This window comes from Hyperoodon ampullatus (genome assembly GCF_949752795.1).
Source record: "Hyperoodon ampullatus genome assembly, chromosome: 7".
Classification (NCBI taxonomy): domain Eukaryota; kingdom Metazoa; phylum Chordata; class Mammalia; order Artiodactyla; family Ziphiidae; genus Hyperoodon; species Hyperoodon ampullatus.
In genome coordinates this window covers 104,649,548-104,793,726 of record NC_136920.1, presented here as the reverse complement: position 1 = coordinate 104,793,726, position 144,179 = coordinate 104,649,548, and positions in this window count along the sequence as shown.

Genomic DNA, 144,179 nt, shown 5'->3' with positions numbered 1-144,179 from the left:
AATAGCAACAAATACTACTACTGACATTGATTAAGTGCTTGCTTAATGAGTGACAGGAATTTGTGGTTTAATCGCTAAGACAAGCTATACAGTAGATGTTAGGGGCCCTCTTTTAAAGATAATGACTCAAGGCTTGAAGAGGCTGAGCATCTTGTTGAGAGTCACACAGGTGGAGATGACAGAGCTAGGACACAACCTGGGGGAGTCTAACTTCAAAGTCCACCCTGTTGACCACAGCTGCCCGCTGCTCCAGAGACATTTTACGTTTGTGCATTGCTTTCCAGTATCAAGTCACCTTTCCCTCCATTATCTCACTTTAACTTCACAGTGCTCCTGGGAGGCAGGCAGAGCAGGTATTATCTACCCATACCACAGATGTGGAAACCGAGGCCCTGAGAAGATAGGTGACTAGCCTAGTGGAACGTGGCTGGCTTACAGCTGAGCCTCTAACCAATGTTTACTTGTTTGTACCCTACTCTTCTCTCTGTATCCCATCTAGCTGCACAGTTCACTCTCCTTTATAAGATGACAGTTTGGGTGAGAGAATACAACCAATGCCTTTGAAAACAGCCCAAACCACATAGGAGGAAAAGCAGCCCTGAAGGGGGTGTTTCCAACACCTACGGTTGTTAAGGTAACTGTGACGTGGCCTATTACTGAGTTTGAAGAAAGGGGCTGTTTAGGTCAGGGACAGGGATTAACCATAGGCTGTATGGCTGGACATAGAGAGAAACCAGTTCAGGAACGCCTGGTTGAGACTGACCCTAAGTGGTAGCTGTTTGCCTTCTGATGTACCCCTCAGCCCTACAAGGTTCTTGGTGCCCTTTGGCTATCTCTCAGCACTTTGCCTATTCCTCATCATTAAGGATGGTCACCTCTCACACTTGGGCAGCACTCTAAGCTTTATGAAGACTTTTTACATGCATGATCTTATTGGCTTCTCATAATAGCCATGAAGAAAAGAAAGCCAGGGCAGGACATTTTATAAATAATTATTAGAGGGCTCAAATAACTTTTTCAAGATATATGGGTATTAAATGGTAGAACAAGGACTCAAACATAACCTTGTAGCTCTAAAGCCTATGGTCTCTTTACTGCTCTTAATGATTTTCAGAAACCCATCTGCTCTGTCTTCTATCTCCTTGGGGCCTGAAAATTCTCAAGCTTATGCACTACTTCTATCAGTATGTTTTAAGGTTCTGGCAACAGAAATGCTTAATATCTGGTGGAAATTCCTGGGACAGGTGAATTACTTAGCATTGGAAATATAAGATTTCCATTACTTTCCAATGGGTCCTATCACTTACCAGGGCATATGGATGCTGAGTGCAAATGCATACTCAGTGCTCTGTGAAAGTCATACTCTGCCATTGGTGGATCAGAGGCTCTACCTTCTTATAGGAGAAGCAATGCAATTTTTATTAGTTAGTCATTTTGAAGAAATACTTTTGGCAACCATATGACTATACTATACTCACTCTTCATGGGTAAGCCAGCCAAGGGAAGAGACGTTGAGGGAGCTAAGTATGGACATAAAAATTACTTTAGAAAGAACAATAGAGAATGTAGTCTGACCCTCATATTTTATAGATGTATGTATCCATTGGGATATTTTTTGCTGTAAGTAACAGAAAACCTACCAGCCAGGTCTTATATCATAAGGACATCTGTTGTTTACTTAACAAGAAGTCTGGAGGAAGTTGTAGCTGAGGTTAGTTCATTGGCTCAGTGATACCCACAAAGACAGCTTCTTCTAGTCTTTCCCACTTGCCAATCTGTGTGGCATTTTCTTCCCTTAAGGTTGCAAGATACCTGCTTCAGTTTCAAGTACTGCATCTCTCATGAAAGGGTGTAAAAGAGGAATTAAGAGGGTATCTGGGGGTGGTGAGAGAGAGTTTTCCTCATGTGTCTCTGTTTTTTCTTGTTTTTTAAATTAAGGTTTAATTTTTTATAGCACTTTTAGTTTCACAGTAAAATTAAGGGAAAGATACTGACATTTCTCATATACTCTCTGACCTACCCACATTTCTCATATACTCCCTGATCTACCTGTGCATGGCCCCCCCATTGTCAACATCACTCACCAGAGTGTTGCACTTGTTACGATTGATAAACCTATATCCACACATCATAATCCACCAAAGTCCATAGTTTATATTACAGTTCACTCTTGGTGTTACACTTTCTATGGATTTGGACAAAGGTATGATGATATGTATCCATCATTGTGATATCATATAGAGTATTTTGATTTGCCCTAAAAATCATCTGTGCTCTCCCTGCTCATCCCTCCCTGCCCATTCAACCCCTGGCAACCACTGATCTTTTTGCTGTCTCCATAGTTTTGCCTTTTCCAGAGTGGCATATACTTGGAATCATATAGTATGCAACCTTTACAGATTGGCTTCTTTCACTTAGTAATATGCATTTATTTTCTCCATGTCTTTTCATGGCTTGATAAATCTTTCTTTCTTTTTTTTTTTTTTTGCGGTACACGGGCCTCTAACTGTTGTGGCCTCTCCCGTTGCAGAGCACAGGCTCTGGACACGCAGGCTCAGTGGCCATGGCTCACGGGCCTAGCCGCTCCGCGGCATGTGGCATCTTCCCAGGCCCGGGGCACGAACCTGTGTCCCCTGCATCGGCAGGCGGACTCTCAACCACCGTGCCACCAGGGAAGCCCAAATCTTTCTTTTTAGTACTAAATAATATTCCATTGTCTGGATCAACACAGTTTATTTACGCACAGTAATTACTTATTACTCTAGGACATCTGGGTTGCTTCTAAGTTTTGACAATTATGAATAAAGATGCTAATAAACATCTATGTACAAGCTTTTTATGGACATAAGTATTCAACTCTTTGATAACCACCAAAAGAGTGAAATTTCTGGACCATATGGAAGGAGTATGTTTAATTTTGTAAGAGACTGCCGAACAGTCTTCCAAAGTGGCTGTGCCATTTTGCATTCCCACCAGCAATGAATGAGAGTTCCTATTGCCTCAAATCCTCACCAGAATTTAGCAGTCAGTGTTCCAGATTTTGGCCATTTTAATAGGCATGATAGGCCATTCTGATAGTGGTACCTCATTGTTTTTTTAATTTTCATTTCCCTCCTAACATGTGATATGGATTATCTTTTCATATGTGTATTTGCCGTTTGTGTATCTTCTTTGTTAAGATGTTAAGGTCTTTGGTCCATTTTTAATCAGGTTGGTTGTTTTCTTATTGCTGAGTTTTAAGAGTTATTTGTATAATTTGAATAACAGTTCTTTATCAGATTGTCTCTGTTTTTCGACGATGAAACGCTTATCTAGAAGCCCCCCCACCCCCAGTTGATTTCCCCGTATATCTCATAGGACCCTGACTGCAAGGAAAGCTAGGAAAGTGAGAATTCAGCATTCATAGCCTCTGCAGTTGGAGACAATTTGAGAGAAGGGGTTTGGGAATGCCTGCCGGGTGGCCAGTCATTGTACCTGATCACTGGAGACACTGAGGTCCTGAGAAACCATGGGAATTTTCTGGGTTCCCATAACCAGTAGGAGCCAGATCTAAAATCTATGGTTTTAGTCAGGTATCCAAAATGGGCAACTGAGTGTGTGGAGGGGTAGCACTTCTATCCAAGGGCGTCTCTTATTCCCATCTGATCCACAGAAATCACATGGCCTGGTTGATCAGGACCCCACAGTTATAATTTGGAGCCTGATTCCTGATGCAGCAAGGTGGTCTTGGTTGCCAAGGGACTATCAATTTTCCCTTTTGTCTCTTTGCTTTCAGGCTACGATACCAGGTCAGTTGTCTGGTCATCACAGCAAATGCTGTGTTTCTTCTGTCAGAATTCATCTTTTGCAAGGTGTTGGTGATTTTTCTGTTGGCCAAAGGACAAAAGAAAAGTACTTGAGTCTCTAACTCCCCTAAGGTGAGCTATTTTAGAAAGCCTTATAAAGTCAGGTAAGAAAAGATCACAGCCCAGATCAATAACTGCCTCCTGGACTGAGAGCAGAAGATGATTTATTTATGTGCCTGGGATGTTGTTTAGTGAATGCTCAGTACTCAGGCTTTTGGCCACATGGGCATAGATAACACCAAACAGTGAATTAAAAAACCAAGAGAGACTTGCTTGAGTCACATCTCTTGTGTTGATGCTGTAAAAAGCAACTTCTACTCTCTTGATTTCCTTGAAAAACTTCCCAGAGCTGTGGTTTGGAATTACTTTTTGCCAAAGATTTTAAGTGCAATATAGGTCAAACCCATCACATACAACAATTGTATTCCTGGGAGGAGATTTATATATGCTGTTTGGAAAAATCACTTCATGTTTTAATTGCACTGGAGAAGCAGACAAGTTAAAGGAATCATAAATCCCAATCCTTTGCACAGAGAAGGCTCATTTTGTAATGTTATTTGTAATGCTAATAAACTCTACCCTACATACCTGTTTAGTGTGTGATATACTTAGTTGGAATTTCTAGAAGTGGGGCCACATTGCGTTTCTTTTTTCCTTCCATTTTTATTAAGATATAATTGATATACAACAATGTATAAGTTTAAGGTATACGGCATAATGATTTTACCTACATACATCATGCAATGATTATCACAATAAATTTAGTAAACATCCACCATTTGATATAGATACAAAGTTAAGGAAATAGAAAAAAAATTTTCCTTGCGATAACTCTTAAGATTTACTCCCTCAACAATTTTCATATAGCATATTGCAGTGCTAATTTTATTTATCATGCTGTACAGCACATTTCTATTACTTATAAGTTATAACTGGTTCATGGTGGCCTTTTGACTGCCTCCATCCTATTACCCCTCCCACCACCCGTTGCCTCTGGTAGCCATAAATCTGATCTCTTTTCCTATGAGCTTGTTTGTTTTTGAAGTATAGTTGACCTACAGCACTATGTTAGTTCCTGTTACACAACATAATGATTCAGTATTTTTATACATTTCAAAATGATCACTAGGATAAGTCTAGTTATGGTATGTCAACATACAAAGATATTACATAGTTATTGACTATATTCCCCACACTGTAGATTTCATACTATGACTCATTTATTTTGCAACTGGAAGTTTGTACCTCTTAATCTCCCTCACCTATTTCTTTCCACTCCCCACCTCCCTCCCCTCTGGCAACTATAACTATGTTTCTGTTTCACTATTTAGATTCCTCATGTAAATGAAATCCTGCAGTATTTATCTCTCTCTATCTGAATTATTTCACTTAGCATAATACACCCTAGGTTCATTCTTTTTCATCCAATTTATATATATATATACATATATATATGATGTAATCTATATATATAAATTACATCTTCATTATCCATTCATCTATTGATGGGCACTTATTTTGCTTGCATATCTTGGCTATTGTAAGTAATGCTGCAATGAACACAGGGGTGCATATATCTTTTCTAATTAGTGTTTTTGTTTTCTTTGCATAAATACCCAGGAGTAGAATTGCTGGGTCATATGGTAGATCTATTTTTAATTTTTTGAGGAGTATCCATATTGTTTCCCACAGAGGCTGCACCAATTTACATCCTCACCAATGCTTGTTACTTGCTGTCTTTTCTATGATAGCCATTCTAACAGGTTTGAGGTGATCTCTCATTGTGGTTTTAATTTGCTTTTACCTAATGATTAGTGATGTTGTACATTTTCATGTGCCTTATTGTTTTCAAGTATAGGTTTTTAACCTCCTTAGTTAGATTTATTCCTAGGTAATTTATCCTTTATGATACAATTGTAGATGAGATTGATTTCTTAATTTTTCTCTCATAGTTTGTTGTTAGTGTATAAATGCAACAAATTTCTGTATATTACTTTTGTATCCTGCAACTTTACTGAGTTCATTAATGAGCTCTAGTAGTTTTTTTGGTGGTGTTTTTAGGATTTCCTATGTATAGTATCATGTTATCTGCAAACAGTGACAGTTTTACTTCTTCCTTTTACATTTGGATTCCTTTTATTTCTTTCTCTTGTCTGATTGCTGTGCCTAGGACTTCCAATACTGTGTTGAATAAAAGTAGCAAGTGTGGACATCCTTGTCTTCTTATTCCTGATCTTAGAGGAAATGTTTTCAGTTTTTTACCATTGAGTATGATGTTAGCTCTGGGTTTGTCATGTGTGGCCTTTACTATTTTGGTACAGCTTCCCTCTATGCCCATGTTGTTGAGAGTATTTATCATAAATGTATGTTGAATCTAGCTGAAAACTTTTTCTGCGTCTATTGAGATGATCATATAATTTTTATTCTTCAATATGTTAATGTGGCGTATCACATTGATTGATTTGCAGGTATTAAACCATCCTTGCATCTCTGGGATAAATCCACTTGACCATGCTGTATGATCCTTTTAATGTATTTTTGAATTCAGTTTGCTAATATTTTGTTGAGGATCTGTGCACCTACGTTTATTAGTGGTATTGGCCTGTAATTTTCTTTTTTGTAATTTCTTCATCTGGTTTTGGTATCAGGGTGCTGCTGACCTCATGGAATGGGTTTGGAAGCATTCCTTCCTCTGCAATTTTTTGGAATAGTTTGAGAAGGATAGGTGTAAACTCTTCAGTAAATGGTAGAATTGATCTGTGAAGTCATCTGGTCCTGGACTTTATTTTGTTGGGAGATTTTTAAAATTACTAGTTCAACTTCATTACTGATAATTGGTCTGTTCATATTTTCTATTTCTTCCTGGTTCAGTCATGGGAGACTGTACATTTCTAGGAATTTGTCCATTCTTCCAGGTTGTCCATTTTATTGGTGCATAATTGTTTGTAATAATCTCTTATCTTCCTTTGTATTTCTGTGGTGTCAGTTGTAACTTCTCCTTTTTCATTTTTGATTTTATTTATTTAAGCCCTCTCTCTTTTTTATTGATGAGCCTGGTTAAATGTTTATCAATTTTGTTTGTATTTTCTAAGAACCAGCTCTTAGTTTCATTGTTCTTTTCTATTTTTTTTTGTATATCATTTATTGCTGTTCTGATCTTCAGAATTTCTTTTCTTCTATTAACTTTAGGTTTTGTTTGTTCTTCTTTTTCTAGTCCCTTTAGGTGTCAAGTTAGGTTGTTTATTTGAGATTTTTCTTGTCTCCTAGAATTGCTATAAACTTCCCTCTTACACCTGCTTTTGCTGTGTCCCAAAGATTGTGGATTATTGTGTTTCTATTTCCATTTGTCTCCTGGTATTTAAAAAAAATTTCTTCTTTGATTCCTTCAGTGATCCACTGGTTATTTAGTAGTGTATTGTTTAGCCTCCAGGTATCTGTGTTTTTTGCATTGTTTTGGTAGTTGATTTCTAGTCTCACGGCATTGTGGTCAGAAAAGATGCTTGATATGATTTCAATTTTCTTAAATTTATTGAGACTTCTTTTGTGTCTTAGCATGTGATCTATTCTGGAGAATGTTCCATGTACACTTGAAAAGAATGTGTATTCTTCTTCATGGAATATTCTATATATATATCTATTAAGTCCATTTAGTCTGAAGTGTCATTTAAGGCCAGTGTTTCCTTGCTGATTTTCTCTCTGGATGATGTAAGTGGGGTGTTGAAGTCCCTTATTATTACTGTGTTATTGCCAATTTCTCCCTTTATGTCTGTTAATATTTGCTTTATATATTTATGTGCCTTATGTTGGGTGCAGATATATTTACAATTGTTATATCTTCATGTTGAATTGATCCCTTGATCATTGACCTTCTTTGTATCTTGTTAATGCTATTTTGTCTAACTTTAGTTTCTTTTCCGTCTTCATGGAATATCTTTTTCAGTCCCTTCCCTTTCAGTCTGTGTACATCTTTAGATCTGGAGTGAGTCTCTGGTAGGCAGCATATATATGGATCTTGTTTTTGTATCCATTCAGCTACTCTATATCTTTTGAATTGAGCATTTAGTCCATTTACACTTATAGAAATTATTGATAAGTATGTACTTTATTTCATTTTGTTAATTGTTTTGGTGTTGTTTCTGTAGTATTTTTGTTCCTTTTTTCTTCCTCTGCTCTCTTCTCTTGTGAGTTGATGGTTATATTTAGTGCTATGTTTGGGTTTCTTTTTCTTTTTTTTGTGTGTACTTATTATAGATTTTTGTGTGTGTACTTATTATAGATTTTTGATTTGTGGTTACCATGAAATTTATATATAGCCATCTCTCTCTCTCTCTCTCTCTCTATATATATATATATATACATATATATGTATATATTTTATATATATATACACATATATATAGCCATCTCTCTCTCCATATATATATATATGTGTGTGTGTGTATATTTTTTAAGTTGCTAATCTCATAAGTTCAAATGCATTTGTATAGCCCTGAATTTTTACTGCTCTCCCACCACATCTACTCTTTTTGATATCATATTTTATAACTTTTTTTTGTGTGTATCCCTTAACTCCTTCTTGTAGATATAGATGATTTCACTACTTTTTATTTTAACTTTCCTCCTACCTTTTTACATGGTTGATTTACTATCTTCAGTGTGGATTTACCTTTACCAATGAGATTTTTCCTTTCATACTTCATATTCTTGGTTGTGACCTTCTCTTTGTTTGCTTAGAGAAGTCCTTTTCACATTTCTTGATAAGCTGGTTTGGTAGTGCTGAACTCTTTTAGTTTTTCTGGTCTGTAAAATTTTTGATCTCTCTGTCAAATCTGAATGAAAGCCTTGCTGGGTAGAGTATTCTTGGTTGTAGATTTTTCCCTTTCATTATTTTAAATATATCCTGCTACTCCCTTATGGCCTTCAGAGTTTCTGCTGAAAAGTTGGCTAGTAGCCTTATGGGAGTCCCCTTGTACATAACTTGTTGCTTTTCCCTTGCTGCATTTAATATTCTCTCTATATCTTTAATGATTCCCATTTTAATTACAATGTATCTTGGTGTGGTCCTCCTTAGGTTGATCCTACTTGAGACTCTTCTGTGCATTTTAGACCTGGATCTCTGTTTCCTTTCACAGATTAGGGAAGTTTTCCACTATTATGTCTTTAAATATGTTCTCTGCCCCTTTCTGTCTCTCTTACCTTCTGGGACCCCTACAATGTGAATGTTACTACACTTCAGAGGTTTTTAAAATTGTCCTCATTTCTTTTCTTTTTTCTTCTTTCTGTTCAGTTTCAGTGATTTCCACTATTCTGTCTTCTACCTCACTGATCTGTTCCTCTGTATCATCTAATCTGCTGTTGATTCCTTCTAATGTATTTTAAATTTTCATTTATTGTATTATTCTCAGTTTGTTTTTTCTTTATATTTTCTAACTCTTTGTTAAAGCTTCCAATTTCTCACTCTGTTCATCCAATCTTCTCCAAGTTCTTTGAGCATCTTTACCATCATTACCTTAAGATCTTTATGAGATAGGTTGCTTCTCTCCACTTACTTAGTTCTTCTTCTGGGGTTTTATCTTGTTCCTTCGTTTGGAACATTTTCCTCTGTCATCTCATTTTGCCCCATTTGCTATTTTATTTCTATGTATTTGGCAGGTTGGTTACATTTTCTGGCCTTGTAGAAGTGACCTTTTCTAGGAGACGTCTTATGTTTCTCAGTAGCACACTCCTCTCTGGTCACTAGAGCTATATGCAATAAGGTTGCCTCCAGTGTGGGCTGTGTGGGTCCTTCTGCTGTGGTGGGCTGACTACTGTGGGTAGTCTGGTAAGCATGACTGGCCCCTTGTCTATTTGGTTGCCAGGCCCTGTTTTTTTGTGGTGTCTGCTGGCTGCTAGTAGGTGGGGCTGGGTCATGAGGCAGCTGTCTGTGGATCCCCAGGGGGTCCTGGGGCTAGTGTTAGCCCACTGGTGGGCAGAGCCTACCAGGGTGGGTGGTTGTGGGGCTGGAGGTCCTGGGGCTAGTTTTGGCCTGCTAGTGGGTTGGGCCTGTTCTTGACATGGCTGGCTGTGGGGTGAGGGGTGTCCCACTCACCAGTTGGCTTGCTGGTGAGTGGGGCTGTATCCTGAGGTGGATGGCTAAGGGGCTCAATGTGTCCCAGAGCTATTATTGGCCTGCTAGTGGGCATGGCCTAGGCCCAGGGGATCCTGAGCTGGTTCTGGCTTGCTGGTGGGTGGACTGGGTACTGACACAGCAAACTGCGGGACTGTGGGGGTCCTGGGGTTGGTGTCTGACCACTGCTGGGCGGGGCTGGGCCTCAGGGGTTCCTGGGGCTGGTGCCACTTGTGGGCAGAGCCTGGTTTAGCATCCCTGGCTGCAGGGCCCTGGAGATCCTGGGCTATTGCCAGTGCACTGCTGTGTGGGGCCAAGCCCTGGGCCCTCTGGTGGGAGTCTTAAGGCAGCAGGCTTGCTGGTGGGTGGGGCTGTGTCCTTACCCAGCTTTTTGCTTAGCCTGAGGCATCTCAGCACTGGTGCTGACAGGCTGGTGAGTGGGGCTGGGATCTGGCAGTAATAAGCTCCAGGGAGGATTCCAAAATGGCACTTGCCAGCACAAGTGTCCGTGTGGTAGAACAAGCTCCCAACTATGGCTGCCACCAGTGTTTGTGTTCCCAGGGTGAGCTCCAGTTGCCTCTGACTCATGGGGTGGGGGCTCTCTAAGTTCAGCAGGTGGGTCTGACCCGAGCTTTTTTCAAATCACTTCTTCTGCCCTGGGTCCTGGAGCATGTGAGATTTTGTGTGTGGCCTTTAAGAGTGGAGGGGCAACGCTGTGTTTCCAGAGTATGAATGGTAGGAGAACCCTGGGATATTTGGGCCATGAGGGTCTGCTTAACAGTAGAGGAAGGGCTGAAAATATATCAGGAGCTACTTTAATGACTTCCAGTGTGATTGAGGAGACCCTGAAGAGCATGGCGAAAATTAACATTTGTGTAGAGAATAGAGGGGTGCCTATAGGTAAGTTCAAATTAGTATGCATAGGGACTTTGTGATCCTATATGCAGATGATACAGAGTATCCTGCACAGACAGACTTTGTATATTCCTGGGCCCATGATCATTGCATCTTGTAATGAACAATAAGCTGTCCTAATTTGGTGTATCTTTCTGTCTTCATTGCTGATGTCTATTCTCTGCTCCTACTGTCCCTTTTGCTAGTCCCAAAACCTATGCAGTGCTGGCCCCTGAAAGTTTTTCTTTAAACCTCTTTGCCAGACGGAACTTGAATTCCCCCCTCATACTTTTTGACCATGGCACATTCCTAGGCCCATTCCAAGTGTGGGAATGTCTGGAGGAAAATGTATCATTTCTACCATATTTGGTCTCCTTTTTCTTGGAATTTCCTACCATTCCAAGAACGCGTTCCTTTGTTTCAGCTAATGGAGGGCCACACTCTTTCTTGTTCTTCAAACAGCCAAGTCCTTTGGACCTCAGTGCTTTTGTTCATACTCTGCCTCTCTCTGAAATCCTCCCACCCCAACTCACTGTCATTGGGTAAAATTTTTTGGTTCCAAGAAAGAAACCAAGTAAAGCTTGCTTAAATAAAAAAGAGAAAATGTACTGGAAAGACAAATGGGAAAGCTCAAAGAACTGAAAGGTAGTAACTGGGTCTCAGGAACCAGGAACTGGAAGGCAGTAGAAATTTAGGTAGTATTTTCCGTCTCACATTTCTCTGTTCTTCTCATCCCTGCCCGCTTCATTCTTTGCTATTTGTGGACTGGTTTTCTTTGTTCTCTCTTCATGTGGTCTCCTCCTAGCTCCCAAGTTTATAAGCTATAGACTCAGCTACCCAGAGAGGCTAATGTTCTCTTTTTGGGTCCCCATCCCAAATTCCAAGAAAGGTACTCTGATTGGTCCATTTTGTGTCAATGGCCCATTCCTGGAACAATCAGCTATGTCCAGGGACCAGGGTAAGGCAGTAGAAATATAATACACTTTTAATACAATGCCTCTGGACAAGATGAGCAGATTCCAGAGAACAGGGCTGGGTAAGTCAGAGGATGCCTGCTATATCCTTTCTCCATGCCTGTGAAATAAATAGCCTTCCCTCTTTCCTTCTTTGTTTTCTAATACGATCAGTAAATGTCTCAGGCAAAGTGCTAGTGCTAGAAATACAGCTTTGAATAAAACCTGGTCCCTACCTCAGAGATCTTACAGCTGAGAAGAGAATACAAGTATAGGAAAACTTCTACTTATCCCTTACAACCCAGTTCAAATATCACTCACATTATTTGGAGAAGTCTTCCCTGACCCTCTCCCCAAACCCAATTATCACAACTTTGTTGGTGTTACCCTCTCCCTCAATTCCCTGTTGTTCCATGTACCTACTTCTACTGTAGTAATCGCATTTCATAACAGTTTTGTTTCTATGATTCCGTCTCTGTAGCGTGTAAATTCCTGGAAAAAAGAGATGGCTTTTAAATTCGGAGTAGTTGGCCCAAGGCACGTGTTCAGTGAATGTCTGTTGATTGAAAGAACTGCTCTCCTTTAGGAAAGAGTGTGGTCTCTAGGCCTCTACCTCCTCTGAGGTGTAAGGCCGATGAGGGGACATTGAAGAGCTGCATGTATCAGGGTAGATGGCTTGGCATCTCTTGGGAGGACAGGGCTACCATGGACACACAGCCTGTTGCATATGAATAGGTGTTGGAGGAATTAGCCTGCTGAGAGCAGTAACTGATAGCCCTCAATAGTACCAGCGGGAAATGCCTCACAGCTTGTCTTATTACACAAAAGGCAGGTCAGACCATTAGCTTGACGGCCTTTTTGACTCTTTGAGCTTTACTTCTTAAAAGGGAAGCTTAGTACCAACGTCTCTCCCTTCTGAATATTCCATTATTCATTAGTTCCCTTCCCCATCAAGCCCCTATCTGTGATAAACTCCAACTGAGAGTATCAAAATTCTTAGTTTATTGAAGAGAAAAATAAGTAAAATAAAATTTGCCCCAAGCACTCTTTGAGTGATTCACAGAACAATTAGCAGCACCCAAGTTTGATTTAAATGATATATATATATTTTAAATTAGAAAATTTCTTAAAGTATTTAGCCAGGGCTTGTTATGTTCATAGAACTGACTCATGGTCATTTTGGATTTTTGAGTGAATGCCATTGTTAGTTTTGAGCTTTCAACAATACATAATTGGCACCCAAGAGCTCCACATTTTTCTTTCTTCTTTTTTCCCACGAGTCAGCTGTGAGTGGCAGGAGGTAAGACATTTCTCCTGGGTCTGTGCTTCCCTTCTGATGGGTTCCTTGCCCCCCTCGCTGGGTTGTATATTCCAAGGTGCTGGATGATTAGGGTATTTGGTAGGAGAGTTTTTTCTATTATATTTGCTGTGGCATTCACTTCCTTTGCGTTTTCTTCTTATTACACATTTTGACGAGAAAATCAGTGGAAATAATTCCCTTCTCCTTCTCTCCCCCCACCTTTTTTTGGGGGAGAGGAGTGGCTCAAACAATGAACAATTAGCAGAGAGTTTTCTGCTAATCATGATGCCTTTAGTTTCCTCTTCTATAAGATGAGGTTAACAGTAGAGTATATTTCATAAGGTTGTTGTGGGGAAGAAATGAGAAAATAAGTAAGAAAATATGTATAAAACAGCTAGAGTACTGTGTGACCTAGTAAGTGCTCAGTAAATGTTAGCTATTATTAATTTCCCTAAGACTCTCCAGATGCTGACACTGTGCAAACTGGATACAAATGAGTCAGCGTTCACCCTTGTACACCTCCTGGCTCTCTTGTGCCACCGTCCTCCATGGCACTCAAAACCCTGAGAAGTCACCAGCTATGGTCTCCAACCCTCCAGACTAAAACTGCTCTTATTCCAAACTTAATATCTAAAAATAAATGGAAATCTTCTGTATGTATGTGTTTTCAGTCTGTTGCCAATGAATTTTTACTTCCATTTGTCTCTCACTTAAAGTGATCTTTCAAGTTAAACAGTGAGCAATTGCTGAAAAAGAACCATTAAGAAATCTGGGTTCTAATTAACTTTATCTCTGATTGTTATGTAGCTCTGAGTCACTGTATTTTTGGTAAACAAGGGTAAGAACTACAAAGATTAATGAAGGTTGTCCAGACTAGTGGAAGAACAAAACTGAAAATTTCCATAATGATATCTTATAAATCCAATGCTTTGCTTCATTTGATTGCATAGAGCCTGGTGAAGCTGGAAGAGTTACTTCTGTTTTGGTGTGTAAGAAAACTGAGCACAGAGGAACAGAGGCTCTTCTACATGACTTGGTTTCCACATTCCTTCCCATGCTCCAGCCCTCTGACAGAGCACTCCTTGCCCTGTAATGGAATTGTTTGTTTCTTGAATCTTTCTCCCACCAGGATGAGACCTTCTTGAGGACAGAGCCCCACCTCATTCATCTCTGTGTCTCTAGTGTCCAAGGCACATAGTACATGCCCAGTAATGTAGAATGAATGAATGAATGAATGAATGAAAAGAGAGTCAAAACCAAAGTCTTCATCCTATGATTCTCAGGCAAATGTTTGTTTGCTCCTTTTACACAGCTTCCCACCCTGCATTGACCATGAAGTTATCAGAAGAAAAGGAGAAATGACGACGTATGAAGTTATAAGCAGGAAGGGCTGAGCCAAGAATATGAATTTTTTGTGTATTTTATTTTTTTTAGGTGGGACACTCAAAGAATCAACTAGTCTGATAACATTAATCAGTCACCATAGATTTATTGAGGATTTGCTTGGGCATTGAGCTCTGTGATGCAGGCTTGTTCTCTAGTTTGGGAGATAGGAGGAATGGATATGAACAGGTTGCCCAGGGTCAACAGAGAGAATTGAATGTCCTAAGAGTAGGAGATAGACGATGACCTCCTGGAAGAGGCTGGATTTGGCCTGGGTCCCAAAGGGTCAGAGGGAGTAGCTCTTCAGCAGAGGGGATGCTAGGACAGGGGAGGCACCAGAGTGAACAATGTTGGGTGTGCTTGGGGACTACTGGGGCTGGGTGCTCAACTGGATTCTCTGTGGAAACCACAGGATGTTTTAGGTGGGTAAAAACTTCCCTCATCTCTTCTACTCTGCTCTAAGCTTGTTTACTGTCACTCTGTATAATGGTGAAGATGCACTCTTCTAATGACTGATGACTGGAATTTCCTAATAGTTATTCTTTCATCAGAAGAGTCAATATTAAAGATGCCATAAACAAGAAGAAAGTTATTTCATCAGAGAAATTAGCAAACTGAAACATGCTAAAATCTCTCTCTGGACATCACTTGTCACTCACTTCCCAGCATGGATAGACACAAAAGGGTTTAAGTTTACATTTTTTTTATCTGCCACTTTCTAGATAAACTTTTCAAGTTATTCAACCCTCTCTGAACCTTAATCTACTTAGTTATACCACAGAGTAAAGAAAGCTATGTTGCAAAATTGCTGTGAGGATAAAATGAGAAAATGTAGGAAAAGTTCTTGGTATGCAGTGGGTGCACAATAGCCGCCTCATTAGATTCATTAGGTTCAAACTCATATGCCCACAGGCAGATGATATGAATGAATGGAGACTAAGTATAGGATGTGTATGAGGGCCTAATGGGGACTATGGCAAAATAGTTGTTGCACATGCTGTCCAAAAAGAGCAGCTGCTATTCAGAACCATCTAATTATTGCCACACTGGAATTGAATCTTTGTGTTGTCAGATGTTTCTTTTTTTAAAAAAAGAAGCCAGTTATCAAAAAATTTATATGAAATCCTTTGATTTCAAAAGTGGCAACTGTGGCAGAGATGGCTAATTGCCCCCAGGATCCCCTATTCCCTGCTTTCTCTTTGGTCTACAGCCCTCAAGTTTTAGTTAAGCCCATGTTCTTCCCCTTCCTTCTACCTCCAGCAGCTAGATATTATGCTTTCCAGCTTCCCTTGCAGCTAAGTGTGGCTACTTACCAAGTTTGTTCAATAGAGCATGAAGATGAGTGACATGTGCAAATTTGTGGTCATGTTCTTAACAAAGAAGCTCCTTGAATTCCACTTCATTTTTTTCTTTTCCTACTGGTGGTGCACCTGTTTCAACCACATGGATGAATACATCATTTTCAGGGACAGCTGAGAGCAGCCATATAGAGGTAGAGTTGCCTACACCCCTATATAGCCTACCAGTCCACATCTTTACTGAGAGAGAAGTAAATGTCTATCTCATTTAAGCTGCTGTTATTTGGTCTCTAATAAAACAGCAGGACCAATATCCTAAATAATACAACTAATTCACAATGTTCAAAAACAAAGGGTGTATATATACACATATAATCTACTTATGGGCTGAATTTGCTCTTGGGATGTTATTTTTTAAAAGAATTAAACAGTGTAAGACCCAATCCATGCTGCATAGAAATTTTAGTCCCACTGGAAAAGCCAGGCTGGTGTACAAAGCAATTAGCACATGATACAAAACAGAGTGCACAGACTCTGAGTGCTATAAGAATTCAAATGAAGTAGGTACCAACTAGAGACTTTGTGCATCCTTTGCTACATCACTGGCACTGCATTTGCCACTACCAGGAACCCTAGTGTAGCAACAGTCAAGGTGGTGCAGGCTGGACAGGAGACAGGTGCATCCTATCCTTGTGACAGATGTGTTCTAGGTCTGCTGATCCCAGTAACCCCCCAGAAGAAATGGGAAGCCCGGGGCAGGTGGTGCTCCCATTGTCGAGCACCTACATTTTATATCCGTTGTATCATTTAAACCACCCTTCCCCCATTGCAGGTGAGGAAGCTGTGGCTGAGAGAGATGAAATAACTTTCCTATAATTGTTAATAGAACAGGGCTTCAAACTCGAGACTGCTGGACACGAAGTCATTTCTTCTTTCTGCTGCCCAACCACAGTATCTGCTTCCTTGGTGAGCCCCAGCAGGCTGAACCACTTTGTTAATCATATCAAGGAAGGTAAAGGGGAAAAATAAACTCTGAAATCTCTTTTTGACATTACAGGCATTGCTTGAAATAAATTCATGAGGAAGAAGTTCAAGGGGCGAGAGGCAAAGGATGAGGCGGAAGAAGTGTTTTTTTTTTTTTAAGTTTAATCACATTGAATAAACCTAGAAGAAACAAATGGTATTCAGAGCATCATTTTCTTGAGGTTCCCACAATGCATTTTGATCTCTAAAAAGAGAGGCTCATTAAACAGGAAGATTATCTGCTTATTTGGGATGACAAATCTATCCTTATAATCATGGCTGCAAATACTTGGGAGCCTGATCATAAGCACATTTTCATAATCTTTGTAAAGATTAATGAATGATAATTACTTTATTCAGTGGCAAAAACTAGTTTGGAGTATGTGTCATAGTAACAATTTATGCTATTCATATTCTAAAATGAATCTATATAATGCATTACTTATAATTCCTGTGTTTTTTTCCCCTCCCTTCAGATTCACTAGCAGACTCTCTTCATTTTATAGTATAAAGTAACTCAACGATTTCATGACTGTCAGTTACTGCATTAAAAAAAATCATACTTTGGGTTTTAGTTCTCCGGTGAGCCAGGGCCATTACTCAATATTTGATGACATTGTGGCTGCAGGAATCTTTGCTTCCTTCAAGTTAAATGAACTCCCATTTCAATATCGAAGTTTTGGGAACACCAAAGAGCAGTTCTGAAATTACACATTTGATGTTCTTAATTGCAATGTGGGGCCTGGAGACCATTGCTGAGTTGCAAATTAATAAAATTTTTCTGAAGTGGAAAAGTCATATTCAAAGAGACTGTAGGATTTAAGCTATAAAAACCTGGGAAGGCATCTACATTTGCACAGTAAAAAATTTACCCTGACGCAGCCCTGATAATTAGTGAAGAATAAAAACAAGATCTCTGACCACCCAGGACAAGGCTAGACATGGGAGAGGCAGGACGTGGGGGGTGTCCAGCAGAAATGTGGGGGAGGGACCACATGCCACGTTTGTCCCATACCTTTCCTCCATGCCCCAAGGCGACAGAGACAGGAGAGCCTCTTTTAGTGCTAACTGTGCAAATTCCTCTCCCCTCACTTCTCAGCATAAAAGCCATATATGGAAGCAGAGGCCATGGAAATAGAACTGGGTTTCCTGTTCAATCTCTCAATCCCTTTAAAATTCTCTTCTTTTAGCTACAAACTCACACCCCTTCCTGGAGGTAAAACTCATCCCTACAGATGTTACAAAAGACACCATTTAAGCAATATATGTAGAATAGGTTCTTATAATTCTTTTTCCACTGCTAAGTAACCTCTCATTTCCCACCTGAACTTCAGCACTCATTTCACCTCCAATTCACTGGCCCTCAGCACCTGTAAGTTTTCATTCTTTTTTCTCTTCTTGGTTTTTCTACTTTTTCATGATGATTTGCTTTAGCATTTCTGCTTCACAGAGACTCATTCTGCCAGGATCATTAATCTTCTTTCTTTAGTTTTTCTTGTTACAAGGCCCCAGAAATACTCCCTTTCTAACAGCCCTATGTATGATCTCCTATGATCCTATTTTCTGACTCAGAAGCTTTTGTTTGAGGAGTTGGGACATGCCCTCTGGCACGGATGACCTTTTCAGCCCAAGAAAAGCCATGTCCTCATGTCCTTAAGAAGCAGAGACAGTTCTCTGGGCTCTCAACATTTTTATACCTCAAAATGGGACAAGGCCCGGGCCTTTAGCTTAATCTCTTTACATCCCAATTCCCATTTTTATTCTAAAACAGATGCCCACCCTTCCCCTCATCAGTGTATGCACTGTATCTTGCACTTTATCAACTTTGAGGCAAAATTCAGCTCCTTCACTGGTTTCTACAAGAAATTCAAGGAGGTTTACTTAATGTTTGTGGGGTCTCAGGGAAAGGTTCCCTCACAAAGCACAGAGCATTTCTCTTGACAAATCTATTAGTCTTGTTTCTTCTTCCATCTTCCCTCCTTCACTCACACCTTAGACAGGGATTCTGCTTTTCTGCTGATACTGATCCTGTTCATAGCTCTGCTGCTTTTACTCCATTCCTCCCAATTTCCTTGGCATCCACTGTTTCCTCTCTTTATTATGTAAAGTATCTCTTTGCTCCCCTGAAGGAAATCTAGTACTCAGCCCAGTACCCTTGTCTGGAGGCTGATTCTTCTGGATTTGGATGAGTGGGCTTATCCAACAGCTTTGCAGCAAAGCTAGCTTTCTCCTTATAGAAGAATTCTGTGACCAGCTGCTATTACAAAAAGATAAACATTTCTGCATATCATTACTCATAAAATGGGATTATTAATACTTCATAGGTTTGATGAGAGAATGAAAAGAAATAGTGAACATGGAAGATTTAGCACAGCACAGTTTATCATCATCATCACTGAATGGAATCAGATTATGCAATTTTTATCTGCTCTCTCTCTGGGGCTGTGTTGCTACCTGCATTCCAATACTTACAGCTGAGTTGTCTGAGGTTGTTCCTAGCTTTGAGCTCCCCAAGGGTAAGTACTTCATCTTATCCCTCCTTGTATCTCCAGCACCTGCTGCAGTATGCAGTGCACAGTGATGAACAATAAATGTTTGTTGAACAATTGAATCTTTGGCCCGAGGAGCTTCTGGTACATTCTGAAACAGCACTCTATGTGGAGAAAAATACATACCTGAGGAGAAATGAAAACTAAGGTCCAGGGTCATTGCTGAAAACTGTTCAATACACTGAAAGCACTTTGCAGACGGGGGACAGGAGGGGCTGTGCTCCCTCATTTGTGGATCCCCAGTGCCCAATACCATGGTGGGTACAGAGGAGGTGACAAGTCTCCCCACCCCCCAGAATAGACTTCTCACATTCACTTTATTTGTTAGCAGCTTAAATGTTTAATTTTTAAACTTAGTAAGTTTTTTTTCTGTTTTAAGAAGTAACCTTTAATGTCAGTGAATGAGGTTCTAATTGTATGAACTATTTATCATGTTACCTACTCACAGCAAAAGGATGAAATCTAAGAACCTCTGTGCTTTCACCAAGTTCTCATTCTGCTTTGTGCCTCTGGTTTCCTTTTCATTGTTTGAACAAACAGTCCCATGTCTAACTGTGAATGGGAGGAGGAAGGATCTAATTGTGTGCAGCTCCTCCTCTCTGTGCTCTGCTTCCCCTGGACCCAAGAGGAGTGTGTGTGGGGAAGGGCTGGGCTAAAACATTGAAGCATCCCAGGAAAATGCTGAAATTTGGTGTCCTATCAATCTGGTATTCTTAAACATTTGTTCGTCAGAGGCCGAGGACCTGTCTCATGGGGAAAGGATGCAGATTGCACATGGGGAAAAGATGCAGCTCTAAGCAATTCATATCAGTCCCAAAGTTGTGTACCCAACTTAGACAAAAGAAATCTCTGCATTAACCCAACCGACTTTCTTAGAAGACAGCTCATGAAAGTCCTGTCTTATGTTACTTGAATGTGTTCCTGGGTGGGTGAGGGGTGCATCCAAAACCAAGTGGTTTTTAAAAATATTTTTTTCTAACTACATAGACAAGCACCCTGAAAAGAGTTCTTGTGAAATACATTTTTTCCAACTCATTAAATTTCCAGAGATGTCTTAGTATCCATTATTGATTGATACTCCAGCTGGTGTTACCTTAATATTCCACATTTAGCTTGAGAGGTAGTTGAACTCTGGCCCAAGAAAAGTATCTTCTAAATGTATGACTCCACTTATTACATTGGAAGATATAATATGAATGTTGATATGGTTTCTTATTAATTTTAATCACCACAATTTTTGGTGTATAGTATTTGTTTTATTTTTATTTTTTTATTGAGATATAGTTAATTTACAATCTCGTGTTAGTTTCAAATGTACAGCAAAGTGATTCAGTTTAGTATTTGTTTTATTATTCCAGCAGCTGATGTTTGTTAACTCTGAGGTTCTGAATTGCTCTTCCAGGTTTTATGTCTCTAAAAAGGAGGTCCTGGAATAGCATTCTGGAGCATTCCCCAGAAAAGTAGCCCTGGTAAGTATGGTCTGACTGACTGAATAAATACATGAATGGAACACTATCTGGCTGATGAAAGATCTTGCTTTTATTTGGGGCTTTTATACCTTGAGCTACTGCTCAGATTTATACAACTGTTAATGGGAATAATGATTTCTACCATGTTTCTTTATAATGGGAAAAATCAGTTATTAAATGATCTTATTCTGATATGTAGAATGCAAAATTTTGGTGCTAAAAAAGACCTTAGAAATCTGTTGCAACCACTTCCTTTTACAGATGAAAATCCTGAAGCCAGAGGTTACAAGACTTGCTTAGGGTGATCTGTCATACAGGAAGAAGCTCTTTCTCTTTGGCCTGTGTTGGTGACTGTCATTGTTACTATTTGCCACTGTCAGCATGTTGTCAGGTTTTCTCTGATTGTAGCACATCTGAGGACTCCATGCATTTGGTGGAGTTAAGTTACTCCAAGCCCCATGCCAATCTCCGTGTGATTAATTAAGCTAGCATTCGAGGGCAAGGAAAGCTGATAAAATCCAATCTCTTGTAGAAAATTAGCAGACTCATCAGCTGTAGGAGTATTCTGAGAGCCAGATGGACACCTGACAGAATCACATCAAATTTTCATGGAGGCAATTAGTTTCTTCCTCTTTGAGCCATTCGGTTATACACTAACAGTTAATCCCCAGTCTACAACATTAAAATGCGATTAGCCCTTTGCTAATAATACAAAAGAAACATCAAGGTGATTATGAGGGAGGAGTGAGAAGGTCTGAAGTACAAGGGGGATTCATTGTATGCTCAGCGTTCACTCACCACTGGATGAGATGGCAGAATCTCTTTGGTGAGACACATCAGCCATTCGTTTTGTTAATAACAATAGGGAGCTCTGTATCTCATATCTTTGACTTCTGCCAAGGAATTTTCTAAAATATTATGTGCTATTCTGGTTCAGATACCAGTCAAAAGTGACTTTTCAAGCAATGCTTGAAAAGGTTGAAACAACTGGGGCTATTCAGGCTGAAGAAGAGACAGCTGAACGGTACCGAGAATAAGCTACTTCAGGCAGAATTTTCTAGGCAGGGCAGTGATACTTGTTCTTTACCTACACTGAAGCCAACACAGACAGAAACTAGATTAAATTTTAGTGGGTTCTGGGTTAAAAATTAATTACCATTAATTGAGGACAATACTATTTAGAACTCTTGGTTGAAAGGGAGAGAAACCCAATTCAGACTTACTCAAGTGAAAAAAGAATTTCTAAGGTTTTTAGCTGGCAAGATCCTGGGTTTATCCACTTCAGGGAAGGCTTGGTTCAAGTTCTCAGTCTTGTTATTAGGACCCACTTTCTTCTGTCTTCATCTCCTATCTGGCTTGCTTTTCTCTCTTTTTTTCCCTCCCTCCCTCCTTCCTTTCCCCCCTCTTTTCCTCCCTCCCTTCCTTCCTCCCTTCCTTTCTTTCAAAATAATTTGAGATGAAATTAACATAATATAAAGTTAACCATTTTTAAGTGGACAATTTTAATGCATTCACAATGTTGAGCAACCATTACTTCTACCTAGTGCCAAAATATTTCCATCACTCCAAAGTAAAAGGCTTACCCATTAAGCAGTTTCCCCCATCTCCCCCTGGCCGCCCCCACCTCCCAGTCCCTGGCAACCACCAATCTGTATTCTATCTTTATGGGTGTATCTATTCTGGCTATTTCATATGAATGGAAATCTGTGACCTTTCATGCTTGGCTTATTTCACTTAGTATCATGTTTTGGAGATTCATCCATACTGTAGTACATGTGAGTACTTCATTTTTTAATGGCTGAATAATATTCCATTGTATGTATAGACCAAAATTTGTTTATCTATTGATCCACTGATGGACATTCAGTCTACTTTCTTTTTCTTTTTTTTTTTTTTTTGGTGACCCATACCAGGCTATCTTCATACTCTGGCTGCTGTTAATAGTGTGCTGCTATGAACATGTGTGTACATGTACTTGTTTGAATACGTGTTTTTAATTCTTTTGGGTACATGTCTGGGAATGGAATTGCAGGATCATGTGGCAATTCTATGTTTAGCTTTTTGAGAAAATGCCAAACTGTTTTCCACAGTGGCTGAACCATTTTACATTCCCACTAGCTATATGAAAAGGTCCAAATTTCTCCACATCCTCACCAACACTTCTTACCTCCTTGCCACCCCCCACCCCTTTTTGATGATAATCATCCAAGTGGATGTGAAATGCCACCTGATTGTGGTTTTGATTCGTATTTCCCTAATGACTAATTATGTTGAGTATATTTTCATATGCTTTTTGGCCATTCTTACATCTCCTTTAGAGAAACACCTGCTTTCTCTTGCAGGCTTTTATCATGGTAGTGTGAATCAAGTCGTCTGCCTGGGATGAAGGAGATTCCCGGAATGCGGGACTTTCAGATTTAAAACTAAGAAAGTCTCAGCAAACCAGGGCAAGTTTGTCACCAAAGTGCTGGGGAAGGTGATTTGTGGAATCTCATGCTTATAGATTTTACAGTTTAAGCATCAGAGCAAGAAATAGCATAATTATTCCTTAATCTTGGGAACAGCCATGGCCATTCTGTTTGGCTATTCTAATTGGCCTGACTTGGAATGGAGGTCCATCCCAGGCAGATAAATTACTTGGACATATTTATGAGTGTGTTCACCTTGAGTTGAAGGATTAGCTTCTTCTCAAAAAATAGGGATGGAGTAGGATTACTATGAAACTGGGGTGGTGATTCTTCAAATATAGGGATGCTTGGCAGACACATATATGATCATTACAAACATTGATATGCACCAGCTATTGTGCTTGATGTTGCACATAGATTATTTCATTCAGTCCTTACAATAACCCTTCTAGGTAGATATTAATACCCCAGTAGTAGACATGACAAAATTGAGCCTTAGAAAAGTTGTTACCATGCTCACAGTCACGTAAGTGCTGGGGAGAGAATTGTTTCTTTTTTCTTTTTGAGATATAATTGATGTATATCATTGTATTAGCTTTAGGTGTACAACAGTGATTATATATATATAAGGAGAGAGAGAGAGAAAGAAATGATTTAGGCTAAGTTTTAATATAATACAGTATAAAAAAGAATTTTCAGACAGCAAGGAGAATTCAACTTCAGAAAAGGTTGAAGAAGGTTCCTTCAGAGAACTTTGTATCAGTCAGGGTCCATTCAGGAAAATGAACCAAACCAGTTATTTTAATAGAAATTTTAATGAAAGAAATTTGTTAAAAGGTATTTAAATAAAGACAAAAGGGAACACTGAGGTAACATAAGTATAGCAGTTTTAGGAACAGAGGCAAGAGGTTGGGGCCATTAGAATCTAGAATCTAGGAGAAGAGGCCCCGACAGCTAGCCTGCTATCTCTGCTGTCTCTGAAGTGGTGCAATAAGGCTGGTTCTGGGAGTGTGGAAAACATTTGAAACTGGAACCAACTACTGCTGCAGAAAGCAAAAAAAGAGGCAGTCTTTCCCCTCCTGCAGACTTCCAATCTCTCTCTAGCATCCCCTGTTGGCAGAGCCTAATAGAGCACCAGCTGGCAAAGCAGAAATACCATTTACAGGTTCCCTGGTCCAGGATCACAAAGCAGATTGTAGCAGGATGGGTTGAGAGTTAAGAGACAATAGTTTAGGGGCTTCTCTGGCGGTGCAGTGGTTAAGAATCCGCCTACCAATTCAGGGAACACGGGTTCGAGGCCTGGTCCAGGAAGATCCCACATGCCACGGAGCAACTAAGCCCGGGCACAACTACTGAGCCTGCACTCTAGAGCCGGTGAGCCACAACTACGGAGCCTGCGTGCCACAACAACCGAAGCCCGCGTGCCTAGAGCCTGTGCTCTGCAACAAGAGAAGCCACCGCAATGAGAAGCCTGCGCACCTCAACGAAGAGCAGCCCCCGCTCGCAGCAACTAGAGAAAGCCCGCCCACAGCAACAAAGACCCAATGCAGCCAAAACTAAATAAATAAATTAGAAAAAAAAGAGACAATAGCTTAATTACCAACATTGCCTTTAAAAGAGGAAAACTCAGAGTTCACAGTAAAACTGTTCATATATAAAACTAGAAAGATGGTTGGATTTTGTTTTTAATAATCCCAGAAGTTTGTATTTTCTGAATTTAAGTTTACTTTTCTAGATTTGAGGAATTAACATAATTAAGCTCTACCTTCCTCTGTGCAGTTGAGTACCAGGCCTCTCCCTGGTCCTACCCCAGATAACATCACTCTTGAAACTTTCAGACCATCTCAAATTCATTTCCATTCTGTAATTTATCCATTGAAGTATTGCTTGAAATGGATGTGGAAAGATCAAAAGCTGTGAAATAGGAAATGTGTGGATTCACTCTTGCCTCTGCCACTTTGCTTGTGGATTAAACTTGGGTGAGTTAATTAGTCTTAATTTCCTCATCTTTTAAAGGAACATAGATAACACATATCAATATAATAGTGTTTTTATAAGATTTACATGAAATAATGTATAAAAAACAACTGGCAAGCTGCCTAGCACAGCAGTGATGCTTGCTTAATAAAAAAAATTCCACTTCTTGCTCTTTTTACTCAACTTTTCTACTTGAGAGCAAACGATGAGTTTCAGACAGATCATCTCCCTGAATGTAGAATCTCACTTTTGCAGCAGCAACAAAAATTGGACAGGCATTGGTGTCCCCACATAATTTCCATCAGCTCCCTCAGATAACCCACTGATCTAAGTGGCAGTATGATCGCTTGTTATGTCATCACAACCAAGACAAGTTCCTTACTTTCTCCTTCCAACTAGAATGCCATCCTTGGGCTCCCTCCTATGGAGAAAGTCTGACCTCAAGACTTGTCTTCTTCTTGTTTCCCTGAACTGCCCTAAGATTTCTTTATTAAGAATTGATGGCAAAGACCCAACTTCAGATGAAGCAAGGTGGACTTAGGTGAATTGTGTGCATTCCAAACTTGTACTTCCAAGCTTGGGAGATGGTATTTCTGAACTACCAGAAGTGTCCCCTCCTTGGGAAGTGCGGGTGAGCAGTGATGCTGGCAGAAGTGCCAAGTATTCTTTGGGTCACTTTATAATGAAATTATAATTGGAAAAATAGTCACAGATGTGTAGAAGTCTTGGATGCCTGCCTCAAAATACTCTCTGGAGGGTAACAGAGAGACAGAGGCAGTTGCTTTATTTTCAGGAAATGAGGAATTGGGTCATAATTTGCCTTTACCTCATTAGAGAGTGTAAGCTTACTGAGCATCTCCTGTCCCCTCCCTGCCTTTTATTAAGCCAGAGATTTGATGTGTATCCCCCAAGAGATTTCATGAATGCAGTTTGTGAGGGGGACATTGCTCCCTGAGGATCCCCTGAGGAGCAAGTTTTAACACATGCTGTTACCACAGCTTTTCCAGGGAGCTCAGTTCTTTTGGCTTTAGTGTCCTAATAGGTGTTTTTGCACATGGGAGTTAATAACCTGTGAAAACTCAAATTTAAAAACAAAATCGTCTTTGAGTCGCATCAGGGCAGAAAAGCAGGGCAACACTCTAGCTGCCTTCTTTTTAGACAATCTATTTCCTTTTTTTTCTATTTGTTTATTTCTTCTCAACTTTTTATCCTTTCTTTGAATCAAACTGCTTCCTGGACTGTAAACTCACTATGTTGCTTTTCAACCTGGATTGAATTTTTACAGCAAGTCATAAACCCTTGGAAATAGGATTTATAATGGAAACGCTGACACAGGCCTAGCTAGCGTGTCCAGAGAGGTGTTCTAATAATACTGGAGGGTAATATTCTCCAAATCTAATACTCTATAGATTTTTCTCCTGCTGTGATTCATACCAACCCAATTCTTTCTCTGACTTCTTCAGTGCCAAAGCCTGTGGCCTGCCATGTCCCTGACTGGCAAAGTCAAATGCCCTTTGGGCATGTCTGGGTCACATTGGTATCTGTCAGAACATGACACAGTTAATTCCTATAGGCACAGACTTGGGTGAGGCGGTGTCCTGGAAGGAGACCAGATCCCTGGAATGAGGCAGGTTTGGGATGGAGGGGATAGGCACAGCTGGCTGTGACTAGTCTAGTAGGCAGAACCTCATAGGAGGGAGAGTTTCCAGGTAAGCAGACAGGCTTCTCTGGCAGGTATGTGGAACACAGTGATGGGGAACCAGGAAGCATTAGTAGAAATCCAAGCAGGTAGCACAGTTTTAGTCTCTGGCTATGATTCCCAGGGGTGGGAGAGGGTTGGGGTATAAGTTTAAAAAAAACATAGTCTTTGCCCCCAGTTCCTAGTATAGAGCTTCAGAAACCCTTAGAATTTCCTGAGTGATGGGAGTGTCTTGTGCTATTCACAAAGAACCCCCTTCTCCATACCTGAGTTTATGCTAGTGAGATGACTCAAGGTGGCCCCTCAGATAGTTTCCAGAGAAAGGCTGGCTACCTACTGTGACTAGAGTTGTCACTTTCAGCCCACTCTTCAATTTCTGGGGAGGTAAGGAGGGATGGAGATTAAGTTCAATCACCAATGACCAATGTCTTAGCCAATCATGCTTAAGGAAGCCTCAGTAAAAACTCTTGAACAACAAGGTTTGGGGAGCTCCCAAGTTGACGATCACTTTGACATGAGGGGGGCTGGTGCACCCAGAGAGGTCTTGGAAGCTCTGCACTCCCTCCACCCCCACACCCTGCCCTCGGCTTCTCTTCCATGTGGCTGTTCTGAATCATAAGTATAGAGTTTCCTGAGTTCTGTGAGTAGTTTTAGTGAGTTATCAAATCTGAGGATGAGCCATGGGAACTCCCACATTTATAATCAGCTGGGCAAAAGAGCAGGTATCCTAGGGGCCCCATTTACAGTTCGTGTCTTGTGGTATCTTATAGTTAACCAGTGGGGTCTGTGCTAACTCCCATACTTAGTTCATGAATTGAATTGAGTTGTAGGGCACACAGTCAGAGAATTTGAGCACTGGTTGTTGTTTGGAAAATGACATAGGGATCAAGGGGAGGGAGACATTGGTAGGAGCAAGATAGGGCCCAAATCCCAGGAAGAGAAAGACACGGAATCACATGCTAGTTCTGTTATTTACTAGATGTGGGACAGCCAAGTGAAACTCTCAATTTCTGTTTTCCCATCTGTAAGATGGGCATAATAACTTATTTTTTAATTGGATGCATTCTCTTTTTTTCATGATTAGTATGTAGATAATCAAAAATATTTGTACAATGAATGAGTGAAGAACTCAGAGTAAATAGACATCTACACAGGGCTTAAAACTCAGGGAACAAACGAGGAACTGAGCTATGTATCTGGGTACATAGTCAAGGTTAGAGCTGCAGGGAAGTGTGTCTTAGTCCCAAGTATATATACAAAGCCACTCAAGTCCCTTTACCATCTTAAGCCTGAAATCAGGATTAGGTGATCAGGAAGCCCACAAGTAAAAGTTAGAAGACCCAAGTTATGAGGAGAAGAAGGCTATAGACGCTCTCATGGGTACCTGAGAGGAAAACCGTTGATTCGAAAAGTTGGGAGCTTCCTGGGTGAAATCTGAAACTGGCCCCATATATGAAGGGCAAGGAGACACCAAGACAGAGGGAGATTGCTCCAGATTGGTAGGTGGCAGGTTTAATAAGCAAGGGAACTTACATATGAGGCTTGTCTTGGGCAGCCGAAAGACGAGTAGATCTTCACATCCCCACCTGAATCTTAAAAGTTTATGTAGAAGCCTTAATGGGGTTCAGTCATGTATTCAGTCATTATGTATTCAGCAACACATTACTCTGTCAAGGCTGTGTCCTTAAAATGGCTGTGGGAATGGTGGGCAGAATGTACATTCGAGGATGGATGGGGAGGGGCGAGGAGCCTCCACTGCCGTGTCCAGCTCAAGGGTCAACCGTTGGTCACGTCTTCTTGATGGCCTCCCCCAACAATAAATGGAGAATGTACCAGGCACACATCTGAAACACGGGAATTGATTAGTAAGTGTTACTAGGTATTATCACTGCTTTTACGATTCTTCTTTCTGAGAGAGTGAGTTCAGTAGTAAAGCAGGGGTGGGTGGGAATTCCATGAGCATCCTTAACAGTTTCTAGGAAAACCAGAGCCTAGGAAGGAAGATGAAAAGAGCAGACATCTCTCCAGAGCAGCTTCAATTCACCCCAGACTGAGCGGAAAAGCTCCACTGAGCAGCTCCAATTCACCTAAAAATGCTTCCCATTGTTCATCATTTCTTGTCAGAACATGGAAGCACCATTTCTTTCGGCCATGGCTTTGTCCATGTTCCACCAGGCCTTGCCGCAGGTTGAAGTGCTGCTGAAGGAGCCCTGAGCCTTGTGAACTCCTGTTTGAACAGAGGTGTTGGGGTGGGCTTGCCACAATGCCAGGGTGAGCTGAGTACAGAAGCAGCACCAGCTTTGCTTGTCTCTCCTTGGGAGAGCCTCACAAATAGGTCTCACTCTGGAAGGAAAGGGGAAAAGCCAATTGCTTCAGCCCCAGAAATCTGCACAGGTAGATGGGCAGTAGATTGGTTTAACTCTTTACATCCAGAGTCTCACCTCCCAACCTTCAGGTGAAGAACCTGAGGCCCAGAGAGAGGTGACTTGCCTAAGGGCACCTGACTAATTAATGCTGGTCTACAGCACAGTTGGGAAAATTCAAAGTTGTCTTTATATAAGCTTTTAACGACAATTTTGCTGATATTGTTTCTAAACAAAATAGATCACAGGTGCTCTTCTGTGGACAGTGAATAGCCAACTGGTAGAGAGCAGCAGGATGACCAGGTCCTTGGTGGGAGCTCAGAGGCCCCTGGGCATGAGGGAGAAGCTGGGGAAGCTCTTTGGAAAGAGGGGTCTCAGGTATGGGTTGGGAGGGGTCACAGTACCTGAGTGCGCTCCTTTCCTAATGTGGTCCTTTGTAGGATTCAGTGGAAAACTTCTTTTTTTCCTCTGCTGGTCTTTGGCTCTTTTTTTGATTTTCTTTTAAAGCTTTAGGTAAGCAAGAGCAGCAGTTGAAGAGCAGTGGTTCTTCTTGTTTATCCTGAAGGCCGTGTGCAGTTCTGGCAGTTAACCTCATAAATTTAGACCTTTGAAGAACATGACTGTTGCGGGCCTCTCACTGTTGTGGCCTCTCCCGTTGCGGAGCACAGGTTCCGGATGCGCAGGCTCAGCGGCCATGGCTCACGGGCCCAGCCGCTCCGCGGCATGTGGGATCTTCCCGGACCAGGGCACGAACCCGTGTCCCCTGCATCGGCAGGTGGACCCCCAACCACTGCGCCACCAGGGAAGCCCAGACCACAAGGTTTTTATTCATGAAACATTTCATGGGGATAATGTTCTGCTGCATACAATTTGGGAAATAATATTCTAGAAAAACTTAAGGGCAATAGTTACAAAATCTTGCCTCCACTATTAAAAGACTCTAATTTGATTCTTATAGAATGTGCCGTTTTAATAATCATGGTATCTGACATTTATTGGATTCTTATTATAACATAGGCACTGCTAAGTATTTTACATGCATTATCTTATGGAACCTCCAAAATAGCCTTTGAGGTTGCTATTATTATCTGCATTTTATAAATGAGGAATAGAAGCTTAAGTCAATTTGCTCAAATTCACATAGGTGATAAATTGGAGAATTGGTATTTGGAACTAGGATTTCTTGATTCTGACGCCTGTATGTTTAACTGTTAGCCAATATTTTTCAAAACGTGTTTTATATAGCCCTGGGGTTCTACAGTTATGCCTCAGAAGCAGCTGCAAAGAAGGAACATGGGGAGAAGGAGATGAGGGGGAAACAAACTCTGTGAAATTGTGGCTCCCTGAAGACCACTTCAATCAGAGCTTCTATGCCTTTATCTCTTTCATAAATGGGGGCTCTGTAGAATAGTTTTCTTGTGCAAATGGTTGGAACATGTTGGAAACTACTGGATTACTTGATACTGATATTTAAGGAAAATTTTCTGTCAAGAATCCTTTCTTCCCCATTTCTTCTGATTCTCAAGTTTGCATTTCCATGAAGACACTGAAGGAGCATTTGACTGACACCTGGAATTAGCTCATTCAGCTGGCATCATTGGTAGATTCTGTTTATGTACAGTTTCCTTAGCCATCTTCTGAATTACATGAAATAGAGTAGGGTGGGTATAATAGAATACTCCGTCTAAGCTTGCTTGTTCCTTATCTCAGATATTAGATTTAGGGAATTACAATTTATTCAGTGGAAAGCTGGCATAGGATATTGAGGGATATTCAGGAGATTGATGGGTCTGAGGAACTTGAAAAGTAAGAGAAAAAAAGCAAAACAAAGAAAGGAAATACAAGCTGAGTAGAAGAGTTTTCAAGGGGCAGGTTCCTTAAGGTTCTCAATAAAATTAGTTGGGAATTTGATTCATCATGAAATCCCTTTTATCTCTCAGATGTCTATCCTTGAGCTGCATACTGGCTGGCATAGATCTCTGCCATCTGGCTTGGTTCCTTCTCTTCCTCTCCTTATTATCGTTACTTAGACACCATCTTGTTTCCTGTCAGTCAGGAGCAGTCTGCCTAAAGATGCATTTATGCACTGGCTTCAGCATTTTCTTTCCCCTTGATGTAAACCTTCTGTACTTCTGGGGATTTCTACTTCCTTTCAATTTCCTGGCTCGGGGCTAGGCCTGAGCTAGACTCATTTCCCTAATCATGGTGGTTAATACCACTGGGCTTCAGTGAAGACTCAGATATTCCTAGTTTAGGTCATCCTAGCAATTCCATAAGTTCCAAGGGATCTGTCCTCTAGTAATATGTTTTTCTAACTGAGGCCTCTGGGAAGTCATTCTGATTGGTTATTTTTTAAACTAGTTGTTAAATTAATTAATGCTTCTAATAAATTAGATGTGTTTGATTGGAGGAATTTGGTACACAAGTCCCCTCAGTGTGGGGAATTATATAGTGGATTCAAATCTTAGAAAGAAGATTGCATTAGGTGATCTCCTAGGTCTTTTTATCTCTTCATTTCTTCTGCAACTTGTTTGATCTATATAACTCTTTTGATTTATTCATTTCAAGCCAAGCAAGAGGGCTACCATTTGTACTCTTCAATTCATAGGCAGCATGTTAAGGCAGACTTAAGCACAGAATTAAGTATAATTGTAGCTATAAAGTATGGATTCAAGTTAGAGACAGATTAGGGGAGGATATGGAGAGGTAGTGGGTGGGAGAGGTGTTGCCAGATTACCCCCTCCCATGTGTTCATGCAAGGAGTTACTTATGTTACCCTGATGTCTTAGCTATTTGGATATGCTACAGAGATAAAAAGTATTGTTGGTGGAAATTTATTCTTATCGTTGTCCTCTTCATTTAGATACTTTTATAAAGAAAAGTTGCTCAAAAGCCCTGAAGAGATCCTAGGACCAAGCGTGTCTGATGAGTGGTGGTAGCATCTGTAATCTTGGTGTCTTTTTTGGTTAAAATAAAATTGAAGAATGTCAGACACCCAAAAGCAAGACACAAAATTAATCAAACTTAACATCTCTTTTCCTCAGGGATTCCTAAATCCTAAATCTCAGCCTTTCAAAAGTTACAGCAAAGATCATAAGGGATAAAAATGGTCATTTAAAAACCCATGGAAGAACATTAATTTAAATTATGATAATATGACCTATTAAAGAGATACACTCTGGTCTCCCACCAGACTAAAATAAATCAATTTTGTTAATCTTTTGGGAAGAAAATGGAAGTTACTTACACGAGTGGTCAGAAATTAAAAATAAGTGAAACTAGCTATAGTATATTACCTTTCTCTCTAATGGTGTTTGCACAGGGAGTGGTAATCTTTGCCATTTTCTCAGGCTTTCAACACTTTTATCTATGCTCTACACTTGGGTAGAAAATGATCAAAAGCATCACAAATTCAGAGAAATGCTAAGCAGATTTCTGCCCACATCAGGAGGGACAGACAGAGCTTGACCCAGATGTTCACACTGTAGGAGAAATTGTATATAAAATTAGTAGCATCTGTGCTGATTAAAGCTAATGATTAGACCTAAACAAATACTGTGCATGAAGACTCAGGTCTGCCAACACCTAAGCCATCCTCTTACCTACAAACACAAACTACAAATGGATGAAGTCCCCATCAGATCCCCTCCCTTCTCACTTTTAAGTTCAATAGGCAGTCAAAGTCATAATGTTTTAAGTGGGGACCTTATAATCAGGATTGGAGTAACTTTATCCAGCATGCCAAATAAAATTTTAAAATATCAAAGATTTGGGTCGGGTTTGAAGCAAAAAAAAAAAAAAAAAAAAAAAAAAAAAATTTAAGATGGGAATAGACACTGGAGAACGAATTAGAATGCATATCCCAAGGTGCTAAGATCACAGAGATAATGTCTTAGAAATAATCTATGACATCATTTAGATGTAATTAGTATCCCGAGGAGTCTTGACTAATAGTTTACATGTAAACATGTTTTATTTCTAGGTGTTGTGGTCAGCTGAACTCTATTGAACTTACTTTTCATTCACTCATAATTCATTCTACAAATATTTATTGAGAATTCATTGTATGTCAAACACTGTTTTAGGTACTGGGGATATAGTGATAAATAAAATAAAATCTTTGCCCTTATGGATTTTGCACTCTTCTAAATAATAATTCCCTTTATTGTAGTCTGATTCCATACTTCTTCAGATACTTTGGTTTATTTAAAAGCCACTATGATCTACTAAGGATGTCTTTGTTTTGGGTTATTCTGTATACTGTTCTTAATGCGAGGTACAATGTGTAAAGTACAAATAAGTCAATACTAGTACAAACAGAGATATAGAGGTACGTTTTTTGCTTTGGAATGAGGCAACAGGGAAAGCAACTAGGACAATGAAACTGGTGTAAGGTAAGCAGGACAAAAAACAAAACAAAACAGATAAAAAGCACAAAATAACAGGGTAGTAGTGATCTGGGGTGAGTGCCGTGAACTGGTAGCTGGAACCAAGTGAGAAATGTAGAGTTGGATGGAGGGTAGGCTTGATACTGAATGCCCATTAAGAAATCCCTGAGCAAAAATCAGGTAGGGAAGCTGGTGGAAAGTCATAAACAATGAATGAAACTCAGGTGTATGTCAGCAGCATGTACAAGCAAACACCAGGGTATAGAGCAAGATCAGGTGTCCTGGGAAAATAGCCAGAAATTAGAAGAAACTGAAGGAGAAGAGTAAAGCCAACAAGAGGCCAGAGGTAGATGGATTGAGTGGGCTGTAGCTGGGGGTGGGGACCAAGTGGTCTGGGTAAGTGAGATGAGGCTTATGGGGCCAGCAATAAATATAGCAGGAGGTTGGAAAACCTAAGTCGGAACTGGCAAGTGCTAATGCAAACTTGATGAGTATTGAGATGGAGAAATCTGAAGCAAAGAAAGAACATTTTGAAGTGGGAAGGAAGGTAGAAATCTGGGTCTGGACCTGGTCAGGAAGTTCAAGGGCCTCTTAACAGGAGGAGTAGGCTAGTTTGAGGAAGGCTGGCAGATTGGCTGTCCTGGAGTTGGAAAAGCTTTGTTGAGAATGGGAAGTTGACAAGGAAGAAGGGTTAACTTCTTGGGAGGTTATCTCAGAGCATAGGGAGTCCCCTCACTGGGAGACAGTCCCTGAGAAAGGATGCTAACATTTGTGAGCACTGCAGTATCTGTGTATACAAAAGGCATTGCATATATTGGGTTAGCCAAAAAGTTCATTCGGGTTTTTCCAAAAGATGTTATGGAAAACCTAAATGAACTTTTTGGCCAACCCAAAATAAATAACATTGGATATTTTACATATAGAGCTTACTGCTTCTACTTTGTTCCTGTTTCCATGCAGCAGGGAAAAGGATTGTTTTAAATATGAGTGAGGGTTAAGACTTCTGGATTGCTGGTATGAGGAGTTTAATGGACAGTTTTCCCAGCAAAAAAATTATTTAACTGATGAAAAGAAAAAATATATATATGTTTAAAGTCTCTAGAAATTGTCTTTAGAGTATATAATAAATGGAGAAATATGTATTCAAGAAAATCTACAAGTAAAAATAATGAGTCTGTGGTATTTTTTAACACCTTTATTGGAGAATAATTGCTTTATAATGGTGTGTTTGTTTCTGCTTTATAACAGAGTGAATCAGCTCTACATATACATATGTCCCCATATCTCTTCCCTCTTGCATCTCCTTCCCTCCCATCCTCCCTATCCCACCCCTCTAGGTAGTCACAAAGCACGGAGCTGATCTCGCTGTGCTATGCAGCTGCTTCCAACTAGCTATTTATTTTATGTTTGGTAGTGTATATATGTCCATGCCACTCTCTCACTTTGTCCAAGCTTACCCTTCCCCCTCCCCATGTCCTCAAGTCCATTGTCTAGTAGGTCTTGATTCCCGACCTGCCCCTAGGTTCTTCATGACCATTTTTTTTTTTTTTTAGATTTCCTATATATGTGTTAGCATATGGTATTTGTTTTTCTCTTTCTGACTTGCTTCACTCTGTATGACAGACTCTAGGTCCATCCACCTCTCTAAAAATAACTCAATTTTGTTTCTTTTTATGGCTGAGTAATATTCCATTGTATATATGTGCCACATCTTTATCCATTCATCTGTCAATGGACACTTAGGTTGCTTCCATGTCCTGGCTATTGTAAATAGAGCTGCAATGAACATTGTGGTACATGACTCTTTTTGAATTATGGTTTTCTCAGGGTATATGCCTAGTAGTGGGATTGCTGGGTCGTATGGTAGTACTATTTGTAGTTTTTAAAGTAACCTCCATACTGTTCTCCATAGTGGCTGTATCAATTTACATTCCCACCAACAGTGCAAGTGTGTTCCCTTTTCTCCACATCCTCTCCAGCATTTATTGTTTCTAGATTGTTTGATGATGGACATTCTGACTGGTGTGAGATGATATCTCATTGTAGTTTTGACTTGCATTTCTCTAATGATTAATGATGTTTAGCATTCTTTCATGTGTTTGTTGGCAATCTGTATATCTTCTATGGAGATATGTCTGTTTAGGTCTTCTGCCCATTTCTGGATTGGGTTTTTTCTTTTTATGTTATTGAGCTGCATGAGCTGCTTGTAAATTTTGGAGATTAATCCTTTGTCACTTACTTCATTTGCAAATATTTTCTCCCATTCTGAGGGTTGTCTTTTCATCTTGTTTATGGTTTCCTTTGCTGTGCAAAAGCTTTGAAGTTTCATTAGGTCCCATTTGTTTATTTTTGTTTTTATTTCCATTTCTCTAGGAGGTGGGTCAAAAAGGATCTTGCTGTGATTTATGTCATACAGTGTACTGCCTATCTTTTCCTCTAAGAGTTTTATAGTGTCTGGTGTTATATTTAGGTCTTTAATCGATTTTGAGTTTATTTTTGTGTTTGGTGTTATGGAGTGTCCTAGTTTCATTCCGTTACATGTAGCTGTCTAGTTTTCCCAGCTCCACTTAGTGAAGAGGCTGTCTTTTCTCCATTATATATTCTTGCCTCCTTTATCAAAAATAAGGTGACCATATGTGTGTGGGATATCTCTGGGTTTTCTATCCTGTTCCACTGATCTGTATTTCTGTTTTTGTGCCAGTACCATACTGTCTTGATTACCATAGCTTTGTGGTATAGTCTGAAGTCAGGGAAACTGATTCCTCCAGCTCCGTTTTTCTTTCTTAAGATTGCTTTGGCTATTTGGGGTCTTTTATGTTGCCATACAAGTTGTGAAATTTTTTGTTCTAGTTCTGTGAAAAATGCCAGTGGTAGTTTGATAGTGATTGCATTGAATCTGTAGTTTGCTTTGGGTAGTATAGTCATTTTCACAATGTTGATTCTTCCAATCCCAGAATATGGTGTATCTCTCCATCTATTTGTATCATCTTTAATCAGTGTCTTACAGTTTTCTGCATACAGATCTTTTGTCTCCTTAGGTAGGATTATTCCTAGATATTTTATTCTTTGTGTTGCCATGGTAAATATGAGTGTTTCCTTAAATTCACTTTCATATTTTTCATCATTAGTATATAGGAGTGCAAGAAATTTCTGTGCATTAATTTTGTGTCCTGCTACTTTACCAAATTCATTGACTAGCCTAGTAGTTTTCTGGTAACATCTTTAGGATTCTCTATGTGTAGTATCATTTCATCTGCAAACAGTGACAGCTTTCCTTCTTTTCCAATTTGAATCCATTTTATTTATTTTTCTGCTCTGATTTCTGTGGCTAAAACTTCCAAAACAATGTTGAATAGTAGTGGTGAGAGTGGGTAACCTTGTCTTGCTCCTGATCTTAGGGAAATGGTTTCAGTTTTTCATTATTGAGGACGAAGTTGGTTGTGGGTTTGTCATATATAGCCTTTATTATGTTGAGGTAAGTTCCTTCTATGCCTACTTTCTGGAGGGTTTTTATCATAAATGGGTGTTGAATTTTGTCAAAAGCTTTTTCTGATCTACTGAGATGATCATATGGTTTTTATTCTTCAATTTGTTAATATGGTGTATCACATTGATTGATTTGCATATATTGAAGAATCATTGCATTCCTGGGATAAACCCCACTTGATCATGGTGTATGATCTTTTTAATGAGCTGTTGGATTCTGTTTGCTAGTATTTTGTTGAGGAATTTTGCATCTATGTTCATCAGTGATACTGGCTTATAGTTTTCTTTCTTTGTGACATCTTTGTCTGGTTTTGGTATCAGGGTGTCCTTGTAGAAAGAGTTTGGGAGTGTTCCTCCCTCTGTTATATTTTGGAAGAGTTTGAGAAGGATAGATGTTAGCTCTTCTCTAAATGTTTGATAGAATTTGCCTGTGAAGCCATCTGGTCCTGGGCTTTTGTTTGTTAGAAGATTTTTAATTACAGCCTCAATTTCAGTACTTGTGATTGGTCTGTTTATATTTTCTATTTCTTCCTGGTTCAGTCTCAGAAGGTTGTGCTTTTCTAAGAATGTGTCCATTTCTTCCAGGTTGTCCACTTTTTTGGCATATCATTGCTTGTAGTAATCTCTCATGATCCTTTGTATTTCTGCAGTGCCAGTTGTTACTTCTCCTTTTTCATTTCTAATTCTATTGATTTGAGTCTTCCCCCTTTTTTTCTTAATGAGTCTGGCTAATGGCTTATCAATTTTGTTTATTTTCTCAAAGAACTAGCTTTTAGTTTTATTGATCTTTGCGATTGTTTCCTTCATTTCTTTTTCATTTATTTCTGATCTGACCTTTATGATTTCTTTTCTTCTGCCAACTTTGGGGATTTTTTGTTCTTCTTTCCCTAATTGCTTTAGGTGTAAGTTTAGGTTGTTTATTTGAGATGTTGCTTTTTTCTTGAGGTAGGATTGTATTGCTATAAACTTCCCTTTTTGAACTGCTTTTTGCTCCATCTGATAGGTTTTGGGTCATCGTGTTTCATTGTCACTTGTTTCTAGGTATTTTTTGATTTTCTCTTTGATTTTTTCAGTGATCTCTTGGTTATTAAGTAGTGTATTGTTTAGCCTCCATGTGTTTGTATTTTTTATAGTTTTTTTTCCCTGTAATTGATATCTAGTCTCATAGCATTGTGGTCTGAAAAGATACTTGATATGATTTCAGTTTTCTTAAATTTACCAAGGCTTGATTTGTGACCCAAGATATGATCTATCTTGGAGAATGTTCCATGAGCACTTGAGAAAAATGTGTATTCTGTTGTTTTTGGATGGAATGTCCTATAAATATCAAGTAAGTCCATCTTGTTTAATGTATCATTTAAAGCTTGTGTTTCCTTATTTATTTTCATTTTGGATGATCTGTCCATTGGTGAAAGTGGGGTGTTAAAGTCTGCTACTATGATTGTGTTACTGTCGATTTCCCCTTTTATGGCTGTTAGTATTTGCCTTATGTATTTTGGTGCTCCTATATTGGGTGTGTAAATATTTACAATTGTTATATCTTCTTGTTGTATGTATCCCTTGATCATTATGTAGTGTCCTTCTTTGTCTCTTCTAATAGTCTTTGTTTTAAAGTCTATTTTGTGTGGTATGAGAATTGCTACTCTAGCTTTTCTTTTTTGCGGTATGTGGGCCTCTCACTGTTGTGGCCTCTCCTGTTATGGAGAACAGGCTCCGGACATGCAGGCTCAGCAGCCATGGCTCACAGGCCTAGCCACTCCACAGCAAGGGGGGTCTTCCTGGACTGGGGCACGAACCCGTGTCCCCTGCATCGGCAGGCAGACTCTCAACCACTGCGCCACCAGGGAAGCCCTCCAGCTTTCTTTTGATTTCCATTTGCATGGAATATCTTTCTCCATACCCTCACTTTCAGTATGTATGTGTCCCTAGGTCTGAAGTGAGTCTCTTGTAGACAGCATATACACAGGTCTTGTGTTTGTATCCATTCAGCCAGTCTGTGTCTTTTGGTTGGAGTATTTAATCCATTTACATTTAGGTAATTATCTATACTACTGTTCCTATTACCATTTTCTTAATTGTCTTTGGTTTGTTATTTTAGGTCTTTTCCTTTTCTTGTGTTTCCTGCCTAGAGAAGTTCCTTTAGCATTTGTTATAAAGCTGGTTTGATGGTGCTGAACTCTCTTTGCTTTTGCTTCTCTGTTAATTTCTCTGTTGAATCTGAATGAGATTCTTGCTGGGTAGAGTAATCTTGGTTGTACCTTTTTCCCTTTCATCACTTTAAATATGTCCTGCCACTCCCTTCTGGCTTGCAGAGTTTCTGCTTAAAAAATCAGCTGTTAACCTTATGGGAATTCCCTTTTATGTTATTTGTTGTTTTTCGCTTGCTGCTTTTAATATGTTTTCTTTGTATTTAATTTTTGATAGTTTGATTAATATGTGTCTTGGTGTGTTTCTCCTCTGATTTATCCTTTATGGGACTGTCTGCCCTTCCTGAACTTGATTAACTATTTACTTTCCCTTATTAGGGAAGTTTTCAACTATAGTCTCTTCAAATATTTTCTCAGTCCCTTTCTTTTTCTCTTCTTCTGCTGGGATCCCTATAATTTGAATGTTGGTGCATTTAATGTTGTCTCAGAGGTCTCTGAGACTGGCCTCAATTCTTTTCATTCTTTTTTCTTTATTCTGCTCTGCAGTAGTTAGTTCCACTATTTTATCTTCTAGGTCACTTATCCATTCTTCTGCCTCACTTATTCTGCTATTGATCCCTTCTAGAGAATTTTTAATTTCATTTATTGTGCTGTTCATCATTGTTTGTTTGCTCTTTTGTTCTTCTAGGTCCTTGTTAAACATTTCTTGTATTTTCTCTATTGTATTTCCAAGATTTTGGATCATCTTTACTATAATTACTCTGAATTCTTTTTCAGGTAGACTGCCTATTTCCTCTTCATGTGTTTGGTTTGGTGGGGTTTTACCTTGCTCCATCATATTCTGTGTGGTTCTCTGTCTTCTCATTTTGCTTAACTTACTGTGTTTGGGGTCTTCTTTTTTTAGGCTGCACGTTCATAGTTCCCATTGTTTTTTGTGTCTGCTTCCAGTGGCTAAGGTTGGTTCAGTGGGTTGTGTAGGCTTTCTGGTGGAGGGGACTAGTGCCTCTGTTCTGGTGGATGAGGCTGGATCTTGTCTTTCTGGTGGGCAGATCCACCTCTGGTGGTGTGTTTTGGGGTGTCTGTGGCCTTATTATGCTTTTAGGCAGCCTCTCTGCTAATGGGTGGGGTTGTGTTCCTGTCTTGCTAGTTGCTTGGCATAGTGTGTCCAGCACTGTAGCTTGCTGGTTGTTGACTGAAGCTGGGTGCTGGTGTTGAGATGGAGATCTCTGGGAGATTTTCGCCATTTGATATTATGTGGAGCTGGGAGGTCTCTGGTGGACCCGTGTCCTGAACTTGGCTCTGCCACCTCAGAGGCACAGGCCTGACGCCCGACCAGAACCCCGGGAGCCTGCCATCCACACGGCTCAGAATAAAAAGGAGAAAAAAGGAAAGAAGGAAAGAAAAAATAATAAGAATTAAAAATAAAATAAAATAGTTATTAAAATGATAAACAATTATTAAATATAAAAACATTTAAAAAGTAATAAAAGAAAAGAAAGAAAGAAATAAAGAAGAGAGCAACCAAACCAAAAAACAAATCCACCAATGATAGTAAGTGCTAAAATCTATACTAAAAAACAAAAACAACAACAACAAAAAACGGACAGACAGAACCCTGGGACAAATGGTAAAAGCAAAGCTACAGAGGCAAAATCACACACAGAAGCATACACATACCCAGTCACAGACGTACTAGAGCATCAACTTGAGGATATGGGGAGGGGGAAGGGTAAGCTGTGAAAAAGTGAGAGAGTGGCATGGACATATATACAGTACCAAATATAAAATAGATAGCTAGTGGGAAGTAGCTGCATAGCACAGGGAGATCAGCTCGATGCTTTGTGACCACCTAGAGGGGTGGGATAGGGAAGGTGGGAAGGAGGGAGATGCAAGAGGGTAGAGATATGGGAAGATATGTATATGTATAACTGATTCACTTTGTTATAAAGCAGAAACTAACACACCATTGTAAAGCAATTATCCTCCAATAAAGATGTTAAAAAAAATAGAATAAAGAGAAATGAAAAGTCTCAGAGCAATGTGAAACACCATTTAATGTACCAACATAAAAGTAATGGTAGTATCAGGAGAGGAGAGAAATGTACAGAAAAAATATTCAAAGAAATCATGACTGAAAAGTTTCCAAATTTAGGGAAAATCACTAATATCAAAATTGCTGAACAAAGTATTAGCATGATAAACACAAAGTGATCCATACTTAGAAACATCATAGTCAAAATGTTGAAAGCCAGAGATAGAGAGAAAATCTTGAAATCAGCAAGAGCACAATAAGATTAACAGCTGACTTCATATCAGAAACAATAGAGGGCAGAGGGAAATGTGACTCCTATAGCGGTCAGGCTCTTCTAGTGGCTTCCCATCTCTGAGAATAAAATCCAAATATTTAAACCACTAACTTCTCCTCACCCCCCAATCTCATGCCATCCTTCCCTGAAAATGCCTTTACTTTATTCCACATTTTGATCTTAATTTGGATAGGTATAGAATTCTTAGTTGGAAATAATTTTTCCTCAGAGTTTGAAAGCACTGCTCTATTTTCCCTTTGGAAGCTTTAAGGATACTTGGATATTTCTCTTCAATCCCAGTGCTCTGAAATCTCATAAAAATGTGTCTAAGTGTGGATCACTTTTCTTTCATTGTGCTGGACACTCAATGGGCCCTTTCAATTTGTAAATTCCCATGTATGCATGTGCATGCATATGTGTTTGATTTCCCTTCCACCACCCCTCATGTGCTGAGCTTTATTAGTTCTGGTCTTAAGATATTTTCCTGTTCTCTGCCAAAGTCTGGGAGGAACTTGCTGCAACCCAAAGGGCACCAACCCAATCCTATTCTCTTGATCATCTCTTGGCACACAACTGTGCCTAATAAGTATTTATCAATGGTCAAAATGAAACTATGTATTAGGAGTGGCTAATAAGATGACCTGAAATGTGATGGGCTATATATACATCACTGCTCTAGGTTGGTTGGATGGCCCTGCATCCCCTCTTCCTGTCCCCATTTCTTTTGTTAGCCTCTGACTCTGATTAGTTCCTGCCTCTGATTCTCAAAGATCTTATATAAGTTTCATTTCTGTTTTGATACCACTTTTATTCACCAATTCTCCAAAACTGTCTCCAGTACAGCACACGACTTCTCTGTTCTGGCCCCAGAGTCATGTATTTAACCATTCAATTCTTCTAGCTCTAAAATTCCTGAAATTCATAACCACCTAGAAATAATAGTAGTTTCCAGTTATTGAGCAAATGTAGATATTATGATCCCTATTTTTCATATGAGGCATGGAAACTTGCCTGAGTGAAAGAATGAGGCTTTCAATCCAGGTCTGACTCCAAGGCTTCATGCTTTTTCAGCCTTCCATACTGCCTCTCAGTCCTCACAGTGTGGTCATAATAATCAAATGAGGCAAGCTCAGCACAGACTTTGGTTATGTTAATGGAAATGAAAATTCTCCTTGAAACTTTCTCAACTTAAAAGGTGATTTCGGGATCTAGAGATATTAACACAAAGGAATGCATCTCTGATGATAAGATATAAGATGAACTAGCAGTTATAGGGAGGGTGGAGGAGGTGGGCTAGGTTATCAGGGGAGGGGAGGCATTTTGGCAGTGCCCTTGAAGAACCTCATCCAGGTGCTGCTTGGACAAGCAGAGCTAGGTGATAACAGCAGAGCTTTTGTTGGCATTGCTTCCTCCATGGATGACGAAGCCAAGGACAGTGTGTTCCTGCTTGTGGGGGGAAGGAAGCTGTGCATTAGGAGGTAAATCTCTGGCTTGCAAAATGTTGAATAAGATACTCCTTTAAAAAGCTCACCAGTTGGCTAAATTTAGGATGGTGAACACCAACAGGCCAAGAATATTCTTTGGCCTTGGGCCCATAGCATTTTCATTTGACTGAGAATTGGATGCATTTTCATTTCCTCTTGACTCTTAGTACCTTTGCCTTTGGAGGAAGGAGACTATGTGCTGATAATTGGGTAAGGCCCTGTGGCAATAACTAATGTCCCTGTTGAGTGTGATAGTTAAAGATGGTCCTGTTTTTTGGGATCCTGTTTTTCTGTGAGTGGTTGAGTGTGTCCTATGAAGTTTTCATATAAATTTGTTTCATCAATTATCAATCTAGAGGAGCGTTTCTTGACTCTTCTCTGCTCTTCTTTCTCCTCTGAATTCCATTCTCTGAAGCTTATTCTTTCCTTTGAAGATGTTTTCAAAGACAAGCATATCATTAGCAACAGGATCCCTCTGCTGGCTATAGATAAAGTGTCTAAATGCCTGTTCATCTGCTTATTGATTCAATACCACCACTCCATGTCCACTCCCATGACTTCAGGGAGGCCCATCTTCCAAGCCAGCATCCTGCTAACCTGACTGTGAAAATAAACATCCAAACCTATGAAATTTGAGAAGCAATAGGGGAGAAAAATAAAAGTGTGGACTCTGACATCGGCAGGTTCAAGTTCCAATACCAACTTTGCTATTTACTGTACGTACTATTTGCTTCTCTGAGCGTTGGTTTCCTTATCTGTAAGAAGATGTTGATAACACTTTCCTTGAAAGCTTTTATTTGGCTTAAAAAGGATATACATAGGTGCTCTATAAGTGGTTGTTCCCTTCCCTCTTCTTTTACAAGGAACAGTTGGTTTGGCCTTGTTACTCTTTTCTCTGCCCTCTGGCATTGCCCATCCAGCAGCACCAATCCTTGGCTCTGTCACGGTGCTAATTCATCGTGAACCCTAGGGAGAGTACCCAGTTTTCATTCCTTTTTCCTTTTATTGGTTTGTTCCTCAGTAGACCTTAGTAGTTTTTAATTACATCTATTAATCTGGTTCAGATTCATTCATTCACTCAACAAATGTGTACTAAGCACTTTTATATGCCAACTCTGCATTCAGTGCTAAAGATATAAAGTCTCTGCCCTCAATGAACCCACAGTTTAGTGGAGAAGACAGACGAGTCAACATACAACTGCAACTGAGCCAGCTGATGCTAAGACAGTGCAGATGCACATAGAAAGGGTGCCAAAGCCAACCTTGGGGAGTCACTAAGGGCTTCTTGGTGGAGGGGACAATTAGACTGAAATCTAAGGATGAGTAAGAATTGGCAAGGTAGAAGCCTGGTAAGGGTAGAGTGGTATGAAGAATGGTGAATGTGAAGGCAGTCACATCTGTGCAGCATGGAATGGCCTGGGCCTGGGAGATATCGTGTTGACCTTGGTACTGTCTACCTAGAAATTCCTGAGAGGCTGTGGGGCCTGGAGGTTTCAGAGAGGCAGAGGGTCATTGAGGATGACTGCTGAGAATGGTCCTTTTGCAGAGTATTTAAAAATATACTTTATTACTTTTCAGATACTATTCTGAAATAGTTCCAGTGTGATACTTTTGTTGGTTAATGGGTCAGTGTTTGTGTGCATTTATGTGTGGAGAGGTGCAAGGTGTAGGGGAAAGTCACTTCTCTCAAGTTTTATGGCATGATATTAAATGTGTTTTCTCTGTAGGTTGTTCAGTTTCTAGGCCCAGGCAGTCTGAAGAACAGGCTGTGACATCTTTGGCCCAGCTACCCATCCCCACCCGAGGCTCTCATGAAACTCTCAATGACCCTAAAGAAGATGCTGCTGCATTAGACAGGGTTTAGGCTGACTGATGGGGAGGAAAGATGTATAGTACTAGATACAGGGCCATGGATCCCTGCCCAGAGGTGAGGGACATAGAAGAGAAGTGTAAGTGTGTGTGTATGTGTGTGTGCACACGTGCGTGCATGTGTGTGTTGAAAGTGAGTGGGAGGCCAGCATATCTCCAAAGCTGGCTGCCACTTTTCACCTTTCTTCTCCAGTGCTTCCACCCTGCCCATCTACTATGCCCATCTATGTGGGGAACACCTAGGAGCTCCATTATGGAGTATCACCTGGGTTAGCCAGGCAGGGTCAAAGCGGCTCAATAGTTTCAAGTCTGCCTTGGTTGGGTAGGAGGCTCTTTCACTGGAAACCTTCAGCCATGGTTTCAGAGGTGGTGGATTGTCTCTTTTATCCTGTTCTCCTTCCCACCTTGCCACCCCTACCCCAACTGCCTTTGAGTATAATACAAGGTAGTTCTGTTTCATCCAGAATCTTCAGATCCCAAGATAGTCAGTAATTTTGACCCCTTTCAGCAATTCTCAGGGTGGACCCTGAGACTGATGTCTCTTTATAACACTTTTCTTTTAGCACTTTCATCTATTCCTATCTTGGAATCTGAATTCCCCTATTGCGAAAGACCTCTCAGGGATTATCTAGTTCATTTTGCATGTAATGAAGCTAATACATCAGGAAGTGTAGTTATCTGTCAAAGTCACAGAACTAGCTGGTGTGAGAACCAGGTCACTAATTCTTAGCCCAGTAGTGTATAGTCCCAAACATTGGTTTCAGAAGTGTGAGACTGCTGACGTGTTAACGTTGTGCTAAGGGCCTCGCAAGGCTTAAGTCATTGATTTACCGTACTAGCCCTTCAAATAGGGCCACTGATATAGCAAAAGAAGGGAACTCAGAGGGTGAAGCAACTTATCCACAGATGGAGTGGGGATTTGGAGCAAGGTACAGAGCCTATGTTCCTTTTTCCAGGCAACTTGATATTTACCTGCTCCACTTGAACCTAAGAACTGAAGGACTTTGGACTGGAGTCAGGGGTTACTGCCTTTTGATATTAACAAACACTATGCAGAAATTTAAACCTGCGTCTGGCTGTGCATTTTCATTGTTACCCTCTACATTGAGGCCTTTAGGGCTTAGTCTCTCCACTGAGACAACCTTTACCTCAATCCTGATTGAGTCCAGTGTCTTCCCTAGCTGGACTCAATACAGCTAGGAATTCATTCATACCAGGAATACATTCCTTGGGAGTGTATTTTTTTCTCACTCAGCCATCTTGATTCTACCCAGATTTATTCTTTGCTTTTGGGTTGGTTAAAGAATATTTGCTAAGGGAGGAATAATTTTAAAATGCAGAGCTCACTAATTTCAGAGAGGGATCTCAAATTCTTTCAAGCAGCCTTTCATAATGCCTTACTGGAAAGACCTCTTGACTTGTAGACTTGTAGATGACACATTTAATCATCACCTGGAATCGTTGTTTATATTATTAGCAGAGGCTCTTAGAAAAGGTGAGTATGACTGAAATTGTAGTTTCTCTTTATTTACATATAAAAAGTTCTCCCTCCCTTTCCTGCATTGATCACAGCTGATTTGAGTTTTGGGGCCATGCATTCAATTCCTTTAATACGTGTCAAGCACCCACAGGATGCAAGTCACTATAGAGAAGACAGTCAGGCTGAGTTATCTCCACTCATCTTTAGCCTTTAACTTTTGGAAGCTGGAGATTTGGAATGTAGAATTTAAAGGGGCCAGGATGCAGTTTTAACAGTATATTTGTTGTCTTAGATTCAAGTTATTTATGTCATTTATTTGGGCCTGTCTGTGCATTTTGAGTTTGATGTGCTTGTCTGTGGTGTGACAGGATGTTCTCACATGGCTTCACAATGTTTCTGATTTTCCTGAAGTCATTGCACGTTTCTTAAACATGCTCTTTCTTCACATCCAGGCTCACCTGCCTCTCTTTCATGACAACATTTTGAGGAAATCCTGGGTCTCGGCACCTTTCCATCTTGGTCTATAGAGCACATGGCCAGGCAACTCCTGAGGGCCAGGCTGCAGCTCAAGTACTGAGTCCAACAGGTGTCGAGTGAACTTTCCTCCTGGCTCATGCACAGATGTCTCTGTCATCCCTCAGCCAAGCGTTCTCTGGCTTTTTACTGAATTACTGACCCAATGTGAGCTCTCCCATTATCTCTTTCTCCCAGAACTGCTGTGGACTGATTTTTCTCAGGAGAGAACCTAAGACACAAAAAAGGCCAGAGGTCACTGGGAAAGAGTACAGCTTATTTGCCCACATGAATTGTCTGGAGTGGGCTGGGAGATAAGGAGTGGGGAGAAGATAGGGAGGAAGGCAATGCTGATTTTGGACACCAACCCTTCCATCTTTTCAGAATGAAACCTGTTCTTTAGGAAGCTTCTGTTCTGAAACCCTCTAGATAATGGAACACTGTAAGAGGCTATGGACCTTTCAGCGAAAGAGAGTGAAGGAGACATTTTAGTATGTAAGATGTGCTGGTGGACATAAACCTTGGACTTTTCTTCATGGAGTGTCTTTCTAACCCCTCCCCCATACTTGTTTTCTCACCCTCAACTTTGTTAGCTTTACCTAGTACCCCTTCCTGATTTCTGCCTTACTCGATAACTTACCTCTACCTGAAACTGTTTGGATTCTCACTGTAGTGCGTTCTGTGATGAGTCTTAGCTGGGGGCTTTAGTAGTTCTAGTAGGAACATTATTTTGAGAGTCTCAGGGTCTCAGAAGTAGAATGTCTCTTGGTCTGGGGGTTAAATTAAATTTCTGTGTGTTGTTACCTTATTTTAAGATCACAAAGGCCCCCAAGGCTATGGTGGCAGCCTACCCTTATGTGGTTAAGCCCACTGTATCATCACGTATAGTTGTGATAGGTTCTGTGGGGGTCTTAGCTATTTGTCTTATATAGGCAAACACTGACCTGGTACAAATGCCAAGAATGGGGTGAGTAGGTCCCTAAGGTAAGATGCCAAAGGAGATTGTTTCCCGTTGATGGCATCTGGCCTAAATTATTGAGATGGAAAAGCTGGTAGGGCTGGCTGAATAGCCTCTCTCTTCAATCTTACCTCTTGCAGCTGTTTAATAAATGGTAAGAGTGAGGAAAAAATATGGATGTGGCCGTACTTCTCTGGAATCCATTTATTTAGTAGAAAGGATTCTAGAATTAGGTGATTTTTCTCCTCCTCATTTTTCCTAACAGATTTTCTCTCCCTGTTACATCATAAGATTGATTTCTATCCTCAAAATGTGTTCATGAGATTTAGGGCTTTTCAGTGAAAGCATTACAAATCATCCACAAACATCGGGCGTCTTTGGGAGAAGTGAGGCCATTTCTACAATGCTCATTTTTCACAGAGAGCAGCACCACCTGCCATCCTCCTGTATTTCCAATTTCACATTCTTCTTGTCTGTTTGAAGCTTGGGTATGTGAATTCCAGATGAGCTTGTGCTGGCTTTTTAAATTTGCGTGGTTTGAGGAGAAGGAGCAGTGACAGCTGATTGACACAGAAATGGCTAAGGAAGCCAGGCTGAATCAGAAGCCCTGATTCTGATGAAACCCCCATCTTTGCTGAGTGCTGGCTCGTCACCAATGAGACCATATTTCAAAGTGATTTCACGAGTACTGGTTCATTGACTCCTCTCAGCATCTGTGAAAGCGGCAGAGGAGGAAAGATTAAGTCCACGTGGCAGAAGCAGAAGCTGAGAACTTGAATGTTTTTGTGACTTAATTTTAGCCCAAAACAGGTTAACGGTAGGGCTAGAAAAAAACATAATTCCTTTCCCACTGTACTTGGTGAGACCAAGGCCTGGGGAAATGTTCCTTAGGAGTCTATATAAAGCATTTTTGTTGTTCAGTAGCAAGAAACTCAGATGGGATCAGAAAATTAACCAAAAGAAATCTGGATTTTGAAAAGAACCCCAATGGCTGCAAAAGATGTGATCCCAAATGAACCAGAGGATGCCTGCATCTCAGCCACAGACCTCTTGTTCATTTGATTCCATAGGTTTTGAACTGACTGTTCCAGGGATTATTTTCCTTGCATTGTCCATTTAGATTCTGGGAACCCCAATCTGGAAAAGAAACTGACATTTTCTGTCAGACATTTTCCACAGCTTCTACAGTGGCCTGTGACATGCCTGGCTGGACACATAGGACTGTGAATGTCTTAAAGGAGAAGTTGTTGAGATTTGATTTTCCTTTTTTTTTCTTTTTTTTTTTTATGCGGTGCGCGGGCCTCTCACCGTTGTGGCCTCTCCCGTTGCGGAGCACGGGCTTTGGACGCGTAGGCTCAGCGGCCATGGCTCATGGGCACAGCCACTCCGCGGCATGTGGGATCCTCCCGGACCGGGGCACGAACCCGTGTCCCCTGCATCGGCAGGCAGACTCTCAACCACTGCGCCACTAGGGAAGGCCCCGTATAGACTTTTTTGGCCTAAACTATTTCCAGTTGAGTTTCCATCACTTGTAAACTAAATAGCTCTCACTTTGTAACTTAAAAAGAAAATAGTCCTAATAGTTGTTGATGAGTCGGGTTCCACAAAAGGCTGGTTGGTTCAAGTGTTTAGAACACTATGCTAATGAAGCCAAGGGTTTGAATTATATTGAAATGCTCTGTCCCACATTGACTAATTTCACTCTGTTTCTCAGCTTATTGTTTGTAAATTGTCAGTTTTGTTTTTCTGAAAAATTTCAGTTTTGGTTCATCTATTTAAAGGGTAGGATGCTTCAGGACCAGAATTTCAAACCCTGAAGTCAAAGTAAAAGTGTGCTTGGTAAATCTCTTGACTGATAACGAAAATGTTCTGTGCTTTGTGCTCCAGTTTTGCTTCTTGCTCTCCCACCTTCAATTTGGTACCCCGACTGGCTGTATCTGTTTTCTAAGCTCAGAGCTTGGCCTCTGATTATGGCTCTCAAGCAGCTCCGTCTACCTTGTGATCGTAATATATCGGTGATGTCTGATATCCTAAATCCCACTTATTGGTTAGATTCTTTGTTCCCTTCTCCATTTCTGGGCCCTGGGTCAACTGGGGCCTTGTTTGAGTTTAGGACTCAGCTATGTGTACCTTTGGAGATAAGAAAGCATTTAAAAGTATATAGTTGGATCAGTTAAAATTCATCATCACTACTTTTGATCACAGGTTAGTAACATCATCTTTCTTATAAAGAACAACCTCCATATTCCTATTCGGATTAGTTCAACTTGATGTAAAATCTTCCAGATGAAAAACAGAGATAGCAAGGAAAGATAAGGGCCTTCTTTCCCCCTCAGTTTCCTGATAACACATACGAGCTCCTCTTTCAAGTCATACTACACAACACATATTTTCCCTGTTCTTATTTGTAAATGTATTAACATTAATTTGAAGTGAAAAGGATAAGAGAAAGTAATTTTTAAAAAGTACAGTTGATATTCTGCCAATGATTTTTTTGTGTACATATCAAACATCACTTTGAACAACAAACTATTTCCAACACAATTAACAGTATTTTACTAAATACATTTCCCATTTGGTTTTAAAAAGCATTAGTGCTTGAGTGAACACTGGGTGGCTGCTCTGCAAAATGAAAATAAGTAGCTAATCACTTCTGGATCATGTCTAACAATGATTGGCTATTACCATTGAAAACTGCCATTGGGATGGAGGAGTGGCAGTATAATGAGACTGGCTGCCCAGCCTCATGAAGACTCGATGGCTTTTGGCTTTAATTGCTCAATAAATATGTGGACTGGGTCTAGATGGAAAGCACAGTGTTTGTTTATGGATCTGTGTCCCACATTGAGCGTGGGAGTCTTCTATCAAGGGACATGCTCCCAGGCAGGCACAAAGGCTTTCTCTTTGTGGATTCAAGGTTTTAGGGGTTTGCTGAATGCTCTGGGCCAATTCAGGCTTTCTTTAAACAGATTATTGGTTATTTCACAGGCATTTTGAAGCGGTGCTGTGCATCATAATGCAGAATCAGTTGCTGTTATTTTCAAGTGACGTAAATAGGAGTGGTGTTGGAAGAGGAGCATAGCAAGCAAGGACTGGGCAGAGATGAGAGGGTGCGGCTCACAGGACAGGGCACTGATCAAGGGGGTAGAAAAGAACAGGGACCCCTTTAGGGTATGAAGAATGTAACTTTCTCACTTGTGTGTTCGAATGGAGCAGGCTAGGGTCAACTGGTTCCGTAGCACAACCTGGCTCTAGCTTTATCTCTGTGCCTATGACTTCCCATCACATGCCTTATTTTTCAGTTACATTGTTCTCTGAAGAATGGGGAAACATTACATACACTTGATCCTCTCTGTCTCTTTCTAGAAATTCTATTGCTCAAAGTCCAGTCCAAATGTCACTTCCATATCTTGTCCTCCCTGATTCCTGCAAGTAGTTCTTCCTCAGAACTTCCTGATAGAAATATCACTCATTTATCATTTATTACATCTTGCCATTTAGATAGATGGTATCATTCTGTATGTGTTTTTCTGTGACTCACAGTTTCCTTCACTATTTTGTTTCTGATATTCATCCACATTGATGTAGCTGTAGTCCATTGACTTCGCTGGGGTAGTATAGTCTGTAGTATTAATTTGCCACAATTTATCTATTCCTTTGGTGATATACATTTGAATTGTTTTCATTTGGTTGCTCTTTACATACATTACTGCTATGTCTTCTAGTGCACATGTGCAAGTGTGTCTAGGACATATATCTAAAGGTGAAGTTACAGTTCATAAAGTCTTTCCAGATTTTGAGGTAATATTAAGTTATTTTACAAAGGGATTGGATTCAATTACAGTCCCACCCACCAATGTATGAGGGTTCCCATTGTCCTTCATCTTTACCAAAATTGGTAAAAAATTTAAATTTAATTAAATTGAAGTTTTATTTCTGCATTTCTGATGATATAAAAGTGTCTTTTATTGCAGTTAAAACTTGTATTTCCCTGATTACTGACAAGGTTAGCATTTCTTTTTATTTATGCCTGTGATCAGTTTTTTCTTTTCTAAGGTGACTGGACAAACTTTTGTTCATTTTTCTGTTTAGTTATGACTTGTTTATATGTGTGAATTTATTACAGATTATGGATACTAATCCTTTATTGGTACATTTGTTGCAACTTTTTTTTCCTAGTGTGTTGCTTGTTTCATTTTTTATTTTTTAAATAGCATCTTTTGCTTAACAAAAGTGTCACATATGTCATAGTGAAATACAGCAATAATTTTCTTTGTGACTTTTATGTCTTGTGTAAGTTCATAGAAATATTCTTCTCTGTTTGCTGCTAAAAGTTTTGAAGTTTTGTACTTCACAGTTAGGTTTATAATCTACCTAAAACTGAATTTTGTGTTATGGAAGGAAGATGGAGTCAGATTTAATTTTTTTCTATATGGATAACCAAACTGTAACAATGCCAGCTTTAAAACAGCCCCTTCTTTCTCCACTAACTTGCAGGTCCACCTCTTTCCTTAAGTTGCTGTATATGAATGGTTCTCTTTCTGAGCTTTCTGCTTGATTCCTTGGTCTATTTTTCTATTCTTGCACCAATGCCATACTTACTCTATTACTATAACTTTAAAATGGCTTTTGGCATTTCATATAGTGAGTTTTCCTCCTCCTCCTTTCTCAGGACTGTTTTGGACTTTTGTTTCTTATATAATTTTAGATTCAGATTATTAGCACCCACAAAACAAAATAAAAATAAAACAAACATTAGCATATTGATTAGAATTACATTGAAGCTATAGGTCAATATGGAAAAACTGATATCTTATGATATTGAATTTTCCTATCTATGAACATATATCTTTCCAGTTATTTGAGCACTTTTCAATGCTTTGCAATAAAGTTTTAGAATTTTTTCATAAAGGTCTTAGAGAATTTTTGCTCTTGTTAGATACATTCCTAGGTGACTGCTTTTTGTTGCTATAGTAAAGATTATTTTAAAATTACTTTTTCTCTTTGTTGCAGGGATATAGAAATGCAATTAATTTTGTATATTGGTTTTATTTTAGTCCATCTTTCTAGACTCTCATCAATTTTAATAATTTGTTTATAGTCAACCTGGATTTTCTCTGTAAAAAAATTAACTTATGAATAATTAATTCATTCTTTCATTCAATAGATATTTACTGTGTATCTACAGTGTGCTAGGCTCTATTCTAGGTAATATGCTAGGAATTTAACAAAACAAGCAAAAATCCCTACCTTCATGTAACTTACATAGGCAATTCTTCCCTCCCCCCAGTCCTTGTACATTTTATGACTAGGAAGGGAAGGGTTAGCAGCTGATCTGTAACATAGACTATTCAGGGAAGAGATGAAAAGAACTCAAAAGAATAAAATGACCTGGTCAAATCTTCTTGTAAACATTGTGGAGAGTCCTTATATGCGGACTGCTTTTAGCAGGATATGCCTGATCCATGTAGTTTGTTCATGGTAAACAAACCAGTTATTCATAGATGTATGGGGCATGGCTCAGTGGAAAATTATTCATAGATTTATGGGGCATGGCTCAGTGGAAAATGTCAGTATTAACTATGTAATTTTTGGTGTACAAAATGGAGATGTTTCACAATAGGAATTGTTCCCCTTTGTGTAAGTTATGTCCAGCGTGCATTATGAGAGAACTCAGCTTAAACCTGGACCAGGGAGCTTTCTGTCATAATACAGTGAGGAAAGAACTGGGGAGCTGTGATAACAGGGTCAGAATTATCCATGATTTACCTGCTTCTTGTGGTTACCTTTATTCTTTGAATTAGTAATAAAGTTTGATACTAGGTAAGATCTCTCATTTTTGTGAGTTTAATTTGACAGATTGACATTCTGTGTCATTACAATGTTTCCCCATTTTCTTACTGTAGTGAAATAGGGTGATACTAGTGGCTGTCTATGTTGTTCCTGATTTTATGTATATGAACATCTAATGTTTCTTCATTTAGAATGTTTTCTGTGTGTTTCTGGTAGGTAGTTTCAGCAGGTTAAGGAAATTTCCTTCAATTTTTTTCTTTTTTTATACTTATGAATGAGTCTTGAATTTCTTTCTTTTTTTGGTTGTGCTGGATCTTCATTGCTGCGCATGGGCTTTCTCTAGTTGCAGCGATCAGGGGCTACTCTTTGTTGTGGTGCCACGGCTTCTCATTGTGGTGGCTTCTCTTGCTGCGGAGCACAGGCTCTAGGCGAGCAGTCTTCAGTAGTTGTAGCAAGCGGGCTCAGTAGTTGTGGCGCATGCACTTAGTTGCCCCGTGACATGTGGGATCTTGATAGATAGATAGATAGCTAGATTGAAAGAAATGGAGAGATTTATTATAGGAATTGGCTCACGGTGTTATGGAGGCCCAAGAATCCTGTAATCTGCTGTCTGCAAGCTGGAGAAACAGAAAAGTCACTGTAATAATTCAGTTCACAAAGGCCTGTGAATCAGGGGAGCTGATGATGTAAAGCCTGGAGTCTAAAGGTACAAGAACAAAGAATTCCAAATTCAGAGGGCAGGAAAAGATGGACATCCCATCTCAAAAAAAGAGAGAAAGAGAATTGACCTTTCCTTCACCTTTTTGTTCCATTTGGGCCCTCAGTGGATTGGATGATGACTGTCCACGTTGGTGACGGTGAGTTTCTTCATTCAGTCTGCTGAATCAAATGCTGATCTCCTCCAGAAACACCTTCAGGGACACACCCAGAAATAATTTTTCACCACCTTTTTAGGGATCCCTTAGTCCAGTAAACATGACACATACAATTAAACATCACAATGTATATCTTTTATAAAAGTTGTTGGATTCACTTTGTAGTATTTTATACATATATGCATATATATGTATATATATAAAAAAATATATATATGTATATATATATATTTACAAAAGAAGTTGACCTATCCTTTTCTTTTCTTGTACTTTTCTGATTTTGGTAGCAAGATTACATATTCTTATATATGAATTGGGGGATATTCTTTATTTTTATTTCTTAGAAGAGTTTATAAAGGACTGAAATTCCATTTATTTATCTTTCTTTGTGGGAAGATCTTTAGCTACTAATATAACTTTAATGATTGTGGGCTATTTATTTCTTCATGAGTCACTTATGGTAAGTTGCTTTTTTTCCTAGGAATTCACCAATTTTATATATTTTAAAGCTTATTGGCTGAAGTTATTATTATCTTTTAAATTCCTTGCTCTATTTGTAGCATAATCTTTTCATTTTTGCTATTGTATATTTGTGCCTTCACTCTTTTTTACTTGCTTAGTCTAACTGGAAGTTTAACTTTTTATTTGTATTCTCAGAGAAATATCTTTTGGATTTGTTGGTTCTTTATATTATATCTTACTATTGTTTGTTTCAGCTCTTACATTTATTATTTATTTCTCTTTACTTTCCTTGGGGATTTTCCATTTTCTTAAAAGAAATGGATGTTTATCAGAAGTGTAGATTGTTGAAGAGCCCATTTCCATTAGACTCTAATCAGACATTTTAGAAATCACCAGGACATATGCTTATTAGGTTCTAGAATGTCTCATCTAGAAAAAATGTACTGTTTAAAATTGTTTTCTAAGATAGACATTCAACTTTAAAATTTTTAGCCTTTCTTTTCTCATACAAGCATACAAAACTATAAATTTCCTCAAATTATTATTTTAACATTCCACACATTTTGATATGCATTATTATTACTTTTAATTTTAAGTATATTTTAATTTCCATTATTTCTTCTTTGGCTCACACATTATTTAGAAATATTCTAATTCCAATCATAAGAGGCTTAAATTATTTTAATATTGACTTCTAACTTAACTGTGGTCAGAGAATATGCTCTGCATGACATGGATAATTTGAAATATGTTGAGACCTATTTTATGGCCTAATATTGAGACAATTTTTGTAAATGGTCAATGGATCTTGAGTATAATATGTATTTTTTACTGTTGGATGCATGACCCTGTAAATATCCATCAAACCAAGCTTTAATTTTTGTCTATTTGACTACTAATAAATGAGAGAAGAATGCTGAAAACTCTTGGTATGATAGTAAATTTATACATTTCTTGACATTCTATTAACTTTTATATCTTTTGAGGTTATTTTATTGGGTACATATTATCCTTATTGATTGAAAATTTTTATCATTAAGCAATGGCCATCTTTATATATGCTTTTTTGTCTCAAAATTTAATTTTCTGATGTTGCTAGTTTTCTTGTGATTACTGTTTGCCTAGTATATCTATCTTTATATTTTAATTTTTTCCATGTTTGTATGTTTTTACTGAAATACAGTTTATTTATAATATTATATTAGTTTCAGATGTACAACATAGTGATTCAATATTTTTATAGATTATACTCTATTTAAAGCTATTATAAAATATTGACGATATTCTCTGTACTGTACAATACATCCTTGTTGCTTATTTATTTTATACATAGTAGTGTCCTCTTCTTAATCTCCTACACCAACTTGCCCCTCTCCCCTTCCCTCTCCCCACTGCAAACCACCAGTTTGTTCTCTATGTCTGTGAGTCTGTTTCTCTTTTGTTATATTCATTCATTTTATTTTTTAGATTCCACAAATAAGTGATAAGTGTCTTTCTCTGGACCTCTAGGTCCATCCACGTTGTTGCAAACAGCAGAATTTCATTCTTGTTTTATGACTAATATTCCATTGTGTGTGTGTATGACATATAGATGAGGCTTGTTTTTTTTTTAATGCAGTCAGCCACCCTATGTCTTTTGATTGGAGCATTTAGTGCATTGACATTTGAAGTTATTACTGATAGGTATGTACTTAATCCCATTTTGTTACTTGTTTTCTTTTTCTTTTCTTTTTCTTTTCTGTGGTTCTTCTCTGTCCTTTTTTTCTTTTAGTTTCTTCCCTATGTTTTGATGATTTTCTTTAATGGTATGCTTATGTTCATTTCTCTCTAGGTTTTGTGTATCGTAGTTTTTTGATTTGTGGTTACCATGTGGTTTATAAATGTTGATATATAACTATATATACTTATTTTAAACTGGTGGTTATTTAAGTTCAAACATATTCTAAAAGATGTACATTTTTTATTCCGCTCCTCCATGTTTTATATTTTTGATGTCATATTTTACATCTTCATGTTTATCCCTTCACTGTTTATTGTAGTTATTGTTGATTTTATAATTTTGTATCTTCTAATTTTCATATTTGCTTATTTAAATGGTTGATCCACAGCCTTTACTACATATTTGTCTTTAGTAGTGGGATTTTCCTTTCCTACAGAGTCTTACTTCTTGTTGAGCCTTTTCTTTTCTACTTAGAGAAGACGCTTTAACATTTCTTTTAGTGTGGTTTATTATTGATGAATTCTTTTAGTTTTTGTTTGTCTGAAAACTTCTTTATCTCTTCTTCGGTTCTGAATCTTGCTGTGTAGAATATCCTAGGTTGTAGGTTTTTCCCTTTCAGTGCTTTAAATATATCATGCCACTCCCTTCTGCCTTGCAAAATGTCCACAGAAAAATCAGCTGATAACCTGATGGAGGTTCCCTTGTATATGACTCTGTTTCTCTCTTGCTGCCTTTAGAATTTTCTCTTTGTCTTTAACTTTTGCCATTTTAATTATAATATGTCTTGGTGTGGGTCTCTTTGCATTCATCTTGTTTGGGACCCTCTGTGTTTTCTGTATCTGGATATCTGTTTCCCTCTTCAAGTTCAGGAAGTTTTCAGCCATAATTTCATCAAATACATTTTCAACCCCTTTATCATTCTCTTTTTTATTATGTGATCCCTATAATGTGAATGTTGGTATGCTTGATGTTGTCCCAGAGGTCCCTTAAACTGTTCTTATTTTTAAAAAATTTGTTTTTCTTTCTGCTGTTTTGATTGGATAATTTCCATTATTCTATCTTCCAGATCATTTATGTGCTCTTTGTATCACCTAGTCTGCTGTTAATTTCTTCTAATGTGTTTTCCATTTCAGTTATTATATTTTTCTCTTCTGATTCTTTTTTATATTTTTAGCTCCTTGTTAAAATTCTCACTGTGTTCCTCTATTCTATTCCCTAATTCATTAGCATTCTTATTACTAATGCTTTGAACTCTTCATATGGTAAATTATTTATCTGTTTTATTAATCATTTTTTCAGGGATTTTTCTTGTTCTTTTGTTTGAAAAAAATTTCTCTGTCTCTCATTTTGCTTAACTTTCTCTGTTTCTATGAAATTAGGTGAAATGATTACCTATCTTGGTCTAGAAGGGGTGCCCTTGTGTGAAAGCATCCTTACATTGTCTGCATTTGCCCAGTGGTTTTGGTGGGAGAGCTGGATCTGATGTGAGCACAAGTCACCTCTTCCCCCATGGTGTGCTGGCAGTTATCACCATGGTAGTAGATGGGGCTGGAGATGGAGGGGCTAGAGCCAGAGCCAGGTATGCGCCAGGGCTTACCCTATGCTCTGTGGCCAATACTACCATATGGGGTATAGGGTCAGGTCCAAAGTTGGTAGAGTAGAAGCCCTGAGGTTCTGGTCTGAGCTGATTTTGTTCCCTCTGAGTGTGTGCTCTTCCCCCTCTCAGCATTTGGCACCTTGGTCCCAGACAGGAGCAGTGCTTGAGCAACAGACTGGAGTGGGCTCTTGACGAGGGTTGGAGTGTGAGCTGGGGCAGTCCCAGCACCAGTCAGAGTCCCGAATAGCTCCTAACCTGCTGTTTCTGTAAGCACCAATACTGGCTGTCCTGTTCAGATGCCATGTCAGGTCTGAGCCATCTCCATCCCTCACAAATGAGCAGTTGTCTTAGCTGTGGCAGCCTTTGCCCTAGTGTGGAGCCGTGCCCCAGAGCAAGCAGGCCCAGAGTGGGCACTCAGCTTGGCTGGGGCCTGTGCTGGGGTGGTTACATGAAGCTGGCCAGAGTCCTAGGCAGCTTCAATCTGCTTCCTTCACCATGTTTCAGGAGTAAGCAAGTGTGTGTGTGTGCTCTTCACGAGTGGAGTCTAGATTTCTTACTGCCCCACTGTCAGTCCCACTGTTTTTCAAACCAGCTAAGGTGACTCATCCTTCCATTGTCAGACCCCACAGCTGTGGTGCCCAATATGTGGTTCAAACTGCTTACTTCCCAAGGAGGATCTCTGAGGCTGTGTAACCCCCACCTCTCCTCTGTCCGCTCCCTGTAATGCAGATCCTGACCTCATTGCTTCTCTTCTCTTCCTACCTGATTACACGTGGACCTTTCTCATAGCCTTGGTTGTATAAGAGTCTTTCGGCCAATCTCCAGCTAGTTTTCAGTGAGACTTTCTCCACATGTAGATGTATTTTTGATGTGATTGTGGGTGGATTTGAGCTCTGCATCTTCCTTCTCTGACATCTTGATCTCCTCTTCCATGTTTGTATGTTTTATATTTGTTTCTCTGAAATAACATGTAGCTGATTTTTAGGAAAACCTGACAATCTGTCTTTTAACTATGAATTACATTTGTATTTATTATTGTTACTGATATATTTGAACTCATCTTACCACCTTATGTTGTGTTTTTATTTGTCCCTGGTGTTCTGTGCTTCATTATGTCTCATTTCTGACCTTATTTTTGATTAGTTATTTCTTGTTCAATTTCCCCCGTGTACTTGTAAGGAATATATTCACCATTTATCTCTGTTTATTGGTTTTCTTGTAGACCAAAAGTCTAAAATTAATCAGTGCCTGAACTCCTTGAATAATACAAGGGTCTTATAATTTTTTATCTCTGGTCACACCCCTCTGGGCTTACATGCTGTTGTTATTCAGGATTTTATTTTTATCTTTAAACTTTTTTTTCACAATTTAAGCATTATTACTATTTTATACACTCAGGTTTTTCAGATTGGTCTAAATCTTTAATAATTTCTTTGCTTGCCATTCTTTATTGTATTTCAAATCTTACCTTTTGAATCATCTTTTCTTCTTGAATTTTATCATTTAGCAGGTCATTTTTAAGAGTCTGCTAGTGGTAAGCTATCACAGTTTATGGTTATCTAAAAATGTCTTTATTTTACTCTTGTTCTTGAAAGATAGTTTCATTAGGTATATAATTCTAGAGTTATAGTTATTTTCACCCATCAGTTTGATCATTACATATTACATTATATTCTGGCTTCTAATACAACTCTTGAGAAGTTTGATATCAGTTTAATTTTCATTCACTTAAAAGTGATCTTTTTTTGTGACTATTTTAAAGATCTTTTTGTTTTGCATGTTCAGCAATTTCATTTTGTTATTTCTGCCTTTGTTATTCTGATTGTAATTCATTAGGATTCCTGTACCTGAAAAATTGGTGTACATATTTCACAAATTCTGAAAATTTCTTAGCCATTCTCTCTTCAACTGTTATCTCTCCTCAATTCTCTGTATCATCTCATTTCTGGAACATCAGTATGTCCTATGTTAAGTCTCTCACTTTATTTTCTATGTCTTAATTTAGTTTTTCAGTTTTTAAAATCTCCCTATCATTTGTCCTCAGTTATGGATAAATACTTTAATTCTACCTTCCAATAGGTTTATTATCTTTCATAAGCATCTAATTAGATTCAAAGTCTAATTTTAGACGTTAATATGTATCTATATCCCAGTTGTGAAATTTAAAGTTTAAATAGCTATGTATTTTATTTCTAATAATTTATTTGAGTCTATTCACAACTTGGTCATTTCTGGTAGTCTCTTTTCTTGGTTTTACTCTTTTTTTTTTTTTTTTGTGGTACGTGGGCCTCTCACTGTTGTGGCCTCTCCCTTTGTGGAGCACAGGCTCTGGACACGCAGGCTCAGCAGCCATTGCTCACAAGCCCAGCCGCTCAGCGGCATGTGGGATCTTCCCGGACCGGGGCACGAACCCGCGTCTCCTCCATCGGCAGGCGGACTCTCAACCACTGCGCCACCAGGGAAGCCTGGTTTTACTCTTTTATTTCATTAAAGTTTTTCTTTAAACATATTATATAGAGTATTTTATATTTGGAATCACATAATTCTGAATACGTGATGTCCTTGGTGGGCAATGGGCTAAAACTGTTTTTCATTTTACTTTTTTTTCTCTTCAGACTCTTGTTCATGATATCTTATTTCTTTATTTGCTTAACACTTTTTATTTTGAGTTCATTATTTTTAAAACATAGTCTGTGAGAAGTCTTAGGGGCCTAGTTTTGGATGTCTTTACCCAGAAAGAAATGGTATTTGTTTCTGCCATATGTCAGGACACACTTTTTTCTTTTTTAAATTTATTTAATTTTGGCTGCATTGGGTCTTCGTTGCTTCACACGGGCTTTCTCTAAAGCAGTGAGTGGGGGCTACTGTTTGTTGTGGTGAGTAGGTTTCTCATTGTGGTGGCTTCTCGTTGCAGAGTATGGGCTCTAGGCTCGCAGGCTCAGTAGTTGTGACTTGCAGGCTCTAGAGCGCAGGCTCAGTAGTTGTGACGCACTGGCTTGGTTGCTCCTTGGCATGTGGGATCTTCCTAGACCAGGGCTCGAGCCCGTGTCCTCTGCACTGGCAGGCAGATTCTTAACCACTGAGCCACCAGGGAAGTACCAGGACACACTTTAATTTACTTTCTGGATTAGGGATTTCTCTGACTATACCTATGAGTGAACAGACCTATGATTGTGGACTGTAAATTTTTAAGGGGTAGCTATCATCAGTGGTAATACTATTTTATTTTTTACTAAACAACCATAGCAGAGGGAAATAGGGTTCCTTATAGACTCACTTTTCCGAAAGATAATATTTTTCTAGCTCACTCCTTCATTAATGCAGAAGTCAGGACATCTTTGGCCATCCAGAAAAGCATATGCACGCTTCTTGAGTGCCTAAAACACAGAGGATAACAAATGATTACAATTATATTGAAGTATAGTTGCTACAGGCTGAATGTTCCCCCCACCACACACAACATTCATATGTTGAAAACTAAGCCCAATGTGATGATATTTGGAGGTGAGGTCTTTGGTGACTAGGTCATGAAGGCACAGCCTCATGAATGGTATTAGTGTTCTTGTTAAAGAGACCCCAGGGAGCTCCTTTGCCTCCTTCTGCCATGTGAGGACACAGCAAGAAGATGGCTGTCTATGAACCAGAAAGCAGTTTATCCCCAGAGACCAGATCTGCTGGTGCCTTAATTTTTTACTTCCCAGCCTCCAGAACTGTGAAAAATTAATTTCTGTTGTTTACAAGCCACCCAGTCTATGATGTTTTGCTATAGTAGCCTGAATGTACTGAGACAAGAGTTAGCAAAATACTAAAAACAAATGTGATACATTAATATATGTGCTTCTTTATTCATGAATTACATAATGAAATCTAGTGATTTGTCCAACTACCATAATGGTGAAACAACCATAATGAGCATAAACATAATTTCAAATTATCTGCAATGTTCTAATATGATATCAAATATCTATGATTTCTATTAGAGACAAAGACACAGTTATTGCTCAAACTACTGTGATTTGTTGCTTATATTTTGTAATGAAAGGAAATTAGAGATATATGAAAATAAACATGTACTTTTTATCCCTATCCAAGTCCATGAATTCTTTGACTTTTCTCACGAATACTTAGAGAACACACAGACCCCAGGTTTAGAACCCCTGGAAAGGACTGACCTCTCGTTTCCCTCTGGCTAATCTCAAAACTCTAGGCTTCTGGTCTTGGCACTTTCTTCCCAGTTATCCCTGGCTTCTGCCTTACAGGTCATGACTGGTTTTTTTTTTTTTTTTTTTTTTTTTTTTTTTTTTTTTTTTTTTGTGGTATGCGGGCCTCTCACTGTTGTGGCCTCTCCCGTTGCGGAGCACAGGCTCCGGATGCGCAGGCTCAGCAGCCATGGCTCACGGGCCCAGCCGCTCCGCGGCATATGGGATCCTCCCAGACCGGGGCACGAACCCGTATCCCCTGCATCGGCAGGCGGACTCTCAACCACTGCGCCACCAGGGAGGCCCTATGACTGGTTTAAACCTCATGTTCCTTTTCCCCTTCTATAAGGATTCTCTTACTTTCTTAGAGATAAACAATGTATTTCAAAGATTTTTTTTTTTACTCCTACAGGAGCTATTTGTGTTATATCAGAAGAACTCTTTTTATTATAAAAATGTGGTATTGACCACACTGTAAAAAGTAGAATTGTAAGCTTCTCCCCTTTTATAAGATCTTAGAGGACAGAGACTTTATCTTTTTCTTATTGTTGTTAAACCCACAGCAATGGACAAAAGTGTCTACATGTAATGGATACTACATGTAAATATTTGTTGAATGGATAAATAATAAACACATGACTGTGGGATTTAAAGACCATCTCTTACTTCTCAATTCCCAGGGCCAACTCTGTGAACTATTCAAAGAATTTTAGTGTTTCAAGGTTTGAGGATGCAATTCTCCTGTGAATACAGTGTGACCTATGTTCACAGTGAATATTCTATCTACAGTTCTATATATAGAGATAATGAGTGAAGCATATACCAGGGACTGCTATATATAGATTTATCTAGCTCCAGAGAGCAAGGGAGATTAGAACAGAGCTCTTACATAACTTTAAAAAGATGGTACCACTTTCTACATTTTAATTACTTTAATAAAATCATTTTTAAGGAGAAACATTTTACAAGATAGTCTCAACTTTAAGTACCACACTTCCATCTGAAGATAGATTAGTTTTCATTTTTGTTAACCTCTTAACCTCAAGGACAAAATCTGCCAGACTTCTCACTACTGCTGCTTTCTTCTAGTTGCTGCCAATTGGAGGATAACTGACAATAAATCAAACTTTGGGACAACTTTAGTACAAACCTAACAGTTTCCCCAACTGTCATTATCTCAAGCTACTCTTAACAACAAGCAAAAACACCCAGATGTGTTAGTGACATTTTCTGTTATGAAAGATTAAAATTGGGTCCTTGCCATGTTTGGTTCCCACTGTAATTAGTCTTTCCTTTATAAGGCATCATTGCTCCATTACTCCTCTACCATTTGTTAAGAGCAAATTGTATATTACTTTTAGGATTTCATTCACCTTTTATCTACCAAAGTGTGGTATTGAATAAGAAAAGGACATTTTGTTCAGAATGTACAGTGTTCTAGAATGCCAAGTCTCTATAGAAAGATGAAAAATGGGAGTGCAAATAGAGAAACCATAATAGAGCTGTTTCGGATTTATTGTGTTCAAGCATAGCACACTTGGATACCTACATACACATCCATTTCAGAGTGCAGAACAGTGGCTAGCTCACATATCACTTCAGCAAAAGGTCAGAAAAGAACCTTTTCCTCTTTGTTTATTGCCAAATACATAGTTCTTCCACCTTGTGGGAGTTACTCAGGCAATATTCAGGATAAAAAAATAAGATAAATGTTGGGGGGAGCTGGTAATGTTTCCCTGGATTGAATTTGGGGAGGTGAATAACTGACCTTTGGTAAATAATTAATGGTTGAAAGGGGGTAGGGTCAGTGGGTATTTGGTGCCAGTTGAATTGTGTCCCTCTAAAAATATGTTGAAGTTCTTACCACTGGCACCTGTGAATATGACCTTATTTATAAATAGTCTTTAAGATGTGATCAAGTAAGTTAAGGTCATAATGGATTAGCAAAGACCCTAATTCAATGACTGGTGTCCTTACAAGAAGGGTGAAATTTAGACACAGAGACACAGACACACGGTGGAGAGGGCCATGTGAAGATGGAGGCAGAGATTGCAGTGATGCATCTATAAGCCAAGCAGCACCAAGGATTGCCAGCAACCACCAGATGCTGGGAAACAGGAAGAGATTCTCCTTCAGAACCTCTAAGAAAAGAACGAATCCTGCTGATGCCTTGACTTCTGACTTCTAGATTCCAAAACCATGAGAGAAGAAATGTCTGTTGTTTTAAGTCACTCAGTTGGTGGTACTTTGTTACAGCAGCCCTAGGAAACTAATTCAGTATTATTACCAATGAACTGCTTTCTGGATTTCAATGGCTTTAAAAAAAATTCTGGTTATTTATTAGTATAAGATGAAATAAGTGAGATTAAACAGTGAACTAAGTGAGATTTTGACTCTTTCTAAATGCTGGGAAATTTCTACCTTTTAAAAATTGTGATATAATTGACATATAACATTATATTAATTTCAGGTGTACAATATGATTCAATATATGTACGTATTGCAAAATGTTTACCACAAAAGTTTACTTAACATCCATCACCACGCATAATTACCTTTTTTGTCCTCGTGAATAGAAGTTTTGAGATCTACTCTCTTAGCAACTTTCAAATATACAACACAGTATTATTACCTATAGTCACCTTACATTACGTTCCCATGCCTTATTTATTTTATAACTTGAAGTATTTATATCTTTTGACCACCTTCACCCATTCATCCATTTTGCCCACTACCCATTCCCCACCTCTGACAACCACTCATCAGTTCTTTGTATCTATGAGTTCTGTTTTCCTTTTCTTTTGGATTCCACATATAAGTGAGTGAGATCATACAGTATTTGTCTTTCTCTGTCTGACTTATTTCACCTAACATAATGCCCTCAAGTTCCAACCATGTTGTTGCAGACGGCAGGATTTCAAGTCACAAATGACAGGACTTCAGTGATTTTTGATAATTCTTTGTATTATTTCCTTTTTTTTGGCCTAAAACCCAGAAGGCCAGCTACTATACCTCAAGGCCCACAGGCTTTTTGGGTTGTAGCTACATTTACTTTCTTTGTCTTTTTATTTTTATTGTTATTAAAGATAAACCCTTTCTAAAAAACCAGTGGGCACTATTATTCTTAACTTGATAAACTGAAAACTACCTCTCCTCACTCCTGCTTGTTTCTGGTGCCCCTCCTCTCGCTGTTAGTGAATTTTCAAACTCAACCCACATTTGCCTTACACAGAATCCCACATATTGGAAAGGATATGTTGTGCACAGTAAGAAATAGAAAGAGAAAAGCTTGTACAGTCTCAAATGTTGTTAAGTAAAATAACGGGTACGTGCTGTGAGTTTCTGAGGAGAGGTCTTTTGAGTAATCCAGCTTTGACCTATGTGCTAAGGTATCCTTTCTTCCCACAGGCCGTTCCCAGGTCAGGCCCAGCCAAGCCTCCCTCACTCTGTCCCAGAACATTCTGGGCTTGCCTCTTTCAAGTACCACACTTTAGTGCAATGGTCTTTCTTTCAGCTAATTTTCCCTCTCTGTCCCTGGTCTCTCTCTCCCACTAGACCCTAAGGGCCTGGGGCAGGGTGCCGTTTGCATTCCATCTTTGTATTCTTTGTTTTCAGCAACCTGCCTGGCAAAGAGCAGACTCTCAGCCTTGGAAGAGAGAGTGTCTGCCCTCAAGGGTCCCGTAATGCAATCTGGCACCTCTTTTTCAAAGCAAGATTGACAAACAGCAACGGCTTTCTATTTGAGCCCACAGTTGTTAATGCTGCTTTTAACAAAAGGTGCCCCCATGTTATACTGGCACATACTCCCCCATAAAAAGAAAACTAAGTCATCTATACAAAACAAAGGTTATCCTGAGATAAGCCCTGCATCCAGGGAGGGAGGTGCAAGGGAGAGGTGTCAAAATATTCACAGGTATGTTGAGGATACAAGAGGGACGCTGAAATTTCCGGTTATTTATGTCCTTCTATGCAAGTCTCTCTCTAGCAGTGACTTTGGTTAGCTGTGAATGCCCTGACTTTAAATTAGTGATGGTGCTGCTATTGACTTTTGGGAGCAAATCTAAGATACTCCATATTTTAACTGATCTGTCAGGTGTTGCCAGCAGCTGCAGATTAATCCAGCCCCCCTCACTCTACCATACTCATTGGCTAGGATTTACTGGCTGCGGCTCTTCTGTGTTAACGCACTTCTTGGAGTGTGATTGTCTTGGTGATTATTTATTTTCAGGAGGTGGCCTTCTCACAGGAGCCCATCCATCCCCGTGTTGGGGAAGCCTTTTCCACCAGCTGCTGCGGCTGCTGTGGCTACTTCAGGCATCCTGCCAGCTGAGCACTGCAGGCTGAGCGGGGCTTTCTCTGCTTCCTCTAATTCACCTTCCCCTTTCCTGCCCTGTGTATTTCCATGATAAATCACCCAGGAAAGATTTTCAATGCCTTTTGACAGAATGAATGTGTGTGATTCGGCTTGATCTCGTTAAGAACCCCATAGCCAAATCCCTCCAAAGTGCAGAAGACAAGGAAAGCTTGCAAACTGTGGTGGCTTGTCTTTCTAGCTGAGAGAAAGACACTGAAAGACCTTAACTGACACTGCTGACTTTCTGCCCTTGACCTAAAGGAGAGAGGGATATTTATTACATGTTTTCATTTGCAAAGTCCCTGTGTAAGTGAAGTGTAAGTCAGTGAAGGTATTCCTTTAAGGGGCAAGCATCCAGGCTTCTAAAGAATGTACCAGCCCTCTTCATTTATTCATTCATTCCGCAAACATACAAGTGCTAAATGTAACAAGCTCTGTGCTAAATAATAAATAAGACAAAAATCCATGCCCTCAGGTAGCTCACAGTGTGGTAAGGAAGAGACATATGCAGAAAGATCTATACCAGGGCTTCCCTGGTGGAGCAGTGGTTGAGAGTCCGCCTGCCAATGCAGGGGACACGGGTTCGTGCCCCGGTCCGGGAAGATCCCACATGCCGCAGAGCAGCTGTGCTTGTGAGCCATGGCCGCTGAGCCTGCGCGTCCGGAGCCTGTGCTCCGCAACGGGAGAGGCCACAACAGTGAGAGGCCCGCGTACCGCAAAAAAAAAAAAAAAAAAAGAAAGATCTATACCAGTATGTGGAATGCAGTGGTATATAAAAAGCACTGGGTATTACAATGGGAAGGGACACCAAACTCCATCTGGAAAGGGTGGTGATGAGGATGAGCTTCCTGGTGGAAGTGATGCTGAGCCTGATTTCGCAGGATGAATAGGAATGAGCATGGTGGATTTAGGGTGGTGGAGGTGGGCTCTCTTAGGCAGAGGGCAGCCATAAGCAAAGGTTTTCTTGTCAATCTCTGTTGCTTTCAATTTCAAGATTTGCTCATAGACTGTGATTCTACTGTTTTCTCCTTTTGTGTTTTCCATCCTCAGATGTGTGCTAACTGACTATCTCAACCTGACTCTGTGTGGCTTTTGTTGCATGGACCAGATTTTAGCATCCTGCTTGAATGATCTTAACCATCTTCAGCCCAACCTTGAGTTTCGGTTCATCACTCTTTTCTTGACACCGACAGCTTGTAGTGATTCTTATGGAATATACACAAACAGTTAAATCAAACAAATTTCTTCAGAAACAACATGGCAGTGCCCTCTGTCCAGGTTAATAGGAAATTCAAGGTTGGGTTTGTGTCTTCTCCATCATTTTATTCCCAACTGCCTTATGCATAGAAGGGGCTCAGTACATACTTGGTGAGAGAATGAATGAATGGGTGCCTCAACTAAAGGAATCCCATGTATTCAGTGTCTTTTATTATTCTGGCTCTTCAAAAAGCAGAGAATGCAGTTTTTTTTAAATGAAAATTCAATTTCTCTGCACAGTCAGAAGGAGTCTGTAGGATTAGAGGAGCCTGCAGTCAGATGACCATTGTTGTACATGATCTGAAAGCCATACACAGAAAGGAGAGGGCTCAACTGAAGTAAATTCAGGAACCCTGAGCACAGAGACTGCAGCCTGGAAAATCAGAGTGGTGATGATCATGGAGATGGATTCATTTTATCTTGTCTGCAGTGGCTCATTTTTAGGACTCTCCCTTGGCTAGTCAGGAGGCACTTCTATTCTGCATATGAGAGAGGCAGGAATGGCTTTTCCAGGCAATTTGCTTAAAAAGAGTACGGTTCCTTGGCTTTACAGAAATGTCAGAAAAGATTATGAAGTCTCTGAAGACCAGATAGAAGCCAGGGTGGTAAATAGCATTTTATTCATTAGGATGGATATCCAAGTATTCTGTGCCTCGAAGAAGCTTTGTCCGGGGGCATATATGGGGATATATGTATATGTATAGCTGATTCACTTTGTTATAAATCAGAAACTAACACAACATTGTAAAGCAATTATACTCCAATAAAGATGTTAAAAAAAATCACAGATGATGTTAAAATATCAACATAATGCTGACATTCTGCTAAAGGATGTAACATTCAAATGGAAGTTTCAAGCATTATAATAAAAATGATTTTTAAAAGTTAAAAAAAAAGAATGCTTTGTCCTTTGTACCCTGGGATGAGGCTTCTGGGGTACCATTAAGTCATAATAACAGCAGTAAAACACTTTACATTTGCATGGTACTTTGCAGTTTTGAACCGTGCTTTTTCACATGTAATTCAAATTATAGGGGGAACTTCTTGTGGGGGGAGGGTGGGAGAAGGAGATTTTCTTTTTTTTTTTTTTTTTACATCTTTATTGGAGTATAATTTCTTAACAATGGTGTGTTAGTTTCTGCTTTATAACAAATTTAATCAGTTATACATATACATATGTTCCCATATCCCCTCCCTCTTGCGTCTCCCTCCCACCCTCCCTATCCCACCCCTCCAGGCGGTCACAAAGCACCAAGCTGATCGAGAAGGAGATTTTCAAAGAAAGATTGTTTCTGTCCTTTAGGAAATTTGACAGTCATCTAAGTCTCCGTAGTCTGAATCAGACTCACCTTAAAACAGTTCACAGCGTAGGGCGTTGTAGTTAGAAGTGTGAGTTTTCTTGGCTCTTCCCACCACCATGTGCTCCAGCTGCCATCACAAGGAGAGTCCGGAACCCCAATTCCCTCCTGGAAAAGCCCAAGACACTACAGTCAACCCCATCAGAGTGGCAAGTGGCTTCCTGCAGTCTTGGCTTCTGCCCTGGTGGCTTAGTTTCTAGAAACTGCATGCTGAGGAGTGGAGCTTCAGTGATCACTGGTTGGATAGGTGCCTCCTGCTTGCTCTCTCTTGTATCACAGTGCTGGATGCCTCTGCTACTGAGACCAGTCTCTAGCACTGGCCACTCCGCTGGATTGGGTTCCATCCCTTTTTGTAGCCTTAGTCACTGTGGTTGTCACTAATTTTGATGCTAATTATTCCACTTTAGTCTCCCTGTGGTGCCTACTGCCACTATAACCACCATGGTTACTATTTTATGCCTCTTTTACCACCTGTAGTACATAGGAAACTGAACAGCAACTTATTCCTATGCATAAAAACTTGCGTTCTCTTGGGTTCACCCCATCCTTGGGTCCTTAGGGCCAAGAAGACAGGATTCCATGATATAGCTATCCCACTTGCTCCTGGATGTGGCTCTTACTTCCACAGCTAACTGTTCTGGAGAAGAAATGGGCAGTGCTCCACCTTTCCCTTAACCAAACCAGGCTTGATGGTGAAAATGTGGGTTTTTCTTTGAACCCAAGAAGATTTAGGGCAAATTTTAGGAACATGCTCTTTCAATACAAGAATATATGGTTATAGTCCTGCTTCCTGATCCTGCTAGCATGAGGGAATCCTCCAAAGGGCTAGGCAAATAATATGCATTAGTTCTGATTCTCACAACCTCCCTACATGTGGTTCCTGTGTTATAGATGAGGATACTGAGGTCAGAGAGGTGGAGTAATCTACCCAAAATCATGCTGATAGTAAAGGCCAGAGCTGGATTTTATACCCAGATCTGCCTGGACTCTAAACCATTCCACGAGGTTGTCCATTCCCCTTTCCTTCTATAGTCAACTGAGACAAAGCCTCAGAAGAGGCTTTTAAAACATGAGCAGTTTGTCCAAAGCCATGTTATCTTTTTTTTTGGCTTTAGTAATTTTGAGTTAATTTAGTATTTAGTATTTTGATAAATATTCATTATCTTATTTGAGACTCACAAAGCCTCTGTGAAGTTGGTAAGGCATTAATTATTAAAATAGTAACTGTAAATTAATGAGCCTGAGGCTTCAGAAGGTTTCATGATTTCCCCAAAGTACAAAGCTAAGAGGTGATGGAGAGCAGGCTTACTTCTAGATTCTCTGGATCAAATGCTTGTGCATTTTAAAGGATTCCTCACATAAAATCTGATTACAAAATAACTTATATTTCTCTCTTTAAAAAAAAAATTCTATTGGGGTATTGTTGATTTACAATGTTGTGTTAGTTTCAGGTGTACAGCAAAGTGAATCAGTTATACATATACATATATCCACTCTTTTTAAGATTCTTTTCCCATATAAGTCATTATAGAGTATTGAATAGAGTTCCCGGTGCTATACAGTAGGTCCTTATTAGTTATCTATTTTATATATATTATTGTGCGTATGTCAATCCCAATCTCCCAATTTATCCCTCTCCCTCTTACCCCCTGGTAACCATAAGTTTGTTTTCTACATCTGTAACTCTATTCCTGTTTTGTAGATAAGTGCATTTGTACCCTTTTTTTTCAGATTCCACATATAAGCAACGTTATAGGAAATTTGTATTTGTCTGACTTACTTCACTCAGTATGACAATCTCTAGGTACATCCATGTCACTGCAAATGACATTATTTCGTTCTTTTCTATGGCTGAGTAACATTCCATTGTATATATGTACCACATCTTCTTTATCCATCCATCTGCTGATAGACATTTAGGTTTCTTCCATGTCATGGCTATTGTAAATAGTGCTGCAATGAACATTGGTGTGCATGTATCTTTTCGAATTATGGTTTTCTCTGGATATATGCCCAGGAGTGGGATTGCTGTGTAATATGGTAGCTCTAGTTTTAGTTTTTTAAGCAACCTCGATACTGTCTTCCAAGTGGCTGTACCAGTTTACATTCCCACCAACAGTGCAAGAGGGTTCTGTTTTCTCCACACCCTCTCCAGCATTTATTGTTTGTAGATTTTTGATGATGGTCATTCTGACTGGTGTGAGGTGATACCCCATTGTAGATTTTGACTTGCATTTCTTTAATAATTAATGATGTTGAGTATCTTTTCATTGTGCTTTTTAGCCATCTGTATGTCTTCTTTGGAGAAATATCCATTTAGAGCTTCCGCCCATTTTTTGATTTTGTTACTTTTTTTTTTTTGATGTTGAGATGCATGAGCTGTTTGTATATTTTGGAGATTAATCCCTTGTCGGTTGCTTCATTTGTAAATATTTTCTCCTATTCTGAGGGTTGTCTTTTTGTTTTGTTTATGGTTTCCTTTGTTGTGCAAAAGCTTTTAAGTTTAATTAGGTTCCATTTGTTTATTTTTGTTTTTATTTTCATTAGGAGGTGGATCAAAAAATATCTTGCTGCAATTTATGTCAAAGAGTGTTCTGCCTTTGTTTTCCCTTAAGAGTTTTATAGTATCTGGCCTTCCATTTAGATATTTAATCCCTTTTGAGTTTATTTTTGTGTATGGTGTTAGGGAGTGTTCTAATTTTATTCTTTTACATGTAGCTGTCCAGTTTTCCCAGCACAACTTATTGAAGAGACTGTCTTTTTTCCATTGTATATTCTTGCCTCCTTTGTCATAGATTAGGTGACCATAGGTGTGTGGGTTTATCTCTGGACTCCCTATCCTGTTCCAATGATCTGTATTTTTGTTTTGGTGCCAGTACCATACTGTTTTGATGACTGTAGCTTTGTAGTATAGTCTGAAGTCAGGAAGCCTGATTCTTCCAACTCCATTTTTCTTTCGCAAGATTGCTTTTGCTATTCATGGTCTTTTGTGTTTCCATACAAATTGTAAAATTTTTTTCTTCTAATTCTGTGAAAAATGCCCTTGGTGATTTGATAGATTCAATCTACATTGAATCTGTAGATTGCTTTTGGTAGTAGAGTCATTTTGATAATATTGATTCTTCCAATCCAAGAACATGATATATCTCTCCATCTGTTTGTGTCATCTTTCATCAGTATCTTATAGTTTACTGAGGACAGGTCTTTTGCTGCCTTAGGTAGGTTTATTCCTAGGTATTTCATTCTTTTTGATAAGATGGTAAATGGGATTGTTTCTTTGATTTCTCTTTCTTATCTTTCATTGTATAGGAATGCAAGAGATTTCTGTGCATTAATTTTGTATCCTGCAACTTTACCAGATTCATTGATGAGCTCTAGTAGTTTTCTGGGAGCATCATTAAGATTTTCTATGTATTTTCATGTCATCTGCAAACAGTGATAGTTTTACTTCTTCTTTTCTGATTTGGATTATTTTTATTTCTTTTTCTTCTCTGATTGCCATGGCTAGAACTTCCAAAACTATGTTGAATAATAGTGGCAAGAGCGGACACCCTTTTCTTATTCCTGATCTTAGAGGAAATGCCTTCCGCTTTTCACCATTGAGAATGATGTTTGCTGTGGGTTTGTCATATATGGCTTTTATTATGTTGAGGAAAGTTCCTTCTATGCCCACTTTCTGGAAAGTTTTTATCATAAATGGGTGTTGAATTTTGTTAAAAGCTTTTTCTGCATCTATTGAGATGATCATATAGTTTTTATTTTTCAATGTATTGATGTGGTGTATCACACCATTTGATTTGTGGACATTGAAAAACCCTTGCATTCCTGAGATGAATCCCACTTGATCATAGTGTATAATCCATGTGTTGTTGGGTTCAGTTTGCTAGTATTTTGTTGAGGATTTTTGAGTCTATGTTCATCAGTGATGTTGGCCTGTAATTGTCTTTTTTGTTGATATTTTTGTCCGGTTTTGGCATCAGGGTGATGGTGGCCTTATAGAAGGAGCTTGGGAGTGTTCCTTCCTCTGTAATTTTTTGGGAAGAGTTTAAGAAAGGTAGGTGTTAACTCTTCCCTAAATGTTTGATAGAATTCGTCTGTAAATCCATCTGGTCCTAGACTTTTGTTTATTGGAAGAACTAAAATCACAGTTTCAATTTCATTACTTGTGATTGGTCTGTTTATATTTTCTACTTCTTCCTGATTCAGTCTTAAAAAGTTGTACCTTTCTAAGAATTTGTTCATTGCTTCTAGGTTGTCCATTATTTTGGCGAATAGTTGCTTGTAGTGGTCTCTTATGATCCTTCATATTTCTGTGGTGTCTGTTGTAACTTCTCCTTTTTCATTCTAATTTTATGATTTGAGTCCTCTGTCTTTTTTTCTTGATGAGTCTGACTAAAAGTTCATCAATTTTGTTTAACTTTTCAAAGAACTAGCTTTTAGTTTCATTGATTTTTGCTATTGTTTTCTTTGTATTTCATTTATTTCTGCTCTGGTCTTTATGGTTTCTTTCCTCTAATAACTTTGAGGTTTTTTTTGTTATTCTTGCTCCATCTTTAGGTGTAAGGTTAGTTTCTTTATTTGAGATTTTTCTTGTTTCTTGAGGTAAGATTGTATTGCTATAAACTTCCTCTTAGAACTGCTTTGCTGCATCCCATAGGTTTTGGATCATCATGTTTTCATTGTCATTTATCTTTAGGTATTTTTTGAGGTCTTTTTTGATTTCTTCAGTGATCTCTTGGTTATTTAGTAGCACACAGTTTAGCCTCCATGTGTTTGTGTTTTTTACTGTTTTTCCTGTAATTGATTTTTAATCTCATAGCATTGTGATTGGAAAAGGTGCTTGATATGATTTCAATTTTCTTAAATTTTCCGAGGCTTGATTTGTGACCCAAGATATGATCTATCTTGGAGAATGTTCCGTGTGCACTTGTCTATAATCTATTCAAATATTTTCTCAGGACCTTTCTCTTTTTCTTCTTTTGGGACCCCTATAATTCGAATGTTGATGAGTTTAATATTATCCCAGAGGTCCTCTGAGACTGTCCTCATTTCTTTACATTCTTTTTTGCTTTATTCTGTTCCTTGGCAGAGATCTCCACCATTCTGTCTTCCAGTTCACTTATCTGTACTTCTTCCTCAGTTATTCTGCTATTGCTTCCTTCTAGCATATTTTCTATTTCAGTTATTGTATTGTTCATCTCTGTTTGATTGTTCTTTAGTTCTTCTAGGTCTTTGTTAAACATCTCTTGTATTTTCTCAATCCGTGCCTCCATTCTTCTTCTGAGATCTTGGATCATCTTTACTATCATGACTCTGAATTCTTTTTCAGATAAATTGCCTATCTTCTCCACATTTAGTTGTTCTTGTAGGTTTTTAATCTTTCTCCTTCATCTGCAAGATATTTATTTGTCTTCTCATTTTGTCACACTTACTGTGTTTGTGTTCTCCTTTCTGTAGGCTGCAGGATTGTAGTTCCTCTTGCTTCTGGTGTCTGACCCCTGGTGGATGAGTTTGGTCCAGAAGCATGTGTCATTATCCCCTTGATAGGGGGTTTGACTGGTGTTGTGGTGACCAGAACCTGCACTGGACATTGAGCGGGACCTCCCCTTTGCTCTGTGGTTGTCACTGCCCTGTCAGGGGCAGGGTCTGAACCCTAGTTGATGGAGTAGAGCCCCCTAGATCTGTTTGTTAGCTGTGTTTCTGATCTGTGCTGTGAGGTAGGCAGGATTGGGTCACTCCCACTGGGAGAGAAGCCACTGAGTATTCCTCCTCTCGAGCTGTTCACCTGTGAATGTGATCTGTTGTGTCTCCTTTCACCAATTGTGTGGGCTCACAAAGTACACTGTTGTTGGCTCTGCTCTCAGTCTGACTCTTACTGTGGTTATGCCGGCAATTGGCCCTGGTGACTCTCAGGCATTGTTTTCACCAGGCCACTGATGCAGATACAGTGAGATCAGGTCCCAGGACTGGAGTAGTCATGCACCTGGACCTGCTGTGGGAACTATGGAGGCAGCTCAGACTCTGGCCTGGCCCAGCTCCTTCATGTACATGCCCACAAAGCCCACAACTGCTAAAGCAAGACCTGTCTCAGCTGCAGGAGCACTTGTCTTTTGGATGTCTCACAGGTGCTGAATTTAGGAAGCTGTCAGTGGAGGTGTAACTCCATGGTTGGTCAAGCCACGAGGAGAGATTTCAGCTCTTCTTCCTTAGTCACACAGCCCCTGGGGCTCAGCTGTGGTTTCCGTCCCACCTCTATGTGTGTTCCACCCACCAGAGTCTGCTCCAGAGATTGCCAGAGCCTATGAGCCCATCAGGCAGGAAGGAGCCAAGGTGGAGACCAGGGCGATCAGGCCACCTGGGCAGGAGGGTGCTGGGTAGCGATTGGAATGTGAGGGCCTGTCAAGTGATGATCAGGGCGAGCGTGTCACCCAGGCTGGGGGAAGGGGACAGACAAGGCTATGGCTGGGGGTGTGCAAGCCTGCTCTGGCAGGAGTCCGCCCTAGCACCCATGGAGGCAGGGGTTGGAGAGTGAGGAGAGAGGCTGTGGTGGTGGCCCTGCTCTTTGTGCATTACTCAACAATGGCACTTTTCTTCTGTGGCGGCCCGGGTTTTCTCCACGAGCATTCCCAGTTGCAGAGATCCTCACAGCCAACAGCAGTACTCCCCCCGGGGTCTACTCTCCAAGCCCCACGTTGCAGCACCCAGCCCCTCTGTGCACCGGTGGACACCATCTCAGGCTGAGGCACACAGGGCTACGGCGTGGACCATCTGTGTAGGTCTCACTCTGTTCTGCCTGTCATAGACCAGTTGCTGGGCTCTCCTCCAAGCCCCTGAAGCTCCCCCTCTGTCCCAGCTGAGCTCCCCGCTGGTGAGGGGCTTCCCCAGATGCTGGAACCTCTCTTCTCCTTCAGCTCCCTGCCAGGGGCTCAGGTCCCATCCTGCTTCCTCTCCTCTTCCTTTTGTCCCATCCAGTTACGTAGGGATCTTTCATGTTCTTTTAGGTGTCTGCAGTCCTCTGCTAGCATTCAGCAGGTACTCTGTGAGAACTGTCCCATTTGTAGATGTATTTTTTTTTTTTTACTTTTTTTATTATTTTTTGCTTTATAACAAATTTAATCAGTTATACATATACATATGTTCCCATATCCCCTCCCTTTTGCGTCTTCCTCCCACCCTCCCTATCCCACCCCTCCAGGCGGTCACAAAGCACTGAGCTGATCTCCCTGTGCTATGCGGCTGCTTCCCACTAGCTATCTACCTTACGTTTGGTAGTGTTTATATGTCCATGCCGCTCTTTCACTTTGTCACAGCTTACCCTTCCCCCTCCCCATATCCTCAAGTCCATTCTCTAGTAGGTCTGTGTCTTTATTCCTGTCTTACCCCTATGTTCTTCATGACATTTTTTTTTTCTTAAATTCCATATATATGTGTCAGCATACAGTATTTGTATTTCTCTTTCTGACTTACTTCACTCTGTATGACAGACTCTAGGTCCATCCACCTCATTACAAATAGCTCAATTTCGTTTCTTTTTATGGCTGAGTAATATTCCATTGTATATATGTGCCATATCTTCTTTACCCATTCATTCGATGATGGACACTTAGGTTGTTTCCATCTCCGGGCTATTGTAAATAGGGGTGCTATGAACATTTTGGTACATGTCTCCTTTTGAATTATGGTTTTCTCAGGGTATATGCCCAGTAGTGGGATTGCTGGGTCATATGGTAGTTCTATTTGTAGTTTTTTAAGGAACCTTCATACCGTTCTCCATAGTGGCTGTACCAATTCACATTCCCACCAGCAGTGCAAGAGTGTTCCCTTTTTTCCACACCCTCTCCAGCATTTATTATTTCTAGATTTTTTGATGATGGCCATTCTGACTGGTGTGAGATGATATCTCATTGTAGTTTTGATTTGCATTTCTCTAATGAATAAAGATGTTGAGCATCCTTTCATGTGTTTGTTGGCAGTCTGTATATCTTCTGTGGAGAAATGTCTATTTAGCTCTTCTGCCCATTTTTGGATTGGGTTGTTTGTTTTTTTGTTATTGAGCTGCATGAGCTGCTTATAAATTTTGGAGATTAATCCTTTGTCAGTTGCTTCATTTGCAAATATCTTCTCCCATTCTGAGGGTTGTCTTTTGGTCTTCTTTATGGTTTCCTTTGTTGTGCAAAAGCTTTTAAGTTTCATTAGGTCCCATGTGTTTATTTTTGTCTTTATTTCCATTTCTCTAGGAGGTGGGTCCAAAAGGATCTTGCTGTGATTTATGTCATAGAGTGTTCTGCCTATGTTTGCCTCTAAGAGTTTGATAGTGTCTGGCCTTACATTTAGGTCTTTAATCCATTTTGAGCTTATTTTTGTGTATGGTGTTAGGGAGTGATCTAATCTCATACTTTTACATGTCCCTATCCAGTTTTCCCAGCACCACTTATTGAAGAGACTGTCCTTTCTCCACTGTACATTCCTGCCTCCTTTATCAAAGATAAGGGGACCATATGTGCGTGGGTTTATCTCTGGGCTTTCTATCCTGTTCCATTGATCTATCTTTTTGTTTTTGTGCCAGTACCATACTGTCTTGATTACTGTAGCTTTGTAGTATAGTCTGAAGTCAGGGAGCCTGATTCCTCCAGCTCCATTTTTCGTTCTCAAGATTGCTTTGGCTATTTGGGGTCTTTTGTGTTTCCATAGAAATTGTGAAATTTTTTGTTCTAGTTCTGTGAAAAATGCCAGTGGTAGTTTGATAGGGATTGCATTGAATCTGTAGATGGCTTTGGGTAGTAGAGTCATTTTCACAATGTTGATTCTTCCAATCCAAGAACATGGTACATCTCTCCATCTATTTGTATCATCTTTAATTTCTTTCATCAGTGTCTTATAATTTTCTGCATACAGGTCTTTTGTCTCCTTAGGTAGGTTTATTCCTAGATATTTTATTCTTTTTGTTGCAATGGTAAATGGGAGTGTTTCCTTGATTTCACTTTCAGATTTTTCATCATTATTATATAGGAATGCCAGTGATTTCTGTGCATTAATTTTGTATCCTGCTACTTTACCAAATTCATTGCTTAGCTCTAGTAGTTTTCTGGTAGCATCTTTAGGGTTCTCTATGTATAGTATCATGTCATCTGCAAACAGTGACAGCTTTACTTCTTATTTTCCGATTTGGATTCCTTTTATTTCCTTTTCTTCTCTGATTGCTGTGGCTAAAACTTCCAAAACTAGGTTGAATAAGAGTGGTGAGAGTGGGCAACCTTGTCTTGTTCCTGATCTTAGTGGAAATGGTTTCAGTTTTTCACCATTGAGGACGATGCTGGCTGTGGGTTTGTCATATATGGCCTTTATTATGTTGAGGAAAGTTCCCTCTATGCCTATTTTCTGCAGGGTTTTTATCATAAATGGGTGTTGAATTTTGTCGAAAGCTTTCTCTGCATCTATTGAGATGATCATATGGTTTTTCTCCTTCAATTTGTTAATATGGTGTATCACGTTGATTGATTTGCGTATATTGAAGAATCCTTGCATTCCTGGAATAAACCCCACTTGATCATGGTGTATGATCCTTTTAATGTGCTGTTGGATTCTGTTTGCTAATATTTTGTTGAGGATTTTTGCATCTATGTTCATCAGTGATATTGGCCTGTAGTTTTCTTTCTTTGTGACATCCTTGTCTGGTTTTGGTATCAAGGTTATGGTGGCCTCGTAGAATGAGTTTAGGAGTGTTCCTCCCTCTGCTATATTTTGGAAGAGTTTGAGAAGGATAGGTGTTAGCTCTTCTCTAAATGCTTGATAGAATTCGCCTGTGAAGCCATCTGGTCCTGGGCTTTTGTTTGTTGGAAGATTTTTTAAAACAGTTTCAATTTCAGTGCTTGTGATTGGTCTGTTCATATGTTCTATTTCTTCCTGATTCAGTCTTGGCAGGTTGTGCATTTCTAAGAATTTGTCCATTTCTTCCAGGTTGTCCATTTTATTGGCATAGAGTTGCTTGTAGTAATCTCTCATGATCTTTTGTATTTCTGCAGTGTCAGTTGTTACTTCTCCGTTTTCATTTCTAATTCTATTGATTTGAGTCTTCTCCCTTCTTTTCTTGATGAGTCTGTCTAATGGTTTGTCAATTTTGTTTATCTTCTCAAAGAACCAGCTTTTAGTTTGGTTGATCTTTGCTATCGTTTCCTTCTTTTTCATTTATTTCTGATCTGATTTTTATGATTTCTTTCCTTCTGCTAACTTTGGGATGTTTTTGTTCTTCTTTCTCTAATTGCTTTAGGTGCAAGGTTAGGTTGTTTATTCGAGATGTTTCCTGTTTCTTAAGGTGGGATTGTATTGCTATAAACTTCCCTCTTAGAACTGCTTTTGCTGCATCCCATAGGTTTTGGGTCGTCGTGTCTCCATTGTCATTGTTTCTAGGTATTTTTTAATTTCCTCTTTGATTTCTTCAGTGATCACTTCGTTATTAAGTAGTGTATTGTTTAGCCTCCATGTGTTTGTATTTTTTATAGCTCTTTTCCTGTAATTGATATCTAGTCTCATAGCATTGTGGTCGGAAAAGATACTTGATACAATTACAATTTTCTTAAATTTACCAAGGCTTGATTTGTGACCCAAGATATGATCTATCCTGGAGAATGTTCCATGAGCACTTGAGAAAAATGTGTATTCTGTTGTTTTTGGATGGAATGTCCTATAAATATCAATTAAGTCCATCTTGTTTAATGTATCATTTAAAGCTTGTGTTTCCTTATTTATTTTCATTTTGGATGATCTGTCCATTGGTGAAAGTGGGGTGTTAAAGTCCCCTACTATGATTGTGTCACTGTCGATTTCTCCTTTTATGGCTGTTAGTATTTGCCTTATGTATTGAGGTGCTCCTATGTTGGGTGCATAAATATTTACAATTGTTATATCTTCTTCTTGGATCGATCCCTTGATCATTATGTAGTGTCCTTCTTTGTCTCCTCTAGTAGTCTTTATTTTAAAGTCTATTTTGTGTGATATGAGAATTGCTACTCCAGCTTTCTTTTGGTTTCCATTTGCATGGAATATCTTTTTCCATCCCCTTACTTTCAGTCTGTATGTGTCTCTAGGTCTGAAGTGGGTCTCTTGTAGACAGCATATATATGGGTCTTGTTTTTGTATCCATTCAGCCAATCTGTGTCTTTTGGTGGGAGCATTTAGTCCATTTACATTTAAGGTAATTATCGATATGTATGTTCCTATTCCCATTTTCTTAATTGTTTTGGGTTCGTTATTGTAGGTCTTTTCCTTCTGTTGTGTTTCTTGCCTAGAGCAGTTCCTTTAGCATTTGTTGTAAAGCTGGTTTGGTGGTGCTGAACTCTCTCAGCTTTTGCTTGTCTGTAAACGTTTTAATTTCTCCATCAAATCTGAATGAGATCCTTGCTGGGTAGAGTAATCTTGGTTGCAGGTTTTTCTCCTTCATCACTTTAATTATGTCCTGCCAATCCCTTCTGGCTTGTAGAGTTTCTGCTGAGAGATCAGCTGTTATTCTGATGGGGATTCCCTTGTGTGTTATTTGTTGTTTTTGCCTTGCTGCTTTTAATATGATTTCTTTGTGTTTAATTTTTGACAGTTTGATTAATATGTGTCTTGGCGTATTTCTCCTTGGATTTATTCTGTATGGGACTCTCTGTGCCTCCTGGACTTGATTAACTATTTCCTTTCCCATATTAGGGAAGTTTTCAACTGTAATTTCTTCAAATATTTTCTCAGTCCCTTTCTTTTTCTCTTCTTCTTCTGGAACCCCTATAATTCGAATGTTGGTGCGTTTAATGTTGTCCCAGAGGTCTCTGAGACTGTCCTCTGTTCTTTTCATTCTTTTTTCTTTATTTTGCTCTGCAGCAGTTATTTCCACTATTTTATCTTCCACCTCACTTATCCGTTTTTCTGCCTCAGTTATTCTGCTATTGATCCCATCTAGAGTATTTTTTATTTCATCTATTGTGTTTTTAATCGATGCTTGATTCATCTTTAGTTCTTCTAGGTCCTTGTTAACTGTTTCTTGCATTTTGTCTATTCTATTTCCAAGATTTTGGATCTTTGAAATAGAATCTTGGATCATCTTTACCATCATTATTCTGAATTCTTTTCCAGGTAGACTGTGTATTACCTCTTCATTTGTTAGGTCTGGTGGGTTTTTATCTTGCTCCTTCTCCTGCTGTGTGTTTTTCTGTCTTCTCATTTTGCTTATGTTACTGTGTTTGGGGTCTCCTTTTTGCAGGCTGCAGGTTCGTAGTTCCCGTTGTTTTTGGTGTCTGTCCCCAGTGGCTAAGGTTGGTTTAGTGGGTTGTGTAGGCTTCCTGGTGGAGGGGACTAGTGCCTGTGTTCTGGTGGATGAGGCTGGATCTTGTCTTTCTGGTGGGCAGGTCCACGTCTGGTGGTGTGTTTTGGGGTGTCTGTGGACTTTTCATGATTTTAGGCCACCTCTCTGCTAATGGGTGGCATTGTGTTCCTGTCTTGCTAGCTGTTTGGCATAGGGTGTCCAGCACCGTAGCTTGCTCGTTGTTGAGTGAAGCTGGGTGCTGGTGTTGAGATGGAGATCTCTGCAAGATTTTCGCCATTTGATATTATGTGGAGCTGTGAGGTCTCTTGTGGACCAGTGTCCTGAAGTTGGCTCTCCCACCTCAGAGGCACAGCACTGACTCCTGGCTCCTCAATTTGGGATGATTTGTTGTCTATTCATGTATTCCACAGATGCAGAGTACATCAAGTTGATTGTGGAGCTTTAATCCGCTGCTTCTGAGGCTGCTGGGAGAGGTTTCCCTTTCTCTTCTTTGTTCTCACAGCTCCTGGGTCTCAGCTTTGGATTTGGCCCCGCCTCTGCGTGTAGGTCGCCGGAGGGCGTCTGTTCTTCGCTCAGACAGGAAAGGGTTAAAGGAGCAGCCTCTTCGGGGACTCTGGCTCACTCAGGCCGGGCGGGAGCGAGGGGCACGGAGTGCGGGGCGAGCCTGCAGCGGCAGAGGTCGGCGTGACGTTGCACCAGCCCGAGGCGCGCCGTGCGTTCTCCCAGGGAAGCCGCCCCTGGATCCCGGGACCCCGGCAGTGGCGGGCTGCACAGGCTCCCGGAAGGGCGGTGTGGACAGTGACCTGCGCTCGCACACGGGCTTCTTGGCGGCGGCAGCAGCAGCCCCAGCGTCCCACGCCCGTCACTGGGCTCCGCGCTTTCAGCCGCGACTCGCGCCCGTCTGTGGAGCCCCTTTAAGCCGCGCTCTTAATCCCCTCTCCTCGCGCACCAGGAAACCAAGAGGGAAGAAAAAGTCTCTTGCCTCTTCGGCAGCTCCAGAGTTTTCCCGGACTCCCTCCCGGCTAGCTGTGGCACATTAGCCCCCTTCAGGCTGAGTTCTCGCCGCCAGCCCCAGTCCTCTCCCTGCGCTCTGACCGAAGCCCGAGCCTCAGCTTCCAGCGCCGCCCGCCCCGGCGGGCGAGCAGACAAGCCTCTCGGGCTGGTGAGTGCCGCTCGGCACCGATCCTTTGTGCGGGAATTTCTGTGCTTTGCCCTACCCAGGTATGTGGGGAGTTTCTTGCCTTTTGGGAGGTCTGGGGTCTTCTGCCAGCGTTCAGTAGGTGTTCTGTAGGAGTTGTTCCACGTGTAGCTGTATTTCTGGTGTTTCTGTGGGGAGGAAGGTGATCTCCGCGTCTTACTCTTTCGCCGTCTTACCCGGAAGTCCTTTCCTGTAGATGTATTCTTGATGAGTTTGTGGGGAGAGATGAAATCCCCATCCTTCTACTCCTCCACCATCTTGAAAAACCCTTAACTTATATTTCTTATGGAAAAAACCCCCATAGGGAATAAAATAAGAATCAAACATAAATCTGATTTCCAAAAATCCCATGTTCTCCCATCTGTTTACATCTGCAGGGCAGATACCTTTGCTGTTCCCATGTGGGGGTAACCCCTCTCCTCTGGGTCACAACACACCCAGCTATAGCGTGGCTGTGTTGGGCACAGCCCAGAGGACAGTGAACGTGAATTGTCCACCTTTCCTCTGTGTGATCCTTACTAGCTTCGTCACAGATTTGACCCTGCATCCTGACTGCTTCATCAGCCTTCTCACTTGCCTCTGAAGGCCAGCTTCGGCCCAGGGCTGCACAGGATTAGTGACAGCTGTGACACTTTCTCAGCTTGGTGGTTAACCAAGACTTCTGGGATTTTTGCTCACTTGAAGATAACAGGAGTTGCCTCGGGTAAAGAGATCAAAGAAACAAACTATTCACCTCCTTTAAAATTGTTTACTTCCCTTAAAGCTTCAGTTGACTGACTAAGAATGTCTTCAAAAAGTTGTCTCACCAATGAAAGAAACATCTTTATAATTAAACTAGTGCCAAATGGTTAGTGGTAAGTTCTACATTGTGATTGATTGATCCTTTTACTGGAGGACAGTGATCTATCTATTGATACATGTTCTCAGCTCAGACATGAAGGAATTAGTGTTGGGGACTCACTCAGGGTCAGTGAGACAATAGAGGGTGTGGGAGAGCACCCTGAACTAGCAAAATGAGGGTGGCACTCTTTCTGTGATGGAAATCTGATTTCTAGTTTGTTCATTGATTTCTTGTAACTGTTTGTTCACTGGCTGCTGTTTGGCTTCCTGGAATGTAGTGGAATATTTTGTTTACTGCCTAGAAATCCTAGCTTATCAAATTCACACAAAGACTCAGGAACACACTGATCAAAAATGGAAATTTCTGAAATAGAGCATCTGATCGAAAGCAAGTTTTACATTCTCATAGCCCTTCTGCAGGCTTGGCTTGAACCACCGAAAGGCAGTCTGATTTCATGTCTGGGCACTTCTACCTCTGCTTCTCTTTCTGCCCTTTCCTTTGTCCTTCCCCTCCTTCCATACCCCAAATTTCCCAGTCTCAGCTTAGGAAGCAGAGCAGTACTCCTCACACTTTACTGTGAAAGCCAATGGCCAAGGGGTCTTGTTAAAATGTGGATTCGGGTTCACCGGGAATACCAGGCGGTGGTGTTGCTGCTCCTGTGAGGACCACACTTTGAGGACCCAGGCTCTGAGCCTCTGTGGGATTGGGGAACCCTGGGGAGGCTGCAAGCTTGGCTGCAGACTAAGCCAAGTGTCTGGTTCTGAGGGCAAAAGGGCCTGGCTCATGGTGACCCAGAGTTGTCAACTTCGAGGAACAAGACAGCCAGTGGTCCCTCCCTTGCTCCATGGAGCTCACATGTGACCAGACTCAGGCCCCATGGGCCCCTCTGGGCTGAAACTGCTGCAGCTATTTCTTCCAAGGTCTTAGCTCACAGCGTTCCTGCTGCCGTAGGGTGGGGGCAGATGTGAGAAATGCTTTACCTCCCTGTTTTCTCTCCCTGGCCCTGGTTTCCGATGATGAGAAAAGGACCTTCTTCTAGTTCTAGGGGCACAAGGGTCATGTCTCCTGACAGTTCCACATGTACAAGATAGTGGAATCAAGTGTTCTGACTATTAAGCTGCTCTGGATATTCAGGCTCGATATTGACTGACTTCGCTGTTCTTCAACAGTTAGAGACAAACTGTTTAGATCACTTCTTTCCCCTTGTTCTATTCTTCCAGGCTTATTACCTGACTGTGACTGGAAAGTCTGGTAGCACCTGACTTGGGCAGTCCCCTGCCATGAGGTAAGCTGCTGTGTGAATGTGGTTTTAATCACAATACCTTTCAGCAGCCTGGGCTCCTCTTTGTCTCCCTGTCTTATTAGAGCTCCCAGGAGCCATGACGTTGGATTTCTGAGACTCATAATATAGTAACAGAGTTTAAGAATAAACAAATGCAAAAAGTAGGCAGAGACTATGCTGTCAAAACAACTAAATTAGAAAATTATCTCAATGAAATGATTTCAAATCCAAAGGCTAAAAAGGTTTTAGCCTGGTATTCTTGGCTTCCTAGAAATCAAATTAACTCATGAAATCAAGGAGGAACAAGAGTAATTAGAGAAATATATTACAGTTTTACTATCAGAACAGGAGCAAGGAAAACAATAAAATAAAATAGAGGAAGACAATATGATTAAGCTAGATAAAGGAAAGATTTCCTCAGGATATGTATTATAATGTGGATGCCAAACTAGAAAAAATGAAACAGAAAATCAGACATTTGAAAGCTAGGAGAGGCAGATATGAAAGGGAAAAACAAGACAAGCCTACGTATAATTGCTCTTAAAGGGGGCTTTAGAAAAGAGGGAAACATTTTAGGTGTTACTATATCAGAAGTAGTGATGGGTCCACTAAAGGTAAGAGAACCAATGTCTTCAGGAGAAAACTGGAATGACTTCTCAGAAGATGCCAGAATCCAGAACACAATGGATAAAACACTGTGAGAGCTACAAATACAGACTCCAGCATAAGAGAAATGGGCAACCATCCTTGTAAATTGGGACAGCTATTTCAAGGGGTTGTGGAAAAACACTACTTGAGAGAAGAATACTAGGAAGAAGAATGATTTGGAAACCTTCAAAATGACACGGACGTTGTTTGCACCTTGAGGGAACGTACCCAAGAAATGTGTGGAATTAGTACACTAAGAGAAGACACAGAAAAAAAATGGGAATATTAAATGGGAGCAGGCAGATAATAATAGATGATGTCCAGGCCAGGGTTGACCTGATGGGAGAAACTGTCCTTGGTGAATGGGATTATGCAACTCGGTGACACTTTGAAGGTGGGAAGGTTTGAACAGTGGATGACTGTAGTAGACCCAGATTGTTTTGATTTCTTATTTCTTGCTGTAGGAAAATGTGCAGGACAAAATCTGAAGGAATATTTTCCAAAATCATATATCTGAGCCAGAAATCAAAGGGAAAGTAAAAGGAAAGAAGGGAGGCAGATCCTAGGAACATTTTAGAACATTTTGTTCTAACCTGTGTTAGAACAGAAAGGGATGTCCTTACGGTGTAATTTGAACGTTGAGAAATTCAACTGATCCTTCCTGAAATGTATAGGGGAATAACAGATGGCAACAACATATAGAAGAGCACTCGGTGTTCTCTGCTTACTCCTCCAGACCCATTGTCCATCCTTCCAGACCTGCTCTGTGGTTCTAGAGGCCGACCTCTATCACTCAGACTGCTTTACTCTCTTGATCGGGTTGAGTCCGGCCAGTGGAAGGTCCAGCGGGATTAGAGAGCAAGAGATGGGGGGGCTGAGGTATTTATTCACTGACTCCTTGCCTGCCAAATTACAGTTTGACAGTGGCTGCATTTCCCTGTTGGGCAGCCCCTCTCCTACTGTTACAGCTCCCTTCTCTCACCCCTTCAGCCGGGGCTGGTAATAGCTTCCCTGGATGCTTCCCTTGTAGTTTACCTTTACCTGCCCACCAATCCTCAAACACAGTGCTCAAAGGAAAAATGAAAAGTTAGAGCTCTTTAATGGTGCAGAAAGCAAAAAAGATACCTCAAACAAGATCTGTTCACTGATGGTGTCATCATTGTAGATCTCTAAAACTTTACAGTAATAGAGTTATTCCTTGCAAGATGTCTCGAATGCAACTCTTCAAGTGAAAGACAGTGTAAGTGCGGGTGGGGGTGGGGTGGATTTCCCCTTAGGTGAAGTAAACACATAGTGTCAAAATTAGCTTCCCAATGGGAACTTTCTCCCTGTTAAATGGTATCCTGGTGAGGCTGCAACCAGAGACCTTTGTTGTCTGTTGTCTTCCCCTTTTAGCACAGAGTCTTTGCTATGGTCTGTGGTAACACTAAGTACTTAGATCTGGAGATATAGAAATGGAGAGATTAACTACATTAGGGGCTATATTTTGTCATTATGGAACTAGTGCTGTGATAATTTTATGTGTCTTATTGACTTTATTTGTAAGTGAGACATATGAAAGGCTTATCACTGAATTCAACTTGGGAGGGTCTGAGAAAATTAAATTCATATGGTTGGCAAGAGCCAAGGCAACAGCTACCGAAAAATCCAAATTCTACCCAAGCATCACAAATCCTCCAATTTGAGATTGAGAAAAATTAAAAATTTAGAGGGATTATAATATAATAATCATATAGATTTAAAATTCTTTGGATTTTGAATTTTAAAAGGCAAGAGAATTTAATATTAGACTTTAACTTGTGAAAAAAATCATTTTTGAACATTAATTTCTCCCTGAAAAATTCACAATTGGAGTTGATTTCTCTTCAAACTTGAGGACACTTACTCTTGGTATTCTCTGAATGAAGTGCAGTATTTTATGTTGTTAATAATAACATTGCAGAACCTCTGAGGAGCTGTATTAGATCTTACAGCTGGGCAAATTAGGGATGGGAATGGAATAGAGAGTGAGTTTTTCAGCTTTGAAGTTAATTGAATTAATAAACTGCATCAGCCCATTTCAGAGCTCTTGGAGAGCAAAATATTAAACTGTCCCCCAGTGTCCGAGAAGAACCCACAAATAAGCAATGGTTGGCATTGGGAGACTGACCTCATGGAGATGGGACAGACTTCTGAGCTCCTCCCCACTCATCTGTCTGAACATGGGATGAATGCAGTGGTTCTCAACTACAGCTGCTCATTAGAATCTCCTGGGAAGTTCTTAAAATTCCAATACTCAGGCCACTTCCTAGACTTACTAAATCAGAATCTTACTGATCTCACTCATTGCCCCTCAAGGTAGTAGAACAAAATGCTGATTGAGGAGTTTGGGAGAATAACTGGGCATACATTTCCTCTTCTTTCTTGTGTTTGGACCTTCCAACTGAAAGAAGTGTCTGCTTTCCTCTGGTTAAGAGATAAACTTAATGTTTCTCAGTGCTTTGTGACCACCTAGAGGGGTGGGATATGGAGAGTGGGAGGGAGATGCAAGAGGGAAGTGATATGGGGATATATGTATATGTATAGCCGATTCACTTTGTTATAAAGCAGACCTAACTAACTAACTAACTAGCTAACTAACTAACACACCATTGTAAAGCAACTATACTCCAATATAAGTGTTAAAAAAAAAAAAGGCTTTTGCTTTTTAAGTGAGGTCTGTGTTGGTCCATCTCTAAGTGCATAGAATTAATTCAGGGCTGAGATATGAGAAAGGAAACTTGGTCTCTATGTTCTCTAGGCAGCTTTATCAGTTAACAGAATAAAAGTCAATGTTCTACCTTCATCTGTCTGACTTCTGTGTTTTTCCTCTCAATTTGTTCTGACTTTAAGAGAGGAACAGAATAAACCAGGACCCAGGTTGGACTAATCCATGTGGATGCCAAAAGCAGGCTAATAATTTGGCAACACTTTAAATCAATATTTTAAAAATACTTGTTCATTTTTATAATTGAGGGGGGCACATTTATATTTTGCTAAGAAAATTTTTATGCTTGTTCTTTTATGTCTGAAATTACATGCATGGCACCAAATGTGACCTAATATTTTAACTTACTTGGTTTATCTTTCCTTTTTAAAAAAAAAACTCATTAATTAATTACATTTTTGGCTGTGTTGGGTCTTCATTGCTGCGCACGGGCTTCTTCTAGTTGCTGCGAGCGGGAGCTACATTTTGTTGTGGTGAGCGGGCTTCTAATTGTGGTGGCTTCTCTTGTTGCAGAGCATGGGCTCTAGGCGCACGGGCTTAGTTGCTCCACGACATGTGGGATCTTCTTGGACCAGGGCTTGAACCCGTGTCTCGTGCAGTGGCAGACAGATTCTTAACCACTGCACCACCAGGGAAGCCCATAGTTTGTCTTCCATTTCTAGGTTTTTATAGTGCTCATCATTAGATAGCTTTAGTCACTCGGACTCACTAAGGATAGAAGTAATTTACATAGAAATTCTTGCTAAATCTTATTCAAAATATTTTGAAAGTTTTTTTTCCTGGCTTTTATGTAGGCAAAATATTTCTCACTTGTTAGTTGTTCCTATTTTGTCTTTATTTTTCTTTTGGAATTTTCTGAACCAGACAACTTCAAAATCATACTACAAATTTTATAATACAGATAGTAGTAAATCACTCATTTGTAGCAAAGGGCATTACACAGTGTTGACAAGACTTCCAGCTTCAGATTACTGTAGTAACATCATGAAATGTGCATATGTACCTTGTGGAAATAGTCAACACAGAAACGTCAGCACCTTTGAAATTTTCACTTGAGGATACTGCCTTTCTCCATGTGAGATGGACCACACTGTGCCTGTGACTCTGATCATGTGTGGAAACTGATACCACCATTTCTGTGTATTCTCTGCGCTTTAGTGTCCCTTGTAGGTTGATCAGACTGGGCACCTAGCCCCTGACTCCTCTTTTAATCAGGGACTGGCCAGGATGCAAGAGGAGAGACTGCTAGCCAAAATGCCAAATTGAGGCCAGGCTTCAAGTTAGTGGTGTTTGGATTATTCAACTGAATAGCGAGTTCTGATGGCTGTGGTTAGAAGTGGTGGGCTAGGGCTTGTGTGAATGCCTTTTAATGAAAGGTCCTGAGGGCTTACAAGGTAGAAAAATATGAGGAGGATTCTGATGATGAGATATTTATATAAATGGGATGATTTTTGACTTCATGAATAGAGGCATTAAAATAGTACATATCTAACGTTCCCCAAGCAAAATAGTGCAGAGTTGAAGTAAAATAAAGTAAAAAATATTTTCCTTTACTGAGAAGCAATGGATGGTGATAGGCTTTAATGAAATAATTTAAAACTATGTATATGGCCTTTTGATATTATTAATCAATTGTTATATAAACTTATTATTGAAATTTGCATTAATATATAACTGGCTTATTGACAAGAAGACTCTCCTTTTATGTCTAGTTTCTCCAGAGAAAATCAGAAATGAATGTCTACAAAGATAGTTAGGTAAAGAAACACTGAATTATTTGGGTAACTTAGGAAACATCTGACTTAACTATCCTAGAATCTCTTAGTCCTTGTATTAAAACCTATTACTGCTCTTTTATCCTAACTCTATGCAAAAAAGTAACCTTAGTAACCTATGCAAAAAAGTACATTAGAACTCAGGTGTACTCATGTCACAGGTCAAGCCCTGTTTACCTATAATTAACTAGGAGGCCTGTTCTCAATATAGAGATTTCTTCCTAATGAAATTTTTATCACTCTGTTCACTGGTGGCACTTTGTGCAACTACCTCCTTCTTCAACCTTGGAAGATGAACAGGGACCAAATATTATTACTTTATACCTAATGGTTCTATACATTAGGGACTTCACTCAGTAATTTCTGAAACTTCTACCACCAATGTGCTTCACTGAAACACATTAAGAAGTCTAGCTTCAGACTTCCCTGGTGGTCCAGTAGTTAAGAATCTGCCTTACAGTGCAGGAGACAAGGGTTCAATCCCTGGTCAGGGAACTAAGATCCCACATGCTATGGGACAAATAAACCTCCCACGCCACAATTACCGAGTCTGCATGCCTCAATTAGAGAGCCCGTGTGCTGCAAACTACAGAGCCCATGTGCCCTGGAGCCTGTGCACCACAACTAGAGAGCCTGTGCACCACAACTAGAGAGAATCCTGTGTGCTGCAATGAAAATGAAAGATCCCACATGTTGCAACGAGGATCCCGTGTGCTGCAACTAAGACCCGACACAGCCAAAAATAATAAAAAAAATAAAAAAGAAGTCTAACTTATTGAAAATGTATCTGCTTCCATCTAGTTTTAAGTTGCAGAATGAATCAAATCAATAGTACCTTGATAATCTTTAGAAAGGTTCCTAATTTGATGAAAATCTGACATTTTTGAGTGTGACTATGGTATAGATTGATAATGTAAATCTTAGAGTGGTTAAATTGGCTGAGATTTCACTTTGTTCAGCAAATCAGCTTCTGAGTCATTAAGAGTTGGCAGTAATGTGATGGAGTATTTGGACATATGAAAAGACACTTGGAAGATCTTGTCTGGTTTATGTGTTGAAAATTTGACAAGGTTAGCAAAGAATAATTAATGATAAATCTTAGGGAAGGACAGGAAATGTGAATACTCACATTTGTTATAATCAGTTTTTTCCCCCCACTCTATTCTTCAGTTTGGGCTAATTCTAGGGATCTTCTTCAAGTTTACTGATCCATTTTCCTGTTATTGCCAATCTGTTGTTTAGCCCACTGAGTGAATATTTCATTTCAGATATTGCAATTTAGAATTCTAAATTTATTTTTATTCTTTTTAAAATAGAATCTCCATCTATTTGCTGATTAAGACCATATTTTCTTTAAGTCTTTGAAGATGTTTATAGCTACTTTAAAGCCATTGTCTGAAGATTCCAACTTCTGTATTATCTCACAGTCTGTTTCCATGCATAGTTATTTTTTCTTGATTATGGTCCACATTTTCCTGCTTCTTTGTATGGTTAGAATTATTTATTGTTTGCTATGTATTGTGGATGGTACATTATAAAGCGTCTGGGTTATGTTGCCTTCCTTTAAAGAATGTTGAAGTAGATAATTTTGGGGTGTTTCTCCTTCATCTTTCAGGCTTGTTTTTCAGCTTTGTTAGAGGTGGGCTATCCAATGAACCTTTCTGTAATGATGGTAATGTTCTATATTTCTGTTGTCCACTGTGGTTGTCACTAGTCACATTTAAATCTTAAGCATTTGAAATGTGGCAAATGAGACTGACAAAATGAATTTTAAATTTTATTTAATTTTAATTGAAATTTAAATATAAATTGCTATGTGTGGTTAGTGGCTACTGCATTGGTCAGTGCAGGTCTAGATTAAATCTTACTCTAGGGTATGGTGCTTCCTCCAGACCCTTCTGGAATCTCAGTGAATGGGGTGTTGATGAGTCTCCCCATTCTGACTGGGCCAGAGCACCAGTATCTTCCAGAATTGTATAACCTCTACTATTTTTGTTCTGCTTTTAAATCTGTAATGACCATTCTTTGGCAAGCTTTGTTGAGTCTTGCCCTGTATGTGTGCAGCCTGGCCTTTGGTGAAGGACCTATAGGGAGTTTTCACACAGACTTATGCCGCCGACGTACTATAATTAGGATTTGGAATTTTTAGCATATTTTGATTTTGCATATTTCATTGTCCTGTTACTGTACCTAAAGATGACCATAAAATTGTGGACTTAAAAAGTAAGATAGGCTATAATGATGGCTTTTTGGCTTCTTCCTCCCTGTTCCCAAAGTAACCTTCATTCCCCCATTATGTCTCTTATCACATCTCTAGTGAGTTATGTACATGTCTGCCTTCCCGACTAGTCTATGAGCTATTTAAGAGCAGGGACTGTGTCTTTTTCACTTTCATAGTCTTCAGTACTTAGAATCTGATGGATGCATAGTGATACCGTATTTATTGAGTTATGGAGGATTGAGAGAAGGCAGGAGGAACTAAACTTTTAACAGGCAAGACAAACCAGCACTGTAAAGGCCTCAAGTGAGCTATCCATGTGAGCTGAAAGAAGCAATCAGGCAGACACTGGGTTCAGCAGGAACTGTCTGGGGATTGCTGCCACATCATTGCACACTCATGGTCTCTTTCAAAAGCTGGGAAATTAAAAAGACTTTGTGATTCTCAACATTATTCCACTTTTCTAGTGGGGTCCTGAGAGAGCAGAGCTTTATGGCAGCAAAGAAAAGTGGGAGAGGCACACCTATGAATATATCCTCATACTTATGGTGGTGATAACAGTAATTGTTATGAGTCAAGCATTGTATAAGTCTCTCACAGCAACCCTGTAAGATAGGTATTATTATTATCTCCATTTAACAGATGAGGAAACTGTGGTATAGAGAGAATAAGAACATGACCAGGTTATAAGAACCAGGCAGTGTGCTCCAGAGTCTATGCCCTTAGCCTCTACATGATCTAATCTCTCATATTCCTTTTCTGAATTATTATCTTGACATGAGGAAGAATGATGGATTAGCATTGTTTACCAGCAATTTTCAGCATCAGTATTTTCATCAAACACACCTACTCTGCAGTGCTCTGCTAGACATCTGTAGTTAAAAGATGTGCTATACAGAGCCCTAGTCTAAGAAACTTGAATCTAGCTGGACAAATAAGACATAGAGCTAAAAACTGAATAATGATATTAAACATATGCTAAAAACAACTAAAGATTACACAGCTATTTTCAAAATTTATTATTACATAGGATTCTTGGGTAAAATGATCATATAATCTAACTATATTACGGGTATAGAAACTGAAGTACACAGGGGTTAACTAACTTGCTCAAGCCCCTAATCAGTTACTTGTCCATCCACCTATCTATCCATGCATCTATGCATCTACCCAATATTTATCAAGTGTCATAACAGAACTTTGAAAACATCCTGTGGGGGTTAAGTGTGGGCATGGTGGTGTCAGGGAAGTTTTCCCAACTGCATCTGGTAGAGAAGAGCAAGCAGCGACATCTGAAGCAGGCAAACAATGTGAGATGGGACCTGAGTGCAAGGCAGGCTTGAAGAGTCGTGAGTTTGTGGCAGAGGTCGATTTCATGGGAATCTGTCATCTCAGTCCAGTGGTCCTTCCACAACATCATAGCCATTGCTCATTTGTTTTGAAACTGTCACTTCTTCAGCTCTTTAACCCTTAGAAAGTGCTATGAGAAGAAATTGTTGTAGCAGATTGCATTCTCCAAGATGGTCACAATGAGCTCTCTCATCTTGCATGCTCTTCTTGTGACATGATGCTGACACTCTGCCCATTGAGGAGTGGGGTAACAGGTGAGTGGTGGTTGCCTCCCCAAATGTTTTTACATGATGAGTCTGAACATAGCAAAAATTTCCTTCACAGACAGGATCATATTAATAAATATACAATGATTTGGTTCCTATTTTTAGGCATTTGCTTTTCTTTGGCCTTCATGACATCTCTACTTTCACCTGTGTAGTCACAGATGCAGGCAGCTTTGATTTTACTACTCAACAAATATTTATTGAGTATCCACTATGTGTCAGGTACTGTTCTAGCACAGGTGATACAACCATGAACAAAACCAACAGTCTCTTCCCTCATAGAGCTTATACAACAGTGGGGAGAGATAAATACATACACATACATAAAATAATGTTAGATAATATACATGTTACAAAGGAAAAATAAAAGAGTAAGGATATAAAATGTGACAGGGATTCTATTAAATAGGATGATCTCGAATGGCCTTTCTGAGGAGGAGACATTTGAGTAGAGAGTTGAATTGAGTAATGGGCAAACCATGAAAATATCTAGGGGAATAGTATTCCAGATAAAGAGAAGAAGTGCAAAGACCCTGAAAGTATTGCATGCATTTTCATCCTCTTCATGGGACTGTTGCTTTAAATGCTCCAGGGATGGGATCTGGATCCAATAGCTCTCTTACTGTTACCATTTGCCAGCTGAGACCTCTTCAGCTTCCCAAAGGTAGGTACAGAGCTGCCTACCCTGAAACAGAGACCAATAGGTGGGTCCTGGGAATTTTCATCATTTGACACACATGCACATCAAGACCAGTTCTCTTAAGTGGAGATCTTTGGAACACAGGGGCCAATTTTTGTCTAAGTAGGTTGCTTAGTTTCCTGTCTCTGCTGCAGGCTCAGCCTCAGGAGTATCTAGAATCCTATTTTCAGCAATATTACCTTTTACTTGAAAATGTAGGGCTTTATTTGTATGGATTACTGGCCATAGCAGCAGATAGTCTCTCTTGTGTTTAATTACCTATTTGCTGCATCTGCTTGCTGAGATGTCTAGTGGGAGACAACTTGGGCATTCTGAAACCAATGCAGCCTCTCTGAGGTCAAACTCACCTACCACTTAATAGCCCTATGTCCTCGGGCAAATGATGCCTCTCTGGGTCTCAGCTTACTCACCTGTAAAATGGCTACAGTTTCTTCTTGATGGTAAGTCCCTCTCACTTCCATTCACAAAACCCTGAAAAACTCCTGGATCTGGGTAGTGTTAAATTACCTTAATTCACTTGGAAGATAGGGTAAGACATTCAGGAGCATGGTGAGCTTGCTCCCTTAATGGAAGCACTCAGCTGGCAGACACATTAATTTTGATGATTGCTCACTCAATTTTCCTCTTGTCAGACACAGTTACTGGCTCTTGAGAGGGTTGTCAATCCTTTTACTGGGTACAGAGGCTGGGAGAAGATACAGAGTGTCTAAACCCCAAAAAATGGCTCTCAAAATGCTGCCCACTAAATGATATGGTGGATCCAAAAGCACTTGGAAGCTTAGATACCTGCCTTGGAAGGTATTGTCTGATTTTCTAAAGTTTGAGATGTGAGGCATATGTAGTGAGAGTCTCAGTGAACATTGTAGAGCTTCTGGGAAGAGCAATGTGTTTCCAGGGGATAGCAAATGTAATCAGGGCCCACAGACCTGTGGGATTGACAGCATAAAAAAATTTCACATCTAATATTTCAATTATTCTTTCTAAAAACCTTTGAGAGCCAATAAGCTTAAATGATAGCCAGCAAACCTGTTTTTACTGAACACTGAAATGTCTCTAATGAGAAAAATTGTCCTTTAAAGTCGATGAACTTGGACGTTATTACTGCCTGGCAAAAAGGCACCTGTGCCATTTTCCACACAGAATGTTCTGTGTTCATACCTTATGTGTTATGTGTTATCTTTATTAAATCACATGAGGACACACAAGTGAACGCCCTGAGCGATCTGATCCCCAGCCTAGGGAACTTACTAAATCAGTGGTTCAGATCATGGTGCTCTTGGTGGAAAAAATTATTGCTTACATCAGGAATCATCATCTTAATCTGTGTTTTCTCTTGCGTGTTACCTATATTGTTGCTGTGGTATCTTCCTCCAGTGCAGCCAGATAGCCACTGAAGGGGTCACCTCCATGCTAATGAAACACCTTGCTGACCACTCAGGGCACATTACAGAAGAGGGTGGCATGTGACATTATAAGAGCCGGTCACGAGGGGTGGAGTGTTCGAGGAGGTCATCAAGAGGACATGATGGCCAGTTGACCCATGACGGTGAGACCCCGGCAACTGGAGGTCACCCCTCCCCTGTCCTTGGTTGTACGTCCTGCCCACCATTCCAACAGTGGAAGCCATTTTCAAGGGCACAGCCTTGAGAGAGCAAATGTGTTATGGAGATGCATTTAAGCATTGAACCCAATTAGGGATTCAGTTAAGGGTGATTGAACCCTGTTAAGGCCTCTATATAAATTTTTAAGATTCTGGCAGTGGGTATGGGAATCTACTCATCTTGCAGCTGCCCAAGAAAAGACTTGAATGTAACTTCCCTTGCTTATTAAACCTGCCACTACAAAAACAAAACAAAACAAAACAAAAACCCCAAAAACTTTGTGAAGAAGGCAGAACAGATTTTTTTCATTCATTCATTCATTCATTCATTCATTCATTCATTCATTCATCTGTCATTCGTCAAGCACCTATTGTGTCTTAAGCAGGAATAGGCTTTTTCTTTCATGTAAATTATCTCATTTAATTCTCAAGCCCCCTTGAAAGGAGTCCTCAGAGTTTCCCTTTTCTATATAAGACAGCCTCAGGAAAATAAAGTACTATCCCAGATTAGGAAGGATAGAAGCAAGACTGATATTCAGCAGGTGCACACCAATGTGGTTATACTTTCTGTTAAAATATCAAAATATTTCTAAGTCTCTAGAAATAGTCACTGCCTGGAGCTTCTCAAGCGGTCCCATCCAACTCCTTCAGTTCCTTGCCTCCAAATCCTTCACGTGATTTAATAACTAACTGGTCAGTGGTTGGCACAGACAGGGGATACTGGGTCCCAGCTCCAGCGTGACAGCCAGTGTTGGTTCTAATCAGTGCTTCTGCCATACTCGTCAGTAAGTATTTGAATATCACCCCGCACATTAAAGTTCAGGGAAATTAAAGTTCGAAGAGATTAAGTGGGTTGTCCAGAGTCCCAGGAGGATACAAACCCAGGTCTTTGACTCTTAGTTGTGTTTTATTTGTTTATTTGTTTTACAATACTACCCTATCTTTCAGTAAGTGGAACTGGAAATATTGGGTATACTGATTTTGCATTTTTCTCTCAAAATCTTTATATGGCTTGTTTCTCAACATGTAATTTAATATATATTATGATATAAAATTATATAAGTATATATCTATGATAATATAAATGATATATAATTAATCAAGTTGAAAGGTTAAAACTTTAGTGTTTTTATCAGACAGAAGCAAATAAGGGAAGCATCCTCTGCAGACAGTTTGGTTATGATAGCCTTGGAATATGTGGGGTGGAAAAGAGCACACTTTATAAAGAGTATGCTTCTGTTCTCAAGCATATTTTATTTGATCTTCGTACCACTCTGGGGGCAGAATCTCCCCCTGGCAGGAAGGCCGCTGAAGTTTCTGAATATTTGAGATGACACTGAGGTTGTAAGCAGAGCTTTTTTTTGAATGTAGAGTTCAGGATTGGAAGAAAGAGTTCAGTCTGGGCAAAGCAAGTGCCTAAAGACAGGACTTCATAGTCACTGGATCTCAGAGCTGAAAAGGCTTTAGAAATTTCCCGATTCATTCAGTTGAAATTTTTTAAGTAACAACAATGAACTAGGCTCTAGGAATCTCTAAAGATTCAGAACTAAAAATCAGTTTCTACTCATAATGAACTCAAAGGCTCATTGAGAAACAGACCAGGAGGAAGATGTAACTGTATACTCTAATACAGCTGTTGTTGGGGACTGAAAGAGAGAGCTGACTGGGGAGCAAAATGTACTGCCAAGCAGCCTAAGTACCCTTCCAGGGTTGGAATGGTGCTCCTATTTTCTAGCAGAAAAGAACAACACTGGGTTGAACCAAGATAGGGAGTTATGGCAGAGACTGGTTTAAATAATGGATCACAATGTCCAGGCTGGTTACAGAAGAATGTGAAACTGACAGTGTAAGAGAAAGTGGAGATTCCATTGCCTGGATGTCTTAGGTCAAAGTCAAGAGCAGAAGTGACAAACGGTGGTATTCAGGAGTGCAATAGAGGAAAAGGTCCAGGGAGTGACACTGTTAGATAGCTGAGGTGTGGAGAACGAAGAGGCAGCAGCATGTCTGTGGAGGAGCCAGGCTTCAGCCAAGGCATGATGGAGAGGAGTGTTCCATGAAGAGGCTGGGAATACTGGGGGATATAGAAGAAAAGGGTTAAGAGGATAGGAGGGTTGCAACTGGAATGAAGAAAGGACAGAGAATGAAGGTGTGAGGGGATAAATGACGGTGGACTGGTATTTTGGGCAGGAGTCAAGGATGGGAAGGACAAAGAGCTGGCATGTTTTCCAAACAAAGGACCCACAGAGGTTGTTTCAGTGCTGAGGGAGCTGAGGTCCCAGATGGAGTCAGGGACTTAGAGACATGCTGGAAGATGTGCCTTCATCTAAGGTTCCAAATGGGGCCCGGGAGAGAGCGCCATTGTGTCTTCATATACATCTTTATCCATCTCAGCAAAAGATAGGACGGCTCTGTTTCCAGAATCCCCAGCTTGATTTGGAGAACTTATATTTCTGGAAGGAATCTGCTGAGGCCTTGGTGGATTCTGCTCTAGAGGGGATTATAGTCAGGTGTAGAAAATGTCATTTGGCAGTTCCTGGGATCTTGCCCTCATGCAGTAAGCATCATTAGCCATAAGCTGTCATATACGTATTGTGTCAAATTTGAAATTTTGATGAGTTAAACTTTTTTTCTCATTGGTGAAAAGATATATTTTCTGAGATAGTCCAGTTATATTCAGATACATTTTATTCCAATTTACTTCTAAAGTTTAGAAGTTGGAAAAATGACATCTCTGTTGTTAAGAATCCATGCCTTTCAAGGACGACATTCTGTTGACTTTAACTCATAGTTTTGGAGGCTTCACAGTTATTTCAGACCAAGACAAGAAGTCAGTCTCTCTCACTAAATGGTGAGCTCTTGAAGGTTGGTTCAGAAGGGGTATTCAGTAAATGTTTGTAGAGTTAATAGAAAGTTTTGGACCATTTCTTGGTGTGATGGGGCAGCTGTTTCTTCACTAGTAATCCCTCTTTCCACAGGCCCTCCTTTTCTGATCCTGCTGTCTCTGACCTACATGGAAGTGCAGGAAACCTACCTAATATCTCATTCCACTGTGCACGCTTCTAATTAATGTCCCTTCCTCCAAAATATGCCTTCTCCAGTCCATCCTGAAGATTATTATCTAATATATGCTCTAAAATATTATGTTTACCATGCCATTTCTTTGTGCAAAAACCATCAGTGGAGATCTCTGTTCCTTAAATGACAATATCTAGAGTTCAGAGTGTGGCAGTCAGTGACATCCATGTTATAACCAATATCTTCTCAACTTAATTTTCCATTTATCCTTTATAGGAACTTACCTTTCCAGCCAAATTGATCTGTTGACTGTCATTTGTTTGGGACTTGTACTTTATTACCTTATTTATTCTCATCTTGCTTGGAATAGCAACTATTCCTTCTGCTTATTTTCTGCTTTCTGAAACCACTGCACGTTAATGAAGTTTTTTGGTATTGACTACAAATGCAATAAGAGTTCACTTGAGGTAAATCCAGTCAGTCGCTCAACCAACATTTATTGAGCTTATACTATGTGTTAGCCAATGTTTTAGGTACTCTTCGGCAACAACAATAATGATAGCTAAAACATATGTGTTAGGGACTCTTCTAAGTGTTTTACGTGTAATTGCTCATTTAATTCACTGAAGTAATTTAACTCAAATAATATTACTTTAATGTAAATACATTCTGCTCTCGTGGTACTCACAGTCTTATTCAGGGAGACAGAAAGTTAAAGGTAATCATGATGCAGTTTGGTAACAGGGTTAATCACATGGTACTATGGGATTGCATATGGTATGGTATTGGTTTTATATTACTGTGTAACAAATTACCACAGATGTAGTGGCTTAAAACAACACAAAGTTATTATCTCACAATTTTTGTAGGTCAGAAGTATGGCATTGCTGTGTTATTTGCTTGTGGTCTTACTGGGCTAAAATCAAGGTGTCAGTTAGGCTATGTCTCATCTGGGGCTCAGCATTCTCTTCCAAGATCACTGGTTGTTTGTAGAATTCATCTTTTTTGAGATTGTAGGTCTGAGATCCCCATTGTTTTGCTAGTTGTCAGCTACAGTTCTGTTTAATCTTTGAGGGGACTTCCTAAGGTTCTTTCCAGGTGGCCCCCTCCATCTTCAAGCCAGCAATGGCTCATCAAAACTCCTTCATGTTTCAAATGTCTTACTTCCTCTTCTGCCACCAGCCACAGATAACTCTGCTTTTAAAGGGCGCATGTGGTCAGGTCAGGCCCACATGGATCATCTCTCTTATGATTAACTGAAAGTCAACATATTAGTAACTTTAATTGCACCAGCAATATCTCTTTTACTATCCATGCAATGTAACATGATCATAGCAGTGATGTCCTGTTGTATTCACAGGGGAGGGGGTTGTATGTGGGAAAGGGTTATTGGGGATCATTTTGGAATTCTACCTGTGGACATATAAGATGAGCACTTCACCTAATTTTGGGATTGGAATGGGAGTAGACAGAGCAGGAGAAAGCTATTAAAAGAAAGTGATAAGTAGAGAGCTAAAGAATTTATAGGAATTAGCCAGGTGAAAAAGAGTAGAAGTGAAAATGGGTAGGAGAGGGTTCCTGACCAGTGTAGTGAGGGTGATATTTGATCTCAACCAATGTTCTTTTTGTTCCTGATATTTATTTTCTGCACTGAAATCTTTTATTTATTTTGTGTTTTGTTCCTGATATTTCCCTGTGTACTTAAACATATCCATTTATTTCAGCTGGCAGCTAAGGCAGCCTGAACTTATAACTTCAGGGAAGGGATGGATCAGTATTCAGCTTTTGCATTCCACAGCAGACTTCTAAACTTCATGGTAGAGCCAGTAGATAAAATTTTTTTCCGACTCAAAAGTTGAAACCCTGAAGGACTGAAACATAGAATTTTGACTTGGAAGACTGAGAATCTGTCAGAGTCTGCTTTTCCAAGTGAGAAGAAAGAAATTCTTCCTGGGAGAAGAGCAGTAGAGTTAGAAACTGGTACAGCTATCTGATAAAGGGTAGTGTAGCCTATATTTGGTCTGAGCACTGTCTGGGTGAGGACGATAGAGTCATCATATATATTGGAGGGTAGGAGAGCAGAAGGGAGCTGAGTCCTGCATCCCTGTTTGGAGTCTTGGGGATCGTCAATTTTAGCAGAGTTCTCTTGTCTCCAGGGCAAGAGGCATTAGTGAAGAGATGGCTGTGGGGGATATCTAGTCAAAGAGTCCTGACATAACCTTGCTCAGTTGTCTATCACCCCAGAGAGACTGAGAGTATGGACCAGCAGACTTGACCAGGCTTTGTGGACAAAAAAACAAGATGTAGCAGAGGAGGCTGGGTTAGTCTGTAGAACCAGAGAACACCTGGAAACTCAAGCCCTGAAGCAGATGTAGGTATGGAAGGAATCTGATGATGGGTCAGTGGGGAAATACCCATCTCAGCAGGTGCCAGAATAAAGGGTGGACAATACCAAGGTGAGAAGATTTTCCTCACCCATACTCCACCCTAAGCATTATGTAAGCCTGCCTGGAATTTAGATGCAATCCTAGGGAGAAGAAGAATCTGAAAATCCAGAAATGATCTGAGCAAGAAGAAACAAATGTGCCTACGATTAAATTACTATTTCTAGTTAGACTGGGAGCTTGAGTTAGAAATCACATTTAATTACAGAAAAATAAAAAGAATTATATTTCTAGATGTCTGAGTTTGTGGCCTGGGGAATTTGTATCCACTGCAAAATTCTGAAAATAGTGAAAGCATTGTGACAAAGGAGGCTGGAGGGCAAGGGCTTGAACTGGATCTTAATGGATTTGCAGGACAGGAGAGAGTAATATGTGAGGGAGGGGAGGGAGGATTAATACAGAGCATTAATAAAGGGAGAGAGGGATAAATGGAGGTGAAGGGGGGCGGAGCCTAGTTGGGGCACAGAATTCATTCAGGGGGACACATGGTTGGACATAGAGGGTGGAGTCAGATTATGAAGGGCCTCAGTGGGTTGGGAAGAGTTGGTGCTGAATAGGATCATAAGATTTCAAGCTTACTAGAGAGGGGAAAGTGAAGCAACGCTTACTGCATACTTTCTGAGGCCCAGGCACTTTGCAAATTATCTACCATTTATTTGTAATAACCTTCAAGGCATGCATTATCCTCACTTTACAAATGAGTACACTGAGGCTCAGGGTTTTCAATTTCTTATATAAATTCCAACAACTATAGTTGGTGGAGCAGGGATTTAAATCCTTGTCCTTGGCTCCAAAGCCCAGGAATCTCCCACTGCATCCAAGTCTTCCTGTAGTACATTTCTGAATAAGGGAGAGGCCTGAATAATCAGCATTTTTGATTGGTCTGGCATAATTGTGAATGATGGATTGGAGAGCAGGAGGCTGGAGAGCAGAAGCTGGAGCCTTAACTTGGGGAGCAGGTGACATGGGCCAGATTTGGGAGATGTTAATGGAAAAGGAGAGGGAGGATATACCCAAGAAACCCCTTGAAGGAGGAAGCTGCATAAGATGGATCTGATAGATGAGACTGTTTTTTTTTTCTTTTACTCTAAATGATTTCCCTCCCCAGTTTCCAATGGGTTCAACTGCAATCTCCACAAATCTACAGCTGTTTAAAAAAATCATAAAACATCAAAACGCAGTAGTAGCCCGAGGCTTTTCACTTTTGGCAGGTTTATTTGAGGACATCTAATTCTCACAATTAGTTTCCAGAAGGTATGAGCTCTATCTGCAGTGTTTCAAAGAAACAGTTTAACTTTCTCCAGGCTTTTTGATAGGAAAATTCACTTAGCCACTGTTGCAGCTTGCCACACACCCAGCTACACAGACTGTTCTTTTGTAACATATGGGAAAAGAACAATGAAATCATAAGCCTTCTAAGGTGTCTAAAATTTATGCAATTTTATGCCCACATTTCATGGAATTTCTGGTAAAAAGACATCTGGAAGCTTGCTATCAGCAGTCTGACACCAGCAACTGGTCCCTACTTCTGAGGCAGGTCTGCATATCAGCGGCTCCCAGTGGTTTGCGAGGAGTTACTTTTTTTCTTAAGGCCTTGCCATCACCTGAAGTTACAGTCCAGGTTCTGGTTAATAGTTCAGATTATTTGTTGTGAGCTGTAAAAGCAGATGCTAACTATCTTAAGCTAAAAAAACGGAAAAGTAATGGAAGATTCCTGGGGTATTTCATGAGACTGAAGGAAGAGCAAAATAGTCGATGACGTAGGGGAGCTCTGGGGATCCCAGCTGCAGGACTTGGTAGATACCTTTACAGCATTTGGAAATTAATGCAGTCCAGATCTGAGACTGAGAGCTCTTCCATTCACATTTCAAATTCCCAGGAGAGAAGTTTATCAGATAGATGTGGGGGCTCTCTCTGTGCATCAGATGTCATTTCCAGAAGCAGGACTCAGTGTGAGTCAGGCAGGCATCCCATTATACGTCTACAAAAATGTCCTTGGAGCCCGATAGCTCTGGGTTAAATCCAGCTGTTCTCCATTCATTCATTTATTCATTCACAAGTATTTATTGAAAATCTATTGCATCTAATATGTCTGTATTTCATATTTTTAAATGTGGGTTTCTATTTTCTGAAGAAGGAATATAGAGACAGTCCCTGGAATGTGTGGGTTTGACAGTCAAGTTTATCAATAAGTAAGAAAGGATTTATGGAAAGCAACTCTCCCGTTAAGAGTTAAGGCAAACTACAGAGGAACACTGATGGAGTAAGAGGTATTTAGGGCAATAAGTGGATAGGTGAACTACTAGGTAAGACTTCAATTTTGAGTCTATAAATGTGAATTTGTACAAATTTTCCAGAGAGCGAATACATGTCAAAAGCCTTAAAAATGTTTATTTTTGAACTCAGAAATTTAACTTCTAGGCATTTATCCAATGGAAATAATTTGACAAGGGTAGAGATATTATATTGCAAAATGTTCAACATAGCAGTTTTAAAATTTGGAAATGATTTGAACATCAAGAGAATGCGATTGGTTAGATTATCATGATATATGTGTAATGGACTACCTAGCCATTAGTATCATGTTGTAAAAGACTATTTATTGATATGAAAGATGCCAACTAATGCAAAGTGCTTGCAAAACTATATTATTCCATGGTTTTTGGTGAAAAACAGGGAAAAGCATACATATACAAAAATATCTAGAGATAACAGTACTTATCTCTGAATAATGATATTACAGGGTTTTACATGTTTACTTTTTTTTTTTTGCGGTACGCGGGCCTCTCACTGTTGTGGCCTCTCCCGTTGCGGAGCACAGGCTCCGGACGCGCAGGCTCAGCGGCCATGGCCCACGGGCCCAGCCGCTCCGCGGCATGTGGGATCTTCCCGGACCGGGGCACGAACCCGTGTCTCCTGCATCCGCAGGCGGATTCTCAACCACTGCGCCACCAGGGAAGCCCTACATGTTTACTTTTTATTCCTTGTTTATATTTTCAAATTTTCTACAGTAAAGATATTATTTTTATAATTAAAAAAATTAAGTATTAAAAAACTCTGGGAAATTGCTTGGCTTCCTACTTTAATTAACCAACTGAATGCCAGCCACCTCCTTTGCTATTGTCAGAATCTTTGAGGGTAGCTGGAAAGCTGACCTTTCTTTTTTTCTGCCTCTGCATAACAGAAACAGCTTTTGCATAGAACATTACACTTGGGAAGTAACTCAGGAAGCATTAGAGGCAGTGCTAAGAGGAGGCTTGAAAGTACCTGGAGATAAACAAATAACATGGGGGGCAATGCTGGGACTTGCTGGAGCCGCAGGGGTCTTTTCTGTCTCTGTCTTGTGGTTAAGCAGCCAATAGAAGCCCATGATTTGTGATTTATGTGTCTGCTATCTGTGTCCTTTACGTTGAGTGTATTGTGGAGTAGATCATGACTCTCCTTGGGCCACAAAAGCAGGACAGCTCTAGTCTGCTTCTTCCCCTGGGCTGTTTTATCTTAAAGAGTTTAAAAGGAAGGAAAAAAATGAACTCCCTTAGACTATCTATCAATGCTTTCCTCTCCCCCTTTTTAAAAAAAGGTAAACCCATATTTTTTTTGTTTACTTTGAAATAATAATAAAATGCTACTAGGCTCTTCCTAAGAGATGGAAGAAATTATGCGACTTTTACCTCTCCCAGCCCATGTGCAGGCAGCTTAAATGCTGATGTAGTTTCAGCTCATTGCTTGGCAGAGCTCTCCTGAATCACAGAATTTATGGAGGAAGAGCCAGCTGTATGTTTGAGTGTCAATTTCCCAACCACTCAGCATCTCTCTTTCTTGGTTGACTCATCTGCAAAGTGGAGGTCATAATACCTGTCTCAGTATTTTGGGGTTTAGGAATCATATATGTAGAGTGCTGAACATGTTCTCTGGTATATTAGCAAGCACTAAAATATGGTAACAATATCATCAACTAGGACTACATGTAGCCATGGAAAATCCAACTTAAAGTGGCTTATATAATAAAGGAAATTTGTTGGCTGACATATATGAAAAGATCAGGGGTAGGAGTAGCTTCAGATGAGATTTGATCCACCTTCTTAATAGTGGCACCAAGGGAACTTTCTGTTCATCTCTCCCATCCCACCCACCTTCACAATCAACCCTCTGTTCACCTCGACCCTCTCTAGGCTTTCCTTTTTTGACCATACTAGTTCTAGATCTCAGATTGTCACTTTCTATCCTACAGGGGAAAAAAAGAAAAAGTCTCTACTGGTGTTTCTAGTTGGAAAGAGAAGAAGTTTCCTTTGCTTGAAACTGTAGCTTCAAGTTGCAGCTTCATATTTCACTGGTTCTTATTGGGTTTCATGCTCATACCAAACTTTGCGGCCAGAAAATGGTGTGTTAATTGGCTGGGCTTAATCAAGTTCTATCCCTAGAGTTAAGGCTGAGTTGATTCCCATCCAAACTACATAGTTGAGAATTGAGTAGTTGTAGTTGTATAAAGGAAATCTGAATATAAAGGATGTTTGGTACAAGGTGTTAATGTGCAAACAACAGATGTTTATCACTGTGGTTTTTAATTTGCTCTTCTCTGATAATTAACAATAGTGAGCAATTTTAATACACTTAATGACTTTTCCTCTTTTGTGAAGTGACTGTTCAATTCTTTTGCTCATTTAAAAAAATGTGTTATCTTTTGTAAAAAAATTGATTTGTAGGAGTTCTTTTTGCCAGTGATACATTTTGCAAATATCTTCTCCCATCTGTGGCTTGCCTTTTCATTCTTTTAAAGGAATCTTCTGATGAACATAAATTCTTAATTTGAGTAGCATCCAACTTATCAGTGTTATTCCTTATGGTTAGTACTTTTACTGTTCTGGTTAAAAACTCTTTTCCAACACCAGCTATCCTCTGATGTTATCTTTATTGTTTATTTTACTCTCCACATTTAGGGCTGCAATCCATCTGGAATTAAATTTAGTATATGAAGACACTTGGACCTGGAGTTTTCTTTTTTTGGAAGGGTTTTAAATTACAAATTCAATGTCTGATATTCCATATTTTATTTATTCTTTTGTCAGTTTTGGTTAGTTATGTTTTTCCAGGGGTGTGTTTATTTCACCTAAATTGTTGAATTTATTGGTATAAAGTTTTCAGTAATATTTCCTTATTATCCTTTTAATGCTTATAGTAGGGCTTGGCAAACTTTCTTCTGTAAAGGGCCAGATAGTAAATCTTTTAGGCTTTATGAGCCATGCGGTCTCTGCCACAAATACTCAACTCTGCTGTTGCAGTATGAAAGCAGCCATAGATAAAACATAAATGAATGAGTGTGGCTGTGTTCTAATAAAACTTTATTTGTAGGCACTAAAATATAAATTTCATGTGATTTTCATATGTCACAAAATATTGTTCTTCTTTTGATTTTTTTTTTCTCAACCATTAAAAAATGTAAAAACCGTTCTTAGCTTGCAAGCTATACAGAAACGGGTAATGGCAGATTTGGCCCATACCATAGTTTGCCTACTGCTCTATAGCATCTATAACACTGGACTCTCTTTCATTTCCAAGGTGTTAATTTGTGCTTTCTCTTATTCTTTTCTTGCTCAGTCTTGCTGGAGGCTTTCACTTTTAATAATCTTTTTTAGGAGCAAGTTTTTTGCTTTGCTGTTTTTTTTTTTTTCCTACAGTTTGCCTATTTTCTATTCACTGATTTCTGTTCTTATTTGTATTATTCCATCTATTCATTTTATGTTTAATCTTAGGTTATTAATTTTAAAGCCCTCTCTTTTTCTAATACAAGAATTTCAACCTTTATATTCGCTCTTCTAAACATTACATCAGGTACATCCCACAAACTCTGTTATGTTGTATTTTATGTTCATTCAGTTCACAGTATTTAAAAATTTTCCTTATGGGTTCTTCTTTGACTTAAGGATTATTTAGAAGTGCATTGCCTAATTTCCAAATAGTCAAAGTTTTTGCTTTTTTGTTATTGGTTTCTAATTTATTTCTGTGTGTTCAAAGAATATACTCTATAAGATTTCAACCTTTTGAAATCTGCTGAGACATTTTATCGTATGTAATATAGTTTATATTGGTAACCATTCTATATGCATTTGAAAATAATCTTTATTTTACATTTTTGGGGTTAGATATCAACTAGATCAAGTTGGTCAGTAATTTTGTTCAAATATTCTCTATGTTTATTGACATTTTACTCGTTCTGCCAGTTGCTGACTGAGTGCTGCTTAAATCTCCAAATATGATTGTGGATTTGGTCATTTATTCATTTGGTTCTGTTAGTGTTTGCTTTATGTATTTTGTTAATCTTTAGTGGAGTATAATTGCTTCACAATGTTGTGTTAGTTTCTGCTGTACAACAAAGTGAATCAGCTATATGTATACATATATCCCCATATCTCCTCCCTCTTAAGCCTCCCACCCACCCTCCCTATCCCACCCCTCTAGGTCGTCACAAAGCATCGAGCTGATCTCCCTGTGTTATGCAGCAGCTTCCCACTAGCCATCCATTTTACATTTGATATTGTATATATGTCAATTCTACTCTCTCACTTCGTCCCAGCTTTACCTTCCCCCATCGTGTCCTCAAGTCTGTTCTCTACGTCGGCGTCTTTATTCCTGCCCTGCCACTAGGTTCATAAGTACCATTTTCTTAGATTCCATATATATGTGTTAGCATACGGTATTTGTTTTTCTCTTTCTGACTTACTTCACTCTGTATGACAGACTCTAGGTCTACCCACCTCATTACAAATGACTCAGTTTTGTTCTTTTTTATGGGTGAGTAACATTCCATTGTATATATGTGTCACATCTTCTTTATCCATTCGCCTGTCAGTGGGCATTTAGGTTGCTTCCATGTCCTGGCTATTGTAAATAGTGCTGCAGTGAACATTTGGGTACATGAATCTTTTTGAATTATAGTTTTCTCAGGGTATATGCCCAATAGTGGGATTTCTGGGTCATATGGTAGTTCTATTTTCAGTTTTTAAAGGAACATCCATGCTGTTCTCCATAGTGGCTGTATCAATTTACATTCCCACCAGCAGTGCAAGAGGTTTATCTTTTCTCCACACCCTCTCCAGCATTTATTGTTTGTAGATTTTTTGTTGATGGCCATTCTGACCAGTGGAAGGTGACACCTCATTGTAGTTTTTTTTTTTTTTTTTTTTTTTTTTTTTTGTAGTACTTGGGCCTCTCAGTGTTGTGACCTCTCCCGTTGCAGAGCACAGGCTCCGGACACGCAGGCTCAGCAGCCATGGCCCACAGGCCTAGCCGCTCTGCAGCACGTGGGATCCTCCCAGATTGGGGCACAAACCCACGTCCCCTGCATCGGCAGGCAGACTCTCAACCACTGTGCCACCAGGGAAGTCCTTAATTTTTAAAATTTTTACTGAATTATAGTTGATTTACAATGTTGTGTTAATTTCTGCTGTACAGTAAAGTGATTCAGTTATATCTATATATACATTCTCTTTTTAATATTCTTTTCCATTATGGTTTATCACAGGATATTGAATATAGTTCTCTGTGCTACACAATAGGACCTTGTTGTTTATCCTTTCTGTATATAATAATTTACATCTGCTAACCCCAATCTCCCACTCCATCCCTCCCCCAACCCCCTCCCTGTTGGCAACCACAAGTCTGTTCTCTATGTCCATGAGTCTGTTTCTGTTTTGTAGATAGGTTCATTTATGTCATTTTTTAGATTTCACATATAAATGATATCATATGGTATTTATCTTTCTCTTTCTGACTTACTTCCCTTAATATGATAATCTCTAGTTGTATCCATGTTGCTACAAATGGCATTATTTCATTCTTTTTTTATGGCTCAGTAGTATTCCATAGTACAATATATATGTACCACATCTTCTTTATCCATTCATCTGTTGATAGACATTTAGGTTATTTCCATATCTTGGATATTGTGAATAGTGCTGCTATGAACATAGGGGTGCATGTATCTTTTTGAATTATAGTTTTGTCTGGATATATGCCCAAGAGTGGGATTGCTGGATCATATGGTAACTCTATTATTAGTTTTCTGAGGAACCTCCATACTGTTTTCCATAGTGGCTGCACCAACTTAACATTCCCACCAACAGTGTAGGAGGTTCCCTTTTCTCCACACCCTCTCCAGCATTTATTGTTTGTAGAATTTTTGATGATGGCCATTCTGACTGGTGTGAAGTGATACCTCATTTTAGTTTTGATTTGCATTTTTCTAATAATTAACAATGTTGAGCATATTTTCATGTGCCTATTGAATTGTCTATTTAAGTCTTCTGCCTCTTTTTCCATGAGGATGTTTGTTTTCTTGTTGTTGAGTTGAATGAGTTGTTTGTATATTTGGGAAATTAAGCCCTTGTCAGTTGATTCATTTACAAATATTTTCCCCCATTCCATATATTGTCTTTTTGTTTTGTTTATGGTTTCTTTTGCTGTGCAAAAGCTTGTAAGTTTGATTAGGTCCTATTTGTTTATTTTTGCCTTTATATCAATTGCCTTGGGAGACTGACCTAAGAAAAGATTGCTACAATCTCATTTAATCTTTTTTTTTTTTTTTTAGGGGCTCAGTAAGGATATTATTTTTTCTTTAACATCTTTATTGGAGTATAATTGTTCTACAATGGTGTGTTAGTTTCTGCTTTATAACAAAGTGAATCAGTTATACATATACATATGTTCTCATATCTCTTCCCTCTTGCATCTCCCTCCACGCCACCCTCCCTATCCCACCCCTCTAGGTGGTCACAAAGCACCGAGCTGATCTCCATGTGCTATGTGGCTCCTTCCCACTAGCTCTCTATTTTACGTTTGGTAGTGTATATATGTCCATGCTGCTCTCTCACTTTGTCACAGCTTACCCTTCTCCCTCCGAATATCCTCAAGGCCATTCTCTAGTAGGTCTGTGTCTTTATTTCCGTCTTAACCCTAGGTTCTTCATGACCTTTTTTTTTTCTTTTCTTAGATTCCTTATATATGTGTTAGCATATGGTATTTGTTTTTCCCTTTCTGACTTACTTCACTCTATATGACAGACTCTAGGTTCATCCACCTCACTACAAATATCTCAATTCTGTTTCTTTTTATGGCTGAGTAATATTCCATTTTATATATGTGCAACATCTTCTTTATCAATTCATCTGTTGATGGACACTTAGGTTGCTTCCATGTCGTGGCTATTGTAAAGAGAGCTGCAATGAACATTTTGCTACATGTATCGTTTTTTTTTTTTTTTTTTTTTTGCAGATTAAAAATGAAAAAGCTTTAATGAGATCTATTATGTACAGATCTTCCCACATCCAAAGAAAAGAAGAACGAGTTAGTTCTGGAGAACAGTGTTTTTTCAAACCACTTTCCATGGAATTCGTTCCAGAAGTTGTTTCTTCCAGGGGTGGTGGAAGGAGCCAAATTGTTTGGTAGTCCAGTGTGAGGAGTGCCATTTTCTTCTCAGTGGTCCACAGTGCTCATTAGCACAGCGAGAACCCCAGAAGTACTGCAGAAGGAAGTTTTTTGACTTTGTTTAATCCATGCAGTGTTGCCAAACTTCAAGGTGATCAGCAGAAGACAGGCTTGGGAAATTGTGATACATGTATCTTTTTGAATTATGGTTTTCTCAGGGTATATGCCCAGTAGTGGGATTGCTGCATCATATGGTAGTTCTATTTTTACTTTTTTAAGGAACCTCCATACTGCTCTCCATAGTGGCTGTATCAATTTACATTCCTACCAACAGTGCAAGAGTGTTCCATTCTCTCCACAGCTTCTCCAGCATTTATTGTTTCTAGATTTTTTGATGATGGCTTTTCTGGCCAGTGTGAGATGATACCTCATTGTAGCTTTGATTTGCATTTCTCTAAAGATTAATGATGTTGAGCATTCTTTCATGTGTTTGTTGGCAATCTGCATATCTTCTTTAGAGAAATATCTGTTTAGGTCTTCTGCCCATTTTTGGATTGGTTTGTTTGTTTTTTTTTTGTTATTCAGCTGCATGAGCTGCTTGTAAATCTTGGAGATTAATCCTTTGTCAGTTGCTTCATTTGCAAATATTTTCTCCCATTCTGAGGGTTGTCTTTTGGTCTTGTTTATGGTTTCCTTTGCTGTGCAAAAGCTTTGAAGTTCCATTAGGTCCCATTTGTTTATTTTTGTTTTTATTTCCTTTTTTTAGGAGATGGGTCAAAAAGGATCTTGCTGTGATTTATATCATAGGGTGTTCTGCCTGTGTTTTCCTCTAAGAGTTTGATAGTGTCTGGCCTTACATTTAGGTTTTTAATCCATTTTGAGCTTATTTTTGTGTACAGAGTTAGGGAGTGATCTAATCTCATACTTTTACACATGTCCTGCCCAGTTTTCCCAGCACCACTTACTGAAGAGGCTGTCTTTTCTCCACTGTATATTCTTGCCTCCTTTATCAAAGATAAGGTGACCATATGTCCGTGGGTTTATCTCTGGGCTTTCTATCCTGTTCCATTGATTTATATTTCTGTTTTTGTGCCAGTACCATACTGTCTTCATTACTGTAGCTTTGTAGTATAGTCTGAAGTCAGGGAGCCTGATTCCTCCAGCTCCATTTTTTGTTCTCAAGATTGCTTTGGCTATTCTGGGTCTTTTGTGTTTCCATACAAATTGTGAATTTTTTGTTCTATTTCTTTGAAAAATGTTAGTGATAGTTTGATAGGGATTGCATTGAAACTGTAGATTGCTTTGCGTAGTAGTGTCATTTTCACAATGTTGATTCTTCCAATCCAACAACATGGTATATCTCTCCATCTATTTGTATCGTCTTTAATTTCTTTCATCAGTGTCTTATAATTTTCTGCATACAGGTCTTTTGTCTCCTTAGGTAGGTTTATACCTAGATATTTTATTCTTTTTGTTGCAATGCTAAATGGGAGTGTTTTCTTAACTACACTTTCAGATTTTTCATCATTAGTGTATAAGAATGCAAGAGATTTCTGCACCTTAATGTTGTGTCCTGCTACTTTACCAGATTCATTGATTAGCTCTAGTAGTTTTCTGGTAGCCTCTTTAGGCTTCTCTATGTAGAGTATCAAGTCATCTGCAAACAGTGACAGCTTTACTTCTTCTTTTCCGATTTGGATTCCCTTTATTTCTTTATCTTCTCTGATTGCTATGGCTAAAACTTCCAATACTATGTTGAATAAGAGTGGTGAGAGTGGGCAACCTTGTCTTTTTCCTGCTCTTAGTGGAAATGATTTCAGTTTTTCACCATTGAGGATGATGTTGGCTGTGGTTTTGTCATATATGGCCTTTATTATGTTGAGGAAAGTTCCCTCTATGCCTCCTTTCTGCAGGGTTTTTATCATAAATGGGTGTTGAATTTTGTCGAAAGCTTTCTCTGTATCTATTGAGATGATCATATGGTTTTTCTCCTTCAATTTGTTAATATGGTGTATCACGTTGATTGATTTGCATATATTGAAGAATCCTTGCATTCCTGGAATAAACCCCATTTGATCATGGTTTATGATCCTTTTTATGTGCTAGTATTTTGGATTGTGTTTGCTAATATTTTGTTGAGGATTTTTGCATCTATGTTCATCAGTGATATTGGCCTGTAGTTTTCTTTCTTTGTGACATCTTTGTCTGGTTATGGTATCAGGGTGATGGCGGCCTCATAGATTGAGTTTGGGAGTGTTCCTCCCTCTGCTATATTTTGGAAGAGTTTGAGAAGGATAGGTGTTAACTCTTCTGTTAATGTTTTATAGAATTCACCTGTGAAGCCATCTGGTCTTAGGCCTTTACTTGTTGGAAGATTTTTAATCACAGTTTCAATTTCAGTGTTTGTGATTGGACTGCTTATATTTTCTATTTCTTCCTGGTTCAATTTCGGAAGGTTGTTCTTTTTTAAGAATTTGTCCATTTCTTCCAAGTTGTCTTATATTTGCTTGTAGTATTCCCTCATGTTTCTTTGTATTTCTGCAGGGTCAGTTGTTACTTCTCCTTTTTCATTTCCAATTCTGTTGATTTGAGTCTTGTCCCTTTTTCTCTTGATGATTCTGGCTAATGGTTTATCAATTTTGTTTATCTTCTCAAAGAACCAGCTTTTAGTTTTATTTACCTTTGCTATTCTTTCCTTCATTTCAGTTTCGTGTATTTCTGATCTGATCTTTATGATTTCTTTCCTTCTGCTAACTTTAGATTTTTTTTGTTCTTCTTTCTCTAGTTGCTTAAGGCGTAAATTTAGGTTGTTCATTTGAGATGTGTCTTGTTTCTTGACGTAGGATTCTATTGCTCTAAACTTCCCTCTTAGAACTGCTTTTTCTGAATCCCATAGGTTTTGCACCCTCTTGTTTTCATTTTCATTTGTTTCTACTTTTTTTTTCTTCAGTGATCTCTTGGTTATTTAATATTGCATTGTTTAGCCTCAATGTGTGTTTTTTTTTTTTTTTTTTTTTTTTTTTGCGGTATGTGGGCCTCTCACTGTTATGGACTCTCCCGTTGTGGAGCACAGGCTCCGGACGCGCAGGCTCAGCAGCCATGGCTCATGGATCTAGCTGCTCTGCAGCATGTGGGATCTTCCTGGACCAGGGCATGAACCCATGTCCCCTGCATCGGCAGGAGGACTTTCAACCACTGCACCACCAGGGAAGCCCGTGTTTGTATTTTTTACAGTTTTTTCCCCTGTATTTTATACCTAGTCTCATAGTGGGTGTCAGAAAATGTACTTGATACAATTTCAATTTTCTTAAATTTACCAAGGCTTTATTTGTGACCCAATATATGATCTGTCCTGCAGAATATTCCATGAGCACTTGAGAAGAATGTGTACTGGTTTGTTTTTGGATGGAATATCCTATAAATATCAATTAATTCCATCTTGTTTAATGTATCATTTAAATTTTGTGTTTCCTTATTTACTTTCATTTTGGTTGATATGTCCTTTGGTGAAAGTGGGGTGTTCCGTTTCCTACTATTTTATTGTGTTACTGTCCATTTCCTCTTGTATGGCTGTTAGCATTTGCCTTATGCATTGAGGTGCTCCTATTTTGGGTGCATAAAGATTACAATTGTTATATCTTCTTCTTAGATTTATCCCTTTATCATTATGTAGTGTCCTTCTTTGTCTCTTGTAAGTCTTTATTTTAAAGTCTATATTATGTGACATAAGTATTGCTACTCAAGCTTTCTTGTGATTTTTCCATTTGCATAGAATATCTTTTTCCATCCCCTCACTTTCTGTCTGTATGTGTCCCTAGGTCTGAAGTGGGTCTCTTTTAGACAGCATATATATGGGTCTTTTTTTTTTTTTTTTGTATCCATTCATCCAGTCTTTTGGTTGGAGCATTTAATCCATTTACATTTACAGTAATTATCAATATGTATGTTCCTATTCTCATATTCTTAATTGTTTTCGGTTAGTTTTTGTAGGTCTTTTCCTTCTCTTGTGTTTCCTGCCTAGAGAGATTCCTTTAGCATTTGTTGTAAAGCTGGTTTGGTGGTGCTGAAATCTCTTAGTTTTTCATTGTCTGTAAAGATTTTAACTTCTCTGTCAAATCTGAATGAGATCCTTGCTGGGTACAGTAATCTTGCTTGTAGGTTTTTTCCTTTCATCACTTTAAGTATGTCCTGCCACTCCCTTCTGCCTTGCAGAGATTCTGCTGAAAGAGCAGCTATTAATCTTATGGGGATTCACTTGTATGTTATTTGTTTCTTTTCCCTTGTTGCCTTTAATATTTTTTCTTTGTATTTAATTTTTGATAGTTTGATTAATATGTGCCTTGGTGTATTTCTCCTTGGATTTATCCTGTATTAGGGCTCTCTGAGCTTCTCAAACTTGATTGACTATTTCCTTTCCCATGTTAGGGAATTTTCAACTATAATCTTTTCAAATATTTTCTCAGTCCCTTTCTTTTTCTCTTCTTCTTCTGGGACTCGTATAATTCAAATGTTGGTATGTTTAATGTTGTCCCAGAGGTCTCTGAGACTGTCCTCAATTCTTTTCATTCTTTTTTTTTGTGTATTCTGCTCTCTGGTAGTTATTTCCACTATTTTATCTTCCAGGTCACTTATCCGCTTTTCTGCCTCAGTTATTCTGCTCTTGATTCCTTCTAGAGAATTTTTAATTTCTTTTATTGTGTTGGTCATCATTGTTTTTTTGCTCTTTAGTTCTCCTAGGTCCTTGTTAAACTTTTCTTGTATTTTTTCCATTCTATTTCCAAGATTTTGGACAATGTTTACTATCATTACTCTGAAATTTTTTCAAGTAGACTGCCTATTTCCTCTTCATTTGTTTGGTCTCATGAATTTTTACCTTCTCCTCATCTGCTGCATATTTCTCTGTCTTCTCATTTTGTTTAACTTACTGCATTTTGGGATCTCCTTTATGCAGTCTGCATGTTTGTAGTTCCCGTTGTTATTGGTGTCTGCTCCCAGTGGCTAAGTTTGGTTCAGAGGTTTGTGTAGGCTTCCTGCTGGAGGTGACTGGTGCCTGTGTTCTGGTGGATGAGACTGGATCTTGTCTTTCTGGTGGGCAGGACTGCATCTGGTTTTGTGTTTTGGGGTGTCTGTGACCTTATTATGATTTTAGGCAGCCTCTCTTCTAATAGTTGTGGTTGTGTTCCTGTCTTCCTACTTGTTTGTCACTTGGTGTCCAACACTGGAGCTTATTGGTCGTTGGGTCGAGTTGGGTCTTAGGATTGAGATGGAGATCTCGGGAAGAGTTCTTGCCAATTGAAATTACGTGGGGCCAGGAGGTCTCTGGTGGTCCAATGTCCTGAATTCAGCTCTCCCAGCTCATAGGCTGAGGCCTGACACCTGGTCAGAGCACCAAGACCCTGTCAGCCACATGGCTCAGAAGAAAAGGGAGAAAGAAAAGAAAGAAAGAAAAGAAAAGAAAAGAAAGTTATTAAAAGAAAAAAATTAAAGAAATATTATTAAAATAAAATATTAAAAAGTTATTAAAAAAAGAAGAGAACAATCAAACCAGTAAACTAATCCACCATTGATAACAAGTGCTAGAAACTAAACTAAGGTAAACATATAAATCAGAAACTAGTCATACACATACAGGAAACCCCAAGTCTACAGTTGCTGCTAAAGTCCACTGCCTCAGTTTTGGGATGATCCTTTTTCTCTTCAGGTGTTCCGCAGATGCAGGGTACATCAATGTGACTTTGGTGATTTAATCTGCTGCTTCTGAGGCTGCATGGAGAAATTTCCCTTTCTGTTTTTTGTTCGCACTGCTCCTGGGGTTGAGCTTTTTATTTGGCCTTGCCTCTGCATGTAGGTCTACCTCTGGTATCTATTCTTCTCCCAGAGAAGAGGTGGTTAAAGGAGTGGTTGATTAGGGAGCTCTGGCTCACTCCAGCTGGGGGGATGGGAGGGGTACAAAATGCAGTTCTAACCTTCAGCAGTAGAGGCCAGCATGACGTTGCAACAACCTGAGGTTTGCCGTGTGTTCTCCTGGCGAAGTTGTCCCTGGATCACGGGACCCTGGCAGTGGCAGGCTGCACAGTCTCCCAGGAGGAGAGGTGTGGATAGTGCCCTGTGTTTGCACAGAGGCTTCTTGGTGGCTGAAGCAGCAGCCTTAGCATTTCATGCCGGTCTCTTGTGTCTGCACTGATAGCCGTGGCTCGCTTCCATCTCTGAAGCTCATTTAGGTGGGGCTCTGAATCCCCTCTTCTCATGCATTCCAAATTATGGTCTCTTGACTCTTAGGCAGTTCCAGACTTTCTCCCGACTCCTTCCTGGTTAGCTGTGGGGCACTAGCCCCCTTCAGGCTATGTTCACGCAGCCAACCCCAGTCCTCTCCCTGAGGTCTGACCTCTGAATCCCGAGCCTCAGCTCCCAGCCCCCACCCACCCAGACGGGTGAGCAGACAAGCCTCTCAGCTTGCTGAGTGTTGGTCGGCACCAGTCCTCTGTGAGGGAATCTCTCTGCTTTGCTCTCTGCACTCTTGTTGTTGCACTCTCCTCCATGGCTCTGAAACTTCCTCTGCCGCCCCCTGTCTCTGCCAGCGAAGGGGCTTCCTAGTGTGTGGAAACTTTTTCTCCTTCACAGCTCCCTTCCAGAGGTGCAGGTGCTATCCCTATTCTTTTGTCTCTGTTTTTTGTTTTTTCTTTTGCCTTACCTAGGTATGTGGAGAGTTTCTTGCCTTTTGGGAAGTCTGAGGTCTTCTGCCAGTGTTCAGTATGTGTTCTGTAGGAATTGTTCCACATGTAGATATATACATATATATATACATTTTTTTCCTGGTACGCGGGCCTCTCACTCTTGTGGCCTCTCCCGTTGCGGAGCACAGGCTCCGGACACACAGGCTCAGCAGCCATGGCTCACGGGCCCACCTGCTCCATGGCTTGTGGGATCTTCCCGGACCGGGGCATGAACCCGTGTCCCCTTCATCAGCAGGTGGACTCTCAACCACTGCGTCACCAGGGAAGCCCTAGATATATTTTTGATGTATTTGTGGGAAGGAAGTTTATCTTCACGTCTTACTCCTCTGCCATCTTGAAGGTCCTCTTTAGTAATACTTTTATTTTGCTTTCTGTTGATATTCTTTGCTGTTCTTTTTTTCACTTTTGGAGTTGAAAAAAAGTGGTTTAACCCACTTATTTCATTTTTATTGATATTGGTAATAAAGTTATGAATTTTGGAGTGCTTAGTTTCCCTATATCCTGTAGATACAATATATTGCATTTTTCTTATTGTTGTCTTCTGGAAATTCTGCAATTAATTTTTATATTTCCTCCTTGACACAAGATTTAAATGAGTTTTTTTTTGTTGTTGTGGGTTTGTTATTTTATGTTTTTAAGTGGAAGGATTTTTAAAAGATCTTATTATTAATTTCTAGTTTTATTGCACTCAGAATGTACTGTTCTGTATTTTTTAAAATTATTGTAACTTTCTTTCTAATATATTAATTTTGTAAATTTTCCATGGGCACTCTTAGAGAAGGTTCATTCTCCATTATTGGAAAACAGGGCTCAATACATATCAATAAGACCTACTCATCATTTATTTCTTCTATATCATTACTAATTGATTTTGTCCATTTGATCTATCTGGATCTAAAAGAAACCAATATGAGAATGATTTATTTTTATTAGTTGAGTTAAGCCCACTTTCATTTATTGATATAATGGGTGTATTTGGTGTTTTTATTTTAAACTCATGTGTTTTCTTTTCCCTCTTTTGTTGTTCCTTTTGTTATTTGAAAGTTTTAACTTTTGTTAAAATGGGAAGATTTCTTTCTATCTTTGTTTAATACTTTTATTTATCTCTTATTTATCTGTAACCTCATAGTTTTCTACTATGACCAGTACTGGGGTTAAGTAGTAACCATAACTTCTTCTCTCCACTGTATCTCCCTGATGCTCCAGTTTTAGACATTAGTATTATCTTAATGTTATTTTTTTGGTAATCTTAAGTATACTTAGCCTTTACTACTTGGTTTGCCAGCTTCAAACCACACAAACACATATTCCAGTTAACACCTATACCATAATCAGTAAGCTTATTTTACTTTCCATTTACTCTCCATTTTCTCATGTAATATTTGTTATTTTTGTATATTTTTAGAGCATATATCATTTCATTCTATTATATTACACTTACCTTCATCCTTTAGTCTTATTTAAGTAGATAAATATAGTCAATGCTCACTCCTAGAACATAGTGTTAAAACTTTCCAATTATTTTGTGGCTATCTGAAGCTTATTCTTGGTAAATTCCTCAGAATAAGCTCATGGAAACAATATTCCCTAAGTTCTAGCATGTCTGTGACCTTTATATTGAAGAAAATTTTGGATAGATTTGAAACCCTGATTTGCAGTTTCTTTCTTTGAGTATGTTGAAAGTGCTACTGTTTACCAGTATGCAATATTATTGTCAAGATGAATGTCTAATCTACCTAATGTTCTTTCCCTATAAATGACTTAAACTTTCCCCCAGATACCCAAAGGACTTTTCATTATATTTAAGGACAATACTTTTACTAGGAAATGTCTTTTGTGTTGACCCTTCTGGATCAATTTTCCATGGTAACAGTATAGTCTTCAATATATAGATGCACGTTTTCTTTTACTTCAGGAAAATTTTCTTGAAGTATATTTTAAACATTTGTTCCATTTCACTGATATTTTTATTTTTGAGGAGGGTGCCAATTGTATGTTTATTTATTCTTCTTTCTTGTATTTTTTATCACTTTTTCTTGAACTATGTTAAAAATCCTTGAAATTTTCTGATTGATTTTTTATTATTTTATTTTATTTATTTCCTTTCTAAGCTGTAGTTACTTTCTTTGGTGTCTATTCACTGTATTTCTTCAATTTAGTCTTAGATTCTGAAAAATGTTTTTCTAATTCTTTTCTAACATGTCATTTCTTGCTTTATGTATTCCTCTTATCTAGTCATATATATATCTGAGCTTTTCTCTTTCTTATTTTTGGTATTGTGTAAAAGCTTCAATAATTCTTGAAATTTTGATTACCTCATTTTGAAATATTTGAATAAAGTTTTATGTCTTGTGGTCACATTTTAAGATCTTTAAGAACCTTCTGGGTGGGGTCAGAGGCCCCACCAGCTGAACCTTCTCTCTCTTACTCTTACTCTCATTTTTTCTGCTTTTCTCAATTTGGTTCCTTTTTCCACTGGCTTTCTCTCAGGTAAGAATCAATTCCTCTGAGATAAGTATTGGCTGAATCATTCTGAAACTAGAGAGCTGAAACACTCTTTGGCTTTCCCATGTCTGGGGGTATGTTTTTACCTTCACCTGCATCACAGAACTAGAGGAGGACTTTCTCAATTTCACTAGTCATTCCTAGATCTATTTGGTTTCCCTCTGAGTAAGGTTCTCTCTTCTGTGGGTAAAGTTTTGTGGCAATGTTTAAATTTCTACAACTTGGAGGGTTGGTTGGTAGTCCCTTTTATTTCCTGCCTTCCCAACCATATAGCTGTAAGCTCTAGGCAGGTCAAAGTTGGTGGTTTGGTAGCACTTATTCACATCTTGGGTCTGTGGCAGTTCTTTATCGTGAACTTTTGTTGCTGATAGCCCCTATGGAAATATCCCCCCTTGGTCGTGGCTGATCTGTTTGGTTTGTAGGAGGTGCTATGGGGACTCTAAGAAACTAGATTCTCACCAGATCATGCTGTCCTCCCTGCCCCTTATTAGATGAACTTGCTCCCTATTTTATCTCTAAACTTCCTGCCTACTTACCCCTTATGCAGATGTATCTATATCCAGATCTATCTTTAGCATCTTTCCTTCAGACTCAGAAGAATGTTCTAAGTATTACCAAGGGCAGGTTTCAGTATCCTCTCCTCTTGCTACTTCTGTGAGCTCACTCTGTCAGCTATCCCCCACTCTTTTTTTACCTTTAATCTCTCTCTTTCCTGACATCTTCTCCTTATCTCATAAACATGATCATCTTAAAAAATAAATCCTTTTATGATGCAATACAAGACACCATCCAAACTCTCCTCCCCTTTTATCCTCAAATTAATGATTAGTAGTCTTTTCCTCACCTCCCAATATCTGTAAGTCATTGCAAACTGCCTTTCATTTCTACCATTGTTTTTGAAATAGATCTTGTTATAGTCAACAATGAGTTACTACTTGAAAAATCTAATGGACATCTCTAGATTTATCTTATTTGACCTCACTGTTATATTGAAACTGTTGATCATATCTTCCTGTACTCTCCTGTGTGTACCTGTAAGCCCCTAACTCTATAAGGGCTAACAAAAGAAATGTGACTCTTTACTGCCAGTGAAGAACTTTGTTTCCCTAGAACGATTGTTTTATTTTAATCTTACAAAAATTTGATGAATAATATCTGGTGAGATAGCAAGATCAGAGGTAAAAGCTCCCAAGCTTAAAATGTGAAGAAACGTGGCTTAGAGGAAAAGAACCATGAATGAAGTTATCTGGAGATCTTGTAGCTCTCACTAACTAGCTATGACCTTGAAGGACAACCTTCCTGAATCTGTGAAATGAAATGATGGTCTAGGTAAGTGCTATGAACCCTCATAGCTCTAACATTTGATTCTAATAGTCCAGCTAGTTATTTTCAAGAAGGTATTTCAAATAATGCGGGATAATTTGGATACAGCCTGGTGCAATGGCCTGGCAAAGTAAAGAAAACCCAAGACAAAATTTAACTTAGCACTAGATATCTTCCCTGTAGACACAGATTCATGAATTCTTTCCACATACTATGACCTTAGTTTCATGCCAGTTCCCCTTCACCCACAATCTTCTTCCTTTCCCTCTGCCTACTCATCCCACCCTCCCTTCCTCCAAGGCCCAATCACATCCTACTTCTTTATTTGTATTTGTCCTTTCTCTGTGTTTCTGTTTACTGGAATTATGATAATTACCACACTTCCATATTTAATTATTCCCCAAATATTTAATGTGACTTAAATTTACTTTTATGATGAAAAATTTTAAGCTCATAGGGCACTGAGGCATGTGCTTTAACATCCTCAAGACTTCTTCATCAGGGACTAGCACTGTGTTGGGGTCATAGTGGATCCTTATAAAATCCTTGCAGGCTGATTAATCTACAGTACCAATATTAGAAAATGTGAATCAAACATTGAATGAGGGCTGTTTGGTGCTTTGGGGAAATTTCCAGCAGAGCTTCCTCTTGGAGAGGCTTCAAGTTTCAGACCAAGATGAAGACTTTTACTGTGAATTCTAAATCTGCCACAGACATTTTTTTGTAGTTTTTCATTTTCAGGTTGTTACCACTGATTGATGATTATCCTTAACTTACGGGGGTTGGAAACGATCAGTTTGGGACCTGTGATTCTTCCCTCTTGACACCACACGGAGTTCACCTTTGCTTATTGGATATAGCATCTCTTGAACAAAGTCTGCCACTATTGTTAAGGCTGCTTCAGCCTCAACTGGACAGATTCATTTGCTCAAAAGGAGCTGCCCCAATCCTAATAGCTTCCTGCAGAGCTGGTCTGATTGCTGCTGTTATTTCTCAGCAGTCTACAGCTTTGCCACACTACTTGAAGCTTCCCACCAGGTCATCCTTAAAGCATTTGCCTGCTCTCCCTTGCAGAGTCATGGGCAAACTTGTCTGTGTAACATACTCTTTATCTATTGGAAGATGGGGTCACCAAAACAACTCTTTTGGAAGTCTGCCAGGGAGCAGGATGGGAAGTACATGGGCTACAACTCAGCTGGGCAGGTGCTGAGGATGACAGATGTGCTGAGTCGAGTAGCTCTCTGCTGCAGGAGAAGGCAGGCACTATCCTGTGGATTTTGGCTGAGGGCTTATTCTGCTATCAGGAAACCCTTGACTTCTCTCAGATGGGGGTCTGAGTGTGTCTCTTTCCCAAGTTTATTTAAGCAGTTACTACTAGAGGCAATGCCATGTTCTCCCAAAGGCTCTTTGGCAATACTCTATTTGTATCTTTCACAAACACTTTATAGAATGTGACTCTTACTCCTTTAAGATCTGGTATTCAATTCAATTCATTCAAATTCAACAACTTTTTTAAGAAGCTGGGTTGCTGGGATTGCACTGTGAAGAAGATAGACATGGCATATATTCTCTGGGATTATCTCATGTTCTTCTGGAGCTTTTAAAATTTTATTTTTACATTTAAACTATTATATTAATGATTATATTAAATTAATGATATATTAAATCATTAATTCATCTGGAATTAATTTTGATATAAGGTATGAAATAAGAATATGATTTTTTATCATTTTCTAGATGATGAGCAACTTGTCCATTTTTTGAATAAATCACCTCTCTCTCTCCATGAACAGTACTTTCTTTATTATGGCAGAGTTCTTCCCTTGTGTTATGATGGTAATTTGTTCTAAGTAGAAAATCCTCTTAGTGTTATTTCAATGGCAAAAAACTGTGTGGTTTCCTGACAATCAAAGCAAAAAGATTTTATGCTAAAACAAACCACACCTCATTGAAATATACACAGTAACTTCAATAATTAATGTTTAACTATTATAACCTGACATGACAAAAGCAAGTTTCATTAATTTTTCTATAATATGGTTATATACCTGTACACATTCATCTCTTTCATGGCCATTAGATATTGTTGTAATCTTAATATAATCCTCACAGACAAAGCATTCATATAATCCTCAATATTTATGTAACTGAATTTTTTGGGTAAAAAATAATCAGTGAAAATCAATCTAGATGAAGTGCTTTTCACTACTACATACTGAAGTATTTTTTTTTTAATTTTTTTATTAGTTTCTGCTTTATAACAAAGTGAATCAGTCATACATATATATCTGTTCCCACATCCCTTCCCTCATACTGAAGTATTTTAAAGGAAAATCAAATGAATGTGTACCAACTTTACAATTCCAAAGATTCTGCCTGTAGGCTCTGATTTCATAGCACTTTGTTGCTCAGAGGAAATCTTAATTTATTTTCTTAAATACAAGTAAAGCCTTTTAAGCCAAAGCAGGAGTATTAAATGAATTCTTCATAAAATGAACTCTTGCCATTTGAATGCTTATACAACAAGATATGGCTCTACTAAATCCAGTATGTATTTGTGTCTGCTTCTGCACCCACTATCCTCGTTTATTATCCATCTGTTCACATATGCAGCAAAATCATACTCTTCTAATTACTGTAACTTGATAATATGCTTTACTATCAAGTAGAGTTAGTCCTCACTCAATACTTTTCTTTTTCTAGAATATTTTTGTTTTATTCCTACATGTTTATTTTTCCAGATGAACTTTAGAAACCCTTTCGCATAGTTATTAAAAACATCTACTGGTATTTTATTAAAATTTCATAAGATCTATAATTACTTTCTAGTGAATTGATTTCATTTTGATATTGAGTCTTACAGGACAAGAACAAGTTATGCGCTTTCATTTATTCACATCTTATTTTTGGTACCTTCACAGAATTTAACAACTTCATATAATATAATCTTGTAAATTTCTTATTACGTTTATTTCTAGGTCTTTAATTCTTTTAGCTTCTGCTTTAACAGGATCTTTTCTAACTGGTTCATTTTTTTGTGTACAGAGTGACCATTATCTTTTTATTTATTTATTTATTTATTTATTTATGGCTGTGTTGGGTCTTCGTTTCTGCGTGAGGGTTTTCTCTAGTTGTGGCAAGCGGGGGGCCACTCTTCATCGCGATGCGTGGGCCTCTCACTATCGCGGCCTCTCTTGTTGCGGAGCACAGGCTCCAGATGCGCAGGCTCAGTAATTGTGGTTCACAGGCCCAGCCGCTTTGCGGCATGTGGGATCTTCCCAGACCAGGGCTCGAACCCGTGTCCCCTGCATTGGCAGGCAGATTCTCAACCACTGTGCCACCAGGGAAGCCCCTGACCATTATCTTTGTATGTTAATTTTGTATAAAGTTAGTTGAATTATGCTATTGTTTTTTAATAGATTTTCAGTAAATTGTTCCTAAGTTTTCCAGTTATATAATCATACATTTAAAATTGCTTTACCACATTTGGGATTAGCACAGCAAGGTGATATTTTTGTATTGAGATTTTTCTTTTTTATCTGTAATGGATTTGGGATTGTATCATATGCCTTCTTTTTGTCTATGCAGATAATGGTATGATTTTTCTCTTTTGACTTATTACTATGGTGGTTTATATCAAGAGGTTTCTATTACTAAACATTCTTAATTTCTTTGAGTTACCTCCACTTAGATAGGATCCTTAGATTTATTCTATCAGTGTGCTGTGTGTTCTATTTACTGATGTTATATTTAGGATTATTGCACTGATATTTCATAAGTAACACTGGCCTGTAGATTTTTGTGTGTGCTTTCAGTATCAATATTATACTAGCTTCTCAAAAATTTTCTGAAATAGTTTAAAGAGTACTGTAATTACATATGTAAGACATTGATACAATCACTCCTGAAAATCTAGATACTTAATGGTTCTCTAATTTAATGTTCATTATCAAAATTTTTTTCATTTATCTCCTAGTTGGCTTAAATTCAGCTTCTAGTAGGTTTTTATTCAAGAAAAAGTAACTTTTCTTCTGCAATTTTTGCACATTTGGCTTTTCTGTCATGTGGCTGAGACTGCTTATTCAAGTCTATTCTTTCTTTTTTTTTTGGGGGTACACATTTCACATTTCCCAGCCTGCTTTGACATCTGAGTTCTAGATAAAGGGATGTGAATAGAACTGATGTGTACCTACTTTAGGCCTACCTCACTATGACTCAGGTACCATTCTGGGGACTTGAGATAAGGCAGTCCAAAAAGACCATCTCCCTGCTCTCTTGAGGCTTATATTGAAATTGAGGGAAAATGAAGTGAAGAGAAGGAAAATCTGGGCAGAAAAAAATAATATGATTGAAACACAGGAGTGTGAACTGTAGGCAACAATTAAGAGAGAGCATGTATATTGGTGTGACCAGAACATAAATGATATGTGTGGTGCTGGGTGGGTTGATAAGAAATGAAGCTGATGAGGTGGGCAAGGACCAGATCGTGCAAGGCGAGGCAAAGAGGTTGAGCATTAACAGTGAAGTCATATTCAGGTGTGTGGTGTCAATCAAGTCACCCTGGTAATTATCCAGACAATGGAACAGACTGGTGCTGGACAGGAACTTGGATGACAAGTTAGCAAGTATCCTGGAAAGAAATGCTAAGGGTAGGAAGGCAGGGCTGAGAGGAGGGACTGTTAATGAGGTAGAGTCAATAAACCCTTGTTACTGGTCAGATCTGAAAGATAGAGGAGGGCTGAGAGAGAGTGCCAGGTTCTTAGTGAGGGTGGATAGTGGTGCAATCCACTTGGACAGTGTACAGGGCAGAGAGGGAGTTTTATCCACATTCTAATCTACAGGATTGATAACATTTTAACTTGATCAGTATCCATCAGTTAGATGGCTGCTTATCTAAAATTTACAGGAAAATTCTTGATGACATCTCTGATTAGTATTGGGCTTTTTCACCATAAATTGTCAATTCATTTGAAAATTTTTTGATTTTTTTCTCTTGCCACTTAGGCAAAATTGAGATAAAAGTTATAGGTTTAATTTGCTTGCTTATTAATTTTTTTCAAATTATTGTTATACCTTACTTGAATGAGGTTTCACATTTATGTTTACAAATATCTGTATTATCTGCTGACAAGCAGAATTCAATAAGCATGATTTCTATGTGGACAGTTTATTCACAGCTTTCTTTACAATTTAAAAAAAGGTGTCACAGTTGCCAATATAAAGTGTTTTCTCTTTTCTCTTACTGTCTTTTCACACTTTTTACTACAGGATGTTATCATTCTTATAGGAAATGAATAGCTATGAATCATAAGTATAACAGCTCAGCATAACAGTAACTGGCATTTCAAGCAGGTACCTGTCAAACGTAAATTAAGACATATGTCCCAATGATATTTTAGTATTTATAAATTTTAGTGAAGCAAGTTTTTAAGATCTAGGAAAGCCTTTCTGTGAAGTCTCCCTGGATTTGACTCATAGATTAGTAATTTGAGATTTTTATCTACTGTCTTATCATTAAGTTCAAAAACATACACACAAAGATAAGGGAAGAATAAGTTGCTTCTCCTATACTTTCTATTTCTGAACTTTTCTTATTATTTTTAAAAATTCACTTAGAATTAACCCAAAATGTGGTAACTGAAATACTAAAAGTTATCCATAATGCTAAAATTATATCAATTAAAAATTCTCAGGTTCATGACACTTTGATGCAACATGACATTTTTTGTTTTTAATGTGTTATGTTAAAAATATGTAGAATGTTGTTTTCCATTAATGTTTGTATATGCTTCACATATTTGAAACTACATGAAGTTATTAAAATACTTGTAATTTCATATAGAATTTTACACATTTAAAAAATTCTACACAGGTGTTGAGTTTAGATATTTACTGAATTATGTACCAAGCAAGCACTTCTTATTGTGTTTTTTTTCCCCCTAAGTGTAGCTATATTTTTTGAGGATTCCTCAAACTAAATGTTTACTTGTTGTAGCATAGTTCCATAATTCATAGGTAATCCTTCATGTGTGCTAGGCAAAATAAGTCTTCATTTTCACTAAAACACAATTTTGATTTGGTTGGTGACATTCTTTCCTTGCCAGTTTTTTCATATTTAGGTCTATGAATTTTTTTCCATAACACCATCTGTCTTTTATCTTTGAAACTGCCAGCATTCTTAAGCTAATGTGCAGGAAAGTTAGGCATATGCCAGAAAAAGAATGTGTACTCTAAGATATTTAAACTGAACTATATGGCTAAGGATATTAAAAGCTGATCTTACACTAGACAGTAGCATTAAAGCAAACTTCCATTTTCTCATTTTCAATGTCATTCCTCCATTTTTTTTCCTGGGTGCATTACTTTAAAAACTTTTTATTTTGAGATGATTATAGATTTGCATGCAGTTGAAGAAATAACATAGAAAGATCTTGACTACATTTCACCCGTTTCCCCTCAATGGTAGTAACATCTTGCAAAACTATAGTACAATATCACAAATATTGATACAATCTGCAAATATTATTCATATTTCCCTGGTTTTAAGTGTATTCATTTGCGTGTGTATATGTGCATGTTTTTAGTTCTCTACAATTTTGTCACATGTATAGGTTCCTGTATCTGCACCATAATCAAGATAGACCTTCTCTGTCACCACGAGGATCCTTTCTGTGTTCTCTTGTAATGGCACGCCCCTCTCAACTGCTGACATTTATTAACCACTAATCTGCTATAATTTCTAAAATTTTGTCATTTCCAAAATGTTATATAAGTGGAATCATACAGTATGTAATTAGCTTTTATCACTTACCCCAATTCCCTAGAGATTCATCCAGATTGTTGTGTGTATCAATAGTTCATTCCTTTTTATTGTTGAGTAGCATTCCATGGTATGGATGTACCACAGATTGTTCATTCATTCATCCACTGAAAGACACAAAGATTGTTTTCGGTTTTGGGCTATTACAAACAAAGCTACTATAAACATTTGTTTTATGGTAACATAATTTTCTCTGTCATAAATACCTAAGAGTGCAGTTGCTTTGTTGTAGGATAATTGAATGTTTAGTTTTATAAGAGACTGCCAAATGTTTACCAGAGTGACTGTACCATTTTTCATCTCCACCAGCAATGTGTGAATGATCCAGTTTTCCTTCATTTTGTTAGTATTTGGTGGTGTTATTTTTTATTTTAACCATTCAATTAGGCATGATTGGTGATTTGTGTCTACTTGCTTTTATATCATTGATTTTCTATATATTTTTTGTCTTTGATTTCATTGATTTCTGCCCTTGTCTTTATTATTTCCTTTGTTATGCTTGGTTTGGGTTTGTTTTCCTTTGCTAGTTTTTTGAAGTAAGAATTTATGTTATTGATCTGAGACCTTTCTTCTTTTCTAATATAATCATTTAGTGCTATAAATTTCCCTTTGGAACTGTTTTAGCTGCATTACCCATATTTTGATGTGTTGTATTTTTATTCAGTTTTATGCATTTAAAAAATTTCCTTTGAGATTCTTTAAAATTTTTTAAATTTATTGAACTATAATTGATTTGCAATACTGTGTTAGTTTCTGGTATACAGCAACACGATTCAGTTATATATATATATATATATATATATATATATATATATATATATATATATATATATATATATATATATATATATATATATATAACTGTTTACATCTGCTAATCCGAAACTCTCATTCCACCCCACCCCCAACCCCTTCCTCTTGGCAACTACTCTGTTCTCTATGTCTGTGGGTCTGTTTCTGTTTTGTAGATAAGTTCATTTGTGTCATATTTTAGATCGCGCATATAAGAGATATCATATAGTATTTGTCCTTCTCTTTCTGAATTACTTCACTTAGTATGATCATCTCTAGGTTCATCCAAGTTGCTGCAAATGGCATTATTTCATTCTTTTTTATGGCTGAGTGATATTCCATCTTCTTTATCCATTCATCTGTTCATGGACATTTAGGTGTTTCCGTGTCTTCGTTATTGTGAATAGTGCTTCTATGAACATACGGATGCATGTATTCTTTCAAATTATAGTTTTGCCCAGCAGTGTGATTGCTGGATCATATGGAAACTCTATTTTTAGTTTTTTAAGGAACCTCTCCATATTGTTTTCCATAGTGGCTGCACTAATTTACATTCCCACTAACAGTGTAGGAGGGTTCCCTTTTCAACCTTTGAATTTCTTTTATTTGACCCATGGATTATCTAAAAATGTGTTATTGAATTTCCAAGAGTTTAGAGATTTTCCTGATGTCTTTTTGCTATTAATTTTTCCATTACATTCAGAGAACTTTATTTTAATTCAATATTTTAAAATTTGTTAAGATTTGTTTTATGAATGGTGACATGGTCTATATCAGTGAATGTTTTGTAACTACTTGGGGAAAATACGTATTCTGCTGTTGTTGGGTGAAGTGTTCTCTATATGTCAACAAGATCCTATTGGTTAACTGTGTTGTACAGTTCTATATCCTGGCTAATTTTCTCTTTAGTAGTTCTGTCATTTACAGGAAGTGAGGTGTAAAATCCCTAATCTCCATTTGGCATAATATACATTTTGCTTCTTTACTTATTCATCTGTTATTTTGCCCCCAGAGACTGTCAGCTTCATGAGGGCAAGAATTTGTGTCTATTTCATTCACTCTGTGTCTTTTAACAGGCAGTATACTGGAACCAGTATACTTCTGTACTAAAAGAGCATTAGTGCTTACTGCATCTTTGCTTGAGAGAATGTCTCTCATTCAGCTTGGGCTTAGGGCCCAGAACAAACACTAGCTTTGGGTAGGTGTTTAGTAATGTCTGTGGAATGAATAAATGCATTTCCTGGATGATCCATTCCCAGACATTGGGAGGCCTATCAGACATGTTTCTGAAACAGCTTTGAGGATGGAGAGTTTTCATTGGCCCCTGCAAGGTTGGCATCCTTGCTTGGGAAGCTCTCTGGAGAAGTGGCCATGGCAGGAAGCTTCCCCAAAAGGCAGCAGCTGGCACTTGAGATCTGTCTCTTCTTTTGCTTTGCAAAGTTTTCATGGCACAGCTGAGAATGTTCACAGAATATTACCCAGTGTTGTCTAATTACATTTTAAAATTTTGTTCAATTATATTTTAGAGCTTTAGCTTCTCATTATATAGCAATTTTGTTGGTTAGGGGTGAATAGTTGCCGATGATGATTCTGGTCACTTTTGTGTGTGTACAGTTCTTCAGCGTGTGCCAGAGAAAGATTTCAGGGAGTTGAAGGAGCAACATTTTTTTTTTCCCTCTTAGAAAACAAAATATTTTACTGTTAGAAGATGCTAAAAGTGTCAGGATAGCAAGAAAAGATTAGCATATGGATAGAAATCAGGCATTCACATCAGACAGACTGGGTTCAAATTCCAGCCCTGTTGCTCAGTAGTTATGCAAACATTAGTTAGTCAGGTAATCTCTCTTTGCTCAATTCCTACTTCTATAAAATTATTTGATATGTTACATTACGTAAGAATAGAATGAGTTTACAATGTCTAAAATGGAACCTGTGATAAATTAGAAACTCATCTAAATATTAATTTATTTCATTCCTACCCTATTTTTGACATGTGGAAATGAAGAACTCTCTCCATCTCCCAGAACATTTACACCCTATGTCCATGTTATAATTTGACATTGTTCATGGTCAAACATAGTGTGGGATACAGAGAATCTGGCATCAACAACAATTAATGGATTTTCAAACACTTCGGATGAGAATGAACATGGAAGGGAATGAAGAAAGTAAGCTAAATGTGGGCATATATCCCTGTAAAAGTAGAATAAGTAGTTAGAATAGACTATCCTTATTTCCATTTTCTATTACAAGTAGGATATGATCTCAGAATGATCTGTGTCTACTGATTACATGTTACCCATTCAGTTTTCATTATCATATTTCAAGTACCCTTAAAACAAGGTCTGTGTCATACCTATAGTTTCACATTTCCTAGAACATAAAAAGAACCCACTGGATTTTATAGGTAACATTTCCACTTATTTTCATCTTTTGTAGTACACCAGAGTGTTTTTTGGAACTCCTAGATGAAGGAAAGAAAGGTTGCCCTGTTAAGTAAACTAAAATATCAATCCATAATTAACCAAGATGAACATATGTAATTCTTTATTTGAGTCAAGACTGCTCCTAGGCACCATAACCTGATTGAAGGCTAAGCTGTCCAAAGATGTCATTAAAATTGTGAGTCATACAGCACCTTTATTTTGACTACATGATTATGAATCAACACTGATTATAGTTTATTTTCCTCTATGGCATGCTACAAGAACAATGTGCTGTCTGGGAGATCCAATGGGTTTGATCCTCTTGGAAATTTTATTTCTTATTTAGAAGTAATAAAATTTGCTCTTAATCTTGTAATCTTTGTTATTGTGCTGTGCTCTTGAGGTACAGAAAAAATTAGGTTTCTGGGTCTTTAAGGCTAAGGACTACGTTATTGCCTAATGCAATTTATTTGGGAAGTCCACTCTGGGAGGCCTCTAGTGAGGTGATATGCTCTGATGAGTAACACTCTAAGCTCATCACTGGCTCTTCTTTTCCTACTTGAAACGTGCTTACAAAGCAACTTACTTAGAAATTCTTTACACATTTGAAGAGACAATATGAGTAAAAAAAGTAACTAATTAAAAAAGTAAAAGTGTTTCAGATCTGGAAGTGACCTCATATTCTCTTTTATATATACCAATGAAAATACTGTAATGTCTCGGGTTTAGAAGAATCCTAAGGTTAACTCAGAAGTCCTCTTTATCTCTAGCAGGTTATCATTAAGCCTCTGACTGAAGCTGATTATTGCATTAAGTAGACTCTTTATTTTAAAAAAAATTTATGCTAAATTTATACATAGTGAAATACATATATCTGAAGCTACAATTAGTGAGGGTTTTCTTGGTATTTATTGCCTTTATTTTTAATATAATTTGTTCAATTATGCTTATATACTTTACTTTTTTATTGGAGTATAATTGCTTTACAATGTTGTGTTAGTTTCTGCTGTACAATGAAATGAATCAGCTATATGTATACATATATCCCCTCCACCTTGGATCTCCCTCTCACCCACCCGCCATCGCACCCATCTATGTTGTCACAGACCACTGAGCTGAGCTTCCTGTGCTTTATATCATGTTCCCACTAGCTATCTGTTTTATGCATGTAGTGTATATATGTCGATCCTAATCTCCCAATTAGTCACACCCTCCCCTTCTGCCCCTGTGTCCACATGTCTGTTCTCTATGTCTGCATCTCTATTCCTGCCCTGGAAATAGGTTGATATGCACCATTTTTCTAGACTCCACATATATGCATTAATATACAATATTGTTTTTCTCTTTCTGGCTTACTTCACTCTGTATGGCAGACTCTAGATCCATCCACATCTCTACAAATGACCCAATTCCCTTCCATTTCATGGCTGAGTAATATTCCACCATATATATTACCACATTTTCTTTATCCACTCATCTGTTTTTGGACATTTAGGTTGTTTCCATGTCCTAGCTATTGTAAATAGTGTTGCAATGAACATTGGGGGTACATGTGCCCTTTTGAATTCTGGTTTTCCCAGGGTATATGCCCAGTAGTGGGATTGCTGGGTCATATGGTAGTTCAATTTTTTTGTTTGTTTTTTTATACTGCAGCTTCTTATTAGTCATCAATTTTATATACATCAGTGTATACATGTCAATCCCAATCGCCCAGTTCAGCACACCACCATCCCCACCCCACCACGGATTTCCCCCCTTGGTGTCCATATGTTTGTTCTCTACATCTGTGTCTCAACTTCTGCCCTGCAAACCAGTTCATCAGTACCATTTTTCTAGATTCCACATACAGCGTTAATATACGATATATGTTTTTCTCTTTCTGACTTACTTCACTCTGTATGACAGTCTCTAGATCCATCCACATCTCACCAAATGACTCAATTTCATTTTTATATTACCCAGGCCAAAAAAAGGCTGAGTAGTATAAAAAAGGCTGGGTAATATTCCATTGTATATATGTACCACAACTTCTTTGTCCATTCATCTGTCGATGGGCTTTTAGGTTGCTTCCATGACCTGGCTGTTGTAAATAGTGCTGCAATGAACATTGTGATGAATGTGTCTTTTTGAATTATGGTTTTCTCTGGGTATATGGCCAGTAGTGAGATTGTTGGATGATATGGTACTTCTATTTTTCGATTTTTAAGGAACCTCCATACTATTCTCCATAGTGGCTGTATCAATTTACATTCCCACCAACAGTGCAAGAGGGTTCCCTTTCTTTCACACACTCTCCAGAATTTGTTGTTTGTAGATTTTCTTATGATGCCCATTCTAACTGGTGTGAGGTGATACCTCATTGTAGTTTTGATTTGCATTTCTCTAATAATTAGTGATGTTGAGCAGCTTTTCATGTGCTTCTTGACCATCTGTATGTTTTCTTTGGACAAATGTCTATTTAGGTCTTCTGGCCATTTTTAGATTGGGTTGTTTGATTTTTTGATATTGAGCTGCACGAGCTACTTGTAATCTTTGGAGATTAATCCTTTGTCTGTTGCTTCATTTGCAAATATTTGCTCCCATTTCAAGGGTTGTCTTTTCCTCTTGTTTCTGGTTTCCTTTGCTGTGCAAAAACTTTTAAGTTTCATTAGGCCCCATTTGTTTATTTTTGTTTTTATTTCTATTATTCTAGGAGGTGTATCAAAAAAGATCTTGCTGTGATTTATGTCAAAGGGTTCTTCCTATGTTTTCCTCTAAGAGTTTTATAGTGCCCGGTTTTACATTTAGGTCTCGAATCCATTTTGAGTTAATTTTGTGTATGGTGTTAGGGAGTGTTCTAATTTCATTCTTTTATACGTAGCTGTCCAGTTGTCCCAGCACCACTTTTTTTTTTCTTTACCATTTTTAATCTTTATTTATTTATTTGGTTATTTTTTTAACATCATTATTGGAGTATAATTGCTTTACAATGGTGTGTTAGTTTCTGCTTTATAACAAAGTGAATAACTTATACATATACATATGTCCCCATATCTCTTCCCTCTGACATCTCCCTCCCGCCCACCCTCCCTATCCCACCCCTCTAGGTGGTTACAAACCACCGAGCTGTTCTCCCAGTGCTATGTGGCTGCTTCCCACTAGCTATCTATTTTAAGTTTGGTAGTGTATATATGTCCATGCCACTGTCTAATTTTGTCAGAGCTTACTCTTCCCCCTCCCCATATCCTCAAGTCCAGGCTCTAGTAGGTCTGTGTCTTCATTCCCATCTTATCCTTAGGTTCTTCATGACCTTTTTTTTTTCTCTTAGATTCCATATATGTGTGTTCGCGTATGGTATTTGTTTTTCTCTTTCTGACTTACTTGACTCTGGATGACAGACTCTAGGTCCATCCACCTCACTACAAATAACTCAATTTTGTTTCTTTTTATGGCTGAGTAATATTCCATTGTATATATGTGCCACATCTCCTTTATCCATTCATCTGTTGACGGACACTTAGGTTGCTTCCATATCCTGGCTATTTAAAATAGAGCTGCAATGAACATTTTGCTACATGACTCTTTTTGAATTATGGTTTTCTCAGGGCATATGCCCAGTAGTGAGATTTCTGGGTCGTATGGTAGTTCTATTTTTACTTTTTTAGGGAACCTCCATACTGTTCTCCATAGTGGCTGTATCAGTTTACATTCCCACCAACAGTGCAAGAGTGTGCTCTTTTCTCCACACCCTCTACAGCATTTATTGTTTCTAGATTTTTTGATGATGGCCATTCTGACTGGTGTGAGATGATATCTCATTGTAGTTTTGATTTGCATTTCTCTAATGATTAATGATGTTGAGCATTCTTTCATGTGTTTGTGGGCAATCTGTATATCTTCTTTGGAGAAATGTCTATTTAAGTCTTCTGCCCATTTTTGGATTGGGTTGTTTGATGTTTTGTTATTGAGCTGTATGTGTTGCTTGTAAATTTTGGAGATTAATCTTTGTCAGTTGCTTCCTTTGCAAAATTTCTCCCATTCTGAGGGTTGCATTTTGGTGTTGTTTATGGTTTCCTTTGCTGTGCAAAAGGTTTTAAGTTTCATTAGGTCCCTTTTGTTTATTTTTGTTTTTATTTCCATTACTCTAGGAGGTGGATCAAAAAAGATCTTGCTGTGATTTATGTCAAAAAGTGTTCTTCCTATGTTTTCCCCTAAGAGTTTTATAGTGTCCAGTCTTAAATTTAAGTCTCAAATCCATTTTGAGTTTATTTTTGTGTATGGTGTTCGGAAGTGTCCTAATTTCATTCTTTTACATGTACCTGTCCAGTTTTCCCAGCACCACTTATTGAAGAGACTGTCTTTTCTCCATTGTATATCTTTGCCTCCTTTGTCATAGATTAGTTGACTATAGGTGCATGGGTTAATCTCTGGGCTTTCTATCTTGTTCCATTGACCTATGTTTCAGATTTTGTGCCAGTACCATATTGTCTTGATTACTGTAGCTTTGTAGCATAGTCCGAAGCCAGGTAGTCTGATTCCTCCAGCTCCGTCTTTTACCTCAACACTGTTTTGGCTATTTGGGGTCTTTTGTGTCTCCATACAAATTTTAAGATGATTTGTTCTAGTTCTGTAAAAAAGGCCATTGGTAATTTGATAGGGATTGCATTGAATCTGTAGATTGCTTTGGGTAGTATAGTCATTTTCACAATATTGATTCCTCCAATCCAAGAACATGGTATATCTCTCCATCTGTTGGTATCATGTTTAATTTCTTTCATCAGTGTCTTATAGTTTCCTGCATACAGGTCTTTTGTTTTCCTAGGTAGGTTTATTCCTAGATATTTTATTCTTTTTGTTGCAATGGTAAATGGGAGTGTTGCCTTAATTTCTCTTCCATATTTTTCATCATTAGTGTATAGGAACGCAAGAGATTTCTGTGCATTAATTTTGTATGCTGCAACTTTACCAAGTTCATTGATCAGCTCTAGTAGTTTCCTGGTGGCATTTTTGGGATTCTGTATGTATAGTATCATGTCATGTGCAAACAGTGACAGTTTTACTTCTTCATTTCCAATTTGTATTCCTTTAATTTCTTTTTCTTCTCTGATTGCCGTGGCTAGGACTTCCAAAACTATGTTGAATAATAGTGGTGAGAGTGGACATCCTTGTCTTTTTCCTGATCTTGGAGGAAATGCTTTCAGTTTTTCACCATTGAGAATGATGTTTACTGTCTGTTTGTCATATATGGCCTTTATTATGTTGAGGTAGGTTCCATGTATGCCCACTCTCTGGAGAGTTTTTATCATAAATGGGTGGTGAATTTTGTCAAATCTTTTTCTGCATCTATAGAGATGATCATATGGTTTTTCTTCTTCAATTTGTTCATATGGTGTATCACATTGATTGATTTGCATATATTGAAGAGTCCTTGCATCCCTGGGATAAATCCCACTTGATCGTGGTGTATGTCCCTTTTAATGTGTTGTTGGATTCTGTTTGCTAGTATTTTGTTGAGGATTTTTGCATCTATATTCATCAGTGATATTGGTCTGCAATTTTCTTTTTTTGTAATATTCTGTCTGGTTTTGGTATCAGGGTGATGGTGGACTCCTAGAATGAGTTTGTGAGTGTTCCTTCCTCTGCAAATTTTTGGATGAGTTTGAGAAGGATGGGTGTTAGCTCTTCTCTAAATGTTTGATAGAACTCACCTGTGAAGCCTTCTGGTCCTGGACTTTTGTTTGTTGGAAGATTTTTAAACACAGTTTCAATTTCATTACTTATGATTGGTGTGTTCATATTTTCTGTGTCTTCCTGGTTCAGTTTTGGAAGGTTATACCTTTTTAAGAATTTGTCCATTTCTACCAGGGTGTCCATTTTATTGGCCTAGAGTTGCTTGTAGTAGTCTTCTAGGATGCTTTGTATTTCTGCGGTGTCTGTTATAACTTGTCCTTTCTCATTTCTAATTTTATTGATTTGGGTCCTGTGCGTCTTTTTCTTGATGAGTCTGGCTAATGGTTTATCAATTTTGTTTATCTTCTCAAAGAACCAACTTTTAGTTTTATTGATATTTGCTATTATTTTGTTTGTATTTCATTTATTTCTGCTCTGATATTTATGATTTCTTTCCTTCTGCTAACTTTGGGTTTTGTTTGTTCTTCTTTTTCTAGTTCCTTTAGGTGCAAGGTTAGATTGTTTACTTGAGATTTTTCTTGTTTCTTGAGGTAGACTTTTATAGCTATAAACTTCCCTCTCAGAACTGCTTTTGCTGCATCCCATAGGTTTTGAATCATCGTGTTTTCATTGTCATTTTTCTCTAGGTATGTTTTGATTTCCTCTTTGATTTCTTCAGTGATCTCTTGGTTATTTAGTAGCATATTGTTTAGCCTCCATGTGTTTATGTTTTTTATGGGTTTTTTCCCCTGTAATTCATATCTAATCTCATAGCATTGTGGTCAGAAAACATGCTTGATATAATTTCAGTTTTCTCACATTTACTGAGGCTTGATTTGTGACCCAAGATGTGATCTATCCTGGGGAATGTTCCGTGCACACTTGAGAAGAAAGTGTAATCTGCTGTTTTTGGATGGAATGTCCTATATATATCAATTAAATCTGTCTTGTCTATTGTGTCATTTAAAGCTTCTGTTTCCTTATTTATTTGCATTTTGGATGATCTGTCCATTGGTGTAAGTGAGGTGTTAAATCCCCCCACTATTATTGTGTTACTGTCGACTTCCTCTTTTATAGCTGTTAGCAGTTGCCTTATATATTGAGGTGCTCCTATGTTGGGTGCATATATATTTATAATTGTTATATCTTCTTCTTGGATTGATCCCTTGATCATTGTGTAGTGTCCTTCCTTGTCTCTTGTAACATTCTTTATTTTAAAGTCTATTTTATCTGATATGAGTATCGCTACTCCAGTTTTCTTTTGATTTCCATTTTCATGGACTATCTTTTTCCATTCCCTCACTGTCAGTCTCTATTTGTCCCTAAGTCTGAAGTGTGTCTCTTATAAACAGCATATGTATGGGTCTTGTTTTGGTATCCATTCAGCAAGCCTGTGTCTTTTGGTTGGAGCATTTAATACCTTCACGTTTAAGGTAATTATTGATATATATGTTCATGTGACAGTTTTCTTAATTTGTTTGGGTTTGTTTTTGTAGATCCTTTCTTCTCCTGTGTTTCCCACTTAGAGAAGTTCCTTTAGCATTTGTTGTAGAGCTGCTTTGGTGGTGCTGAATTCTCTTAGCCTTTGCCTGTCTGTCAAGCTTTTGATTTCTCCATCGAATCTGAATGAGATCCTTTCCAGGTAGAGAAATCTTTAGGTTCTTCCCTTTCATCACTTTAAGTATATCATGCCACTCCCTTTTGGCTTGTAGAGTTTCTGCTGAGAAATCAGCTGTTAACCTTATGGGAGTTCCCTTGTATGTTATTTTTCATTTTCCCCTTGCTGCTTTCAATAATTTTTCTTTGTCTTTAATTTTTGCCAGTTTGATTACTATGTTTCTTGGCATGTTTCTCCTTGGGTTTATCCTGTATGGGACTTGTTGCACTTCCTGGACTTGGGTGGCTATTTCCTTTCCCATGTTAGAGAAGTTTTTGACTCTAATCTCTTCAAATATTTTCTCGGGTCCTTTCTCTCCCTCTTCCTCTTCTGGGACCCCTATAATGCGAATGTTATTGTGTTTAATGTTGTCACAGATGTCTCTTAGGCTGTCTTCATTTCTTTTCATTCTTTTTTCTTTATTATGTACCACAGCAGTGAATTCCATCATTCTGTCTTCCAGGTCACCTATCCATTCTTCTGCCTCAGTTATTCTGCTATTGATTCCTTCTAGTGTAGTTTTCATTTCAGTTATTGTATTGTTTATCTCTGTTTGTTTTTTCTTTAATTCTTCTATGTCTCTGTTAAACATTTCTTGCATCTTCTTGATCTTTGCCTCCATTCTTTTTCCGAGGTCCTGGATCATCTTCACTATCATTTTCCTGAATTCTTTTTCTGGAAAGTTGCCCATCTCCACTTCATTTAGTTGTTTTTCTGCAGTTTTATCTTGTTCCTTCATCTGGTACATAGCCCTCTGCCTTTTAAACTTGTCGATCTTTTTGTGAATGTGGTTTTTGTTCCACAGCGTGCAGGATTATAGTTCTTCTTGCTTCTGGTAATTCTATTTTTAGTTTTTTAGGAACCTCCATACTGTTCTCCATAGTGGCTGTATCAATTTACATTCCCTCCAACAGTGCAAGAGGGTTCACTTTTCTCCACAGCCTCTCTGGCATTTGTTGTTTGTAGATTTTTTAAAATTGTTTGTAGATTTTTATGATGGCCATTCTGACCAGTGTGAGGTGATACCTTACTGTATTTTTGATTTGCATTTCTAGTGTATATACCTGTATAACCATTACTCCAAACAGAAAATAGACCATTATCTCATTTTTCAAACAGATGTAATAATTGGAAATTTGTTTATGTTGAGGTATAATCTGACTCTTTGAAACTTCTTCATGCTCGTCCTATTTGTCTCCTCTGGAGTGTGCACATTCAACCTGATTTCTCTTTTCCTTGGCAGTCTTCAAGTATTTGAAAATTGAATATGAGAACACAAATTCTTCAGAACTTAGTAAGAATGACATGTTCTGACACTATTCCAGAACATAAGTCAGTGTATTTATTTATTTAGGAAGTCTGGTAAAGTGGAGCCTACTGCTTTCCGTGTATTAATTGTGTGATCTTGGGAAAGTTTCTGTTCCTCTGTAAGCTACAGTGTCCTCACCTGTAAAATGAGGACAATACCTACTCTATGGGATTGCTGAAAGAATAAAATGATTCATATATGCTTAACATATTTCCCAGTCCTTAGTAAGGTATACAGTAGAAATTTGTAGATATTATTTTAGGGAAAGTAGATTTGAGCATTCTCAAAAAGTCCTTGGAAAATCTTGTTTCTAATTCTGTCTCCTTTTTCGAAAGGAATTAAAGAGTATAATATAGGAGACCTTCAAGATGGCAGAGGAGTGAGACGTGGAGATCACCTTTCTCCCCCAAAATACATCAGAAATACATCTACATGTGGAACAATTCCTACAGAACACCTTCTAAACACTGACAAAAGACTTCAGACTTCCCAAAAGGCAAGAAACTCCTCACATAGCAGAGTATGACAAAAGAAAAAAAAAAAAAAAACAAAGACAAAAGAATTGGGATGGGACCTGGACCTCTGGGTGGTACTGTGAAGGAAGAAAAGTTTCCACACACTTACAAGCCTCTTCACTGTTGGAGACAGGTGGTGCCGGGGTGGGGGAAGCTTCAGAGCCATAGAGGAGATCACAACAAGTGTGCAGAGGGCAAAATGGAAAGATTCCTGCACAGAGAATCAGTGCTGACCAGCACTCACCAGCTTGAGAGGCTTGTCTGCTCACCCACTGAGATGGGTGGGAGCTAGGAGCTGAGGCTCCAGCTTCGGACGTCAGATCCCTGAGAGAGGACTGGGGTTGGCTGTGTGAAAACAGCCTGAAGGGGGCTAGAGTGCCACAGCTATCAGGGAGGGAGTCCGGGAAAAGTCTGGAAGTACCTAAGAGGAAAGAGACCATTTTTTCAGGGTGTGCAAAGGGAGGGAATTCAGAGCACTGCTTAAACGAGCTCCAGAGAAGGTTGAGAGCCGGGGCTATCAGCCTGGACACCAGAGATGGGCATGAAATGCTAAGGCTGCTGCTGCAGCCACCAAGAAGCCTATGTGCAAGCACAGGTCAATATCCGCACATCCCCTCCTGGGACCCTGTGCAGCCTACCACTGCTAGGGTCCCATGACCCAGGAACAACTTCCACGGGAGAAAACACGGCATGCCTCAGGCTGTTGCAATGTCAAGCCAGGGTCCCTTTATAGCAATTTCTCAATCCAGCAAAGGAATGAATCTAGGGTCAGAGGTTACACGTAGTTGTCATGTCTCTTTAGCCTCTTTTAACCTGAAACATTTCCACAGCTTTTCTTTGTCTTTTATGACATTGATATATTTAGTTTTTCCTCTGTCTTTTAAAAAGTATGTCCCTCACGTTATGCTTGTCTGGTGTTCCCTCTAGTCACGGTTGGGTTAAGATTATATTGCCTTGACTAGAATACCACACAGATGATGTGTTTTCTCAAGGTATCACATCTGGAGGCACATGATGTCCATCTGTTCCTCATTGGTCATGTTAATTTTGATCACACAGTGAAGTGTTGCCTGAGTTCTCCACTGTATATTACTGTTTATTTTTCTCCTTTTGCAACTCATAAACAGTTTGTAGAGACATGCAAATGTACTGTTTCTCATGAAGTTTCCCCTTGAATTAATATGTATTGATAATTATTATTATTATTTTTTGCGGTATGCGGGCCTCTCACCATTGTGGCCTCTCCCACCGTGGAGCACAGGCTCCAGAAGCGCAGGCTCAGCGGCCATGGCTCACGGACCCAGCTGCTCTGCGGCATGTGGGATCTTCCCGGACCGGGGCACGAACCCGTGTCCCCTGCATTGGCAGGCGAACTCTCAACCACTGCGCCACCAGGGAAGCCCTGTATTGATAATTTTTGCCTGATCCAGTCTTTATTACAACAACTGCAAAATAATGATTTTGCCACTCTAGCACTAGCATTCCTTACACATTTACTAGTTGGCCCTCACCATTCTACTGTAAGCAGTTATTTAATTATTTACCTAATTATTACCTTTATAGGCTCATGAATTCCTATTATTTTCAATTGTTTACAATTTATCACTGAACTTAATTATTTTGAAGGTGAAATTGTTCCAGATTTGACCAGTGGAAGCTCCTTCAAGCTGGCTATAGTATCCCTTTGTATCCTTGTGATATCCACCCCTACTCCCTACCCCCTTTTTTGGAGCACTTCCTTACTTCCTAGTATAACAAATCAAACCAATTATTTAAGATCTAGTTCAAATATCATCTTTTCCAGGGCAACCTCCAAGACTGACTCGGCCCCCAAAGATAATTTTATTTTTCAGTGCTTTGATGTATAGATTGCACTGAATTCTCTTATTCCTGCTTACCCTTAGAAGTAATTTCTTTTTTAAAAAGAATAAACCATGTTCATCAAATGGAATAAAATGGTAAAATAATATAAAACAATCAAATATCACTTATTACACTTATTTTTAAGCAAAACAACCACACACACACAATTTGCTACCTTCTGGCAAAATTCGAATACAAAAATTTCCAGAAAGAGCACAGAAGATTGTTAAAGTGTAAAGCAGCCCTGGATTCTTTTTTGGGGGGGAGGGTGGAGGGAGGTTATAATTGCTTTACAATGTTGTGTTAGTTTCTTTCTGACTTACTTCACTCTGTATGACAGTCTCTATGTCCATCCACATCTCTAAAAATGACCCAGTTTCATTCCTTTTAATGGCTGATTAATATTCCATTGTGTATATATATATATATATATATATATATATATATATATATATATATATATATATATATATATATATATATATATATATATATATCGCATCTTCTTTATCCACTCATCTGTTGATGGACATTTAGGTTGCTTCCATTGCTGGCTATTGTAAATAGTGCTGCAATGAACACTGAGGTGCCTGTGTCATTTAGAATTATGGTTTCCTCAGGGTATATGCCCAGTAGTGGGATTGCTGGGTCATATGGTAGTTCTATTTTTATTTTTATTTTCTTCCCAAGTTTGGTGATTTTATTTTTAAGCTAATTTTTATTGGAGTATATTTGCTTTACAATGTTGTGTTAGTTTCTACTGTACAGCAAAATGAATCAGCTATACATATACATATATCTCCTCTTTTTGGATTTCTTTCGCATTTAGGTCACCACAGTGCATTAAGTACAGTGCCCTGGGCTATACAGAAGGTTCTCTTTAGCTGTCTATTTCATACATAGTATCAGTAGTTTATATGTGTCAATCCCAATCTCCCAGTTCCTCCTACCCTCCCTTGCCCTCTTGGTATCAGTACATTTTTTCTCTACGCCTGTGTCTCTGTCTCTGCTTTGCAAATAAGATCATCTATACCATTTTTCTAGGTTCCACATATATGTATTAATATACGATATTTGTTTTTCTCTTTCTGACTTACTTCACTCTGTATGACAGACTGTAGGTCAATCCACTTCACTACAAATAACTAAATTTCATTTCTTTTTATGGCTGAGTAATATTCCATTGTATATATGTACCACATCTTCTTTATGCATTCCTCTGTTGATGGACACTTAGGTTGTTTCCATGACCTGGCTATTGTAAATAGTGCT